Source organism: Pecten maximus, chromosome 8 (assembly GCF_902652985.1).
Source record: "Pecten maximus chromosome 8, xPecMax1.1, whole genome shotgun sequence".
Lineage (NCBI taxonomy): Eukaryota > Metazoa > Mollusca > Bivalvia > Pectinida > Pectinidae > Pecten > Pecten maximus.
Window position 1 is genome coordinate 24,009,393 of NC_047022.1, and position 112,285 is coordinate 24,121,677.

At 38.7% G+C, this 112,285-nt stretch overlaps 1 protein-coding gene across 5 annotated transcripts; it reads right to left on the minus strand.

The window, feature by feature from the left end:
* Positions 1–16,179: 16,179 nt before the first annotated feature.
* Positions 16,180–107,284, minus strand: LOC117332865 (sodium- and chloride-dependent GABA transporter ine-like). 5 transcript variants are annotated; one of them, XR_004533796.1, is made up of 16 exons: positions 78,910–78,965; positions 78,755–78,820; positions 49,985–50,162; positions 48,742–48,876; positions 48,179–48,449; positions 47,312–47,444; positions 46,362–46,496; positions 36,420–36,523; positions 29,975–30,099; positions 27,445–27,557; positions 26,487–26,627; positions 25,169–25,268; positions 24,840–24,940; positions 24,274–24,444; positions 18,734–21,219; positions 16,180–18,084 (listed from the first exon to the last, which is right to left on the minus strand). XR_004533796.1 is itself a non-coding variant. In XM_033891924.1 (15 exons), the coding sequence occupies exons 3-15, from the start codon at positions 50,103–50,105 to the stop codon at positions 21,067–21,069; spliced, it is 1,803 nt and encodes a 600-aa protein (XP_033747815.1). In that variant the 5' UTR covers positions 50,106–50,162; positions 78,755–78,820; positions 107,221–107,284; the 3' UTR covers positions 16,180–21,066. The 5 variants fall into 5 exon arrangements, 2 of the variants coding, with proteins under 2 accessions (XP_033747815.1, XP_033747814.1); XR_004533795.1 differs by having other exon boundaries at positions 16,180–18,099; positions 18,446–21,219; XR_004533794.1 differs by having other exon boundaries at positions 18,388–21,219.
* Positions 107,285–112,285: the final 5,001 nt, after the last annotated feature.

The following is a 112,285-nucleotide window of genomic DNA, read 5'->3' on the forward strand; positions in this document are numbered from 1 at the left end:
TCAAAATTGTACAAATGGTGGGGCTGACCCCCCATGGGTCTGAGGGGCGGGGCCAAAAGGGGTCAATTTGGCTATATTAATATAAACGACTTCTTCTCTGAAACCAAGCAAAGGATATCGCTCCTATTTGCCTGGTAGCATCACTATGGGGTGAGGATTCAAAATTGTACAAATGGTGGGGCTGACCCCCTGGGGGCCTGAGGGCGGGGCCAAAATGGGTCAATATACCTATATTTATATCAACGACTTCTTCTCTGAAACCGAGCAATGGATATTGCTCATATTTGCCTGGTAGCATCAGTATGGGGTGGGGATTCAAAATTGTACAAATGGTAAGGCTGACCCCATGGGGGCCTGAGGGGCAGGGCCAAGAAGGGTCAATTTGGCTATATTGATATGAACAACTTCTCCTCTGAAATCAAGCAATAGATATTGCTCGTATTTGACTGTGAGCATCCCTTTGGGGCCAGGATTCAAAATTGTACAAATGGTGGGGCCGACCTACCTGGGGCCTGAGGGGCGGGGCCAAAAGGGGTCAATTTGGCTAAATTGATATAAACAACTTCTCTGAAACTAAGCTATGGATATCGCTCATATTTGCCTGCTTCAACCCCCGGGGTAGGGATTCAAAACTGTATAAATGACAGAGCTGACCCCCAGGGAGCTAAGAGGTGGGGCCAAAAGGGGTCATTTTGGCAGAATTGATATAAACAACTTCTTCTCTGAAACTAAGCATATAAGCAATGGATATATCACTCACATTTGTATGGTAGCATGGTCATGGGGTGGGGATTCAAAATTGTACAAATTTTGGGGTTGACCCCCCCCCCCCCCCCCTCCCAGGGGACTTAGGGGTGGGGCCAAAAAGGGTCAATTTGGCTAAATTGATATGAACAACTTCTATGAAACAGCTCATATTTGACTGGTAGCATCCTTTTGGTTAGGGATTCAAAATTTTATAACGGAAGGAACTGACCCCAGGGTGCAGAGGGCGGGGTCAAAAGGGGTCAATTGGTTTAAACAACTTCTTTTCTGAAACTAAGCAATGGATATCGCTCACATTTGTGTGGTAGCATCTGGGGTTGCGCCGAAAGTCAATTTCATTTCATGGATTAATGCATTTTTGGCATAAAAACCTCACGTACCCATATAAAATGCCTATGATATATTGACATAGCAATACCAGTGACAATATACTTAATCATCATTCTTGTTTCATATCTCATGAAATCCAGGTGAGCGATACAGGCCCTCTGGGCCTCTTGTTATTAAGCCTCTTGGAACGAGGTCAATGAGTGGATATGGACTTCCTTTGCTTTGTATATACACATGTAAGTTTACTTCCTGTCATCTCTCTAGCGACTTTATTTTTTGAACAGATTTAAATGAACTTGATTAGCTGGTTAAATGACAAGTCACAAGATCTGGAACAAGTTTGTGTAACTATTCAAAAAAATCTTTGTATGCTTTCTCAAGTGATGTGGTTTTAACAAGATCTTGTTTGATCCCACTTCACATGTGTACATAATTAAGCAAGTTGGTGATTTAGGGTGTCAAGGTTAGGTGAAGGTCGCATACTTTTTATAGAAAATCTTCATAACTGCTGCAACGAATATTGATCAATAGGAAATAAATTAGCTGGTCAGATGTACAATAGATACTGTTCAATGCAAAACAAGATATACCAGTATTTTTCAGGCAATAAGCCTACGGTTGCATAATAATAAGGCTGCCTGTTTTTATTGCAGGTTTTGTTGTCCTGCAATAAACCAACACCACATTGTACTGACATGCTTTACATCTTAGCTAGAGTTTGATTGCTGGATTTATCACCACATGGACAGCCAGGGTCATTTTGAAGCAAGGTTTCCTTGCAGTAGTTGATGACTACCTCGCTGAATGACATACATGTAGGGGAGGCCCATCGCATCCCGTCCAGAGCAATTGGGGTAAAGTGTCTTGCCAACAAACGAAATGGTACAAACCGGTCCATTCCTCAGCTTCCCAAGAAACACAAACCAAAGCAGGTAGGGTTCAGAACCATATTGGTACTACATCAAGTATCCAGCTTGGGTTAGACAACTCATTGTTATACCCCTGCAACGAAGTTAGGGGGGGGTATACTGGAATCAGGTTGTCTGTCTGTCCTGCCGGCCGTCTGTCTGTAGACACATTTTGTCCGGACAACTCCTCCTAAACCAAAGGACCGATTCCAATGAAACTTCACACACATATTAATGATCATGTGTAGATGTGCATGCCCCTTTCTTTTTCTCAAAATTATGGTTGCTATGGCAACTGGTCATTATAAACAGGTTTTCCGATAAGAACCATAACTTTAAGTTTGTCCGGACAACAACTCCTAAATCGAAGGGCCGATTTCAATGAAACTTCACACAAATATAGAGGACCATGTGTAGATGTGCATCTCACTTTCTTTTTCTCAAAATTATGGTTGCTATGGCAACTGGTCACTATAAACAGGTTTTCCGATAAGAACCGTAACTTTAAGTTTGTCCGGACAACTCCTTCAAAACCAAATGGCCAATTTCAATGACACTTAACACAAATATAGAGGAACATGTGTAGATGTGCCTGCCACTTTCTTTTTCTCAAAATTACGGTTGCTATGGCAACTGGTCACTATAAACAGGTTTTCCGATAAGAACCATAACTTTAAGTTTGTCCGGACAACTCCTCCTAAACCGAAGGGCCGATTTCAATGAAACTTCACACAAATATAGAGGACCATGTGTAGATGTGCATCTCACTTTCTTTTTCTCAAAATTATGGTTGCTATGGCAACTGGTCACTATATTACTGGGTTATCTTAGTTGGCCTCTAATTAACAGTTCCAATTCACCATTGACTCATGCAGATTGTGGGGGTATTAGTCAGCCATCCTGGCGACAGTTCTAGTTTTTTCAGGTTTGATAGGACAACTGATGGATAGAGGCTAGAGCATGACCTTTGTTAAGGTTTGATAGGACAACAGAGGGATGGAGCATGACATTTGTTAAGGTTTGGTAGGACAACAGACGGCTGGAGCATGACATTTGTTAAGGTTTGATAGGACAACTGATGGATAGAGGCTAGAGCATGACATTTGTTAAGGTTTGGTAGGACAACAGACGGCTGGAGCATGACATTTGTTAAGGTTTTATAGGACAACAGAGGGATGGAGGCTGGAGCATGACCTTTGTTAAGGTTTGGTAGGACAACAGACGGATGGAGGCTGGAGCATGACATTTGTTAAGGTTTGATAGGACAACAGACAGCTGGAGGCTGGAGCATGACATTCGTTAAGGTTTGATAGGACAACACACAGATGGAGCATGACATTTGTTAAGGTTTGATAGGACAACAGACAGCTGGAGGCTGGAGCATGACCTTTGTTAAGGTTTGGTAGGACAACTGACGGATGGAGGCTGGAGCATGACATCTGTTAAGGTTTGGTAGGACAACAGATGGCTGGAGCATGACATTTGTTAAGGTTTGATAGGACAACTGATGGATAGAGGCTAGAGCATGACATTTGTTAAGGTTTGATAGGACAACAGAGGGATGGAGGCTAGAGCATGACATTTGTTAAGGTTTGGTAGGACAACTGATGGATAGAGGCTAGAGCATGACCTTTGTTAAGGTTTGGTAGGACAACAGACGGCTGGAGGCTAGAGCATGACATTTGTTAAGGTTTGGTAGGACAACTGACGGATGGAGGCTGGAGCATGACATTTGTTAAGGTTTGATAGGACAACAGACAGCTGGAGGCTGGAGCATGACATTCGTTAAGGTTTGATAGGACAACACACAGATGGAGCATGACATTTGTTAAGGTTTGATAGGACAACAGACAGCTGGAGGCTGGAGCATGACCTTTGTTAAGGTTTGGTAGGACAACTGACGGATGGAGGCTGGAGCATGACATTTGTTAAGGTTTGGTAGGACAACAGATGGCTGGAGGCTGGAGCATGACATTCGTTAAGGTTTGATAGGACAACACACAGATGGAGCATGACATTTGTTAAGGTTTGATAGGATAACAGACGGCTGGAGCATGACCTTTGTTAAGGTTTGATAGGACAACACACAGATGGAGCATGACATCTGTTAAGGTTTGATAGGATAACAGACGGCTGGAGCATGACCTTTGTTAAGGTTTGATAGGACAACAGACAGATGGAGGCTAGAGCATGACATTTCTTAAGGTTTGATAGGACAACAGAGGGACGGAGGCTGGAGCATGACCTTTGTTAGTTAGGTTTGGTAGGACAACAGATGGCTGGAGGCTGGAGCATGACCTTTGTTAAGGTTTGGTAGGACAACAGATGGCTGGAGGCTGGAGCATGACCTTTAAGGTTTGATAGGACAACAGACAGATGGAGGCTGGAGCATGACATTTGTTAAGGTTTGATAGGACAACACACAGATGGAGCATGACATTTGTTAAGGTTTGATAGGACAACAGATGGCTGGAGGCTGGAGCATGACATTTGTTAAGGTTTGATAGGACAACAGAGGGATGGAGGCTGGAGCATGACATTTGTTAAGGTTTGATAGGACAACACACAGATGGAGCATGACATTTGTTAAGGTTTGATAGGACAACAGACGGATGGAGGCTGGAGCATGACCTTTGTTAAGGTTTGATAGGACAACAGATGGCTGGAGGCTGGAGCATGACATTTGTTAAGGTTTGATAGGACAACAGACGGCTGGAGGCTGGAGCATGACATTTGTTAAGGTTTGATAGGACAACACACAGATGGAGCATGACATTTGTTAAGGTTTGATAGGACAACAGACGGATGGAGGCTGGAGCATGACATTTGTTAAGGTTTGATAGGACTACTGGAGGCTGGAGCATGACATTTGTTAAGGTTTGATAGGACAACAGACAGATGGAGCATGACATTTGTTAAGGTTTGATAGGACAACAGACAGATGGAGCATGACATTTGTTAAGGTTTGATAGGACAACAGACGGATGGAGGCTGGAGCATGACATTTGTTAAGGTTTGATAGGACAACAGACAGATGGAGCATGACATTCGTTAAGGTTTGATAGGACAACAGACGGATGGAGGCTAGAGCATGACATTTGTTAAGGTTTGATAGGACAACAGACGGCTGGAGGCTGGAGAATGACATTTGTTAAGGTTTGGTAGGACAACAGACAGATGGAGGCTGGAGCATGACATTTGTTAAGGTTTGATAGGACAACAGACGGATGGATCATGACCTTTGTTAAGGTTTGATAGGACAACAGACGGATGGAGGCTGGAGCATGACCTTTGTTAAGGTTTGGTAGGACAACAGACGGCTGGAGGCTGGAGCATGACATTTGTTAAGGTTTGGTAGGACAACTGATGGATAGAGGCTAGAGCATGACCTTTGTTAAGGTTTGGTAGGACAACAGACGGCTGGAGGCTAGAGCATGACATTTGTTAAGGTTTGATAGGACAACAGACGGCTGGAGCATGACATTTGTTAAGGTTTAATAGGACAACAGATGGCTGCAGGCTGGAGCATGACCTTTGTTAAGGTTTGGTAGGACAACTGACGGATGGAGGCTGGAGCATGACATTTGTTAAGGTTTGATAGGACAACAGACAGCTGGAGGCTGGAGCATGACATTCGTTAAGGTTTGATAGGACAACACACAGATGGAGCATGACATTTGTTAAGGTTTGATAGGACAACAGACAGCTGGAGGCTGGAGCATGACCTTTGTTAAGGTTTGGTAGGACAACTGACGGATGGAGGCTGGAGCATGACATTTGTTAAGGTTTGGTAGGACAACAGATGGCTGGAGGCTGGAGCATGACATTCGTTAAGGTTTGATAGGACAACACACAGATGGAGCATGACATTTGTTAAGGTTTGATAGGATAACAGACGGCTGGAGCATGACCTTTGTTAAGGTTTGATAGGACAACACACAGATGGAGCATGACATCTGTTAAGGTTTGATAGGATAACAGACGGCTGGAGCATGACCTTTGTTAAGGTTTGATAGGACAACAGACAGATGGAGGCTAGAGCATGACATTTCTTAAGGTTTGATAGGACAACAGAGGGACGGAGGCTGGAGCATGACCTTTGTTAGTTAGGTTTGGTAGGACAACAGATGGCTGGAGGCTGGAGCATGACCTTTGTTAAGGTTTGGTAGGACAACAGATGGCTGGAGGCTGGAGCATGACCTTTAAGGTTTGATAGGACAACAGACAGATGGAGGCTGGAGCATGACATTTGTTAAGGTTTGATAGGACAACACACAGATGGAGCATGACATTTGTTAAGGTTTGATAGGACAACAGATGGCTGGAGGCTGGAGCATGACATTTGTTAAGGTTTGATAGGACAACAGACAGCTGGAGGCTGGAGCATGACATTCGTTAAGGTTTGATAGGACAACACACAGATGGAGCATGACATTTGTTAAGGTTTGATAGGACAACAGACAGCTGGAGGCTGGAGCATGACCTTTGTTAAGGTTTGGTAGGACAACTGACGGATGGAGGCTGGAGCATGACATTTGTTAAGGTTTGGTAGGACAACAGATGGCTGGAGGCTGGAGCATGACATTCGTTAAGGTTTGATAGGACAACACACAGATGGAGCATGACATTTGTTAAGGTTTGATAGGATAACAGACGGCTGGAGCATGACCTTTGTTAAGGTTTGATAGGACAACACACAGATGGAGCATGACATCTGTTAAGGTTTGATAGGATAACAGACGGCTGGAGCATGACCTTTGTTAAGGTTTGATAGGACAACAGACAGATGGAGGCTAGAGCATGACATTTGTTAAGGTTTGATAGGACAACAGAGGGACGGAGGCTGGAGCATGACCTTTGTTAGTTAGGTTTGGTAGGACAACAGATGGCTGGAGGCTGGAGCATGACCTTTGTTAAGGTTTGGTAGGACAACAGATGGCTGGAGGCTGGAGCATGACCTTTAAGGTTTGATAGGACAACAGACAGATGGAGGCTGGAGCATGACATTTGTTAAGGTTTGATAGGACAACAGATGGCTGGAGGCTGGAGCATGACATTTGTTAAGGTTTGATAGGACAACAGAGGGATGGAGGCTGGAGCATGACATTTGTTAAGGTTTGATAGGACAACACACAGATGGAGCATGACATTTGTTAAGGTTTGATAGGACAACAGACGGATGGAGGCTGGAGCATGACCTTTGTTAAGGTTTGATAGGACAACAGATGGCTGGAGGCTGGAGCATGACATTTGTTAAGGTTTGATAGGACAACAGACGGCTGGAGGCTGGCGCATGACATTTGTTAAGGTTTGATAGGACAACACACAGATGGAGCATGACATTTGTTAAGGTTTGATAGGACAACAGACGGATGGAGGCTGGAGCATGACATTTGTTAAGGTTTGATAGGACTACTGGAGGCTGGAGCATGACATTTGTTAAGGTTTGATAGGACAACAGACAGATGGAGCATGACATTTGTTAAGGTTTGATAGGACAACAGACAGATGGAGCATGACATTTGTTAAGGTTTGATAGGACAACAGACGGATGGAGGCTGGAGCATGACATTTGTTAAGGTTTGATAGGACAACAGACAGATGGAGCATGACATTCGTTAAGGTTTGATAGGACAACAGACGGATGGAGGCTAGAGCATGACATTTGTTAAGGTTTGATAGGACAACAGACGGCTGGAGGCTGGAGCATGACATTTGTTAAGGTTTGGTAGGACAACAGACAGATGGAGGCTGGAGCATGACATTTGTTAAGGTTTGATAGGACAACAGACGGATGGAGCATGACCTTTGTTAAGGTTTGATAGGACAACAGACGGATGGAGGCTGGAGCATGACCTTTGTTAAGGTTTGGTAGGACAACAGACGGCTGGAGGCTGGAGCATGACATTTGTTAAGGTTTGGTAGGACAACTGATGGATAGAGGCTAGAGCATGACCTTTGTTAAGGTTTGGTAGGACAACAGACGGCTGGAGGCTAGAGCATGACATTTGTTAAGGTTTGATAGGACAACAGACGGCTGGAGCATGACATTTGTTAAGGTTTAATAGGACAACAGATGGCTGCAGGCTGGAGCATGACCTTTGTTAAGGTTTGGTAGGACAACTGACGGATGGAGGCTGGAGCATGACATTTGTTAAGGTTTGATAGGACAACAGACAGCTGGAGGCTGGAGCATGACATTTGTTAAGGTTTGATAGGACAACACACAGATGGAGCATGACATTTGTTAAGGTTTGATAGGACAACAGACAGCTGGAGGCTGGAGCATGACCTTTGTTAAGGTTTGGTAGGACAACTGACGGATGGAGGCTGGAGCATGACATTTGTTAAGGTTTGGTAGGACAACAGATGGCTGGAGGCTGGAGCATGACATTCGTTAAGGTTTGATAGGACAACACACAGATGGAGCATGACATTTGTTAAGGTTTGATAGGATAACAGACGGCTGGAGCATGACCTTTGTTAAGGTTTGATAGGACAACACACAGATGGAGCATGACATCTGTTAAGGTTTGATAGGATAACAGATGGCTGGAGCATGACCTTTGTTAAGGTTTGATAGGACAACAGACAGATGGAGGCTAGAGCATGACATTTGTTAAGGTTTGATAGGACAACAGAGGGACGGAGGCTGGAGCATGACCTTTGTTAGTTAGGTTTGGTAGGACAACAGATGGCTGGAGGCTGGAGCATGACCTTTGTTAAGGTTTGGTAGGACAACAGATGGCTGGAGGCTGGAGCATGACCTTTAAGGTTTGATAGGACAACAGACAGATGGAGGCTGGAGCATGACATTTGTTAAGGTTTGATAGGACAACACACAGATGGAGCATGACATTTGTTAAGGTTTGATAGGACAACAGATGGCTGGAGGCTGGAGCATGACATTTGTTAAGGTTTGATAGGACAACAGAGGGATGGAGGCTGGAGCATGACATTTGTTAAGGTTTGATAGGACAACACACAGATGGAGCATGACATTTGTTAAGGTTTGATAGGACAACAGACGGATGGAGGCTGGAGCATGACCTTTGTTAAGGTTTGATAGGACAACAGATGGCTGGAGGCTGGAGCATGACATTTGTTAAGGTTTGATAGGACAACAGACGGCTGGAGGCTGGCGCATGACATTTGTTAAGGTTTGATAGGACAACACACAGATGGAGCATGACATTTGTTAAGGTTTGATAGGACAACAGACGGATGGAGGCTGGAGCATGACATTTGTTAAGGTTTGATAGGACTACTGGAGGCTGGAGCATGACATTTGTTAAGGTTTGATAGGACAACAGACAGATGGAGCATGACATTTGTTAAGTTTTGATAGGACAACAGACAGATGGAGCATGACATTTGTTAAGGTTTGATAGGACAACAGACGGATGGAGGCTGGAGCATGACATTTGTTAAGGTTTGATAGGACAACAGACAGATGGAGCATGACATTCGTTAAGGTTTGATAGGACAACAGACGGATGGAGGCTAGAGCATGACATTTGTTAAGGTTTGATAGGACAACAGACGGCTGGAGGCTGGAGCATGACATTTGTTAAGGTTTGGTAGGACAACAGACAGATGGAGGCTGGAGCATGACATTTGTTAAGGTTTGATAGGACAACAGACGGATGGATCATGACCTTTGTTAAGGTTTGATAGGACAACAGACGGATGGAGGCTGGAGCATGACCTTTGTTAAGGTTTGGTAGGACAACAGACGGCTGGAGGCTGGAGCATGACCTTTGTTAAGGTTTGGTAGGACAACAGACGGATGGAGGCTGGAGCATGACCTTTGTTAAGGTTTGGTAGGACAACAGACAGCTGGAGGCTGGAGCATGACCTTTGTTAAGGTTTGGTAGGACAACAGACGGATGGAGGCTGGAGCATGACCTTTGTTAAGGTTTGGTAGGACAACAGACGGCTGGAGGCTGGAGCATGACCTTTGTTAAGGTTTGGTAGGACAACAGACGGATGGAGGCTGGAGCATGACCTTTGTTAAGGTTTGATAGGACAACAGACGGATGGAGGCTGGAACATGACATATGCGCTTACATGAATCTTTATGTTCATTTCAAATATTCAGGAGTAAGCCTTTGGATATCTATCTAGTAATACATTTCCATACCAAGAAATGGCCCCATCCATATAAAACTACCAACAAATTAATTTCAGTTTGTGGTATCACACCCTTATGGAGTTGGACACTTCAATGACCCTCTGTCTGTTAGGAAGGTAAGTTACCAGTAGTCTATCTGGTGATAAACCCATGCCAAGTAATCATAAAATGTCCAACCATATAGAATTACCTACAAATTATATTGACCAGTTTTTGTGACCACATCTTGATGGAGTCCGAGATGGTGTTTGGGCCCCTGTGCTTATATTCTGATTTTGTGCCAGAGTACTCGCTGCAAATTGATAAAGTAAAGAGCTGGCAATGATGTACAGGCAATACAAATGACAAAATCGTGTATTAAATCCATTTATTTCAACCTTGGACATAGTACTGTATACTTTGCCAAAAAGTATGTTCAGTACCAATAAATATATTAAACGACAACTCTTAAAACAAGTTTCATACAAAATCTTAAGTAGCAAATCTTTACTACAAAAAGTACAGTTTTTGCTTTTAAATGTTCCAATGTTTTTTTAATTTTGTTGTTTTTGGTAGATATGTATGCAAAAGTTCTGAAGTGTGTTTAGTGCTTACATTTGCTACATATGAAAACTTGGAATATATGTACCAAATATTCTGCCTTCAAAATAATAATTATCTTACAATTTTTTTTTCTCTATTAGCTACAAAAATGTAAATTGTAAATGAATTGAAACAAAGTTCAATTCCAACAATATAAATCAATTCAAAGTTGAATCTTACATTCAAAGATAGTTACATGTACATGTATATCTTCACGTTATACTAGCATGAGAATGTTTACTTAAAAATTTGTTTTACTCTGGTGTGACATTGATTACACCTACAATATCTTCCAAACTATCTTAAGATGACAATGACATGCCATTTGAGCTGGTCACCAACATTCAGACCAGTCCAGTTCCGTACATTCCTTCCGTCTTCAACCCTGAAGACGCACCCTAAGACCCTATACCACCCCTGTGGGTATTGAATTTGGGGCAGGAATCTGTTATTCACCCTATATAACTACTATATAATAAACCTTAAATAAGCGGTCACTTGTCGACCTAACGCAGCCAGTGGTCACAAAAATCTGGCCCTAGTCGTTATCTCATCCTGAATTGAGCAGCCATTGTGTCCGGCGGAGGTAAGCAGCTGAGATGATCACATGACCAGATTTATTATCAATCGTCACATGATTTCTTTTGTTTTCGATAATCTTCACACTCGAACCCTTCACACTTGTCAAGTCTTTGGAGGATTAAGCGTTATCATGCAAACCGAAGCTGAACATGACAAACTTCATGTGAAATAACATAGCAAACAAACTACAATTGGAGATTTTTTCATAAGCATTAAATTCATGAAAACAATCATGTTTTTTTGTTTTAAAGTTAAAACCTGGTTTTAGCAGCCATCTGTCTTAAACAGCTAGTTTCTGTTGGCCCTTGGGTGACCGCTTAATACAGGTTTGACTGTAATTGAAGATAATTTTTTTTCTTTTCAATGTAATCTAGTTTTTTAACAATCTTGATGAAGAAGCAGGGTATATCAGCTTACCATTGGCATTGACTACTAAATGTACTATGTATGAAAAGCTGACAATGATGTTTGTGTGCATGTAAACCTTCCTAGTGACAAAATCTGACTAATCATGGATAGTATAGACCTTGATAATAATAATGTCACACAAGTCAGATCTATTTAGAGTTTCAACTGGTGTTCTCAAATTTCTAATAATACTAAATACACAAAAATGTAGTTTTTCAGTGAAAATAATGACAATGATAAACTTAGTGAACATTTCACATATCTCTACCTGTATAATTTGCGCACGCCCAACTTTAAACATATTTCAGTACGAAAAAAAATGCACAAATTACACGGGTTCTTACGGTCCTAAGGAAGGAACAACATGCATCACAATATAATTATTACAAACTGTACAACCATTTATAAACAAATAAAATAAAAGATAAAAGATGAAGTATTGTAATTGACCTAATAAGTGCACTGTGCACTTTAAACAAGAGGCCCATGGGCCTTTAGCGGTCACCTCAGATTTGAAATATTTCAGTTGATTTAATTGACCCTTTCTGGCCCCGCCCATCAGCCCCTAGGGGTCAGTCAGGGCTAACATCTGTAATACCATTAAGCTGTCATCCCATGCTGATAATGTTAACAAAGTAAGAATGAATTCCAATAGAAATCAAACAAATCATAGTCAAAAATGTGATTTCCCTGTATAAACTATAGTAAAATTTACCCCTTCCCCAGGGGCAAATGTGTGACCCCAGGGTCATGAAATTCATACTATTAGTACAGCTCCTTAAGACCCTTCCATCTATGAAAAGCATTTGATTCCATCATATCTGAGAGTAGACAAGATTTTTGAAATTTCAGTCAATTTGACCCTTTTTGGCCCCGCCCATCAGCCCCTGGGGGTCAGTCAGGGCCAACATGTACATACCATCAAACTGTCATATCCCAGGTTTGGAGGTGGAGGAAAGCCGGAGAACCCGGAGAAAAACCACCGGCATACGGTCAGTACCTGGCAACTGCCCCACGTAGGTTTCGAACTCGCAACCCAGAGGTGGAGGGCTAGTGTTAAAGTGTCGGACACCTTAACCACTCGGCCACCGCGGCCCCTTCCATCTATGAAGAGTGTTTGATTTCACCATATCTGAGAGTAGAGTAGAAGATTTTTGAATTTTTAGTCAATTTGACCCTTTTTAGCCCCACCCCTCAGGCCCCTGGGAGGTGGGAACCATATAATTCACAATTTTGGTTGACCTTCAGCCATATAAGCTTCCTGCCAAATTCCATTGAATTTGTTTTAGGGGTTTTGGAGAAGAAGTTGAAAATGTAAATTGTTTACGGACGCACGACGACGGACAAAAGGCAATTAGAATACAAAACACAGGGATGCGCTGAATAAAACTCCACAGGGAACATTTCCATATGAAATCTGAGTGGAAAAAATAACTTCTTTTTTTCTCATTTACATGTAGAACTTTATGTAGTGAAAAACAATCAAGAGACTGCAGATTATATAAGCTGATTAATGATCATGAGGTAAGGAACATTATACCAGTAATGTTTAAATTAGTGCACCTGTGAAGAAAAGGTAGGGGTGTGCTTATAGGAGCAGGTGCGCTTATTAGACCAAATACGGTATTTAATAATAATTATTTCAACAAGAGGCCCATGGGCCTTAATGGTCACCTGAGTTATGATATATTTTAGCATATTTGGCCCCTGTGACCTTGAATGAAGGTCAAGGGCATCCATTTGAACAAACTTTGTAGCCGTTCATCCCAGCATGCTACAGACCTAATATTGGGTCTCTGGGCCTTTAGGTTAACAAGAAGTTGTTTAAAGGTTTTAGCATATTTGACCCCTGTGACCTTGAATGAAGGTCAAGCTCATCCATTTGAACAAAATTCATAGTTCTTCATCCCAGCATGCTACAGACCTGATATTGGGTCTCTGGGCCTTTAGGTTATCAAGAAGAAGTTGTTTAAATATTTAAGCCTATTTGACCCCTCTGACCTTGAATGAAGGTCAAGGTCATCCATTTGAACAAACTTGGTAGCCCTTCATCCCAACATGCTACAGACCTAATATTTGGTCTCTGGGCTTCTTGGTTAACAAGAAGAAGTTGTTTAAAGATTTTAGCATATCTGACCCCTTTGACCTTGAATGCAGGTCAAGGTCATCCACTTGAACAAACTTTGTAGCCCTTCATCCCAGCATGCTATACATCCAATATCAGGTCTCTGGGCCTGTTGGTTATTGAGAAGAAGTTGCAAATGTAAATTGTTTACGATGCACGGCGGACGCCGCCGGACAAAAGGCGATCGTAATAGGTCAACTGAGACTTCGTCTCAGGAGACCTAAAAATGTTAAAACATCTTTATTATATTCATGCTTACTGGCAGTGATTTAAAATAATTAAAAAGTTCATTGTCTCTTAGTTTGACTTAATTATGTCCGATGATGATTTAGAATGTTAAATAGATCCTTAGGAGGATCCCAGCATCTATTGCATCCGACAATTTCATTTTAGATCTACATGACATTGGTCTTCTTTCTTCTTATAGCATAAAACAACTTACCCAAAACCTCTTACAAAATTACATGAAAAACACTTTTGTAGTTCTTGAGAAATAGTTTTAAGAAACTTCATATGTTGAAATTACCAAACTGTCATTAGCTACTACTAGATATGTTCCATATGAAGTGATAATGAAGATCCCTTCAGCAGTTCTGGAGAAGTAGTCATTGAGGTAACAAATTTAATAATTATGTCAAAATTGTCATTGGCAGGCAGCAGCCATACCCAAAATGTGGCAGACATAACATAATTATGGTTCCATATATAACAGCAGTAACTTATCGGCTGAATTAAAACACTGTAATAGTGGATGTAAAATTTGTTCAGTAAAACATCATGTCCTGAAAAGATTAGGAAGATCCTCACCAGTTCTATACAAATACCGTATTTGACCTAATAAGGGCGCAGGGCACGGGTAATTGACAGTGGGGGCGCCCTTATTAAGATTAGTTATTCTGAAGTTTTATGAAACAGATTATACCTTATAGCAGAATACCCAAGGCTGTGGAAACAGTAAAATATTCAGTCATAAAAATATTCCAGATGAAGATATCTATTCATTATCATATATTAAGCTTAAACATCACTTGAATATTCCTGTAAACTTGTAAACCATGCCAGCTGATCTTTAGACCAGAGAACGTGTGTTCAAATGGAACTCTTTTGTGTTCTATTTATAGACACAGGTGATTTCCCAGATCATATGTCTTTTACTAGCTTTCTGTTCTGAACAAAAGTTATTTATCAACAAGAATGAAGTCTTTTACTTTATCTTCAAATAAAGATGGTACATTATTATTTGTATGTGTGTTTAGTTTCGGGTGTTCTTTGCACTGACATGTCATCTGTAGGAATAGACAAAATGTGCCGAAAACTTGTGATCCAGTTACTTAATTTGCTGAAGAAAATCGGGTGCTCTTTGCACTTAGGTGGCCGGGGATTGATTCCCGGATCGGACAGTAAAAGGTATGGAGTCTGCCCGACCACCTGGGTTTTCTCAGGGCAGGGTACTCCAATGTTATCCCACAGTAAGACCCTTTGTACGTTTCCACCTGGGCCAACAATTATTAGAGTGATTTATATAAGTTATTATACCTTTTTTTTGCAATTATTTTGAAATAAATAAAGTTTACATTCAAATCTCAAAACTGCTGCAAGGGGGCATTTTGAATACCAATCTGAAAATGAGGCATGTATATTTATCTAATATACTTAACCTGTCCTAGAATTTTATGGCCACTCCTGAAGTAATTTTTGACAAAAAAGTCTTACTTGCCAACTTTCCTGATTCAGTTGGGAGTTTCCCCGATTAATCAAATCAGACATAATCTTCAAAATGTCATTCAAAGTTGCTGGTGACCATCTTGAATATTAAATTCAACCTTTTTAGCTGAACATTTTGTATGCATCAAAATTAGGATCAAAATTCATCATGTGATTTATGTTTCCTTAAATAGGTTCAACATGGACACCATGTGATTTATGTTTCCTTAAATAGGTTCAACATGGACACCATGTGATTTATGTTTCCTTAAATAGGTTCAACATGGACACCATGTGATTTATGTTTCCTTAAATAGGTTCAACATGGACATCATGTGATTTATGTTTCCTCAAATAGGTTCAACATTCATCATGTGATTTATATTCCCTTAAATAGGTTCAGTATTCATTATGTGATTTGTGTTTCCTAATAAGTTCAACATTCATCATATGATTTATATTCCCTTAAATAGCTTCAACATTCATCATGTGATTTATGTTTCCATAAAAACATTTCGTGAGTTCTTAAGAGAGATAGTGGCAGCAAGAATATTACATGTCTCTGCAACGTACTTCATACGCCAACGACAATCATGATTTTCTGCTTTAACAATCACCAAAATAAAACCAAAATTCTTAACTATTCTAGAAAGATTTAGCAATCATTTATTGAACTGTTGATCATGAACCATTACAAAACATATATATTAAATATTTTCAGTAAACATTATGAATTTGGACTCATACAATTTAGAGATACATAATATAGTCCCCCGGACATTGATATATGTAATAAATATTCTAGATGTACAAAAACAGTCTCAATAATGCCACGGTTCAGCAACAGAAAAATTGGTTACATTTTTCCGCAAAATCATGATGTACAATGTTCAACACTGTACAATTGGTTTGTTTTTGTTTAACGTCCTATTAACAGCCAGGGTCATTTAAGGACGTGCCAGGTTTTGGTGGTGGAGGAAAGCCGGAGTACCCGGAGAAAAACCACCGGCCTACGTTCAGTACCTGGCAACTGCCCCACGTAGGTTTCGAACTCGCAACCCAGAGGTGGAGGGCTAGTGATAAAGTGTCGGGACACCTTAACCACTCGGCCACCGCGGTCCCTCACACTGTACAAAACTAATTTAATCATTCTGAATTGAAAATTCTGCTAAAAATAAAATTATATTGCAAAAATGACAGACAACAGTCCAGGAATCAATAATATTTTACATTGCTTGTCTCTGGTTTTTACAACAAATATGTTTTTTTTTAAAATCCTTTTTAAAAACATTTTAATTTTTTAAATTATCAGTTATAATTTTTGCTATTAACACATTGACTTTAGCAATAAACTTCTAGCTACCTTTATAAATATATTCAATATACACAAAATGCATAACTGTCTAAAAAAAAACTTACAAAACTATACCAAAAAGAACTTGTTATTATACCCTTGTATATTGAAGTTGTAAATGCTAATAGATGCATAAAAGCAGCTTATAATAGTAACACCATTTAAGCTTGTCTGAATGGGGTTTTTTTTCAGTTGAAAAAAATCTTTATTAAAGAACTGTATGAAATATTCCTTTATGATACAAATGTACAAGTATTTTTGACACGTAAACATTATTCTCTCCCTCAAATTACAAATTTTTTATCAGTTTTGATGTAACACAATTTTTACTTCAGTAATACAGGTGACCTGAGATCTAGTTGAATGTTTTAGCCGAAGATTTAATACGATCATAATCACATTAAACAAAACATACTGACAACCTGTGTCAAAGTGTTCATATAAAAAAGTATAAACAATATATTTGCATTTTCTTCAAATATGCAAGGAAAAACACATCTCATTTATCAAAATAAAAAGTGCAGTTTTAAATACTAGTAAATGTAAACAAATTTGTTGATATTGAAAACGGTAACAATATTTTTTCAGAAAAAATGCAGAAAAACATTTCTTGTGTACAATTTTTGTGGTTTTAAAAATGGTAAGTTTAACATGTAAATTTGAACAACGACTCATATTTAACGTCTGAAAGTCTACATCCAACATTTACCCTGTATATTACATATCTATAGAACACTGACTATAGTCGGCGAGAAAGGGTCGAGCAATAGGTGGAGTCATGTAGGTGGTAAACCAGTAACTAACTAACACTGACAGAACAAGGACTATATTCAGTGCAGGAGACAAAACCTAGTGATAGGTGGATTCATGTAGGCAGTAAACCTTTAACTTAATAGTATATATATATACATTACTGTATTTATCCTGTAATAAGCCCAACTGGTGATCAATACATACAGACAGAACGATACAATCAGGTATATTTCAGTCTGTTTGCACTTTAAAGGTAATGTAAATAGGAGGGCTTAATACCAGGCATGAGCTAACTCCAGGATAAATATGATAGTTCTTACCAAACAAAATCAGTTATATTACAATAATAGAAACTATTCTCACTTAAATGAACTTAAAATGACTATCATAGAAATCATCAATATAATGAATCAATTTTCTGAGCACCATGCACAATGACCTAAATTACGATGACCTATATTACCACGATAACCTATATTACCATGATGACCTATATTACCACGATAACCTATATTACCACGATAACCTATATTACCACGATAACCTATATTACCACGATGACCTATATTACCACGATGACCTATATTACCACGATAACCTATATTACCACGATAACCTATATTACCACGATAACCTATATTACCACGATAACCTATATTACCACGATAACCTATATTACCATGATGACCTATATTACCACGATAACCTATATTACCATGATGACCTAAATTACCACGATGACCTAAATTACCACAATGACCTAAATTACCACGATGACCTTTATTAATTACCACGATGACCTATATTACCACGATAACCTATATTACCATGATGACCTATATTACCACGATAACCTATATTACCACGATAACCTATATTACCACGATAACCTATATTACCACGATGACCTATATTACCACGATAACCTATATTACCATGATAACCTATATTACCACGATAACCTATATTACCACGATAACCTATATTACCACGATAACCTATATTACCACGATAACCTATATTACCATGATGACCTATATTACCACGATAACCTATATTACCATGATGACCTAAATTACCACGATGACCTAAATTACCACAATGACCTAAATTACCACGATGACCTTTATTAATTACCACGATGACCTATATTACCCGATGACCTATATTACCACAATGACCCATAAGAAACTATAAGTTCAAAGTATTTAGGGTTGTCATACTTTCTCAATAACAATGTTTCCTGCCAATAAATATCCATCAAAGTATCTACGGTTAAATCATAGTTGTTATAAAGCCATGGTTGAAATAATGCGGATATTTTACAGTCATGAAAATACAGGCCCGTAAGTGATTAATATACATGGCAGTAAAGTTTACATTTATGTTTGTTTGTTTTGTTGTTGTTTTTTTTCTTGTTTGAAAAGTCTACTTTTTTAATCACTGCTATATATTTAAAAAAAAAAGCACTGTTCTATCAGGAGGTATATATCCAAATAATTCTTCGAAAACTTGTTCGAACAAAAGTTATTGAATAACTAAATGATATGCAGATATCAATGAAATAAACAAAAATCCAAAATTTAAAAATCTTATAAATTCATTTTTTTGTATACATGTATTGGGAGCACTCACATGAAAAAATATAATGTCGTCTTGCAAAACCAAGACTGTCTCAACTTTCTGAGGGATCATTCCCAAACCTGCTGAAAATATATTTTCAAAGTACAATTTATATTTGAATGGAATAGTTAATTTGGTATGTTGTACATTTCCATGTATGGATACTGGTCATTTGTCTGAAAAGATGACAGGATTTGGCAACTCAACAGTCACACTTTTTCTAACTCAGGTTCATCAAAACTATATCTACATAATACATACCTGTACCAACCTCAGAAAAAACAGTCTAATAAAATACAAACAACTTAACTATTATTTGCCTGCAATCTTAGCTTGTCACACCAACAAAACATATTTTCAAGTCAATTAAATTGACAACAATACAGCGATATACATAATGTATATATTTCTTCTGTAATACATCACTGAACCTGATGTATATGGTAATCTCTACAGACAACAAAAACCATCCTTCCATGTCCTACTTAACAACTAACAGATAATGTCAAACTAAACCATGAAAAAAAAAACTTGTCCAATTAACATTATTGAAATGAAATATTCAAGTCCTCCAAGCTTAAAAAAAAAAGTAAAAAAAAAATGTAAAAAAAAAATATAATAAATTTATAACAAATTTAGCAATTACCGATCAAATTGTAATCATATATTTCATTACACTTATATGCCATACATATCATATCAAATAACTGAAATTGTTTTACTAACTTGTTCCATATTCCTCTGACACTCCTGTATGATCTTCTATTTAGAACTTTGCCATCTGGGTTTTGGAACAAATGGTGCTATATAAATTTATTTTTACAGGAATATTTTGATAATATGCAGGCTGAAATTTTTGGGGAAAAAATAGATTGCATTGAACTACTTAAGACGGAAATTTTGACACAATTTTTGTTTCAATCAAAAAGCTTTCAACAAAACAAATTTCGATCTAGGAAGTGCTGGGGTGTTTTGAAATCTTTTTGTCACCATTTTAGTTTAAAAATTCCCAATTTCATACAGAAAGAGAAAATCTCATTACTTACTAAATTCTCAACATCTGATATTAAATCATAAAGGGTCATCAGAACTTCTAATCAAACGGGGCTCCGTAACACCCCATATAACGATGTGCAGTAAAATGAAGTGGAATGAAAGATTTACAACTGCTGGTATACATGTATATAAATCCTGATTATAGTGCACTAAACACCTTATATATCAATCAAAACATACATATGTACATTCCATTGCCCAATGAAATTGGTTCTAACAATGAATGTCAAATAAAACCTAATTTTTTCAAACAAATTTAAAATTTGACAACACAATTGAAATATTTTCGTTACATACATAAAATAACTTTTTCTCTATAATGATGAGAACAATTGAAATCATTAATTTATTTTAATTATGTCAACACAATTCAAATGCAATGTCAATGTTAGATAAAGCATTCGCCCAGATCTGCTTCAAAAGTTTAATATTCAGTCAAAGCTGACTATATTGATGTAATTGAATTATGACATATCGATCAAAAACACTTCAATGATGAGTAAGCATCCTTAACATAAGGAGATTTCTGGGCTTGTTCCTACGACCATAACTGTAGTCATGATTTCAAGTCTGTTACAGCTACAGAAAATTCCCAACTAAAATCAAAATTTTGAAATCTAGACACAAAAATAACTTATACAATAAAATTGTGATATGGAGAAAATATCTGTTGAAAACTAATAAAAAATATTACAAAAATAGAAATAGGATTTCAATATAAAGATATGTGTCTTTGTTACAGTCAAACTTTTGTAGTGGTATCAGTGAGCAGACCATTCAGCGGCTCCTTCTCGGGGATTTTGCCGTTGGAGATGACAATGTCTCCTGTGTAATAGGAAAGCTGAGACTGCGATGCTCTTTCAGGAAGGGGTGATTTCAGAGTGTTCCTGAATCGCTGAAATGGGAAAAAAAATATTACAAAGTTGTACACAGACCAGCATAGGATAGAGGTTGCTCCAATATAGAACAAATTTTCGTTTTCAAAATAAGTATTCTGATCCCATAGTTCATTTTTTTGAATTTCAGCTGTCCAGTAAAAAAATCGAGAAAATTTTTGAAAAACATGAATGCCCTGTTACTATACAACAATGCTTCCCATGCAGTGGGGTCTTTTGAAACAAGAGATCCAAGAGAGACCTTGGCACCCACCATTGAATGATCTTTATAGGTTCCATATCAGATTGATCTTCTCTCTATTTTTTCCTTCCTCTTACTAATCTGTGTAAATTAAGAAATATCCCTCCAGTACTTTTCAAACAAGGGGAACCTATATATGAAATTTGAGATTTAGCGATAATGGCTGTCTGTCGGCCATGTTGTTTTCCAACTGGTCCCAAAATGCAATACAAGGGACCAAGGGGAACCTACATATGAAATTTGAGAAAGATCGGTCCCAAAATGCAATACCAGGGACCAAGGGGAACCTACATATGAAATTTGAGAAAGATCCTTTCAGTACCTTCTGTAAAATAGCAATAACAAACTTCAATTGTCAAAATCCAAGATGGCTGCCTATCGGCCATGTTGTTTTCCTATTGGTCCAAAGATGTAATATGCATAACTACAGACCAAGGGGAACCTACAAAAAAGTTTGAGAAAGATCCCTTCAGTACTTTCTGAGGAATAGCGATAACAAACTTCAATTGTCAAAATCCAAGATGGCTGCCTTTCGGCCATGTTGTTTTCCAATTGGTCTCAAAATGCAATATGCATAACTAGGCACCGAGGGGAACCTATATATGAAATTTGAGAAAGATCCCTTCAGCACTTTCTGAGAAATAATGATAACAAACTTCAATTGTCAAAATCCAAGATGGCTGCCTGTCGGCCATGTTGTTTTCCGATAGGTCCCAAAATGAAATATGCATAACGAGGCACTGAGGGGAACCTACATATGAAATTTGAAAAAGATCCTTTCAGTACTTTCTGAGAAATAGTGATAACAAACTTTAATTATCAAAATCCAAGATGGCTGCCTGTCGGCCATGTTGTTTTCCGATTGGCCTCAAAATGCAATATGCATAACTAGGCACCGAGAGGAGCCTACATATGAAATTTGAGAAAGATCCCTTCAGCACTTTCTGAGAAATAGCAATAACAAACTTCAATTGTCAAAATCCAAGATGGCTGCCTGTCGGCCATGTTGTTTTCTGATTGGTCTCAAAATGCAATATGCATAACTAGGCACCGAGGGGAACCTACATATGAAATTTGAGAAATATCCCTTCAGCACTTTCTGAGAAATAATGATAACAAACTTCAATTGTCAAAATCCAAAATGGCTGCCTGTCGGCCATGTTGTTTTCCGATAGGTCACAAAATGCAATATGCATAACTAGATCCCGAGGGGAACCTACATATGAAATTTGAGAAAGATCCCTTCAGTACTTTCTGAGAAATAGCGATAACAAACTTCAATTGTCAAAATCCAAGATGGCTGCCGGTCGGCCATGTTGTTTTCCGATAGGTCCCAAAATGCAATATGCATAACGAGGCACTGAGGGGAACCTACATATGAAATTTGAAAAAGATCCTTTCAGTACTTTCTGAGAAATAGCGATAACAAACTTCAATTGTCAAAATCCAAGATGGCTGCCTTTCGGCCATGTTGTTTTCTGATTGGTCTCAAAATGCAATATGCATAACTAAGCACCGAGGGGAACCTACATATGAAATTTGAGAAAGATCCCTTCAGTACTTTCTGAGAAATAGCTATAACAAACTTCAATTGTCAAAATCCAAGATGGCTGCCTGTCGGTCATGTTGTTTTCTGATTGGTCTCAAAATGCAATATGCATAACTAGGCACTGAGAGGAACCTACATATGAAATTTGAGAAAGATCCCTTCAGTACTTTCTGAGAAATAGCGATAACAAACTTCAATTGTCAAAATCCAAGATGGCTGCCTGTCGGCCATGTTGTTTACTGATTGGCCTCAAAATGCAATATGCATAACTAGGCACCAAGGGGAACTTACATATGCAATTTGAGAAAGATCTCTTCAGCACTTTCTGAGAAATAGCGATAACAAACTTCAATTGTCAAAATCCAAGATGGCTGCCTGTCGGCCATGTTGTTTTCTGATTAGTCTCAAAATGCAATATGCATAACTAGGCACCAAGGGGAACCTACATATGCAATTTGAGAAAGATCTCTTCAGCACTTTCTGAGAAATAGCGATAACAAACTTCAATTGTCAAAATCCAAGATGGCTGCCTGTCGGCCATGTTGTTTTCTGATTAGTCTCAAAATGCAATATGCATAACTAGATACCAAGGAAAACCTACATATGCAATTTGAGAAAGATCCCTTCAGCACTTTCTGAGAAATAGCGATAACAAACTTCAATTGTCAAAATCCAAGATGGCTGCCTGTCGGCCATGTTGTTTTCTGATTAGTCTCAAAATGCAATATGCATAACTAGATACCAAGGGGAACCTATATATGAAACTTGAGAAAGATCCCTTCATAACTTTCTGAGAAATAGCGATAACAAGAATTGTTTACGGACGGAGGGACGGACGGACGGACGGACCACGGACCACGGACGCAGGGCGATTTGAATAGCCCACCATCTGATGATGGTGGGCTAAAAAGGTGACCTTTGACCCGTTTCAAATTGACCAATGTCCACCGGAATGTGATCAGGTGTAGAATTTGAAATTATATGATATTATGGTGTATATATGAACCAAATCTGATGAAGGTTCTCAGACTAGGAATGTTATAACATGTGTCCGTATTTTTTTAGTTCTTACCACATTAACCTGTTATAGAACAGATAAAACAATTGGAGTGGCTCTCTTGTAGTTTCCATGGCAATAAGTGAAATCTCTGTCTCAATAAAACGTTACGCACAGGAAAAGTACCAACAATATATTTTTCAAGATGGCTGCTATAGGTAAACATGGAATAGCTGCAGTTTCCATAGAACTTTTTTTTATCTTACCTGCCACAAAGTATCTCCTTCGGCCATGTAGAAAGCGTGCACCATACCCAGCGGTACACATATCACGGACAGAAGCGCGAAGAACCAGCCAAGCGCGGTGGCCCAGGTTGGGTAGTTGTAGTTATTCAACTGGAACGGCTTGTACATCACCATACTGAAGAGCCAGATGACCTGTCAACATGATTATACACACATTTAAACTAAAACCTTTACATACGAGGATTTTATCCCATTAGACAACTTGTCCTCATGTCATTTAACTTAAAATGAATTGAAGGCCTATATAGATAATTTCCTTTTAATAAATGGAAGTGGCTTTTCACAAATGCAATTTAAAATGAGGATTTTATTAATGGTTTTTGGGATGATTCAAAATTGATAATATACCTTTATTGAACAGTTGAATTAAAAAAAAATTGATATTTTATCAATTAATAAAAATAAAAACACCTTGATTTCTGATAATTTTCTCTACATAAGTGAAAAAAAGTAGTAAACAAGGAATTTAGATTTTTGTTCCCAGTTATTTATCAGTGGAATTCCATTTCCATTACAATTGTACTTACAAATATAAGGACAGGCGAGAGGAAATACCAGCAGAAAGTGTAGAACCGGCTAGGTCGACTGCCGTTCATTTCTTTTACGTTGTTTGAAAGTCGATTTGCACCTGTAAAAATTCAAATTAAATATGAAATAATCATACAATTTTGATCATATCTAGCAATACGTTTATGAAATTTTAATCAGCAAAATTGTCTTTCAAATATTGCTAACTCCATGTATGATTTTGCTTCATTTTATTTTTGTGACTTCTGATGATGGGATGTACTTCTGCCTAGAATGATGCCAGAGTGTTGGTACTCATTTTTATAGCTAGGTAGATTAGGGTACTTACCATAAATCCATGTTATGGCGATGACTTCAAAAAAGGCCAGGTACATAAGAGACACAGCAGCTGCATAGTGGTCGATGAGGGAGAAGAAATACAGTCCACCCTTGAAATATTGGAGTTTACAAATTAGAACTTTAGGTCCATTGACATTTCCTGGACATTTTTCACCTTTCAGATTTAGATTACCGTTAATTAATCATATAAAAAAGTTATTTTAAGAATTCAAAATAATCTATATAAGACTTCGGTCACATGGCAGGATGGGTAAAACATAAAATCATGATCAGAATGCACTATTTGATCCAAAAGGCCCAAAGGATCTGTATCATTAATCTGTGAAGTTATTTTCACGGTCTATATCAAGGGTCTTCATCAGAAGGTTTACTTTACTTGATGATTTATTTACTGTTGTTGAAACATTTGAATTTTTTTTATTTGCATAACCTTTCAAAGTTACCATCTACAGTATAGGGAAAGTGTTATAATAACAGGATTCCTGACGAGAAGTTTTAAGATTTAAATTGTCGGTGCAAGTTTATGTATCTATATGAAATTCAATGTGTTAATGAATGAAATCAATTAGATACCCTAATTGTAATAGGTGTATACAGTAAACAGTCTCGATATATTAATTATAGGAACATGCAGGCCTGAACAGCTTAGTACAAAGTAAGTTAATTCCCAAAATTTAATTGACTCAATCTTACTTTTCATTTTAAACTCTTATAATGAATTTTGTATATATCAAACTGTTTCCTCTAGTTCTGTGGATTGCGATCTCTCTGGTTTGACTGTTATAAACAGTATTTTCTCTATTTGTGTAAAAATGGAGAGTATGAGGCTATTAGGAATTTCCCTTTAGTATAGTGGTAGGATACTTACCTTCAAAGTGAAAGGTCGATAGTTCTTATATAATAATGCCATGTATGTCCAGGGTATTTTTCATTACTCTATCTATTACAGATGTGGTGCTGTTGACCACTCCAAATGAAAGCTATAGGAGATTGAGAGGCTTCCTTAGAGCTATAGAACTTGTATTGTGGTTGTCTTCGGGGTGAAGACTTTGTGAAGGAGGGAGTGTAAAAGTGGAGAGTTTAGGTCACCTTACTAGATCAGGCTAGTGGGAATTTTCCTTCAGCCTGGTGGTAGGATGTTTGCCTTGAGAACAAGAGGTTGCTAGTCGGAAGTCCAGCTCAGACAGGGTATTTTTTTGTCACTCCTTCCTATTTCATTTGTACAAACAAATGAATGATGTTTTCCTTGCAAGACCTTGTAATAGTGGAGTAAAAAGGGTTCAGGAGTATTTGGAGATTTTACACACCTGGGCAACATTGGGTAGTCCACACAAGTAAGAAAAGGCACAAACAACGAACACCAGAACCTCCTTTCTCTTCAGGTACTTCTTCACCTGTGGCCCAAAGTGGTCGTTCACGGTTGTCACGATTACCTCTACTGACGCAAACTGACAAACACAAATTGTCACTACATCAAACACTTTCATTTACATAGCAACATGAAGTCTAATATGTATTTTCAATTTCAAAATATCAATTTTCTTTCCTTTTTTCTTTCTAAAACTTATTCTATGATTTCACTTATAAGGAATAAGATTTGATATAAAAAAAAATCACACAGGTTGCATTTTAACATTACAAACTTTATAACATACAGATCCATGTGATATCTTACCTAAATGTCTATATTTAGACTGATGAGCATGAAGAAAACAATGGAGTTATCTGCCCTTTTATCAATTATCTTACCAGTCTGTCTACACCAAGACAGATCAGCAGGAAGAAGGCAATGGAGTTATCTGCCCCTTCCATCAGATATCTTACCTGGCTGTCTATACCTAGACAGATGAGCAAGAAGGTGATGGAGTTATCTGCCCCTTCCAACAGATATCTTACCTGGCTATCTATACCTAGACAGATGAGCAAGAAGAAGGCGATGGAGTTATCTGCCCCTTCCATCAGATATCTTACCTGGCTGTCTATACCTAGACAGATGAGCAAGAAGAAGGCGATGGAGTTATCTGCCCCTTCCATCAGATATCTTACCTGGCTATCTATACCTAGACAGATGAGCAAGAAGGTGATGGAGTTATCTGCCCCTTCCATCAGATATCTTACCTGGCTATCTATACCTAGACAGATGAGCAAGAAGGCGATGGAGTTATCTGCCCCTTCCATCAGATATCTTACCTGGCTATCTATACCTAGACAGATGAGCAAGAAGAAGGCGATGGAGTTATCTGCCCCTTCCATCAGATATCTTACCTGGCTGTCTATACCTAGACAGATGAGCATGAAGAAGAAGGCAATGGAGAAAAGCTGTGGCACAGGCATCGTGGTGAAGGCTTCTGGGTAAATGATGAATACTAGGCCAGGTCCTTTACAGAAAAAACATATACATTAGAATATGTGTACCAATTGTATGTCTTATCTGTCCTGCTTTGTCAATATAGATAGAAACTCAAAAATTCACAGAAAATTCCATATTTTTTCCAAAAGCATCCAAACAAACCTTGTTATAAACAGAACCTGAGGGGCTTTAACAGTCATCTGAGTTTTGATGTGGACACTTATAGACGTTTTGTATATAAACCAACATTAAGTACAACTTAACCTTTTGACATTGAAAGTAGGTCAAGGTCATCCATTTTAACAATTTGGTAGGCCTTCATCTCAGCATGCTACTGGCCCAATATCATGACTTTGGGCTTATTGGTTATTGAAAAGAAGTGGTTTAAACATTTTAAGTCATTTGACCCCTGTGATCTTGAAAATGGGTCAAGGTCATTCATTTCAACATTTGAGACAAATTGAGGTTTCAAGTAACCTAATAAAAAGACTATAGTATGCATGGCAAAACAATTTGAAAAATTTGCGAAATTACTAAATCACATTTTTTTATTTTTAAGAATTTCTGAAAAGAGAGAAGAAATTGATACATTTAATATATTATTAAAAAAAAAAATCATGTAATCTATAGGATGTATTGATATTTCCACAATACATTTATATTCCAGATTTTGTTGGAATAACAAGAGGTCCATGGGGCCTGTATCGCTCACCTGGTTTGATTTAACCAAATGTCAAAATAATGTTCATGTTCAATTTGTTTTGTTTGTCAACATCAAACAATGCTATATATGGTTATAGTGTGGGGATCCTAACTGCTCTAAGTTTACAACATGCATTCATAACGTTATGACTAGTAGTGATTTAAAGGAATTACCTCAATTTCCCCTATTGGGCCCCGCCCCTTTGGCCCCTTGGGGGGTCAGAGTCACAATTTATGCAAAATCTGTTCCCCCTCCCCCAAAGGATGTTTCTGACCAAATTGGGTTCAAATCCATTCATAACGTTATGACTAGTAGTGATTTAAAGGAATTTTCTCAGTTTCCTCTATTGGGCCCTGCCCCTTTGGCCCCTCGGGGGTCAGAGTCACCATTTATGCAAAATCTGTTCCCCTTCCCCCAAGGATGTTTCTGACCAAATTGGGTTCAAATCCATTAATAACTTTATGACTAGTAGCAATTTAAAAGAATTGCCTCAATTTCCCCTATTGGGCCCCGCCCCTTTAGCCCCTCGGGGGTCAGAGTCACCATTTATGCAAGTTCTGATCCTCTTTGGCCAAGGATGTTTCTGACCAAATTTGGTCAAAATCCAATAAGAACTTTTTGACTAGTAGCGATTTGAAGCAAATGCCAACGGACGACGGACGGACACCGGACGCTGCGCCATGACATAAGCTCAGTCCATCTGTATTACTGGTTACATGAATAACCCCGACATTAAGCAACAAATTGGTGATATGACACTAATGTACATGCATTTATGTAGTATGAGATTGATTTTAAACAGGACTGGACATATTATGTCCCATTCAAAAGGGGTCAAACATGACCTTTGACCCTTTGACCTTGACATGACCAGGAGAATATGTTTAGGAGTAGAACCATACATATATTTTAGGATACTATGGTGTAAACATGAACCACATCTACTGAGATGTTCCCCAAGGCATAATGATGCAGAACAATAATCAGATTGCATGCAGAACGGATCAAATATGACCTTTGACCCTTTGACCTTGACTAATGTCCAATTTGGCAAATTATAGTTCCCAATCAAATGTGAATTAAAAGTATATGCCAAGAAAGGACAAGCATTTTTATGTAGGTCAAAGTTCAAAATATAGGTTAGAGTGACCTACTTAAAGTTCCAGTAACAATTACGGCGGTGAAGAAAACGGAGCCTAAACAAACTTTTTCTTTGATGAAAGTCAAAAGTCATATGTAGGTGAAAGCAACCTATTTGTGATATGTGAAGCACTGCCTCCTTGAGGTAAAATCAAAGTACCAAGATCAATCTGACAGGCAAGTAATGTAAGAGATGGATTACCAGGACAAGATAAAGTGTTGAAGGACAAAAGGACACAAATAGACACTGTATGTGGGCAGAACAAAGAAATATATTGATGTGTTTGTTCTTCAGTATGTAATGGGTATGGGTGCCAGGCTTATTACCAGGCATGCATGGTCTTATGATCAGGCATGGGCTTATTACCAGACATTGGCTTATTATCAGGTATGGGCTTATGATCAGGCATGGGCTTATTATCAGGCATGGGCTTATTAACAGACATGGGCTTATTACCAGACATGGACTTATTATCAGGCATGGGCTTATTATCAGGCATGGTTTATTGTCAGGCATGGGCTTATTACCAGGCATGGGCTTAATACCAGACATGGGCTTATTACCAGACATGGGCTTATTACAGTAACAAATCCTTACAAACCTTGCTTTATAACATTTTCGACATCCGTCTGTTGATTGTTGGCTAGGTAGCCTAATGTGGCAAATATTGCAAATCCTGCTAGGATACATGTGACTGCATCAACCACGGCTATCGTCAATACATCTCTGTAATATACAAGGGGAGATAAATATCATAAGTTAAACAAGAATCACTTATTTTATGTCAAGGGCAACTTCAGATATAGATATAGAAGCAAAAACAAATTTGAATAAAAAAGTGAAATATTTGTGAAAGTATGTAAATAGATTACTTAAAAATGATGATGATGAAAATTTTTATGTTGTGATTAAGCATTCAGGGTAATTTCAAAACTGAGTTTTAAAGCAGGTTGAATATTGAAATAAAAATTGGCAAATAGAAATACATAGAATAAAATTCAAACTGATAGGGTATAGACACATTTCAAGGTAATTCTCTTGAAAGAATTAATACAAAACAACACTTCGACCATTATAGCTAAAGACCAGCTTATGTAAAAACACAAATTGTTTGACTCGCTTTTTCTTTTTTAATATATTTTTTTTTATGAACTTCAAATGGCCTTTAAACCAAAAACGGGACAAATTTTAGGGAATGTGAGTTTTAAATGCTTGATAAAAAGGGCAATGTAGAAAGATTACTAACATAAAATTCAACAAATGAAAAAGCACAATTTTAATAAAATTCATTGTCATCAATCACAAATACACAGTTCTATAACTAGACACTTAAAAACAAATTTTTATTAATTTCAAATACAGTTGTATTAAGGTAATTGTAGTTTTAAATTGACTAATATCATGGTACATACACATTGAGGTTGAGATAAATCATCAATCCCCCCCATAACATAATATAGTAATGAATATCAAGAATATTGAAATCGAATTGATCAAAGATAATAATACAAATGTATAAGATTAATTAACATCAAGCATAACAAATCTAGCCATTCCTCTGTAGGACTTATCTAAAATGACCTTGAAGCTTGTCTAGTTCTCCTTTAACTTTGAAATAGTTATTTTGCTTTCGATTTCTGGTTGATTTTTTCCTCTCCCATCATTGTGTCCTCCATTAAACCCCTCTCTCATCAGTATCTCCCCAATTAAACACCCCTCTCCCATCAGTGTGTCTCCCCCATTAAACATCCCCCTCCCATCAGTGTGTCTCCCCCATTAGAACCCCTCTCCAATCAGTGTGTCTCCCCCATTAAACATCCCCCTCCCATCAGTGTGTCTCCCCCATTTGAACCCCTCTCCCATCACTGTGTCTCCCCAATTAAACACCCCTTTCCCCTATCTGCATGTCTGCCCAAGTGTATCATTTCCCCATTCTACCCCTAATCTCTACCCTTCCTCATCCTACCCCTAATCTCTACCCCTTATCTCCATTCTACCCCTAATCTCTACCCTTCTCCATTCTACCCCTAATCTCTACCCTTCCTCATCCTACCCCTAATCTCTACCCTTCTCCATTCTACCCCTAATCTCTACCCTTCTCCATTCTACCCCTAATCTCTACCCTTCTCCATCCTACCCCTAATCTCTACCCTTCTCCATTATACCCCTTATCTCTACCCTTCTCCATTCTACCCCTAATCTCTACCCTTCCTCTTCCTACCCCTAATCTCTACCCTTCCCCATCCTACCCCTAATCTCTACCCTTCCCCATCCTACCCCTAATCTCTACCCTTCCCCATCCTACCCCTAATCTCTACCCCTTATCTCCATTCTACCCCTAATCTCTACCCTTCCTCATCCTACCCCTAATCTCTACCCTTCCCCATTCTACCCCTAATCTCTACCCTTCCCCATCCTACCCTAATCTCTACCCTTCTCATCTACCCCAATCTCTACCCGGCCCAGCGACCCCAAGCGTCGACCCTGCCCCAGCACCCCCAATCGCTACCCTCCTCAGGCGACCCAAGCGCTACGCCCCTGTATCCCCATCTACCCCCACGACCTAAGCGAACCCGTTGCGCCATCGACCCCGAAGCGCGACCCGCCCAGCACCCCAATCCGACCCGGTCCCAGCACCCCGAAGCCACCAGGTCCCAGGCTACCCCTAATCTCTACCATTCCCCATCCTACCCCTAATCTCTACCCTTCTCCATTATACCCCCAATCTCTACCCTTCCCATCCTACCCCTAATCTCTACCCTTCTCCATTCACCCATCTCTACCTTCTCATTCTGACCCCGAATCTATACCTCTCCATCCTACCCCTAATCTCTACCCTTCCCCATCCTACCCCTAATCTCTACCCTTCTCCATTCTACCCCTAATCTCTACCCTTCTCCATTCTACCCCAAAAATTACACTGAGAAACCAAGAAAGCTACAATGAAATCCAGACAATCTACCCTTACCCATTCTAAACCCCTAATCTCTACCATTCCTCATCCTACCCCTAATCTCTACCCTTCCCCATTCTACCCCTAATCTCTATCCTTCTCCATCCTACCCGTAATCTCTACCCTTCCCCATCCTACCCGTAATCTCTTCCCTTCCTCATCCTACCCCTTATCTCTACCCTTCTCCATTCTACCCCTAATCTCTACCCTTCTCCATTCTACCCCTAATCTCTACCCTTCTCCAATCCTACCCATAATCTTCTACCCTTCTCCAATTCTACCTAATCTTACCCTTCCCCATCTGACCTCCTAAGCTCTATATACCCTTCTCCTTTCTAAACTACCCCTAATCTCTACCCTTCTCCATTCTACCCCGAATCTCTACCCTTCTCCATTCTACCCCTAATCTCTACCCTTCTCCATCCTACCCCTAATCTCTATCCTTTTCCATTCTACCCCTAATCTCTACCCTTCTCCATTCTACCCCTAATCTCCATCCTTCTCCATCCTACCCCTTATCTCTACCCTTCCTCATCCTACCCCTAATCTCTACCCTTCTCCATTCTACCCCTAATCTCCATCCTTCTCCATCCTTCTCCATCCTACCCCTTATCTCTACCCTTCCTCATCCTACCCCTAATCTCTACCCTTCTCCATTCTACCCCTAATCTCTTTGTTCCATTAATTCCCTGTATTGAAACCCTTCCCATGTATATCTTCACCTTTCTTGCTCTATCTACATGTATAGACCCATACTCTTTATGAAGACCATTCTATTCCTAGAAGTAATCAGCCTTCTCTTGTGAAACATTTTTTTCAAACTTTGATGAACTTATTCAGATAACACCTTTTCCAAAATAATTCACAATGGTAAATTTTTGATTTACTATTTGTTGTTTTTAGAACATTTTTGTCACTTACACAATAGCTAACCTTTGTCTTTAATTTTACACAACAAAGTGGGGCCAAATATTTATAATTTCTCAAATCCATTGTTCCTAGTGTAGGAACGGAACACTGTACGATATCAACATCTGGACATATGGTATATGTTCCCCATTCCCTTCTTTCACTTTCTCGAAATTGTTATGAAAATATAGAATTTAGATTAAAATAAGATCAATACAGAATTCAGACAGAAAAATACTTTTCTTAAAAGATGTGTGAATTCACTTTTTTTTGTTCATAATCTAAATCATTCCTTAATTTTCCTCAATATATTTGTTTCAACAGGTAAATTCACTATCGGCCAAAATCATTGTTTTGTAACATGTGCTTTCATGTTTGGTAAAGGATCAATTTCTATTCCTTTAGGAGCAGATATTGTACAATTTGTGAATAACAGTAAGTATCAAATTTCACAATTGGGTTGTGTAGACAATACAGTAATGTACTATAGATTTTGTGACCTTGTGTAGACCATACAGCAATATACTATAGATTTTGTGACCTTGTGTAGACCATACAGCAATATACTATACATTTTGTGACCTTGTGTAGACCATACAGTAATGTAATATAGATTTTTTGACCTTGTGTAGACCATACAGGAATGTACTATAGATTTTGTGACTTTGTGTAGACCATACAGCAATATACTATAGATTTTGTGACTTTGTGTAGACCATACAGCAATATACTATAGATTTTGTGACTTTGTGTAGACCATACAGCAATATACTATAGATTTTGTGACCTTGTGTAGACCATACAGCAATATACTATAGATTTTGTGACCTTGTGTAGACCATACAGTAATGTACTATAGATTTTGTGACCTTGTGTAGACCATACAGCAATATACTATAGATTTTGTGACCTTGTGTAGACCATACAGTAATATACTATAGATTTTGTGACCTTGTGTAGACCATACAGCAATATACTATAGATTTGTGACCTTGTGTAGACCATACAGAATTACTATAGATTTTGTGACCTTGTGTAGACCATACAGCAATATACTATAGATTTTGTGACCTTGTGTAGACCATACAGTAATATACTATAGATTTTGTGACCTTGTGTAGACCATACAGTAATATACTATAGATTTTGTGACCTTGTGTAGACCATACAGTAATGTACTATAGATTTGTGACTTGTGTAGACCATACAGTCAATATACTATAGATGTTGTGACCTTGTGTAGACCATACAGTAATGTACTATAGATTTTGTGACCTTGTGTAGACCATACAGTAATATACTATAGATTTTGTGACCTTGTGTAGACCATACAGTAATATACTATAGATTTTGTGACCTTGTGTAGACCATACAGCAATATATTGTAGATTTTGTGACCTTGTGTAGACAATACAGTAATGTACTGTAGATTTTGTGACCTTGTGTAGACCATACAGTAATGTACTATAGATTTTGTGACCTTGTGTAGACCATACAGTAATATACTATAGATTTTGTGACCTTGTGTAGACCATACAGTAATGTACTATAGATTTTGTGACCTTGTGTAGACCATACAGTAATGTACTATAGATTTTGTGATCTAGTGTAGACCATACAGTAATGTACTATAGATTTTGTGACCTTGTGTAGACCATACAGCAATGTACTATAGATTTAGTGACCTTGTGTAGACCATACAGTAATATACTATAGATTTTGTGACCTTGTGTAGACAATACAGCAATATACTATATATTTTGTGACCTTGTGTAGACCATACAGTAATGTACTACAGATTTTGTGACCTTGTGTAGACAATACAGTAATGTACTACAGATTTTGTGACCTTGTGTAGACCATACAGTAATATACTGTAGATTTTGTGACCTTGTGTAGACCATACAGTAATGTACTATAGATTTTGTGACCTTGTGTAGACAATACTCCAATACCGTAGATACGGTGATCTTACATACCCGGTAGATGTGAAAATTGAATACTTACGTCACAAATCTTCCAAAAAGTGTAATTTTAGATGCAATTGTTTAAAAAAAAAAAAATAAACTTAACAAAAAACTTCAAGGGATTGATTTTTGCCTTGCGTCACTTTCAAGTTTTCTTTGCATTCTCCCATATCTGATATCAAAAATATGGATAAAAAAACCTATTTCAGATAAATTTGTATGGAATATTTTGAATTACACAATTTTTACTTAAAGATATATGCCACTTTATGGAACATCATATTTTAATCTGTACATATGATGCTGTTATAGTAGTATTGTATCTTTTAAATACATCTTCAATCAAAAGTTGTTTTTTTTCCCCCAATTACCATATACATATGTATATGTTTATAATTTTTTTACAATTAAATTGTTTCTAATTGGTCTAGAACTCTTTTGGAATTAAGGTACACCTCACACTAGGGTAGCATATATCCTTAAATAAATGAACTAAATTAAATTTTCTTTGACAAAATTTAGCGACCTGCATCTTTAATTTAGAACCCAGCTAGATCAAACTTCAGTAGTTTATACACAGACAAATGAGAATTTAAATTAATCTTCATTATTATAATCAAATTGAAAAAAAAAATCTTCCTTTCTATATTTTTTGTTTGTTTTTTGTTTTAGAATAAAGTCTAACTCAAGAATACTTTTTTTTATTAACCTATTGAAGCTTGGTATCACTGGGTCATCAAAATTCTACTATAATTCTTGAGAGCTCTGAAATATATTCAATTTTAAAAGAATTGCTTAAATACTTTTAAACAATTTTCATAGAAAATATGAATATTTCGTTTTAGATAATATTCTAAAATTCTTCAAAGCCTGATTTATAAAAAATAAGAAAATTTACATTTGAAATCTATTTTCATATAAACTGTTCTTAAACGTTTGAATATAGAACTCCATGATTATGAAAATGTTTCGTAATGACCAAAATTTTAGTTTTTTCAGAAAAAATATATTAAGATCCTGATGATATGATTTGAGACAATTTAGATTAAATAATTACTGGTATCTGATTTTAGCTTTAAAACTTTTTATCAGATGTAAAATCAGGCTTTGAACAGATATGGGAGAATTCCAGGATCAACCTGTAAGTTATCCTATACCAAACATGGAAGCTGGCATGTGGACGTTCAACATAAAGATGCTGAGACATGTTTACATACTTCATAATGTTATTGTTGAATTTGTTATAGCTTGACATCGTTATGATACCACCGAACGCTATCCCGAGAGAATTGAAGTTCTGTGCTGCGGCGTACACCCACACCTGTTAGGAATAAAACAGCATCTCATATACAAGTAAAACAGCCAGGTGCCATAGTGAGGTAAGGCACAGGGCTACAGTCTGGTTACGGGGTGATAGTAGTCAAAGTACAGGGTTATACAGCCAGCAGGTCATATCAGGTTACAGGATTACAGCCTCATGAGTCAGGTTACAGAAATCCTAAAGTCAGGTAAGGGCTACTTTGTTTTCTGGGTAATACCCTGTTAACAGTCAAGGTCATTTGAGGAGGAGTCTCCTTGTAGTAGGGGTATGGATCAAACACTCACTAGAGGTACGGATCAAACACTCACTAGAGGTACAGATCAAACACTCACTAGAGGTACGGATCAAACACTCACTAGAGGTACGGATCAAACACTCACTAGAGGTACGGATCAAACACTCACTAGAGGTACGGATCAAACACTCACTAGAGGTACGGATCAAACACTCACTAGAGGTACGGATCAAACACTCACTAGAGGTACGGATCAAACACTCACTAGAGGTACGGATCAAACACTCACTAGAGGTACGGATCAAACACTCACTAGAGGTACGGATCAAACACTCACTAGAGGTACGGATCAAACACTCACTAGAGGTACGGATCAAACACTCACTAGCGGTACGGATCAAACACTTACCAGAGGTACAGATCAAACATTCGCTAGAGGTACGGATCAAACACTCACTAGAGGTACGGATCAAACACTCGCCAGAGGTATGGATCAAACACTCACTAGAGGTACGGATCAAACACTCACTAGAGGTACACATCAAACACTCGCTAGAGGTACGGATCAAACACTCACTAGAGGTACACATCAAACACTCGCTAGAGGTACGGATCAAACACTCACTAGAGGTACGGATCAAACACTCACTAGAGGTACGGATCAAACACTCACTAGAGGTACACATCAAACACTCACTAGAGGTACGGATCAAACACTTACTAGAGGTAGGAACCAACACTCACTAGAGGTATGGATCAAACACTCACTAGAGGTACGGATCAAACACTCACTAGAGGTACGGATCAAACACTCACTAGAGGTACGGATCAAACACTCACTAGAGGTACACATCAAACACTCACTAGAGGTACGGATCAAACACTCACTAGAGGTACACATCAAACACTCACTAGAGGTACACATCAAACACTCACTAGAGGTACGGATCAAACACTCACTAGAGGTACGGATCAAACACTCACTAGAGGTACGGATCAAACACTCGCTAGAGGTACGGATCAAACACTCACTAGAGGTACGGATCAAACACTCACTAGAGGTACGGATCAAACACTCGCTAGAGGTACGGATCAAACACTCACTACAGGTACGGATCAAACATTCGCTAGAGGTACAGATCAAACACTCACTAGAGGTACAGATCAAACACTCACTAGAGGTACGGATCAAACACTCAATAGAGGTACGGATCAAACACTCACTAGAGGTACACATCAAACACTCAATAGAGGTACGGATCAAACACTCACTAGAGGTACGGATCAAACACTCAATAGAGGTACGGATCAAACACTCACTAGAGGTACGGATCAAACACTCAATAGAGGTACGGATCAAACACTCACTAGAGGTACACATCAAACACTCACCAGAGGTACGGATCAAACACTCACTAGAGGTACACATCAAACACTCACCAGAGGTAAGGATCAAACACTCACTAGAGGTACGGATCAAACACTCAATAGAGGTACGGATCAAACACTCACTAGAGGTACACATCAAACGCTCACCAGAGGTACGGATCAAACACTCACTAGAGGTACGGATCAAACACTCGCTAGAGGTACGGATCAAACACTCACTAGAGGTACGAATCAAACACTCACTACAGGTACGGATCAAACTCACTAGGGGTACGGATCAAACACTCACTAGAGGTATGGATCAAACACTCGCTAGAGGTACGGATCAAACAAGCGCTAGAGGTACGGATCAAACACTCACTAGAGGTATGGATCAAACACTCACTAGAGGTACGGATCAAACACTCGCTAGAGGTACGGATCAAACACTCACTAGAGGTACGGATCAAACACTCACTAGAGGTACGGATCAAACACTCACTAGAGGTACAGATCAAACACTCACTAGAGGTACAGATCAAACACTCACTAGAGGTATGGATCAAACACTCACTAGAGGTACGGATCAAACACTCACTAGAGGTACGGATCAAACACTCACTAGAGGTACACATCAAACACTCACTGGAGGTATGGATCAAACACTCACTGGAGGTACAGGGTTACAGTCATGTTCAGGGTTACAGCTAGGTACAGGGTTACAGTCAGGTACAGGGTTACAGTCAGGTACAGGGTTAGTCAGGTACAGGGTTACAGTCAGGTACAGGGTTACAGTCAGGTACAGGGTTACAGTCAGGTACAGGGTTACAGTCAGGTACAGGGTTACAGCCAGGTACAGGGCTACAGTCAGGTACAGGGTTACAGCCAGGTACAGGGTTACAGTCTTGTACAGGGTTACAGTCAGATACAGGGTTACAGTCAGATTGAGGGTTACAGCCAGGTACAGGGTTACAGCCAGGTACAGGGTTACAGTCGTGTTGAGGGTTACAGTCTTGTAAAGGGTTACAGCCAGGTTCAGGGTTACAGTCAGGTACAGGGTTACAGCCAAGTACAGGATTACAGTCAGGTACAGGGTTACAGCCAAGTACAGGATTACAGTCGTGTTGAGGGTTACAGTCGTGTTTAGGGTTACAGTCATGTTCAGGGTCACAGCCAGGTACAGGGTTACAGTCAGGTACAGGGTTACAGTCATGTTCAGTGTTATAGTCAGTTACAGTGTCGCAATGAGTTATTGTACAGGGTTACAGCCATGTCACATTAGGTTACAGAGTTTCAGTCTGGATAGCCAGGTAACAGAAAGGCTAGTCCTGTGAGGGCTACTTTGTTTTCTGGGTAATACCCTATCAGTATTTTGAGGTGGAGTCTCCTTGTAGTAGCTGGTGGCTACCTCACCAACAAACACACCAGAGACCCATCACTTGCTATCCAGAGCGAATGGAGCAAAGTGCCTTGTACAAAACAAGAGGGTACAGGTGCTACAGCAAAGCACAGGAAAAATGAGGCATACCGCTATTAAGTAAATCACAGGAAAAATGAGGCATACCGCTATTAAGTAAATCACATGATAAATATTGCTGCTATTGAGGACATGAATACATTGTACTTAAAGTCATGTGGATACAGTCTAAAGGGCAAACAGCCATAGATAAGGAAAGGGAGGGACTAGAGGCTCGGGACTAAAGAGGATGCATTATAGAGGGCAAACAACCATAGACAAGGAATGGGAAGGGACTAGAGGCTGGTTACTAAAGAGGATGCATTCTAGAGGGGAAACAACCATAGACAAGGAAAGGGAAGGGACTAGAGGCTCGGGACTAAAGAGGATGCATTATAGAGGGGGAAACAACCATAGACAAGGAAAGGGACTACAGGCTCGGGACTAAAGAGGATGTATTCTAGAGGGGGAACAACCATAGACAAGGAAAGGGAAGGGACTAGAGGCTCGTGACTAAAGAGGATGCATTCTAGAGGGGGAACAACCATAGACAAGGAAAGGGACTACAGGCTTGTTACTAAAGAGGATGCATTCTAGAGGGGGAACAACCATAGACAAGGAAAGGGACTACAGGCTTGTTACTAAAGAGGATGCATTCTAGAGGGGGAAACAACCATAGACAAGGAAAGGCGAGGGACTAGAGGCTCGGGACTGAAGAGGATGCATTCTAGAGGGGGAACAACCATAGACAAGAAAAGGGAAGGGACTAGAGGCTCGGGACTAAAGAGGATACATTCTAGAGGGGGAACAACCATAGACAAGGAAAGGGAAGGGACTACAGGCTTTTTACTAAAGAGGATGCATTCTAGAGGGGGAACAACCATAGACAAGAAAGGGAAGGGACTAGAGGCTCGGGACTAAAGAGGATGTATTCTAGAGGGGGAACAACCATAGACAAGGAAAGAGAAGGGACTAGAGGCTTGTTACTAAAGAGGATGCATTCTAGAGGAGGAACAACCATAGACAAGGAAAGGGAAGGGACTAGAGGCTTGTTACTAAAGAGGATGCATTCTAGAGAGGGAACAACCATAGATAAGAAAAAGAGAAGGGACTAGAGGCTTGTTACTAAAGAGGATGCATTCTAGAGGGCAAACAGCCATAGATAAGGAAAGGGAAGGGACTAGAGGCTCGGGACTAAAGAGGATGCATTCTAGAGGGGGAACAACCATAGACAAGGAAAGGGAAGGGACTAGAGGCTCGGGACTAAAGAGGATGTATTCTAGAGGGGGAAACAACCATAGACAAGGAAAGGGAAGGGACTAGAGGCTTGTTACTAAAGAGGATGTATTCTAGAGGGGGAACAACCATAGACAAGGAAAGGGAAGGGACTAGAGGCTTGTTACTAAAGAGGATGTATTCTAGAGGGGGAACAACCATAGACAAGGAAAGGGAAGGGACTAGAGGCTAGGGACTAAAGAGGATGTATTCTAGAGGGGGAACAACCATAGACAAGGAAAGGGAAGGGACTAGAGGCTTATTACTAAAGAGGATGCATTCTAGAGGGGGAACAACCATAGACAAGGAAAGGGAAGGGACTAGAGGCTTGTTACTAAAGAGGATATATTCTAGAGGGGGAACAACCATAGACAAGGAATGGGAAGGGACTAGAGGCTGGTTACTAAAGAGGATGCATTCTAGAGGGGGAACAGCCATAGACAAGGAAAGAGAAGGGACTAGAGGCTTGTTACTAAATAGGATGCATTCTAGAGGGGGAACAACCATAGACAAGGAAAGGGAAGGGACTAGAGGCTCGGGACTAAAGAGGATGTATTCTAGAGGGGAAACAACCATAGACAAGGAAAGGGAAGGGACTAGAGGCTCGGGACTGAAGAGGATGTATTCTAGAGGGGGAACAACCATAGATAAGGAAAGGGAAGGGACTACAGGCTCGGGACTAAAGAGGATGCATTCTAGAGGGGGAACAACCATAGACAAGGAAAGAGAAGGGACTAGAGGCTCGGGACTAAAGAGGATGCATTCTAGAGGGGGAACAACCATAGACAAGGAAAGAGAAGGGACTAGAGGCTTGTTACTAAATAGGATGCATTCTAGAGGGGGAACAACCATAGACAAGGAAAGGGAAGGGACTAGAGGCTCGGGACTAAAGAGGATGCATTCTAGAGGGGGAACAACCATAGACAAGGAAAGAGAAGGGACTAGAGGCTCGGGACTAAAGAGGATGCATTCTAGAGGGGGAACAACCATAGACAAGGAAAGGGAAGGGACTACAGGCTTGTTACTAAAGAGGATGCATTCTAGAGGGGGGAACAACCATAGACAAGGAAAGGGAATTAAGGGACTAGAGGCTCGGGACTAAAGAGGATGCATTCTAGAGGGGGAAACAACCATAGACAAGGAAAGGCGAGGGACTAGAGAATAAAGACTGAACAACCACAGAGGGGCAATACACCACGGACAGGAAAAGGGGAAGAGCCAGAGACTTAGGCCTAAACAGGTGGCATTTTAGGGGAAAACAGCCATGGAAAGGTAAAGTGGAGTGGTGGGTGCTTAAGAGATAGGACTCAACAAGACTCAGTGAAGACTGAGTAGCGGGTAATGGAAGATACAAGGTAAGGGAAGGAACCAGAGTATTAATGCTAGGGAGAGTGATCAGGAAGGAAGGAGGTCTGATAGCATTGGGGATAGAGAGAGAGGACTTACTAAAGTAAACTATAGTCAGTGGAATGCTGTGATGGTAGAGTCCAAGGACTGGTGGGCCCAAGAAGAAGACCACAAAGTTATGTTTGATAACAGGCAAAACCTTCATAGTCAGAACAGCATCAGGTAGGAGGATTACTATATCTTGGGTCAGAGCACTGAACAGGACAGAAAAAAGTACATACACAATGTATTGTATGCATACAATTCAGGGTCATTACACAATGTATTGTATGCATACAATTCAGGGTCATTACACAATGTATTGTATGCATACAATTCAGGGTCATTACACAATGTATTGTATGCATACAATTCAGGGTCATTACACAATGTATTGTATGCATACAATTCAGTGTCATTACACAATGTATTGTATACATACAATTCAGGGTCATTACACAATTTATTGTATGCATACAAATCAGGGTCATATCAGACTCAAAAGAGCTAAAGCCTTAGGTTGGATTTTTTTCTTTCTTTTTTTTTGCTGTTATTCCTGAATAAACATTCTTTTATATAAAGGAAAAAAGCATGCATCTTTTAGTAACAGAAATATTAATCTCTGTAAGAAAAAAAATAAGTGTCATCATCGAATCCTGAGGTTAAATTCTGTGGCTGAGGAGAGATTTGGGAGGTAAAGTTTTAGTTCTGTGGCTGAGGAGAGATTTGGGAGGTAAACTTTTAGTTCTGTGGCTGAGGAGAGACTTGGGAGGTAAACTTTTAGTTCTGTGGCTGAGGAGAGATTTGGAAGGTAAAGTTTTGGTTCTGTGGCTGAGGAGAGATTTGGAAGGTAAAGTTTTAGTTCTGTGGCTGAGGAGAGACTTGGGAGGTAAACTTTTAGTTCTGTGGCTGAGGAGAGATTTGGAAGGTAAAGTTTTGGTTCTGTGGCTGAGGAGAGATTTGGGAAGTAAAGTTTTGTTTCTGTGGCTGAGGAGAGATTTGAGAGGTAAAGTTTTAGTTCTGTGGCTGAGGAGAGATTTGGAAGGTAAAGTTTTGGTTCTGTGGCTGAGGAGAGATTTGGGAAGTAAAGTTTTGGTTCTGTAGCTGAGGAGAGATTTGGAAGGTAAAGTTTTGGTTCTGTGGCTGAGGAGAGATTTGGGAAGTAGAGTTTTGGTACTGTGGCTGAGGAGAGATTTGGGAGGTAGAGTTTTGGTTCTGTGGCTGAGGAGAGATTTGGGAGGTAAAGTTTTGGTTCTGTGGCTGAGGAGAGATTTGGGAGGTAGAGTTTTGGTACTGCGGCTGAGGAGATATTTGGGAGGTAGAGTTTTGTTTCTGTGGCTGAGGAGAGATTTGGGAGGTAGAGTTTTAGTTCTGTGGCTGAGGAGAGATTTGGGAAGTAAAACGTTTGGTTCTGTGACTGAGGAGAGATTTAAAAGGTAAAGTTTCAGTCCTGTGGCAGAGGAGTGATTTTGGAGGTAAAGTTTTGGTTCAATCACCAAAAACCCTGCATTTTCAAAACAGTATAAGATGGAATCTTCATCACTTTTCCAGTCCATCAAATTTTCAAAGCAAGCAAATAAATCATGGTAAGTTGAAACAATTTTACATAGTTCTCATACTACAAAATTAGGAAAATTTCATTTCTATGTGAAAGATATGATCGAACAATTGAACTTTATGTTAATCACAGATCTTGGAAATATCAGTACGTGTTTATGTATTTTTTGTGATCCTACAATATAAACATTAACAGCTGCCAGGCTCTTTAATACTGGAGATTTAGTAGAACTTATTTAGAATCAAGGATCCCCCCATCCCACTTACTTCCACATACACACACAAACACCATCCACCTCATATCTCTCAAACTATCTCTGAGGGTTATTGAATTCGTTCATTCCGGTTTCACTACCCCGAAAAACAAATGCATAAATACATACTTAAAGAATACAATAATTTCAAAAGACAATACAACTTAAATAATACATATTAAAGAATACTAAGAAAATTATCCTCAAACCTTAATTCTTGCTGTACAAATAACTCTTTACCTCCATCACCTACACTTCAAAATAAAAGAGGAAGCATCTAGTTTAGAACTTTGACAGGGACTTCCACAAATCTACTTTAAATAGAATCCACTCTCTCAAGCATTCCTCAACACACTTGGACCGATAGTCCATACTTGATTTCTTTGATTTTCTCATAACATTACCTCACACACAAAATATGGGTTTAGAATTTTTTAATTTAAAGACAATAAGATTACCAAAATGAAGATTACCTATTAATTAAAACAATAAATCTTCATTTTGACAGGACAAACAGGTACAGATACTTCCAAGATCTAAATGTAATGTACATTTTTGAATAAGACATTAAACTCTGGTTTATGAACAGATAATAACAATTACAGAGAAACAAAGTAGTTCCAGAATTAGGGTTGGTTCTTGCCCAAAACACAAGAAAATTTAATCAAAATTCAAATAAAATTTTATCTTTCCTCATCTGTAGGATTAACACTTATTTTGTACATGGTAAGTTTTGATCAAAACTTTCTACTGTTGTGTTTTTACAAGGTACTTTCAATGTGAAACTGTCCTTTGACCTACAAAGCAAATTTCATATAGCTAATTCCTGAGAAAGATCTGTGCTATATTTTATAAGAAACGGTGATAGAAAACTTCATTATGGTCAAATTAAATGTTTGTCTGGCTGGTGGCCATCTTTATTCCTGATCAAAAGGAAGATGAAATGCACGAAAAAGTATTTAAGAAATAAAAAACAAATAACAAACTTTAAACTGCTGCTTTAGAAGATGGCAGTCCTGTAGCCATTTTCTTTATGAGATATCATTGACAACATATTTAACTAAATTCGAATTAAATAATCCCTCAACTACTTTCAGAGAAACAACAAATTTTCAATTGCCAAATTTAGAGATGGCCGTCCTGTAGCCATTTTGTTTGAGATAAATTGCAACATACTAAATAAAGGCCAGTAAGAATAATGATATCAAAATATCAGCATTCTATCTTATGTTTAGTTCTAAAATTGATTGTTTGTAGGAATTATTGCGCCCTGAACAAACAGTGTCATTATCAGTTATGATATTCTTGTAGTTCTGTTCAAGAAATAACAATTATAGTGTCACGTTCAGCGACTAAATTTCAAAACATCATCCCAATTGTATGACATTTTGTACTGTAAATTTGTGTCAGAACCTTCACAGGCATGGGTAAATGGGAAACCTATACATATATATGAAGTTAGAAAATACTTGTTCTATATTTCTTTTCAAAAAACCTGCCAATGTTGAACAGCCATCTTGCAGCCATAACTGTCAAAAGGTCACTGACAGTCCAAATAAAAGTCCTTGATGCGTGGCTATATGGACCAGGCAGTACTATCATTCAGTTCTCTTATTACTTGATGAGAAATAGTGATAACAAACTTTAAAGTCAGTGTAAAATAAAATAAGGGTTAAATGGAACCTTCTTCTGAAATTTGAGAACAAGTTGTTCAGTACTTCTGGAGAAGTAGTCATAAAAACAATTGTTAAGTCTGACAACAAATACCTGACAGACCAAGGATGGAAGATGATTTGAGGAAAATTGTATATTAAAAAGATAGAAAACAAAGTGTTCGATTTTAAAGGAAGCATTTCCATTCAGCAGAAATTCAGATACAAAAGTATGTGAAATATCATATTATAGTCAAAAGTCAGACGATTAATGGCCAAAATTAAAGAAATGTAAAACAAATTGGAAGTTTTAAACAAATTCCATACAATATGAAAATGCTGTTATGCAATGAAAAAATAAGAAATAAGTAAACTGAGAAAAATGAAAATTATAAAATATCCATGAAAATTGATAACTAAAATATATATTCTGGTTTTCTTTTCAATTTCTTGAAAACACCCACACAAATAAAAATGTTTGATGAGATCCCTTGAATTAAATAGAAAACATTTTATTTTCAATATTCATATCATTTTTAGACAAAAGGGCATGTTTTATATTAAATGATATATATAATGAAGCAGAAAAACATAATTTTTTTTACTTATTACTTATTAGTTTTATTTTCAAATACAAATATAAAAAACTACTAACCTTGGGATCAGCAAGCAGCTCCCATTTTGGCCAGATGAAGTACATGATTCCATTCCATGAGCCAGGCAGAGTTACTCCCCTTACCAATAAAATTACGAGCACCAAAAAGGGAAATGTGGCAGTGAAATAAACGACCTGAAAAAATGAAAGTTTAAGTAAGTAAGTAATAACATTTTATTTGTTTTATTTATCGATAGGTTAAAATCAAGTTATTGTATGTATTAACAAATATAAGAATATGCTGATGTGCTTTCCCTATAACACAGTAAAATAATATGATGACCTATTTTCCCTTTAACACAGCAAAATAACATGATGACCTATTTTCCCTTCAATAAGGTAAAACAAGATGACATACTTTCCCTTCAACACAGTAAAATAATGACCTACATTCCCTTCAACATAGAAAAATAACATGATAACCTACTTTCCCTTCATCACAGTAAAATAACATGATGACCTACTTTCCATTCAAAACAGTAAAAATAACATCACCTATTTTGATTTTTCCCTTCAACACAGTAAAATAGCATGCTGACCTACTTCCCCTTCATCACAGTAAAATAATATGACCTACTTTCACTTCAACACAGTAAAATGACAGTGACCTACTGTCCTTTCAACATAGTAAAATTACAGCAACCTACTTTCCATTCAAAACAGTGACCTAAAAAAACTTTTTCCAGGGTTGCCAACTCACTCACGTGAGATAAAAAACTCACATAAAAACTTCCCTAAAATGTCCCTTCTCACCTTGAAGCAATCCTCATGTAACATGAGGTACAATTAAATCTCACACATCGATAAAGTTTTGTTAATTAAGTCGCCTCGTGCGAAGCGATAAAATCGGTGACTTAAGCTTGGGACCGTTCAAAGGGGAATAACTTTTTCTTGGACACAGTAAAATAACATGACCTACTTTTGACAGTGTAATAAACATGTTGACCTACTTTGCCTGTGCCCTTTGGCCCCTTCCATATACAGAAGTACACGATGATCCAGCATAACAATAGGATTAAGGATAGGTCCCAGTTTAGTGTTCCCATCTCCTCAATTCCAGAACTCTTTCGCAACATTTTTGATCTAAAATTTAGAGAAAAAAAAGGTTATATCAATATGAAATAATGTAATTTTATTTCTGGCGGGTAACTTTTGTATTTCATTTAAAGAATAACTAGCACATATACATGTAAATCTATAGCTAGTATGACAAAATATTCTGTCTTGTACTGTGGCAAGAATTTAAATACTATTAGAAACAACTAGTGCTAAAAACAATTAACACTAAATTTATCAGACAATATTTGTAGCTTTCTGATATATTTGTTATATAATTTCTTATTGTGGTGGTGAGTTATATAACAAATCAAGGGAGATAACTCCAACATTATAACACTAATACAGATAAGTTCTGATGATGATGATGGTGAGTTACATAACAAATCAAGGGAGATAACTCCAACATTATAACACTAATACAGACAAGTTCTGATGATGATGGTGAGTTATATAACAAATCAAGGGAGATAACTCCAACATTATAACACTAATACAGACAAGTTCTGATGATGATGGTGAGTTATATAACAAATCAAGGGAGCAAACACCTCCATCATATAACACTCATTTAATTTGAATACACAATTACAATAGGATTCGGTCTAAAAAGAACTTTTTTCATACCAATACTCCATTTTTTTCATTTTTTAAAACATTTATATCAGACAGTTAACAATAATGGGACATTTGTGATACACGATGACTATCCATAATCCAGAATAAATATCCTACCCTGATAATTTGCAAAATAAACATACTCAAAAAAATCTTCTGTAGGTGAAACAGAGCCGTTAGGTTTAACGAACTTGGTGACATTCTGCAGCACGGTGATATTGTTTACTGTAATGTTTAACACAGATTGTGTTTTATTTCCGTCCCAACAAAGTGGTGAGTTCCACTCATGTCCACAGTGACTCCATGGGAGCTCTCCACTGAAGCTGTTAAAGAGGTAATAAAATGACCAGGTGATGATGACGTTGTAGTACGTCGTAAACAGGAAGGATATCACTACAGTAGCAAGACCAGCTCCTGTGGAACAAACACAAAAGTCATCTTTAACATACTTCATTTATATCTTAGAATTTTCAAAACTATTTTATAGCATATTTGAAGAACTATTTAAAAGTCATTTGTGAAACTGAAGTGATTTATATATACATTTACAATAAAAATAGCATCAACATATTATGATCTATACACATTTGAAAAACAAAATTAATATATAAACACATAAATATGCATGAATTTACAAACAAACATCATTCACATCTCGCCCCCTCTATTTGTATGTATATAGAAGGCATTTTGGTGAAATTGTTACCTTTGAAAAGTGGACAGATTTTGGCGAGTGCCCCGACAGGCCCTTGTTGTGTATACTGTCCCACCGTGAGTTCCATATATAGTAACGGTACGCCACATAACACCAACATCAGGAAAAACGGGAACAGAAACGCACCTACAAAAAAAATGTACAATACAAAGTCACAAGCTACATAAATATTGTTAGATTGGTACATCCATTGCGATTTTTTTTATGAAATTTTTAATCATCCGAAAATAAACAATATAGTAATATTCAGTTCATTGAAAGTGAACTGATCAAAAACACTATGTAATTCGATATCAAACTAATTTCACAACACCACCAATGCTCCCTCCCTCAGCCACAGGAAAATCTCAATCATTGGGATTATAGAATCCCTGAAAGTCAATATTTTTAACATCTTGATATCATCTTCACCTAAATAATACACTAAATATAACAGCAGCTTATTACAAATCCAAGGTCATTTTAAATTAAAGGTCATTTCAAATAAAAGGTCATTTCACATTTAAGGTAATTTCAAATTTAAGGTCATTCAAATTAAAGGTCATTTCACATTTAAGGTAATTTCAAATTCAAGGTCATTTCAAATTCAAGGTCATTTCACATTAAAGGTCATTTCACATTTAAGGTAATTTCAAATTTAAGGTCATTTTAAAATAAAGGTCATTTCACATCTAAGGTCATTTCAAATTCAAGGTCATTTCAAATTCAAGTACTTTTCAATGCATTTATTAAATCTTTCCACACAATGTATATATTTTATATACTCATGTGATTTCTGTGTTGATTTAGAGTTTTACTGTATCAATTTGTGATAAAATGCTATTTAACTTTCATACATATATGTCTCTGTGATATTACATATATGAAATTTTTTTTAAATGACATTAAAAAAACTTAAAGCCAATACAGTCCACTCCAGGCTTCAGTTATCACTAATGATTTAATGTCAAGTTTTTATTCAAGGCTTTTCAAAACCATACATCAAAATTCAAAGACATTTCAATACTGTAATCACTGTGCTGTTTCATCAGGTTTCAATCTAGAAGATTAACTATAGCATATGTACTTATTGACAGTATTTACTTTACTCTAAACTGTCCTCAAATGACCATAACACTTGGTATGAATCGTTAAACAATTCTCCAAGTAGTGTTTAAATGATCAAAGGTGATTAAAAACTTACATTTACTCCCTGTCATATTGTTTTTGCAAGGATAAATGTGACAATATTTACCTCCTCCACTCTGGAAACACAGATAAGGAAATCTCCAGACATTTCCCAGTCCTACAGAGTAGCCAATGGCTGCCAGAAGAAACTCCACCTTCTTACTCCAGGTTTCACGATTTGCCACCATCTTGTCTTCAACCTGTAGACCATGCAATCACAAACCTTATCTCACGCTACTCTTGCCCTGTAAAAGATAAAACACCATAACATTTGATAAAAAACCTTTATTTTTTAGTTAGTATTCTGATGTGATGGTATGCACAAACAATTGACAGATGATCTAAATGTAGGTACATGGTATGTAAATTAAACAAAACATTGGTCGGTATCAAAAGAAATAACACATACTTGAAATATATGTCAGTGAAAACCCATTTACGTCCAATATTAAGGACCATGTATGTATGTCGTATTAACATTTTCTATATCCTTAACAAATTCAATGCTCCCTACCCTTGTCTATTTGTGTTTCTCGAGAAACTGTCATGGTTATTGTGTCCTTGGGCCTAGACACATTATGTGACAGACCTTCTGTATGTTGTTCAGTAAGGAAGGTACCAACTACTACAAGAAGACCCCATCTCAAAATGACCCTGGCTGTTCAAGGGGCGATAAACCCAGCAAACAAACAAAATTTCTAAACAAAATGACATGTCCAGAACAGAATCTACCTTCTTGCTGCCATAATCGTTATAGTATTTAATACTGTAAATCACTTATATTTCGCGTGGGATTTATTTTCGTGTTAATTCGCGAGGAGAGTCAAACGCGAATTCAAATCCCTCACGAATATTTATATAAGAATGACAAGAATACTAAGTGGCGTCCATTTTGAATCTACCGTAATCTTTAGTTGGTGAGCAAACATCGCCGTTAAAATACTGATAGAATGATGAATTATATACTTATATCAGAGTGTGTTTTTATATTACAAAACACCAAAATTTCACACACACAAAAAAAACCCACTGAACACTGATATTGTGGTTGAACTCCGACTTCATTAACTACATGTAAAACGTAGTCTAGAAGTTAATTTAAGTTTAAAAATTACGGTCCCGAGGATCCCGGATGGTCACCCGGAATACGTCGTACGTTATTACCCACGCTGTTGTAAGTTATGTAAGGTTACATGTATACATAGCACTTCACATCGCTTGATTCTCAAAAAGATATTTACCATAACAAAGTTGAAATCAAACAAATTATTTATTTAATTCAAACATTCAGAGCAAATAATCACCTGGAGTATAAATCATTCACAATAGACTGTCCTGAGAACTGTTCATCGGTATCAGTGTATACACACGTACGTTAATTACAATGTACGTTAACTCACAACCTATTGTAGTCCCGTCATCTTCCAGGCACCATTTAGCATGTATACAGGTACGGTAAATACAATTCAGTATGGCCAGACACCGATATCACATGAATGAATCACATGACTTTTCTTGTACTGTCACATGACTCTCATAAACAAAATGGCTACCAACATGGAAAAATCGCCTATCTGTTAACGTCATTCACGAATTTAAAGTCATTATGAGATCAGAATTCGCGAAAATATGTATTCGCGAATAAGTCAAATTAGGTGAGTTCGCGAAATTAAGTACTCGCGAAATATAAGTGATTTACAGTAACCAGCAATATTGCGGTACTTAAGCATGTACATGTATTGTATTTCCCTGCCAATAAAGTAAAATCTTAAGCCGCTGTAACCTGCCACATAACATGATGGAAGTGAGAGGCCTTATATATATTGGCCTTCAATTTACAGTCTCTTGCTCAATTCATTCCTACTGAGTTTGTGTATTCAATAAAATCTCTGTAATCTGAAATGATATCACTATCATTTGTAGTCCTAACCATTGTTTAATATCTGGTGAAAACAATATTTCAAATATAGTCATGAAGTAAAATTTGACCATATACAACTGTTTGGAGGTTTATTATTTTCTACTATAGGACATGTCCATGTGAACACCTAGGGCAAGGCTTCACTGTGTTTGTACATGCGTAAAATTAAGTTCATTTCACCAAACGGTGCTCAGAATCAGACCCAATTTAATTGAAATCAATTCAGGCACTCTGGGCCACAGCCGAATTTTAAAGAAAATGTTAATGGACACACAACATCAAACAGATGCTTCACCAATGGTACTTCAGACCAGGTCAGGTAATACCAGAGGGTACAACCTCACAGTACTTCAGACCAGGTGAGGTAATACTAGAGGGTACAACCTCACAGTACTTCAGACCAGGTGAGGTAATACTAGATGGTATGACCTCATGGTACTTCAGACCAGGTGAGGTAATACTAGATGGTATGATGTCATGGTACTTCAGACCAGGTGAGGTAATACTAGATGGTATGGTACTTCAGACCAGGTGAGGTAATACTAGATGGTATGACCTCATGGTACTTCAGACCAGGTGAGGTAATACTAGATGGTATGACCTTGTGGTACTTCAGACCAGGTGAGGTAATACTAGATGGTATGACCTCATGGTACTTCAGACCAGGTGAGGTAATACTAGATGGTATGACCTTGTGGTACTTTAGACCAGGTGAGGTAATACTAGATGGTATGACCTCATGGTACTTCAGACCAGGTGAGGTAATACTAGATGGTATGACCTTGTGGTACTTTAGACCAGGTGAGGTAATACTAGATGATATGGTACTTCAGACCAGGTGAGGTAATACTAGATGGTATGACCTTGTGGTACTTCAGACCAGGTGAGGTAATACTAGATGTCATGGTACTTCAGACCAGGTGAGGTAATACTAGATGGTATGGTACTTCAGACCAGGTGAGGTAATACTAGATGGTATGACCTCGTGGTACTTCAGACCAGGTGAGGTAATACTAGATGGTATGGTACTTCAGACCAGGTGAGGTAATACTAGATGGTATGGTACTTCAGACCAGGTGAGGTAATACTAGATGGTATGGTACTTCAGACCAGGTGAGGTAATACTAGATGGTATGGTACTTCAGGCCAGGTGAGGTAATACTAGATGGTATGACCTCATGGTACTTCAGATCAGGTGAGGTAATACTAGATGGTATGATGTCATGGTACTTCAGACCAGGTGAGGTAATACTAGATGGTATGGTACTTCAGACCAGGTGAGGTAATACTAGATGGTATGGTACTTCAGACCAGGTGAGGTAATACTAGAGGGTATCGTACTTCAGACCAGGTGAGGTAATACTAGATGGTATGGTACTTCAGACCAGGTGAGGTAATACTAGATGGTATGACCTCATGGTACTTCAGACCAGGTGAGGTAATAGTAGATGGTATGATGTCATGGTACTTCAGACCAGGTGAGGTAATACTAGATGGTATGGTACTTCAGACCAGGTGAGGTAATACTAGAGGGTATGACCTCATGGTACTTCAGACCAGGTGAGGTAATAGTAGATGGTATGATGTCATGGTACTTCAGACCAGGTGAGGTAATACTAGATGGTATGGTACTTCAGACCAGGTGAGGTAATACTAGATGGTATGGTACTTCAGACCAGGTGAGGTAATACTAAATGGTATGACCTTGTAGTACTTCTGACCAGGTGAGGTAATACTAGATGGTATGACCTCATGGTACTTCAGACCAGGTGAGGTAATACTAGATGGTATGACCTCGTGGTATTTCAGACCAGGTGAGGTAATACTAGATGGTATGATGTCATGGTACTTCAGACCAGGTGAGGTAATACTAGATGGTATGGTACTTCAGACCAGGTGAGGTAATACTAGATGGTATGACCTCGTGGTACTTCAGACCAGGTGAGGTAATACTAGATGGTATGGTACTTCAGACCAGGTGAGGTAATACTAGATGGTATGACCTCGTGGTACTTCAGACCAGGTGAGGTAATACTAGATGGTATGGTACTTCAGACCAGGTGAGGTAATACTAGATGGTATGGTACTTCAGACCAGGTGAGGTAATACTAGATGGTATTGACTTCGTGGTACTTCAGACCAGGTAAGGTAATACTAGATGGTATGGTACTTCAGACCAGGTGAGGTAATACTAGATGGTATGACCTCATGGTACTTCAGACCAGGTGAGGTAATACTAGATGGTATGATGTCATGGTACTTCAGACCAGGTGAGGTAATACTAGATGGTATGGTACTTCAGACCAGGTGAGGTAATACTAGATGGTATGACCTCATGGTACTTCAGACCAGGTGAGGTAATACTAGATGGTATGACCTCATGGTACTTCAGACCAGGTGAGGTAATACTAGATGGTATGACCTCATGGTACTTCTGACCAGGTGAGGTAATACTAGATGGTATGATGTCATGGTACTTCAGACCAGGTCAGGTAATACTAGATGGTATGGTACTTCAGACCAGGTCAGGTAATACTAGATGGTATGACCTTGTGGTACTTCAGACCAGGTGAGGTAATACTAGATGGTATGATGTCATGGTACTTCAGACCAGGTGAGGTAATACTAGATGGTATGGTACTTCAGACCAGGTGAGGTAATACTAGATGGTATGACCTCGTGGTACTTCAGACCAGGTGAGGTAATACTAGATGGTATGGTACTTCAGACCAGGTGAGGTAATACTAGATGGTATGACCTCATGGTACTTCAGACCAGGTGAGGTAATACTAGATGGTATGATGTCATGGTACTTCAGACCAGGTCAGGTAATACTAGATGGTATGACCTCATGGTACTTCAGACCAGGTGAGGTAATACTAGATGGTATGGTACTTCAGACCAGGTGAGGTAATACTAGATGGTATGGTACTTCAGACCAGGTGAGGTAATACTAGATGGTATGATGTCATGGTACTTCAGACCAGGTGAGGTAATACTAGATGGTATGGTACTTCAGACCAGGTCAGGTAATACTAGATGGTATGGTACTTCAGACCAGGTGAGGTAATACTAGATGGTATGACCTCATGGTACTTCAGACCAGGTGAGGTAATACTAGATGGTATGGTACTTCAGACCAGGTCAGGTAATACTAGATGGTATGACCTCATGGTACTTCAGACCAGGTGAGGTAATACTAGATGGTATGGTACTTCAGACCAGGTGAGGTAATACTAGATGGTATGGTACTTCAGACCAGGTGAGGTAATACTAGATGGTATGACCTTGTGGTACTTTAGACCAGGTGAGGTAATACTAGATATGACCTTGTGGTACTTCAGACCAGGTGAGGTAATAGTAGATGGTATGACCTCATGGTACTTCAGACCAGGTGAGGTAATACTAGATGGTATGGTACTTCAGACCAGGTGAGGTAATACTAGATGGTATGGTACTTCAGACCAGGTGAGGTAATACTAGATGGTATGACCTCATGGTACTTCAGACCAGGTGAGGTAATACTAGATGGTATGATGTCATGGTACTTCAGACCAGGTGAGGTAATACTAGAGGGTATGACCTCATGGTACTTCAGACCAGGTCAGGTAATACTAGATGGTATGACCTCATGGTACTTCAGACCAGGTGAGGTAATACTAGATGGTATGGTACTTCAGACCAGGTGAGGTAATACTAGATGGTATGGTACTTCAGACCAGGTGAGGTAATACTAGATGGTATGACCTTGTGGTACTTTAGACCAGGTGAGGTAATACTAGATATGACCTTGTGGTACTTCAGACCAGGTGAGGTAATAGTAGATGGTATGACCTCATGGTACTTCAGACCAGGTGAGGTAATACTAGATGGTATGGTACTTCAGACCAGGTGAGGTAATACTAGATGGTATGACCTCATGGTATTTCAGACCTGGTGAGGTAATTCTAGATGGTATGGTACTTCAGACCAGGTGAGGTAATACTAGATGGTATTGACTTCGTGGTACTTCAGACCAGGTAAGGTAATACTAGATGGTATGGTACTTCAGACCAGGTGAGGTAATACTAGATGGTATGACCTCATGGTACTTCAGACCAGGTGAGGTAATACTAGATGGTATGATGTCATGGTACTTCAGACCAGGTGAGGTAATACTAGATGGTATGACCTCATGGTACTTCAGACCAGGTGAGGTAATACTAGATGGTATGACCTCATGGTACTTCAGACCAGGTGAGGTAATACTAGATGGTATGATGTCATGGTACTTCAGACCAGGTCAGGTAATACTAGATGGTATGGTACTTCAGACCAGGTGAGGTAATACTAGATGGTATGACCTTGTGGTACTTCAGACCAGGTGAGGTAATACTAGATGGTATGATGTCATGGTACTTCAGACCAGGTGAGGTAATACTAGATGGTATGGTACTTCAGACCAGGTGAGGTAATACTAGATGGTATGACCTCGTGGTACTTCAGACCAGGTGAGGTAATACTAGATGGTATGGTACTTCAGACCAGGTGAGGTAATACTAGATGGTATGACCTCATGGTACTTCAGACCAGGTGAGGTAATACTAGAGGGTATGACCTCATGGTACTTCAGACCAGGTGAGGTAATACTAGATGGTATGATGTCATGGTACTTCAGACCAGGTGAGGTAATACTAGATGGTATGACCTCATGGTACTTCAGACCAGGTGAGGTAATACTAGAGGGTATGACCTCATGGTACTTCAGACCAGGTGAGGTAATACTAGAGGGTATGACCTCATGGTACTTCAGACCAGGTGAGGTAATACTAGATGGTATGACCTCATGGTACTTCAGACCAGGTGAGGTAATACTAGAGGGTATGACCTCATGGTACTTCAGACCAGGTCAGGTAATACTAGATGGTATGACCTCATGGTACTTCAGACCAGGTCAGGTAATACTAGATGGTATGGTACTTCAGACCAGGTCAGGTAATACTAGATGGTATGGTACTTCAGACCAGGTGAGGTAATACTAGATGGTATGACCTTGTGGTACTTTAGACCAGGTGAGGTAATACTAGATGATATGACCTTGTGGTACTTCAGACCAGGTGAGGTAATAGTAGATGGTATGACCTCATGGTACTTCAGACCAGGTGAGGTAATACTAGATGGTATGGTACTTCAGACCAGGTGAGGTAATACTAGATGGTATGACCTCGTGGTATTTCAGACCTGGTGAGGTAATACTAGATGGTATGGTACTTCAGACCAGGTGAGGTAATACTAGATGGTATGGTACTTCAGACCAGGTGAGGTAATACTAGATGGTATGGTACTTCAGACCAGGTGAGGTAATACTAGATGGTATGATGTCATGGTACTTCAGACCAGGTGAGGTAATACTAGATGATATGGTACTTCTGACCAGGTGAGGTAATACTAGAGGGTATGACCTCATGGTACTTCAGACCAGGTGAGGTAATACTAGATGGTATGATGTCATGGTACTTCAGACCAGGTGAGGTAATACTAGATGGTATGGTACTTCAGACCAGGTGAGGTAATACTAGATGGTATGACCTCATGGTACTTCAGACCAGGTGAGGTAATACTAGAGGGTATGACCTCATGGTACTTCAGACCAGGTGAGGTAATACTAGATGGTATGATGTCATGGTACTTCAGACCAGGTGAGGTAATACTAGAGGGTATGACCTCATGGTACTTCAGACCAGGTCAGGTAATACTAGATGGTATGACCTCATGGTACTTCAGACCAGGTCAGGTAATACTAGATGGTATGGTACTTCAGACCAGGTCAGGTAATACTAGATGGTATGGTACTTCAGACCAGGTCAGGTAATACTAGATGGTATGACCTTGTGGTACTTTAGACCAGGTGAGGTAATACTAGATGATATGACCTTGTGGTACTTCAGACCAGGTGAGGTAATAGTAGATGGTATGACCTCATGGTACTTCAGACCAGGTGAGGTAATACTAGATGGTATGGTACTTCAGACCAGGTGAGGTAATACTAGATGGTATGACCTCGTGGTATTTCAGACCTGGTGAGGTAATACTAGATGGTATGGTACTTCAGACCAGGTGAGGTAATACTAGATGGTATGGTACTTCAGACCAGGTGAGGTAATACTAGATGGTATGGTACTTCAGACCAGGTGAGGTAATACTAGATGGTATGATGTCATGGTACTTCAGACCAGGTGAGGTAATACTAGATGGTATGATGTCATGGTACTTCAGACCAGGTGAGGTAATACTAGATGATATGGTACTTCTGACCAGGTGAGGTAATACTAGAGGGTATGACCTCATGGTACTTCAGACCAGGTGAGGTAATACTAGATGGTATGATGTCATGGTACTTCAGACCAGGTGAGGTAATACTAGATGGTATGACCTCATGGTACTTCAGACCAGGTGAGGTAATACTAGAGGGTATGACCTCATGGTACTTCAGACCAGGTCAGGTAATACTAGATGGTATGACCTCATGGTACTTCAGACCAGGTCAGGTAATACTAGATGGTATGGTACTTCAGACCAGGTGAGGTAATACTAGATGGTATGGTACTTCAGACCAGGTGAGGTAATACTAGATGGTATGACCTTGTGGTACTTTAGACCAGGTGAGGTAATACTAGATGATATGACCTTGTGGTACTTCAGACCAGGTGAGGTAATAGTAGATGGTATGACCTCATGGTACTTCAGACCAGGTGAGGTAATACTAGATGGTATGGTACTTCAGACCAGGTGAGGTAATACTAGATGGTATGACCTCGTGGTATTTCAGACCTGGTGAGGTAATACTAGATGGTATGGTACTTCAGACCAGGTGAGGTAATACTAGATGGTATGGTACTTCAGACCAGGTGAGGTAATACTAGATGGTATGGTACTTCAGACCAGGTGAGGTAATACTAGATGGTATGATGTCATGGTACTTCAGACCAGGTGAGGTAATACTAGATGGTATGGTACTTCAGACCAGGTGAGGTAATACTAGATGATATGGTACTTCTGACCAGGTGAGGTAATACTAGAGGGTATGACCTCATGGTACTTCAGACCAGGTGAGGTAATACTAGATGGTATGATGTCATGGTACTTCAGACCAGGTGAGGTAATACTAGATGGTATGACCTCATGGTACTTCAGACCAGGTGAGGTAATACTAGATGGTATGATGTCATGGTACTTCAGACCAGGTGAGGTAATACTAGATGGTATGGTACTTCAGACCAGGTGAGGTAATACTAGATGGTATGACCTCGTGGTACTTCTTACCAGGTGAGGTAATACTAGATGGTATGGTACTTCAGACCAGGTGAGGTAATACTAGATGGTATGACCTCGTGGTACTTCTTACCAGGTGAGGTAATACTAGATGGTATGACCTCGTGGTACTTCTTACCAGGTGAGGTAATACTAGATGGTATGACCTCGTGGTACTTCTTACCAGGTGAGGTAATACTAGATGGTATGACCTCGTGGTACTTCTGACCAGGTAAGGTAATACTAGAGGGTATGACCTCGTGGTACTTCTTACCAGGTGAGGTAATACTAGATGGTATGACCTCGTGGTACTTCTTACCAGGTGAGGTAATACTAGAGGGTATGACCTCATGGTACTTCAGACCAGGTGAGGTAATACTAGAGGGTATGACCTCGTGGTACTTCAGACCAGGTGAGGTAATACTAGATGGTATGACCTCGTGGTACTTCAGACCAGGTGAGGTAATACTGGATGGTATGACCTCATGGTACTTCAGACCAGGTGAGGTAATACTAGATGGTATGACCTCGTGGTACTTCAGACCAGGTGAGGTAATACTAGATGGTATGACCTCGTGGTACTTCAGACCAGGTGAGGTAATACTAGATGGTATGACCTCGTGGTACTTCAGACCAGGTGAGGTAATACTAGATGGTATGACCTCGTGGTACTTCAGACCAGGTGAGGTAATACTAGATGGTATGACCTCGTGGTACTTCAGACCAGGTGAGGTAATACTAGATGGTATGGTACTTCAGACCAGGTGAGGTAATACTAGACGGTATGACCTCGTGGTACTTCTGACCAGGTGAGGTAATACTAGATGGTATGACCTCGTGGTACTTCAGACCAGGTGAGGTAATACTAGATGGTATGACCTCGTGGTACTTCTGACCAGGTGAGGTAATACTAGATGGTATGACCTCGTGGTACTTCTGACCAGGTGAGGTAATACTAGATGGTATGACCTCGTGGTACTTCAGACCAGGTGAGGTAATACTAGATGGTATGACCTTGTGGTACTTCTGACCAGGTGAGGTAATACTAGATGGTATGACCTCGTGGTACTTCAGACCAGGTGAGGTAATACTAGATGGTATGACCTCGTGGTACTTCTGACCAGGTGAGGTAATACTAGATGGTATGACCTCGTGGTACTTCTGACCAGGTGAGGTAATACTGGATTTTTTTTTATGATAGCTTTACTTAATTCAAACATTATTTCATTCAATAGTTTGACAAAGCTAAATGATTCTCAAAAATTTGTTGAAATCATTCTTCTTCTTATTATTCTCTCTTTGTTCTTCTCAACGGACAGGTAAACAACATTCTTTTTCTGTTGACAAGATCTCTTACCATTAGTTGATTAGCTGTCACTAGAACACCAAACTCCTTTTCTCTTATTGACTTAAGAATAAATACTTGAAGGATCTATTTTAAGTATTTAGCAAACATAGCATTTTGTCTCTACTCAAGGCCATTCCTACTAGATTTGTAATGATATCTCATAAATAGTTTAAACACTAAATACAGAGAGACGTGTGATTTAACCGTCTTTCATGCTCAAAAAACAGCATTCAACTGATTGAAAGAATAAAAGTTATGTTTCACACTAAAAGCATCAAGAGGGGACCAGTTTTAAAGGATATTTATTTGAACATTCAATTTCACATTTATTCGGCAACAAGGATTGGGGCCGCGGTGGCCAAGTGGTTAAGGTGTCCCGACACTTTATCACTAGCCCTCCACCTCTGAGTTGCGAGTTCGAAACCTAAGTGGGGCAGTTGCCAGGTACTGACCGTAGGCCGGTGGTTTTTCTCCGGCTACTCCGGCTTTCCTCCACCTCCAAAACCTGGCACGTCCTTAGATGACCCTGGCTGTTAATAGGACGTTTTAAAACAAAAAACAAACAAAAAACAAACTAAATGCAACAAGGCATTGCAAACGATACAAATCCCCTCGCATGCTAACACATGAACTCTGACGCAAAATGGGGGGTGGGGTTATTGCAGGACATTGAAATAACATCAGTTGTCATTTGCACTGAACTGCAATAGACATGGATGGGCTTATTATCAGGCACGGGCTCATTGCAAGATAAATATGGTATATATTGTTATGCATTCGACAGTATCTGGTTACGCATGCTGAACCAATATATGAAGTTTGGTCAGGATCCATTCAAAAATGAAGTCGCAACAACGCTGACAAAGATTTTCTATAAATAGTAACGGTGACCTTGACCTTAACCTTGGCGCCCTGAAACACGAACTTGTTTGAGGTATTGCCATGCTTGACCCATATATGAAGTTTGGTCAGGATCCGTTCAAAAATGAAGTCGCATTACAGCGCTGACAAAGATTTTCTATAAATAGTAACGGTGACATTGGCCTTGACCTTGGCTCCCTAAAACATGAACTCGTTCGAGGTATTCCCATGCTGGACCCATATATGAAGTTTGGTCAGGATCCGTTCAGAAATGAAGTCGCAAGAGTGCTGAAAAGATTTTCTATAAATAGTAACAGTGACCTTGACCTTGACTTTGGCACCCTGAAACACGAACTCGTTTGAGGTATTCCCATGCGGCACCCTGAAACACGAACTCGTTTGAGGTATTCCCATGCTGGACCCATATATGAAGTTTGGTCAGAATCTGTTCAAAAATGAAGTCACAAGAGCGCTGACAAAAAGTGAACATACGTACGAACGGAACGCTATATATCCCCTCCCCTTTCGTAGCGCGGGAATAACAAGGATTGTCAGCTCACAGAGTGGGTTGAAATACAGAATTAGGTCAAAGCTCAAGGTCAAGGCCAGTAGGTATGCAAATGTAGTACCAATAGAAAGGTCTTAAGACAGAAAACACATCTATCAAATATGAAGGTCTTGTCTTATCTAGTACAGTTAACATAGTGTCGCCAAAGTTTAAAGTATATTAATAGTAGGTGAAAGGTCATGATGAAGGCCATCAGGTCCGTAAATGTAGTACCCTTCACAAATCCTCATAAGCATGGCACAATATAGTTTTATAAAAACTTCAACCTAGCTGTCTCCGGACACCGATGCCAGGGGTACAGCTATAGCTCTCCAGGACTTTGTCATAGTGAGCTAAAACCCCAAAAAAATCAAGATTCAAAAGAAGTAAACTGTATCACTTTTCAGATTATGACAGATATAGGTTTAACTATCATACCACTTTAATTCATACCGATAATATATTGGGAAATAATACTAAACTGAACCATCAAAATATTACTGACTTGTTTTGGATATCCCTTTAATTTTACGTTTTGTAAAACTAAAAAAGTCCAGGAGTTTAACACATGATGTAGTTTATCTAGAAATCTGTTGTTAACTTACATAACTTTGTGTCAAATAAAAAAAGTGCTTTAAAGAATTCACTTTTGGCAGAAATATATGCAAAATGTGGGGGAAATAAAAAGTCTAACGGCATGAATATAGTTGGTTATGATCTTAAACATCACTGCCAACTATCTGATGGTTAACATATAACATAACCTGCTTCTTAAACATTTTTAACTTATTGGGAAACTTTGTACCTCTGAAGGATGGAGCTGTGGAAATTTTTTTACACTCATCATATCGTAGAAAATAGGAATATGGTAGTCATTACTTTTAACGACTAGACCTGACTGTATTATACATTCCATTACTAAACATTTGCCATTTAATGATACAGATTTAGGCATAGATCATTGCACACACTGTACCAATTACTGAATTCAAGCTTAAAAAGCTCAAACAAAAATTATTATCACAAAGAACATAATATTCCAAGTAAGAATTATAAAACTACAACATTTTCCCATATTTCAGTAACTTAAAATATATGCAATATATCTGCAAAAAATAGATAATATTTTAACATACCTGTTCTGTTTCTTTAAGTTATCAATTAATACACAGAACGCAAACCAAACCTCATGTGACCATGATCCACAAACAACACACATGAATATATAGCCTTGAATAATATTTGACATGTATTATTCCAACTTTTTGATTGGTTGTGTTGAAGTATTATGTTTATACCCAACAAGCTCTTTTATTGGTTAAACATATATGGATCTATATTTGTTTGGTTATAACCATGCAGATAGGATATCATGCACAAACATATTTGCATATGATCTCAAATCATCTGGTTTGATCAATTTTTAACATAAGTAATACAGCACAAGAGGCCCACAGGGCCTGTTAGTGCTCACCTGCATAATACAGTATTAATAGTGCAAATTGAGACAAACTCTAAAGAACAATTCCAAAGAACTTGCAGTATTCTTCCCCTATTAGGCCCGATTCCCGCCGGTCCCTGGGGATCCAGACCAACTGGTAATAAAAAAGTGTTTCCCCTTCACAGAAGGATGCTTCATACCAAATTTTGTCATGACTAAAGCAATGTAAAGGAAAAAATATAGTTGACAAACAAGGGGTGTCCAACAGAAAACATACCATGGCATTAACTCAGAATAGTCCTTCAGACATGGCATTTGAGTATTCACCCAATCGAGGAAAGTCTGTAACAAGAGATCCCAGAGGGATCTTGGCACCCACCATTGAATGATCTTTATAGGTTCCATGTCAGATTGATCTTCTCTCTATTTTTCCCTTCCCCTTACTAATTTGTGTAAATTGGGAAACAACCCTCCAGTACTTTTCAAATAAGGGGAACCTATATATGAAATGTGAGATTTAGCAATAATGGCTGTCGGCCATGTTGTTTTTAGATTGGTCCCAAAATGCAATACCAGGGACCAAGGGGAACCTACATATGAAATTTTAGCAAGATCCCTTCAGTACACAAAACTAAGGAGCAAGGGGAACCTACATATAAAACTCAAGATGGCTGCCTGTTGGCCATGTTGTTTTCCGACTGGTCCCAAAATGAAATATGCATAACAAGGGATCAAGGGGAACCTTCATATAGCCTCCCAAAACACACATAAACTTGCCACAGGAATGCATCTCGCACACAGCGTGAGAATTTTCATAGAATTCAAACAATATCTAAATTTCGACCAATCAGAAGCCTCTGTGTGGTTACTATGCCAGCCAAACCCATACAGTTTAATTCGTAGTCCCCTAATACCCCTATACAAATTGTCAAAAATGGACAATTTCTCAATCAGAGGCCACTATTTGCCTTAGCCTGGTTGTCATGGCAACATAACCTCTATAGTGCTGTTTGTCAAATTTGGTAAAAATCAGACAATACATTTTGAGTGACAGTTTTGGAAACAACTAATATGTCAAATTATATGTTTTGTTTACTGTACTTACAACATTTGACCAAACATGAATAAAAACAGCAAAACGACTCAGGAATTATAGTTCTTTACCAGAAAACCTGTTTATAGTGACCAGTTACCATAGCAACCACAATTTTAAGGGGAAAAAATTGGATGCATATCTACACATGGTCCTTTATATTTGTGTTTTCAGGTCCTCTATATGTGTGTTAAGTTTCATTGGAGTCAGATCACCAGTTTAGGAGGAGTTGTCCAGACAAAATTTTTCTACAGTCCGACAACCTGATTCCAGTATAACCTCCCCCCATCAACCCCCGAACTGTGATGTGAAAAATGAAAGTATTCAGTGATGAAAATGACCTTTAATTGATTATATAGGCTGTTGTCCATACGATGTAATGGTATTTTACAAGTGTATAACACTTGATAGAAATCCGAGATCAATTACCTTATTATCATCAGTGCTAATCCTGGTTATAGTGCTAATCCTGATTATAGTGCTAATCCTGGTTATAGTGCTAATCCTGGTTATAGTGCTAATCCTGGTTATAACTCTCTGTTTTAATTGATGCTATATTGTTAGCATATGACTGGTCAAGTCTTACCCTTTGTCATACTTGTACAGGTATATTAGACACATGTGATTATGATTTCATATTCCAATGCAACACGAGAATTTACATATGTATGGCATTTATTACTTTATTATAATGAATGATGCATGGGTGTGACAAAATTACAGAAGCTTGATATCATTATTTTATTATATACCTGTAATCAAACTATTCTGTGATATATAATCAAACTATTCTGTGATATATAATCAAACTATTCTGTGATATATTTAAGCATTGATGTCATTTTTTTTTAGTTTCATCAGGGTATGAAACAAATTTTGTTTGCAAACTGTATGAATCCGAATAGCGGATTCTTACAGAAGTTTGCAAACAAAATTTGTTTCATACCCGGATGAAACTAAAAAATAATTGACATCAACGCTTATAATTAATTTTCGAATATGATGTTCTAATTTAAAACATGTTTTATGTACAATTTTACTGGTTTTAAATGGGATTCTTTTTCTCAAATCAATATGCAACGTCAATTGTCATATTGTGACGTCACATTTTTCACGCCATTCTCGGAATTTCTTTCATAGAAGAATGAAAAGAATTTTCGACCAATCACATTTGAGTATTTACCATGAAAACAAAGAAAAATTAAATATAATCAAACTACTCTGTGATATATAATCAAACTATTCTGTAATACACTAATTACCCTTAATCATGCAGTTATTGTATATGTTGTAAATGTTTTTTTCTACCACATGTGGGAAGAGTCTTTGACTTAATGTGTAAAGGACAAAAAATAAAGTTGAGCTTACTATTAATACACCGAAGTCATGCATGCTCGGCGTCAGGTGTCGGTAAAAGCCCCAATATCAGTGTCAGGTCTCTATCAATAAGTACAAGTAAGTGACACCCTATCAGAGCTGTAATTGTTTAGTACTATAGTCTTGAGTTCCTTTATGGAGGCCAGGGCAGCTAAGTTGGTGAGTGTACAGACCACATATATCCTCAGGTGAAGATCTGTGCTGCCATGGTTATGTTCTCTGGCAAGACACTTTACAATAATTGCTCTGGATGGAATGCAACAGGCCTCCCTTTTTGTTGTTCAGTGAGGTAGTCACCAACTACTACAAGGAGACCCCATCTCAAAATGACCTTGGCTGTTCACAGGGCAATAAAGCCAAAACACAAACAATATTATCAAAGTCAATTAAACCTACAAATATATAAATGAATCTCTTCATCACAACTTTCATTAACTTCAGGAAATGCCTTTACTAAATATTGTTTTTTTCTCTCCAATATTGTTTTTCATAAAATGGAAAAGAACTTTGAAATGTTCATAGCAATTAAAGAGGCCAAATTGCCTTTACAGTCACCTGGACTCTGAAATACATACTGACAATCGATGTTTTTGTTTTTAAAATAAGAATTTAACATATCAGATCCCTGTGACTATTTTTAAACAAACTATTCATAGCCTCTTATCCTAACACCATTCTGTCCCGTAATATCATCACCAACCACACTTCGTCTCCCCTCGTGACTGAAAAATTTGGCCTTACGAATCAAAGTGTTTATTTTTTCTTAATAGTGCCAAGTCACAGTTGATCCTGTTGATAAAAAAAAATGTCCTTGTATTTTTTCCTTATATATGCTTATGGCTTTAAGAAGATTACAACTATCTGAAGATAACATTTAATCTAGAGGGATAATATATGTAATGTTCTGTTGGCAAGTTTCTAATACATCCATAGTGTGGATATAATCCAGACTGAAGGCAAGTCTGTGGACCATTATGTCACGAGTTATTAATATCTATACAAATAGGTATTTTTACTCTAATCCAACCGTGGAACAGCAGATAGCATTCATATGGTATAATGTACAACATACATATGGTATAATGTACATACATATGGTATAATGTACAACATACATATGGTATAATGTACAACATACAATATACATATGGTAATATATATATAACATACATATGGTATAATGTACAACATATGGTATAATATACATACAACATACATATGGTATAATGTACAACAAACATATGGTATAATGTACAACATACATATGGTATAATATACATACAACATACATATGGTATAATATACATACAACATACATATGGTATAATATACATACAACATACATATGGTATAATATACATACAACATACATATGGTATAATGTACAACATACATATGGTATAATATACATACAACATACATATGGTATAATATACATACAACATACATATGGTATAATATACATACAACATACATATGGTATAATGTACAACATACATATGGTATAATGTACAACATACATATGGTATAATATACATACAACATACATATGGTATAATGTACAACATACATATATGTATATAATATACAACATACATATGGTATAATGTACGTACAAAATACATATGGTATAATGTACAATATACATATGGTATAATGTACAATATACATATGGTATAATGTACAACATATATATGGTATAATATATATATATCATACATATGGTTTAATATATATAACATACATACATGGTATAATATATATATAACATACATATGGTATAATGTATATACATTGTATACAACATACATATGGTATAATGTATATACATACATATGGTATAATAAGAGAATAAAACAGTAGCAATTAACATTTCAAATACTGTAATTGAATTGATTTACATTGAAAATTGTATTGAACATAAACAAATTTTCAAAGTTTGTTTCAATCAAGATAATTAATGATTAATTTTTTGTAAGATTTGAAATACCTTATTTTACCTAATAAGGGCGCAGGGCGCGGGTAATTGACAGTTGGGGCGCCCTTATTAAGATTAGTTATTCTGAAGTTTTATGAAACAGACTATACCTTATAGCTGAATACCCAAGGTTTGTGGAAATGGTAAAATATTCAGTCATAAAAATATTCCAAATGAAGATATCTATTAGATCTTTAGACCAGAGAACGTGTGTTCCACAATTTATGTTCAAATGGAACTCTTTTGTGTTCTATTTATAGACACAGGTGATTTCCCAGATCATATGTCTTTTACTAGCCTTCTGTTCTGAACAAAAGTTATTTATCAACAAGAATGAAGTCTTTTACTTTATCTTCAAATAAAGATGGTAATTAAAGTTATTATTTGTATGTGTGTTTAGTTTCGGGTGCTCTTTGCACTGACATGTCATCTGTAGGAATAGACAAAATGTGGCGAAAACTTGTGATCCAGTTACTTAATTTGCTGAAGAAAATTGAACACATAAAGTAGCAAAACATTTCACATGAATTATTACTTTTGAACACCATTTTGACACTCAATCAAATATTTATTTCCTTGAAAAAAGGTAGGGGCGCCCTTATTAGGTCAAATACGGTAGTTGTTAACTATTCATTTAAGCTTTCCGAATTAATCTGTTGGTAATTTTCACATAATGATTTCATCTGTAAAACCAAACATAACATCACAAAGAACATTCCCTTTCCAGCTGCAAAATCTTGCTTTGTATTGAAGTTATATGGTATTACAACCTTGACCTGGTAAATAAAAATATTTGACCTAAAGCATTGCTATCAGTTAAAAATTTGACCTACATTGATTTGACCTTCACTATGCACTGGTTGTCGTAAACACATAAATTGTCACGATACCGAATGACATTAGCGTACTCACATAGTAATCCCATAAAAATATTTTATGTGAAACTGTATACATCCCTAGCAGACATGGTCGCAGTGCAGTCTACTATATAATTGAAAAATTATGGTAATTCATAATTATAGGTAATTACGTTTGATCAATTCGAGGTCACTAGGCTAGGAAGTGTATTTTTCAAAAGGGATGTCAACAACTAAAACAAATTTTAAATGTTTGCCTGCTTCAGCATCAATGCAAGATACTTTTTTTTTGTATCTTTTTCTCGTTTTCTTTTTTTCAGAATTTTTTCCTGATTTTTCCAGATAACTTATCAGTTAGATATAGGACCTTACATAAATGATAAAAATTCAAATCCATTAACAGGCAATAGCCAGGAGTGGTTTTTTTTTTTATGAAACATTCCGGGTATCTGTCTGGTTGTTATAAACTAGTTCACGGGTCAGTAGGGTGGTCCATAAACAATCTCAGCTTGAAGCAATATATCATTTTTATCTAGGAAATACACCCGAGTATAAAAAGTCAAAAGGTTGAAAATTTATAAAACATCAGAATACGATAAAAAAAAAAATTACTTCTCATGTGTATCTCACAGCCAAGTCGTTAGTACAATGAACTAGTAAATATGTCACCACAGATATTGGCTTCCGGAGTAAACAACTTTTTTTTTTCCAATTGGACGTCATTTGTCTGCCCCTTGGGGTAAAAATAAAGATTATAATCAACAAAAGATAGTGATGAACAGGAGACCCATCTCCTCCAAGTTTCTTTATTGGTATGGTGCATACTATATAGCGAATCATTTTCTCGAGGATATATAATTTAGCATTTTAAATATGAATTTTAGTGCATTTAATTTTAGCGATTGTCCAACCTACAATTTTTATTTTAGAGATGAAGATTTCTAGATTCATATTTTCATTAATGAGCAATAAAAGAGGAATAAAGTGCATACATTGTATATTAAAACCATAGTAAATTTAAATTGTCAATCAATAACTAATAAATGTATATTCTTTATCATAAAACAAGCATGGCTGGGTATTGTTAAAGCAAAACATGTCCCCTACCAGCCCCCGCTAGAAATATATACACTTGATATGTAGCTACTCATACTTAAGTTATATACCAGCTTTCACCAACAAACCTTGAAGGATATGACTAAGAAAAGTGCAGAAAACAGAACGGACAGACTGACGGACGGACGGACAATGAGTTCATGAGTGCAGATGTGTGTTTTGGGAGGGGGGGGGACCTACACAGTGGTTTCACTGGAAGGAGACTAATAAAAATCAGGAAAATTCAAAGAAAAAATGTGAAATTGCATGAAATAAAGAGGTAAAATGACAGAAGTTGACTTATTTTGTCACACGAGTGTATTTATCACTAAGCATAATGCCAGGAAAACAGAGTATGTTACCAAAGATATTATTTGCAGACAGCAGCAAATCAGTATAAATACATGTAAAGTTCCACATTAACTGAACAGTATCTACATTGCAGTATTGAAAACATTGTTAATATCCAAACCAATTTGCATATTTTAACCATTTTTCCACAATAATGACACAGATTTCATTTTAGATTTGTATGTTTATGAAACACCTGAAATGTAAGAAAATAAAAATTTGCCTATTACAAATTTTGTGCATTTTATTGATTCATTTTCAGTCAACCATTAAATGAAATGGGCCTTACATAATGCATTTGTGTTACAATTCGCTGAATTTCAAGTATCACTTAGTTGGCCTTTGGAGTTATAATAATATAGACCCCATTTGCTGAGACTTTGCGGGTAAAAAGGTTTAAAAAGCATGCATACACATGGTATAGTCATGTACAAATATGTATTAGAAATCAGTGATAGCATCTAACAGTAAAGTCACTCTCAGGCTGTCAACAAGAGGCCCTGTGATGGGCCTTAACAGTCACCTGAGTTTTGATTTGTACTGGTAGATGATTTTTGCTTTTAAGCTAAGATTTGACATATTCATCCATGTGACCTTAAAAGTAGGCCAAGGTCATTTATTTGAACTAACTTGATAGTCCTTCATTCATGACCCTAAACCTAAACTGCAAATGGCCATAGTACTATTACCATCAGATCAGTCCAATTGAAGAAATTGTTCCAAGATCTCACACAACATACCAAACTTTAAATATGTATATATACAAAATATTTGAAGTCATTAAATTGCGAAGGATAAATGTAAGAAAAATAAAGCAAAAACTAAGAGTTACCGAAAGTCACCTTTTCTGCAATCATAGGTGTCTCCAGGAGGACTCCACCTGAAGACACCAGAAAGGCCTTGTGGTAATCTTGGTTTTTGTTTTACTTTTTTTTTTACACATTCACAATGTTCAATTGCAATAAAATCACAAAGGGACATTACTCTGTAAGCTACAAATGAGTCGGAGATCTTATTGATATAATGCTGCAAATCAAGTTAAATGAAAACCTGTTCATATCAACTCAAGTTATCGTGTTCCCATAGGTCCAATGGCAATAACACTTCAAAGGGCCATAATGTTTTTACTACAGAAATGACCCGACTGTCGATCCTGTCTGGGATCTTATTAATATAAGGCTGCATACCAAGAAAATCTGTTCATATTTATACACAACACATGGCCCAAGCAACAAACAAAAGGCCATTGCAATGTCACCGTTAACTTTCGGCTCAGGTGACCTATGAAAGTTTTCACTATAAAGTAATAGAAACAGGATGTAAAATTTCAATGCCAATTAAATTAATTCATTTTATAAACAATACAAATTATGTGGATCTGACAAAAATTCCAAGAGTATTGAAGACAAATTTACTTTTGATGTCCAACAGCTTACTCCAAAATGTGTGAAAATACAAAATTAAGAAACTCCAATATTTTCAACAATTCATAGGCATTATATGTTCTTTTACAAAAAAAGGAAATCTGTCTGCACAAAAGAATATTGTTTTACCTGTATGAGATACGGTATTGTTCTGTCCAGAACTGGAGACTAACAATCATATATATACAGTGTCCTTATATATATACCAACAATGTAAGAGAATGCCTCTTTCTGAATTTCCTGTCCATTTAAACCACGAAACAAAAGGTAAGCTCATGACTTATTTTAATTTACTATTGGTCAACCATTCAGGAAAAAAGATTATCTATTGATAAATCTCACCGATATTCAACCAGTACATGCTAACTTTATCTGGTATGTTCTTTAAACCGATAATCTTCATTTCAAATGGGTATAGTCTCATTCTGTAGGACTTAAAAGCTGCTCTAACAAAAGGCCTGCGTGATCCCTTAAATACCATTTTTGGTGAACAATGCAGTGGGATTATGAGTCAATATTACCTGAATGTGAAGAACTGGGATGGTGCATTATATGGAACTCGAGTGTTAAATCTGGGACGATCAATCACATGATGATCGATCCCTAGAATGAGTTCATGTGTTGTAGTATAGGTGTTCGTTAGAAAATACTTGTAATACGAATATTGGAATTTGCATTACTAAGATGAAAGAGTTGATATTTTGTACGCAGTCATACTCAATCTTGGTGATCATGGAAATGGATCGAGGACTAATTCAGACTGCCTCTTATCACAAACATTAACTATGGAATAAAAAACTTGTCTTTAATTGAAAATATTACAAGGACTGTCATTTTCTAGATAAAATACATTGTATAATAATTAACTACATGAGTCCTAATCTGAAAAATTCAAATCACTATGTCATTGCGATTAGTGGCACTTAATATATGCTTCTGGCCCCAATTATCTCATTATATACTATTCCATTGCGAAAAACAATTTCAGAAATGCAGCGGAACTGGACTAACGTCAATGGCCAGGTACAGCTCAAATGGTTAGATTGTCCATCTAGAGTTTGGAGGTCCTGGGTTCGAGTCCTGGTCTGGTTTATAGCATTTTACCTCTTCTGTTATATTTGGCCCCCAAAGTAATTACCATCAGTGGTGCTATAGGGTCTCAAGTGTGTCTTCGGGGTCGAAGGTTTCGTTAAAGGAGGGAAGAATGAAGAGGACTGGGATGAACGCTATAGTGGCCAGCTAATAACTCAAATGGTTACAGCATCTGTAGAGTTTGGAGGTTCGGATCACACCGGTTTGAGTCCCGATCCAATCATCGCAATTTTCCTCTCCTGTTACAGAATACCTTTATATTGACAATACAAACTTCAACAATCGCATTTAAACCATGTTAACTTTAAATTATATATGGTCCTCAAAACAAGTTTGTGTACATAGTGTGAAGAGGCTTAAAGGTCAATATGTATTTAACCGACTTTCAGCAAAAACATTATAAAAATACCTTCAAGTCCGCAATATACAAACATGTTCTGACCTACGAATTGTTTTTTTAATACCGTCTTTCTAGTCCAAACATATTTACTTGGTGACGGAATTAAATATTGATATAAGTTCTTTAAAACTCAGAAACCATTTTACCAAATTCACCTAATTTTCAAACAAAATTGAATTTTAAACTGTGATCATAAGCCAACTTGTAACAAAACAAAAGGCCCATGGGCCTTAACAGTCACCTGAGATTTGAAATATTTCAGTTAATTTAATTGACCTTTTTTGGCCCCGCCCATTAGCCCCTAGGGGTCATTCTGAGGCTGAGGGCCAACATGTATATACCATTAAGCTGTCATCCAATGCTGATAATGTTAACCAAGTTAGAATGAATTCCAATAGAAATAAAACAAATAAAAGTCAAAAATGTGATTTCCCTATATAAACTATAGTAAAGTTTACCCCCTCTCCAGGGGCAAACTTAAGACCCAAGGGTCATGAAATTCACAATTTTGGTAAAGCACCTTAAGACCCTTCCATCTATGAAGAGTGTTTGATTCCACCATATCTGAGAGTAGAGAAGAAGATTTTTGAAGTTTTAGTCAATTTGACCCTTTTTAGCCCCGCCCCTCAGGCCCCTGGAGGGCGGGGACCATATAATTTACAATTTTGGTTGACCTTTAGCCTTACAAGCCTCCAGCCAAATTTCATTGAATTTGGTTTAGGGGTTTTGGAGAAGAAGTCGAAAATGTAAATTGTTTACGGACGCACGACGCACGATGACGGAAAAAAGGCGATTAGAAAAGGTCACTTGAGACTTTGTCTCAGGTGACCTAAAAATGTTCACTCTCCCACAAACTTAATCTATACAGATTAACTATATCTTTTTTTAAACATGTTTTTTTGTATATGGATAGATGCAGTATGCATGGATGCACAGCATGGTTTAATGTACAAACACTTGTATGATTCAGTACTATAGTGCTGAGACACAATGGCAGTGAAATCTGTGATGGCGAGAAAGGAATGTCAAAATCAAATAAAGCACAGATATAACCAGTGTTCAGTCCTTTCATCATTTCTTCATGATTCTGTTTATTCTAGTTTTATATGCCTTCATAGATATGATGAACGTATCAAAGCTTAGTTAATATACAGTAACAGTCTGTGCCACTTTACTCAAACATAAAAAATATGTACTTCGAACATCTAGACAGTTAATATATACATAACATATGTACATTCACATTGTAATGCAACACTTTTAGAATTTGCATAGAGGAAACTGAATACAATATTAGAGTAATTGTTCCAAGCATACTTGATATTGCTAAAACAAAATACATGCCTTCTACCAGCCCCACCTAAAAATGGTAACAGTGACCTTGACACTTAAATTTCTCTGGAGATATTATGGTCCGTCATCATTGTTTGAAATTTGATGTGACTAGGGACGTGGTGAGGTAGACAGACGTCATGTGACTAGGGACGAGGTGAGGTAGGCAGATGTCATGTGACTAGGGACGTGGTGAGGTAGACAGACGTCATGTGACTAGGGACGAGGTGAGGTAGGCAGATGTCATGTGACTAGGGACGAGGTGAGGTAGACAGACATCATGTGACTAGGGACGTGGTGAGGTAGACAGATGTCATGTGACTAGGGACGAGGTGAGGTGTACTGACATCATGTGACTAGGGAAATGGTGAGGTAGACAGATGTCATGTGACTAGGGACGAGGTGAGGTAGACAGTCGTCATGTGACTAGGGACGTGGTGAGGTAGACAGATGTCATGTGACTAGGGATGTGGTGAGGTAGACAGACGTCATGTGACTAGGGACGAGGTGAGGTAGACAGACGTCATGTGACTAGGGACGTGGTGAGGTAGACAGACGTCATGTGACTAGGGACGAGGTGAGGTAGGCAGATGTCATGTGACTAGGGACGAGGTGAGGTAGACAGACGTCATGTGACTAGGGACGTGGTGAGGTAGACAGACGTCATGTGACTAGGGACGAGGTGAGGTAGACAGACGTCATGTGACTAGGGACGAGGTGAGGTAGACAGACGTCATGTGACTAGGGACGTGGTGAGGTAGACTGACGTCATGTGACTAGGGACGTCAGGTGAGGAAGACAGATGTCATGTGACTAGGGACGTGGTGAGGTAGACAGACATCATGTGACTAAGGACGTGGTGAGGTAGACAGATGTCATGTGACTAGGGACGTGGTGAGGTAGACAGGCGTCATGTGACTAGGGACGAGATGAGGTGGACTGACGTCATGTGACTAGGGGCGTGGTGAGGTAGACAGACGTCATGTGACTAGGGACGTGGTGAGGTAGACAGACGTCATGTGACTAGGGACGTGGTGAGGTAGACAGACGTCATGTAACTAGGGACGTGGTGAGGTAGACAGACGTGATACAGGATATAATTTAATCTCTTAATGATCAATATTGATGTTTACTAAAGTTTTAGGAATGAAACACATACAATCATCACCTGTACCACTTTAAGGATCATATTGCTAATATAAAAGCATATATTAACATACAACTATATATACCTCATGCTAGGCAGGAATAAGACTGACATTATATAAACGAGATATAATTAAATCTCTTAATGGTAAATATTGATGTTTTGATGTTAACTTAATTGATGTAATTTAACCTGTATCACTTAAGGAATTATAATATTAAGAAAGCATATATTAACATATACAACACGAAGACACCGAGGACATGTAACGTTAACAGATATGGTCATTATCAAGAAAACATTGATCTATTGTCAACCATGAATAATTTGAAGTCCTGCTGCTTCGAAGTTTTTCTGTTAGTCCTTGAACTTCGAAACATCGAAGTTTGACTGTATAACACCTTTTACCCATATTTGTTAAGGATTGATCAAGATGATTAATTGGACTCTATCAACGTATAGACACACCTAGTTTCCATAACAACTATGGTCAATTTACTGTTAGGACATCAAGTTTTTAACCATGGTGCAATAATATTTATGTCGACCATACAGAGTTTCAAATTTTCTGTTCATTTGATGTTCAATGACAAACAACATTTTCAGAATCAACAATGATTGAATTAGATCTGAGCAAACTTGATAGCACACTCTGTCCAAGGTACCTGCTGGCAAAATATAAGGCCAACTCTGGGTCTTCTGGAACGTGGAAAGAAAATTCTGAAAGTCTTTAACACATTTGACCCCTGTGACCTTGAATATACATCAAGTTCATTTATTTGTGGAAACATTAATGTGCTCTTCCCATGCATCTACTGGGCAAATATCAGTACTTTAGCTGCTGATAGTTTTCTAGAAGAAGTTAAAAGTTGAGGAATGGACTAGAGACGATAAGGATGCCCACTCCTGCACCATACCATAATCTCACTTGCACGTCATGTCATGTGAGCTATAACAACAAAATAAGGTTGCTGATAATTAATTCAGGTGATTTTATTAAAATGGTGAGTTTCATTCTCAAATGATTTTGTCCCTTATGACCCTAAAAGAGTGAATGTAGGTCTGAAGGTTATTTATCTAAGAAAACTTTATAGAACTCAATCCCAGGCCAAACAATCATGCAGAAAACAAAGTTGATCCATGAATAACAATATTGTAGCTGCCAAACACAGTTAATAAGAATGTCACAAGCTGATAAAACAAGAGCATAATCAGGAAATTGCACAGTGAACATTCTCTGGAATATCAAGATAATTTTGTTAAACTGACATTTATTATTTTCTATCAGATTTTTTTTTTTTTTTTAATTCCTAGAAAATGTCTTAATCACTACATACCCTTTGATTACTATAGCAACAAGATATTTTTGTTAGCTGTTTGATTTAAACCTTCCATTTGTAATGTTAAGTGGAATGATTTTTAGCTTTAAATACCAATACCAGTTACCAGACACTAATGTTTCTAGTGCAATATAATAACACACAACATTATCGTCATGTTAAGTTCATGACCTTGTGCCTAGCAGACTGTGAAATCCTAAATTAAAGCCATGCTGCCCAAACAACAAGAGGTCAAATGGGCCAAAATCACTCATCTGCTTCTAATGAAATTTTGAACTAATTCTTTGAAATATCAACACACTCGGGTGTGTACTTTCTCAGTAATGACCAAAGTATGTTGATGTTAGCAAAAATTATAATGATTTGTAGAGGTTGAATAATTGGTGCAAGCCTATTAAGTCTAGCACAGAAATTATATACATATATATATCCTTCCCACCATATATACCTGGAATAGTTTGTATTTTAAGGCTTCAGAATAATGCATTAGCTATATGTGTAAACACTCCCTTGTTGATAAAGAGAGTCCAGAATTTGTTGCTGTAATGATGCAATGCTAGATATTATGTGAAAAGGTATGCTTGTCACCCAAACAACAAGAGGTCAAATGGGCCAACATCACTCACCTGCTTCTAATGAAATTTTGAAATAATTCTAGGAAATTTATGCAGATACTAAATTGATTACCACTACATCCTGGATATTCAAATACCAGAGCTAGTAGGCTAGGTTTTTTCCATTGATATAGATTTTGTAGCCTTAAATTTATTTAAGGAATGACATTTATTTTTTCAACATTCATGAGGTCATATTGGCTTCTGGACATATAACAATTGCAAAACAAGTTATACCCCACCCCCCACCCCCACCCCCACCCCTTTTTTGTTAATACATTGTGTTAAAATAGTCTATAGAGTAACTGGATGTTTGCTGATTACAGACTGTTCAACAATAACTGTCATTATAATTTTAGTTAATCAGGAATACATGTACATGCATATATAATTCATCATGTATAGTAATAACGACAGTATATAATATACAAACAAGTAACCTATCAAATTTTTGAGGCAATCTGCCCCTTTACCAAGACACAACTGACAAGTAAATTACAAACGATCACATATAGACATAGAACATGGAACAGTTACACAAGTTCATTAGATAAGCAATGAATAATATCATTATGTGTTTTAAATGATCCTCTTGGTCGATAATTAATTCACTGAAGCCTATAGTAATAAATAAGAAATAAATTGTCAAATAAATAATATATATATAGTAATATTATATATAAATTATATATATATATACAATTATATGGACCCGATGGACATGTACATGCAGCTGTCACAATAAACACTATATATACACACACAAATATCTCCTTAATGTTCCCCATGTATGACGACTGAGGTTTTAATCTGCAATTGAGGTTTTAATCTGCGGTTGACTAGTTCTGACACATCTATTGTGTAAATGTTAAGTTACCTATCAATCTTTAAGTGGTCAAATGTCCAGCTAGCCTTGTTAAAAAAAATCCTTAAAAGGACACTTTTAACAGTCATTGCATAGTGCTAAATTTATACTCAAGTTTATAAATATATAGTGATAAGATTTTTCGTTTTTTATTTTAGCCTAAAATCTCAATATATTTGGTTATTAGATGTAATTCTTATCGGAAAATAATCAAATATCAGATGATTCCAGCAATATTTACATATTTCATCATGTAGGCCAGGCTGCCGTCTTTTGGTTTTTTTTAGGTTAATTGCCCAGTGTCAAATACAGTGTGATCATTGAATACATATGTAGATCCTTCTTAACTAAAACATTCCTACTACAATATAGCTATTCTTAACCATTTAAAAAAATTTAACTATTCATATGTCATTCATAACAAAAAATCTTCTTTAAAATTTAAAATATCGTAGCAATCTTACCTTAGAATATCCCTTTGCTCGTTTTCCACCAAAACAACTTGACTTATTGTTCCCTTGTGAGTCTACCTGAAAATATTCAGAAAAACCCATGAGAATTCAAGCATGAAAGTGTCATTTACATCTTTCGGGCTTCTTCAAAGCCGTTTCGTATTTACCATGTAGTTCTTTTGTAATTCATTGAAGATCTATACCAGCTTGTTTGTTCTATATTGTAAACCTACACTCGAAGAGAGCTTGTTCACTTGTATATATACACATTCGGGAATCCCCTCAACAAATATAACGCACACACTTACAATATTGATTACCATTAAGGTTGCTCACTCATACAATTTCCCTATTGAATTTTTAAAGGTCCTCACTCCAAGGATTTGCCTTCATTTAAATTGCAAGACTATTTTGTGTTTGTAACACATGTCTCACTCTCTTCCATTCATTAAAATTGTAGGAGGACTATTTTATCTTTGTTAAAGCATTGGTTTTTAATTTTTCTCTTGAGGTCTATAAAATATCAACACACTCGGGTGTGTACTTTCTCAGTAATGACCAGAGTATGTTGATGTTAGCAAAAATTATAATGATTTGTAGAGGTTGAATAATGGGTGCAAGCCTATTAAGTCTAGCACGGAAATTATATACATATATATATCCTTCCCACCATATATACAAATGTACCTGGAATAGTTTGTAATTTAAGGCTTCAGAATAATGCTTTAGCTATATGTGTAAACACTCCTTTGTTGATAAAGAGAGTCCAGAATTTCTTACTGTAATGATGCAATGCTAGATATTACCTGAAAAGATATGCTTGTCACCTGTCGACCACATGGGTTTTCCCCAGGTACTCTGGTTTCCTCCTACAGTAAAACTACTCACGCACTTCCACCTGGGCCGTTACAAGCGTGATTAATATAAGTTGATGTTACTTGTTTCCCAATTATTGTAAAGTAAGTAAAGTTTACATTTTACATCAAATTATTATTTCAAAATTTCAATTAGTCAACCAGAAAAAATGCCTAAAGTATGTTAAATGAAATACATGTATGTCATATATTAGTTTGTCAAAACAAGGCCTCTTTTAGGACTGGCCACCTTAACTTAAGTTCTTTTTGTTAAGAATTGCCAAGCTAAATTCTAATACTAGATTATCTGCCCCTTGTTTGAAACTCTAGAATCAGACATATCCTAGGGACAATCATAAAGGTCAATTTTATTTATAATTTTAATGTTATATAGAGACAGGGGTCCAGTCTAGATCTCTTTTATAAAGACTTAAAATGTTTAATGTAATCTCACTTGGTGAAGGAAATTAACAAAATAATCTTGGTTTTTATTGGCTACATACGATAACAATGATGTCATAGTTGTCTTCTTAATGCTAGCTTGTAGACGACTTCAATGTTTCAATTGCAAATGTTTGAGACAACCTGGAGTCGTCAAATATGTTGCTATTCACCACATTTTAAAAACAGGGCAACTCTTCTTGCATGTTCAGAGAATCCACTTTTGCAATGTTGATCAGAAAGTGAGAATCTCTAATGAATACTGCAATAAGATTTGTTTGAGACTTCAGGAGTGTTTAAGATGATCTGTAATAGCAAAGAAAATGTCTATAGTCATGTAATTCTGATATCAATTACTTCAATTTACATGCACTATTCAAGATGGCTGTTGGTGGCCATCTTCTTTCGAAAGTGCCAAACTTGAAGCTGTGACAACTATATAACCTTTGAGCTGAGATCATGGGTAACAAATCAAGTCAATCTGATAGCAATACTATCAAAGAACAAGAGATCCAGGAGGGATCTTATAGCGCCCACCATTGAATGATCTATATCAGTCAAATTAAAGACTGAGATCTTTTATCCTCTTTTCCCTTCTTTAACTCTTCCTTCAAAACATTTAATAACTTTATATAACAATTTATAGCAGGAAAAAACTTGCAATTGTCAAAATCCAAGATGGCCATACTCTTTGTCATTCATTTAGTTCTTTCAATCAGACTTACATGCACAACTAGAGACCAAAGGGAATCTCAAATTTGAGAAATAGCGATAACAACCTTCAATTGTCAAAATCCAAGATGGCCACCTGTTAGCCATGTTTCTTTCTGATCGGTACTGAAAATCCATATGCACAACTGGGAACCATGGGGAGCCCTCAAATGAAATTTGAGAAAGATCCATTCAGTACTTTCTGAGAAATATAGCAATAACAATCTTCAATTGTCAAAATCCAAGATGGCTGCCTGTCGGCCATGTTGTTTTCCGATCAGTCCCAAAATGCAATATGCATAACAAGGGACCAATGGAAACTTACATATGAAATTTGAGAACAAGAGATCCCAGAGGGATCTTGGCACCCACCATTGAATTATCTTTATAGGTTCCATGCCAGATTGATCTTTTCTCTACTTTTCCCTTCCTCTAAGTCTTACTAATCTGTGTAAATTCAGAAACATCCCTCTAGTACTTTTCAAACAAGGGGAACCAATATATAAAATTTAAGATTTAGCGATAATGGCTGTCTGTCGGCCATGTTGTTTTCGGATTGGTCCCAAAATGCAATACCAGGGACCAAGGGAAACCTACATATGAAATGTGAGAAAGATCCCTTCAGTACCTTCTGTAAAATAGCGATAACAAACTTCAATTGTCAAAATACAAGATGGCGGCCTGTCGGCCATGTTGTTTTCTGACTGGTCTCAAAATCCAATATGCATAACTAGGGACAGAGGGCAACCTACAAATGAAATTTCAGAAAGATCCTTTCAGCAATTTCTGAGAAATAGCGATAACAAACTTCAATTGTCAAAATCCAAGATGGCTGCCTGTTGGCCATGTTGTTTTCCGATCGGTCCCAAAATGCAATATGCATAATAAGAAACCAAGAGGAACTACATATGAAATTTGAGAAAGATCCCTTCAGTATTTTCTGAGAAATAGCGACAACAAACCTCAATTGTCAAAATCCAAGATGGCTGCCTGTCGGCCATACAGTTTTCCGATTGGTCTCAAAATGCAATATGCATAACTAAGCACAGAGGGGAACCTACATATGAAATTTGAGAAAGATCCCTTCAGCACTTTCTGAGAAATAGGGATAACAAATTTCAATTGTCAAAATCCAAGATGGCTGCCTGTTGGCCATGTTGTTTTCCGATTGGTCTCAAAATGCAATATGCATAACTAGGCACCAAGAGGAACCTACATATGAAATTTGAGAAAGATCCCTTCAGTACTTTCTGAGAAATAGCGATAACAAACTTCAATTTTCAAAATCCAAGATGGCTGCCTATCGGCCATGTTGTTTTCCGATTGGTCTGAAAATGCAATATGCATAGGCACCAAGAGGAACCTAAATGTGAAATTTGAGAAAGATCCCTTCAGTGCTTTCTTAGAAATAGCGATAACAAACTTCAATTGTCAAAATCCAAGATGGCTGCCTGTCGGCCAGGTTGTTTTTCGATTGGTCTCAAAATGCAATATGCATAACTAGGAACCAAGGGGAACCTATATATGAAATTTGAGAAAGATCCCTTCAGCACTTTCTGAGAAATAGCGATAACAAGAATTGTTCACGGACGAAGGGACGGACGGACGGACCACGGACCACGGACGCAGGGCGATTTGAATAGCCCACCATCTGATGGTGGTGGGCTAAAAATCCCTACAGAACATTCTGAGAAATAATGATAAAAACAGTCTTTACATGCTATTTCTGAAGAAGACCTTTGGTGGCCATTTTGTTTCCAAATTAGGCAAAGATAATTAAATGAAATACATAGCATTAGGGCTGTGGCAGAGAAATATCAATTGCGTGTACATCTGATTCAGGTTTAAAATGAAAACGCCTGTAAACGCTGTTAATGTTTACTAGGTTACTGACCCTTGAATCAATGAATGTTTAAATAACCTTTTATGTGGCGATGGTCAATGGTTATTCAAAGTTGTTTAAAGGACATTTACCTTTATCTACTGAAGTTCAGCCTTACAGAAAAACAGCAGGTGAAAATAAAAGTGAAATCTAAACACATCATATTCCTTTTAGTTATCGCTGGCCATTCATCAAGGTGATCTATACATGTATAAAATTTCTTAGGGATAGCTTTAGAAATGTAAGTTAATTGTACCAGAAGTACTATCATGCTGCCAAGATCAATTAAAAACCAAGTTTTTTGTAGTAAAACATGTATGTTCATGTAAGAATGGGACTGCCAGCAAATAAAGGAATAATTTAAGGTCCAAAATAGAAGAAGCCATATCACAACAACCAAGGCTGAACAATGGTGAGAAATAACTAACATTGTACTGCAGTATCATGAATGTACCAAAATGTACCAGTTACTCTTTTGTGAAGTAATGAATCATTAAGGAGCTTTCACTACAACTAATGGCAATGTCAACAGCTATATGGTCATGTAAGGACGACCTACTCAGTAGTGTGTGTGCGAGACGCATGTGTGTGTACATGTGTGCATGTGTGTTTTGGGAGGCTGTGGTATGTTGTGATTGTCTCTTTGTGATAGCATGGAACTTATGCTGACTTTATAGTGCTATCTCACTGAAGTATACTGCCAAAGGCCGGACACCAAACCTTTGAGTTACATCATAATGGCAATGGACAGACCAGTTGTCCTACTCCCAAAATGCTGAGTGTTAAAAAGGAGATTTTTAGAGACTCTGTTATGTCTTGACCACGAATACAAAACCTCCGTCACAGGGGCGAAATGCTCAACTAAACGACAAACGGGAGGCAGTGTTATGTTAGACATTAGAAGAAGAATGTCGCTTCTAACGATCATGCAATGTGGGCAGCAGGTACATTTCTCACACCCCCACCTGCAGGTTGCTCCTGATTACTCAATACTGATACAACAGACTCTATATTTTGATAATTTAAACAAATTTATAGTTAATTTGTATTTCAAATCCCCGGTCATAAAGAGCACAGTTTTAAAATATGTAGGATTCAGGGTACAAGTCAATCAATCTCCCTACAGATATTGCGAAAAAAAAAAAAAATGTCAAAACACAAGTTTGTCTCTCAGGAAAAATACATCAGTTGCCTAGATTCTGTGGAGGATGGTATGACCATGTATGTAATAGGTAGTTCTTGCTTTTTAAATTCCTTAAAGATCTGTAACACCCTGTCAAAGTAAACAAAAAAATACCTTTGAACAAATACGTACAGTTCAGTCTGTCCTTTTGGAGAATATGACTTTCAATAGGATACATGCTGTTAGAACCTTCAGATATCTTACATCTGAAATATTTTGTTTGGTTTTCAATTACAGATCTTTTCATATAGTAGCTGGGCATGATGGTACAGAAGCATTATGAATCAACACTTAAAAAATGGTTGTACACAGAAAGTGACCGACTTTCTGCCCGACTTTTAAATAGTGGCTGATATCATGTGACACCGATATCATGTGACAATCATATTTATATGTAAACATAAACAAAATAAATATTCAATGTAACAAGCTGTTATATCTTCTATCATCATCATTTGTGTGCTAAGTTACACCCACCAGATCTAGAAGAGACCTTCATACTTCTAGCCATGTTAAGTGCAACCATTTGGAGATTTTTTTTTATGTCCTATTAACAGCCAGGGTCATCTAAGGACGCTCCAGGTTTTGGAGGTGGAGGAAAGCCGGAGTACCCGGAGAAAAACCACCGGCCTACGGTCAGTACCAGGCATCTGCCCCACATGGGTTTGAACTCACGACCACGAGGCGGAGGGCTAGTAATAAAGTGTTGGTACACCTTAAGACCTTAACCACTCGGCCATGGTGGCCCCACATTCGGAGAGTTAAAGGTAAACTTATTGGACAGCTACATTTGTACATCTAATATTTTGAACATCCTTACAGTCTGGACAATGACCAACATTACATCTTGGACAACTTTACCAAACATTATATGTGACCTTGACACATTTGCCCGTAAGTTTCTAACCTTAATCAACATTAGTCTGTCAATATCAAATCTATTTTACACAACAAGCATTATAATTTATCAAAATATGTAATCTTTATTTATCAAAAAACGTAATCTTTATTCGTTTCACAACACCTGCAAAACAAGTTATATCAGATTTTATATCAATCACGCTTGTTAGCCTGGATGGAATCGTGTGAGCGGTCTAAATATCACGAGAGGAAACCAGAGTACCCAGAGAAAACCCATGTTGTCGGGCAGGTGACCACCATACCTTTTCAACTAGTCAAAACATGGAAACAAACCCTAGCTATCTAAATAAAAGGCAAGCATGTAACCACTCTGCCACCCAATCACCCAATGATATTATTATCATTGTTATGCAGATGAGTTGACGATTGGTCCCTGGCTTATTTAATTATACATGCAGCCATTGTTATCTACAGGTGCATGTGAGACGGTTAGACATGCGACAGTGACGACACCTACAGGTGTCTGTGTGGAGATTTCTATGAATTATTTTGTACGCTTGAGAAAACCAAACCAGAACAATGTAATGTCCCAAACTTGTACCAGCATGTCCTACAGATTTTTCTTGTGGCCCCAAATCAATGGTTTGTATTTAATAGGGGAGGACTGTGTTTTAAGCTGGAGATAATCGGTACTAAACATGTAGGGGACACTCAGTGTATGTGGGCCACCCTACGTTTTTACTATCATATGTACCGAAAAGCGAAGAACATTTCTCCTGACCACACATCAAAAGCTCCATGTGGGCCACCTACATTTTTACTATATGTACCGAAAAACGAAGAACATCTCTCTTGACTACACATCAAAAGCTCTCTGTCATCAATATGCTTCACTCAACAGACTTTATAATTCAAGCAAAGACCGTGTCATCAAAAGACATTATCAACTCTGAAGACAAATCAAGATAATTTAAGACAGTGTATGTGAAGATGATGTTATCAATTTCAATATCCAACTCTATCGGCTGAAAACGAAAATCACATGCCATCATCAAATTTTCTCCTTACGAAATAGATATAACTTTGTGACACTTTATGATCCAAACAAGTCAGAATAAGGCACTGTCATCAATTCCCCAAATTGTCAGATAAGTCAGAGAAAGATACTGTCATCAATAAAAGTTGGAACAAGAGGCCAAGAGGGCCAGTATCGCTCACCTGGTTTATTTGAGCAAACATAAAAATAATGTTCATGTTATATTTGTCAATGTCTAACAATGCTACATTGTATATGTATGATTATGGGGTGAAGATCTCAACTGCTTCAAAGATATAACCTGTTTAAAGAAACCTAAAGCCCCTTGGTGGTTGGGAAAGACCCCTGGGCTTATTTTTTTACATCAGGATTGTGTTCATCTCTTGTTCTTAATTGTTTCAAAAATGCAATAAGTCCTTTATAGTTATATAGTCAAATTGATCCCCTTTGCCCCACCCTTGAGGCCCCTGGGGGGGATCAGCCCATCATTTGTATAAATTTAAATCCCAGCCACCTAGAGATGTTACCACTAAAATATAAATATCAAACATTGCTCAGGTCAAGAAAAGAAGTCGTTAATATCAATATTGCCAAAAGAACCACTTTTGGCCCCGCCCCTCAGGCCCCTGGGGGGTCAGCCCCATCATATGTATAAATTTGAATCCCAGCCACCTAGGGATGCTACTGCTGAAATATCAATGTCATACATTGCTTAGGTCCAGTGAAGAAGTCATTAATATCAATATTGCCAAATGGACCCCTTTGGCCCGCCCCTCGGACCCCTGGGTGGGGGGTCAGCTGTCAGTCATTTAGTTTTCTGAATCATGCTCAAAATCAAAATTAATGAGCACAATTCAGAACCAAGGAAACCTTATTACATATAAAGTTTGAGCAAAATCCTTCTAGTACTTCTGAAGTAATAGTGATCACAGGGATTGTTTATGTATGGACCACCATTGTAACAGCCCACCATATAAAATCCTCCAATTCTTCTAAAGAAATAGCAATAACAAATACTGTCTTCAACAGACGGTCCATTATGTCACAGACCAATGACTAAAGGATAATGGACGAAGAGTGATGTCTGATAATGTTAGACTGAAATTCAAAATAGTCCACAAAAAAAGAGCAGCATAAGATATGTAGCTTTAAAGTATCAGTTTGTCTACAGGAGGTTTATAAATCTAATTAACTTACTTGCGAACATACACAATCCTCCATGAACATTCCAAGAAGTATAAATGCAGCAGACATCACAGTATCAGATATTCAGATACGGTTTGTCATGTTATACAGCAGTGGATTTCAGAATGAATTTTGAGTCTTAAATAATTCCATATTGTTACAATATTAATATTCAGCTACATCACATAGCAGCTTATGGACAATGAATGTGTCTTTAACCTTATCCTTTATTGAATTTGCAGATTGAAATGTAGGTCAGGTTTGGCATCACCAACAGGTATATCCACATCCTCTACAGGCGTATCATGGGAGGAGGGGGGGAGGGGCAGATATGGGTTTATTGAGGGGGAGGGGGGCACATAGGTGTATTATGGAAGGCATATATGGTTTAGTTTGGTTTATTTTGTTTAACGTCCAATTAACAGCCAGGGTCATTTAAGGATGTGCCTTTGTTTTGTAGGTGGAGGAAAGCCGGAGAAAAAACATCGACCTCTGGTCAGTACCAGGCAACTGCCCCTCGGGGGTTTCGAACTTGCTACCCAGAGGTGGAGGGCTAGTGATAAAGTGTTGGAAGGGTATTATGGGAGAGCAGATAGGGGTTTTATTAGAGGGCAGATAGATGTATTACGGGAAGGCATATAGGTGTATTATGGGAAGATAGATAAGAGTATTACAGGAGGGCAGGAAGGAGTATTACAGAAGGGCAGGTAGGAGTATTACAGGAGGGCAGATAGGAGTATTAAAGGAGGGCAGATAGGTGTCTTATGGGAGGGCAGATAGGAGTATTATGGGAGGGCAGATAGGAGTATTATGGGAGGTCAGATATGAGTATTACAGGAGGGCAGGTAGGATTATTACAGGACGGCAGATAGGGGTTTTATTAGAGGGCAGATAGATGTATTACGGGAGGGCATATAGGTGTATTATGGGAAGATAGATAAGAGTATTACAGGAGGGCAGGAAGGAGTATTACAGGACGGCAGGTAGGAGTATTACAGGAGGGCAGATAGATGTATTATGGGAGGGCATAGATATGAGTATTACAGGAGGGCAGGTAGGAGTATTACAGGAGGGCAGGTAGGAGTATTATGGGAAGTCAGATAGGAGTATTACAGGAGGGCAGATAGATGTATTACAGGAGGGCAGATAGATGTATTACGGGAAGGCAGATAGATGTATTACAGAAGGGCAGATAGGGGTGTTTTAGGAGGGCAGATGGATGTATTACAGGAGGGCAGATGGATGTATTACAGGAGGGCAGATAGATGTATTACAGGAGGACAGATGGATGTATTACAGAAGGGCAGATAGGAGTATTACAGGAGGGCAGATAGATGTATTACGAGATGGCAGATAGATGTATTACGAGAGGGCAGATAGGTGTATTATGGGCAAACATGCAGATACATGTATTACGGGAGGGCAGATGGATGTACCGTATAGCGGGAAATTTTAGCGGGGCTTTAATTTGGTGTTTTGGCGGGTCCGTATATAGATCGCCAACACCGTCAATTAAAAAGACGCGAACATTTCAATTTCGCCAATAGTTTCTGTTCCGACTGCCATTTACCTTTGATAACTTCCGAGAGTAACGACTGGTGCGTAACGTTGTTTGTTGCCAGGCAACTATCGACCAAAATGCCGATATGTACATACTAATAGCTAGTGAACAACTACTCACGATAATTGTATAGCAATACAAGTGTGACACTTTACCTGTAGACTCATTGTTAAACTTACCTGTACATATACACATAATACAGATAGATTACAACTGCAATATCACATGGTTGATTAATTATATATAAATTCTCTTTGTCTGTTGCTTGTACACATACTCATATGTATGTGTTCGTCTGAAATTTTTTGGTAATAGTTTCCGGTTTCGAGACAGAGGATCGATAATACACAACACACTTAATCAACATGGATAGGATGTATGGACATAACATAATTATCTATATATACCAGTAGGTAATGTATATGCTCAACGCCAAATTAAAACCCTAGATTTAAGGGAAATCGCTAAATTCTAACCCGCCAAAATTTAACTTTCAGTTTTCATCACCAAATCGCCAAATTTTATGACCGCTAAAATTTCCCGCTATACGGTATTACAGGAGGGCAGATAGATGTATTAGGGGAGGGCAGATAGGTGTATTACTGGAGAGCATGTAGATGTATTAAGGGAGGGCAGATAGATGTATTATGGGAGGGCAGATATGTATAGTATGGGAGGGCAGATAGGTATAGTATGGGAGGCCAGATATGTATAGTATGGCAGGCCAGATAGGTATAGTATGGGAGGCCAGATAGGTATAGTATGGGAGGCTAGATAGGTATAGTATATGAGGCCAGATAGGTATAGTATGGGAGGTCAGATATGTATAGTATGGGAGGCCAGATATGTATAGTATCAGAGGCCAGATAGGTATAGTATGGGAGGCTAGATAGGTATAGTATATGAGGCCAGATAGGTATAGTATGGGAGGTCAGATATAGGTATAGTATGGGAGGCCAGATAGGTTTAGTATGGGAGGCCAGATAGGTATAGTATGGGAGGCCAGATAGGTATAGTATGGGAGGCCAGATAGGTATAGTATATGAGGCCAGATATGTATAGTATGGGAGGCCAGATAGGTATAGTATGGGAGGTCAGATATGTATAGTATGGGAGGCCAGATAGGTATAGTATGGGAGGCCAGATATGTATAGTATCGGAGGCCAGATATGTATAGTATCGGAGGCCAGATAGGTATAGTATGGGAGGCCAGATATGTATAGTATGGGAGGCCAGATAGGTATAGTATGGGAGGCCAGATAGGTATAGTATGGGAGGCCAGATAGGTATATTATGGGAGGCCAGATAGGTTTAGTATGGGAGGCCAGATATGTATAGTATCGGAGGCCAGATATGTATAGTATCGGAGGCCAGATAGGTATAGTATGGGAGGCCAGACAGGTATATTATGGGAGGCCAGATAGGTATAGTATGGGAGGCTAGATAGGTATAGTATGGGAGGCCAGATAGGTATAGTATGGGAGGCCAGATAGGTATAGTATGGGAGGCCAAATATGTATAGTATGAGAGGCCAGATAGGTATAGTATGGGAGGCCAGATATGTAAAGTATGGGAGGCCAGATAGGTATAGTATGGGAGGCCAGATAGGTATAGTATGGAAGGGCAGGTAGGTATAGTATGGGAGGCCAGATAGGTATAGTATGGGAGGCCAGATAGGTATAGTATGGGAGGCTAGATAGGTATAGTATGGGAGGCCAGATAGGTATAGTATGGGAGGCCAGATAGGTATAGTATTGGAGGCTAGATATGTATAGTATGGGAGGCCAGATAGGTATAGTATGAGAGGCCAGATAGGTATAGTATGAGAGGCTAGATAGGTATAGTATGGGAGGCCAGATAGGTATAGTATGGGAGGCCAGATAGGTATAGTATGGGAGACCAGATAGGTATAGTATGGGAGGCCAGATAGATATAGTATGGGAGGCCAGATAGGTATAGTATTGGAGGCCAGATAGGTATAGTATTGGAGGCCAGATAGGTATAGTATTGGAGGCTAGATAGGTATAGTATGGGAGGCCAGATAGGTATAGTATGGGAGGCCAGATAGGTATAGTATGGGAGGCCAGATAGGTATAGTATGGGAGGCCAGATAGGTATAGTATGGGAGGCCAGATAGGTATAGTATTGGAGGCCAGATAGGTATAGTATTGGAGGCTAGATAGGTATAGTATGGGAGGCCAAATAGGTATAGTATGGGAGGCCAGATAGGTATAGTATGGGAGGCCAGATAGGTATAGTATTGGAGGCTAAATAGGTATAGTATGAGAGGCCAGATAGGTGTAGTATGGGAGGCCAGATAGGTGTAGTATGGGAGGCCAGATAGGTATAGTATGAGAGGCCAGATAGGTGTAGTATGGGAGGCCAGATATGTATAGTATGGGAGGCCAGATAGGTGTAGTATGGGAGGCCAGATAGGTATAGTATGGAAGGCCAGATAGGTATAGTATGGGAGGCCAGATATGTATAGTATGGGAGGCCAGATAGGTATAGTATCGGAGGCTAGATAGGTTGGGGCATATAGGTACAGTGTGTGTTATCATACCAGTTGATATTTGAAGGGGATAGATGAATCTGCATATTACAAAGAGCAGATAGAAAAGTAATTTTTATAAGACATGTATGGGATGTGGAAGGATAAGATCATAGTAGTTTTAGGTCACCTGAGAAGTCTCAGTTGACCTATTACGATGGCCTTTTGTTCGGCGGCATCCGTTGTAAACAATTTACATTTTCAACTTCTTCTCAATTACCAACAGGCCCAGAGACCTGAAATTAGGTCTTTAGCATGCTGGGATGAAGGGCTACCAAGTTTGTTCAAATGAATGACCTTGACCTTCATTCAAGGTCACAGGGGTCAAATATGCTAAAATCTTTAAATGACTTCTTCTTGATAACCAAAAGGCCCACAGACACAATTTTAAGTACATTTTGTATGTAGTATACCGGGATGAAGGGCTACCAAGTTTGTTCAAATGGATGACCTTGGCCTTCATTCAAGATAACAGGGGCCAAATGTGCTAAAATATATCAAAACTCAGGTGACTGTTAAGGCACATCGGCCTCTTGTATGGATGTAGATATGCATTTTATCTATTTTATAGGGGCTAAGCAGGTATTCCATTCATTCATTGAATGGTTAAGATTGTTCTTTTATTTGAGGTTAATATTTGAAGGAGGTAAACAATTAAGCAAGTATTCTATGAATAATATGGGAGGAAGATGTATAGCTGGAGACACAGTATTTTTAGGGAGTACATAGGTATTTTGAGGTGGCAGAAATATGTTGTACGAGAGAAACAGGTACAATATACAACAAAAATGTACATGTTATGGTTGAAGTAAACTATATAGCCAAAGATTTTATCAAGTTAGACACAGCAGGTATTTTATGATGACACACATATAATGATTTATGTGTGTTCATCTCAATAGGGACTTTACATTAAGTTAAATCTGTATCACATGGGCAATATACTTGACAGTGAATGAGAATGACTTGATCAGTAAATGAAAAGTACTTGAGAAATGACATTTACAATGTGTGTGTACTTTAAAGTCACTGTGATTCATAATACAATGAAGGCCAGCTGAACTGCCAATGTAGAATACATTATATGATCAAGAACGAAAATATCATTTTCCTGTCATCAAAATACAGTACCTGTACTGCTATGAAGAATTATGTCAACTTTTCTAGCTTTTATCACATTAGAATTTCCAACAGTCACATAAACATGATATAGTAAAGAGTAAACGTCACCTTACTAGAGATGTTGGGGTATATCTACCTTAGTCTGAGTGGTAGGTTGGGGGATATCTACCTTAGTCTGAGTGGTAGGTTGGGGATATCGCCCTTAGTCTGAGTGGTAGGTTGGGGGATATTTCCCTTAGTCTGAGTGGTAGGTTGGGGGATATTTCCCTTAGTCTGAGTGGTAGGTTGGGGGATATTTCCCTTAGTCTGAGTGGTAGGTTGGGGGATATATCCCTTAGTCTGAGTGGTAGGTTGGGTGATATATCCCTTAGTCTGAGTGGTAGGTTGGGGGATATTTCCCTTAGTCTGAGTGGTAGGTTGGGTGATATATCCCTTAGTCTGAGTGGTAGGTTGGGGGATATCTCCCTTAGTCTGAGTGGTAGGCTGGGGATATCTCCCTTAGTCTGAGTGGTAGGTTGGGGGATATCTTCATTTAGTCTGAGTGGTAGGTTGGGTGATATATCCCTTAGTCTGAGTGGTAGGTTGGGGGATATTTCCCTTAGTCTGAGTGGTAGGTTGGGGGATATTTCCCTTAGTCTGAGTGGTAGGTTGGGGGATATTTCCCTTAGTCTGAGTGGTAGGTTGGGGGATATATCCCTTAGTCTGAGTGGTAGGTTGGGTGATATATCCCTTAGTCTGAGTGGTAGGTTGGGGGATATTTCCCTTAGTCTGAGTGGTAGGTTGGGTGATATATCCCTTAGTCTGAGTGGTAGGTTGGGGGATATCTCCCTTAGTCTGAGTGGTAGGCTGGGGATATCTCCCTTAGTCTGAGTGGTAGGTTGGGGGATATCTTCATTTAGTCTGAGTGGTAGGTTGGGTGATATATCCCTTAGTCTGAGTGGTAGGTTGGGGGATATTTCCCTTAGTCTGAGTGGTAGGTTGGGTGATATCTCCCTTAGTCTGAGTGGTAGGTTGGGGGATATTTCCCTTAGTCTGAGTGGTAGGTTGGGGGATATTTCCCTTAGTCTGAGTGGTAGGTTGGGGGATATTTCCCTTAGTCTGAGTAGTAGGTTGGGTGATATATCCCTTAGTCTGAGTGGTAGGTTGGGGATATCTCCCTTACTCTGAGTGGTAGGTTGGGGGATATTTCCCTTAGTCTGAGTGGTAGGTTGGGTGATATATCCCTTAGTCTGAGTGGTAGGCTGGGTGATATATCCCTTAGTCTGAGTGGTAGGTTGGGGATATCTCCCTTAGTCTGAGTGGTAGGCTGGGGATATCTCCCTTAGTATGAGTGGTAGGTTGGGGGATATCTCCCTTAGTCTGAGTGGTAGGTTGGGGGATATCTCCCTTACTCTGAGTGATAGTTGGGGGATATCTCCATTAGTCTGAGTGGTAGGTTGGGGGATATTTCCCTTAGTCTGAGTGGTAGGTTGGGGGATATCTCCATTAGTCTGAGTGGTAGGTTGGGGGATATCTCCATTAGTCTGAGTGGTAGGTTGGGGGATATCTCCCTTAGTCTGAGTGGTAGGCTGGGGATATCTCCCTTAGTATGAGTGGTAGGTTGGGGATATCTCCCTTAGTCTGAGTGGTAGGTTGGAGGATATCTCCCTTACTCTGATTGGTAGTTGGGGGATATCTCCATTAGTCTGAGTGGTAGGTTGGGGGATATTTCCCTTAGTCTGAGTGGTAGGTTGGGGGATATCTCCCTTACTCTGAGTGGTAGGTTGGGGGATATCTCCCTTAGTCTGAGTGGTAGGTTGGGTGATATATCCCTTAGTCTGAGTGGTAGGCTGGGTGATATATCCCTTAGTCTGAGTGGTAGGTTGGGTGATATCTTCCTTTAGTCTGAGTGGTAGGTTGGGGGATATCTCCCTTAGTCTGAGTGGTAGGTTGGGTGATATCTCCCTTAGTCTGAGTGGTAGGTTGGGTGATATCTCCCTTAGTCTGAGTGGTAGGTTGGGGGATATCTCCCTTAGTCTGAGTGGTAGGTTGGGGGATATCTCCCTTAGTCTGAGTGGTAGGTTGGGGGATATCTCCATTAGTCTGAGTGGTAGGTTGGGGGATATCTCCCTTAGTCTGAGTGGTAGGCTGGGGATATCTCCCTTAGTCTGAGTGGTAGGTTGGGGGATATCTCCCTTAGTCTGAGTGGTAGGTTGGGGGATATCTCCCTTACTCTGAGTGGTAGTTGGGGGATATCTCCATTAGTCTGAGTGGTAGGTTGGGGGATATCTCCCTTACTCTAAGTGGTAGGCTGGGGATATTTCCATTAGTCTGAGTGGTAGGATGTCTAAACAAAACACAAGAGTATCATATAGTGTGGCCAGGATACTTGTCATTCAATACTCTTTCCTACTACAGATTTAATGTATTGATAACTTGTCCATGTGTTAGCTACAGAAGACTGACAGGTTTCATTGAATTTGGTGGTAGTTATAGACAGGTGGTAGTCATAGACAGGTGGTAGTTAGAGTCAGGTGGTAGTTATAGACAGGTGGTAGTTATAGACAGGTGGTAGTTATAGACAGGTGGTAGTCATAGACAGGTGGTAGTCATAGACAGGTGGTAGTTATAGACAGGTGGTAGTCATAGACAGGTGTTAGTTATAGACAGGTGGTAGTTATACATAGGTGGTAGATATAGACAAGTGGTAGTTATAGTCAGGTGGTAGTCATAGACAGGTGGTAGTTATAGTCAGGTGGTAGTTATAGACAGGTGGTAGTTATAGACAGGTGGTAGTTATAGACAGGTGGTAGTTAGAGTCATGTGGTAGTTATAGACAGGTGGTAGTCATAGACAGGTGGTAGTTATAGTCAGGTGGTAGTTATAGACAGGTGATAGTTATAGACAGGTGGTAGTCATAGACAGGTGGTAGTCATAGACAGGTGGTAGTCATAGACAGGTGGTAGATAGAGTCAGGTGGTAGTCATAGACAGGTGGTAGTTATAGACAGGTGGTAGTCATAGACAGGTGGTAGTCATAGACAGGTGGTAGTTATAGACAGGTGGTAGTCATAGACAGGTGGTAGTTATAGACAGGTGGTAGTTATAGTCAGGTGGTAGTCATAGACAGGTGGTAGTTATAGACAGGTGGTAGTTATAGACAGGTGGTAGTTATAGACAGGTGGTAGATAGAGTCAGGTGGTAGTCATAGACAGGTGGTAGTTATAGACAGGTGGTAGTCATAGACAGGTGGTAGTTATAGACAGGTGGTAGTTATAGTCAGGTGGTAGTTATAGACAGGTGATAGTTATAGACAGGTGGTAGTCATAGACAGGTGGTAGTCATAGACAGGTGGTAGTCATAGACAGGTGGTAGATAGAGTCAGGTGGTAGTCATAGACAGGTGGTAGTTATAGACAGGTGGTAGTCATAGACAGGTGGTAGTCATAGACAGGTGGTAGTTATAGACAGGTGGTAGTCATAGACAGGTGGTAGTTATAGACAGGTGGTAGTTATAGTCAGGTGGTAGTCATAGACAGGTGGTAGTTATAGACAGGTGGTAGTTATAGACAGGTGGTAGTCATAGACAGGTGGTAGTTATAGTCAGGTGGTAGTTATAGTCAGGTGGTAGTTATAGTCAGGTGGTAGTTATAGACAGGTGGTAGTTATAGACAGGTGGTAGTCATAGACAGGTGGTAGTTATAGACAGGTTGTAGTTATAGACAGGTGATAGTTATAGACAGGTGATAGTTATAGACAGGTGGTAGTTATAGTCAGGTGGTAGTTATAGTCAGGTGGTAGTTATAGTCAGGTGGTAGTCATAGACAGGTGGTAGTTATAGACAGGTGGTAGTTATAGACAGGTGATAAGTTATAGACAGGTGGTAGTCATAGTCAGGTGGTAGTTATAGTCAGGTGGTAGTCATAGACAGGTGGTAGTTATAGTCAGGTGGTAGTTATAGACAGGTGGTAGTTATAGACAGGTGGTAGTTATAGACAGGTGATAAGTTATAGACAGGTGGTAGTTAGAGTCAGGTGGTAGTCATAGACAGGTGGTAGTTATAGTCAGGTGGTAGTCATAGACAGGTGGTAGTTATAGTCAGGTGGTAGTTATAGACAGGTGGTAGTTATAGACAGGTGGTAGTTATAGACAGGTGGTAGTTATAGACAGGTGATAAGTTATAGACAGGTGGTAGTTAGAGTCAGGTGGTAGTCATAGACAGGTGGTAGTTATAGTCAGGTGGTAGTTATAGACAGGTGGTAGTTATAGACAGGTGGTAGGTATAGACAGGTGGTAGTTATAGACAGGTGGTAGTCATAGACAGGTGGTAGTTATAGACAGGTGGTAGTCATAGACAGGTTGTAGTCATAGACAGGTGGTAGTTATAGACAGGTGGTAGTTAGAGTCAGGTGGTAGTTATAGACAGGTGATAGTTATAGACAGGTGGTAGTTATAGACAGGTGGTAGTTATAGACAGGTGGTAGTTATAGACAGGTGGTAGTCATAGACAGGTGGTAGTCATAGACAGGTGATAGTTATAGTCAGGTGGTAGTCATAGACAGGTGGTAGTTAGAGTCAGGTGGTAGTCATAGACAGGTGGTAGTTATAGACAGGTGGTAGTTAGAGTCAGGTGGTAGTTATAGACAGGTGGTAGTTATAGACAGGTGGTAGTTATAGACAGGTGGTAGTCATAGACAGGTGGTAGTTAGAGTCAGGTGGTAGTCATAGACAGGTTGTAGTTATAGACAGGTGGTAGTTATAGACAGGTGGTAGTCATAGACAGGTGGTAGTTATAGACAGGTGGTAGTTATAGACAGGTGGTAGTTATAGACAGGTGGTAGTTATAGACAGGTGATAAGTTATAGACAGGTGGTAGTTAGAGTCAGGTGGTAGTTATAGACAGGTGGTAGTCATAGACAGGTGGTAGTCATAGACAGGTGGTAGTCATAGACAGGTGGTAGTCATAGACAGGTGGTAGTCATAGACAGGTGGTAGTTATAGACAGGTGGTAGTCATAGACAGGTGGTAGTTATAGTCAGGTGGTAGTCATAGACAGGTGGTAGTCATAGACAGGTGGTAGTTATAGACATGTGGTAGTCATAGACAGGTTGTAGTCATAGACAGGTGGTAGTTATAGACAGGTGGTAGTCATAGACAGGTGGTAGTCATAGACAGGTTGTAGTCATAGACAGGTGGTAGTTATAGACAGGTGGTAGTTATAGACAGGTGGTAGTTATAGACAGGCGGTAGTCATAGACAGGTGGTAGTTAGAGTCAGGTGATAGTTATAGACAGGTGGTAGTTATAGACAGGTGGTAGTCATAGACAGGTGGTAGTCATAGACAGGTGGTAGTCATAGACAGGTGGTAGTTAGAGTCAGGTGATAGTTATAGACAGGTGGTAGTTATAGACAGGTGGTAGTCATAGACAGGTGGTAGTCATAGACAGGTGGTAGTCATAGACAGGTGGTAGTCATAGACAGGTGGTAGTCATAGACAGGCGGTAGTTATAGACAGGTGATAGTTATAGACAGGTGGTAGTTATAGACAGGTGGTAGTCATAGACAGGTGGTAGTCATAGACAGGTGGTGGTTATAGACAGGTGGTAGTCATAGACAGGTGGTAGTTATAGACAGGTGATAGTTATAGACAGGTTGTAGTCATAGACAGGTGATAGTTATAGACAGGTGATAGTCATAGACAGGTGGTAGTTATAGACAGGTGATAGTCATAGACAGGTGGTAGTTATAGACAGGTGGTAGTTATAGACAGGTGGTAGTTATAGACAGGTGATAGTCATAGACAGGTGGTAGTTATAGACAGGTGGTAGTTATAGACAGGTGGTAGTCATAGACAGGTGGTAGTCATAGACAGGTGGTAGTTATAGACAGGTGGTAGTCATAGACAGGTGGTAGTTATAGACAGGTGGTAGTCATAGACAGGTTGTAGTCATAGACAGGTGGTAGTTATAGACAGGTGGTAGTCATAGACAGGTGATAGTTATAGCCAGGTGGTAGTTATAGACAGGTGGTAGTTATAGACAGGTGGTAGTCATAGACAGGTTGTAGTTATAGACATGCCTGGTAGTTATAGAGAGGTGGTAGATATAGACAGGTGGTAGTTATAGACAGGTGGTAGTCATAGACAGGTGGTAGTCATAGACAGGTGGTAGTCATAGACAGGTGGTAGTCATAGACAGGTGGTAGTCATAGACAGGTGATAGTTATAGTCAGGTGGTAGTCATAGACAGGTGGTAGTTAGAGTCAGGTGGTAGTCATAGACAGGTGTTAGTTATAGACAGGTGGTAGTCATAGACAGGTGGTAGTCATAGACAGGTGATAGTTATAGTCAGGTGGTAGTCATAGACAGGTGGTAGTTAGAGTCAGGTGGTAGTCATAGACAGGTGTTAGTTATAGACAGGTGGTAGTTATAGACAGTTGGTAGTTATATAGACAGGTGGTAGTCATATACAGGTGGTAGTTATAGACAGGTGGTAGTCATAGACAGGTGGTAGTTATATAGACAGGTGGTAGTCATAGACAGGTGGTAGTTATAGACAGGTGGTAGTTATAGTCAGGTGGTAGTCATAGACAGGTTGTAGTCATAGACAGGTGGTAGTTATATAGACAGGTGGTAGTCATAGACAGGTGGTAGTTATAGACAGGTGGTAGTTATAGACAGTTGGTAGTTATATAGACAGGTGGTAGTCATAGACAGGTGGTAGTTAGAGTCAGGTGGTAGTTATAGACAGGTGGTAGTTATAGACAGGTGATAAGTTATAGACAGGTGGTAGTCATAGACAGGTGGTAGTTATAGACAGGTGGTAGTTATAGACAGGTGGTAGTTATAGTCAGGTGGTAGTTATAGTCAGGTGGTAGTCATAGACAGGTTGTAGTCATAGACAGGTGATAGTCATAGACAGGTGATAGTCATAGACAGGTGGTAGTAAGAGTCAGGTGGTAGTCATAGACAGGTGGTAGTCATAGACAGGTGGGGTTATAGTCAGGTGGTAGTCATAGACAGGTGGTAGTCATAGACAGGTGGTAGTCATAGACAGGTGGTAGTCATAGACAGGTGGTAGTCATAGACAGGTGGTAGTCATAGACAGGTGGTAGTTAGAGTCAGGTGGTAGTTATAGACAGGTGGTAGTTATAGACAGGTGGTAGTTATAGACAGGAGGTGGTTATAGACAGGTGGTAGTTATAGACAGGTGGTAGTTATAGACAGGTGGTAGGTATAGACAGGTGATAAGTCATAGACAGGTGGTAGTCATAGACAGGTGGTAGTTATAGACAGGTGGTAGTTATAGACAGGTGGTAGTCATAGACAGGTGGTAGTCATAGACAGGTGGTAGTCATAGACAGGTGGTAGTTATAGACAGGTGGTAGTCATAGACAGATGATAGTTATAGACAGGTGGTAGTTATAGACAGGTGGTAGTTATAGACAGGTGGTAGTCATAGACAGGTGGTAGTCATAGACAGATGGTAGTTATAGTCAGGTGGTAGTTATAGACAGGTGATAGTTATAGTCAGGTGGTAGTTATAGACAGGTGGTAGTTATAGACAGGTGGTAGTTATAGACAGGTGGTAGTCATAGACAGGTGGTAGTTATAGACAGGTGGTAGTCATAGACAGATGATAGGTATAGACTGGTGGTAGTTATAGACAGGTAGAAATTATACCAGAGAGCTAGGTGGTTGTTATAGACAGGTAGAAATAATATCACAGACAGGTGGTAGTTATAGACAGGTGGTAGTTATAGACAGGTGATAGTCATAGACAGGTGGTAGTTATAGACAGGTTGTAGTCACAGACAGGTGGTAGTTATAGACAGGTGGTAGTTATAGACAGGTGGTAGTTATAGACAGGTGGTAGTTATAGACAGGTGGTAGTCATAGACAGGTGGTAGTCATAGACAGGTGGTAGTCATAGACAGGTGGTAGTTATAGACAGGTGATAGTTATAGACAGGTGATAGTTATAGACAGGTTGTAGTCATAGACAGGTGATAGTTATAGTCAGGTGGTAGTCATAGACAGGTGGTAGTCATAGACAGGTGGTAGTTATAGACAGGTGGTAGTCATAGACAGGTGGTAGTTATAGACAGGTGGTAGTCATAGACAGGTGATAGTTATAGACAGGTGATAGTTATAGACAGGTTGTAGTCATAGACAGGTGGTAGTTATAGACAGGTGATAGTTATAGTCAGGTGGTAGTTATAGACAGGTGGTAGTTATAGACAGGTGGTAGTCATAGACAGGTGGTAGTTATAGACAGGTGGTAGTCATAGACAGGTTGTAGTTATAGACAGGCCTGGTAGTTATAGAGAGGTGGTACTTATATATATGTGGTAGTCATAGACAGGTTGTAGTCATAGACAGGTGATAGTTATAGTCAGGTGGTAGTCATAGACAGGTGGTAGTCATAGACAGGTGGTAGTTATAGACAGGTGGTAGTTATAGACAGGTGTTAGTTATAGACAGGTGGTAGTCATAGACAGGTGGTAGTTATAGACAGGTGGTAGTCATAGACAGGTGGTAGTTATAGACAGGTGATAGTTATAGACAGGTGATAGTTATAGACAGGTTTTAGTCATAGACAGGTTGTAGTTATAAACAGGTGGTAGTCATAGACAGGTTGTAGTCATAGACAGGTGATAGTTATAGACAGGTTGTAGTCATAGACAGGTGGTAGTTATAGACAGGTTGTAGTCATAGACAGGTGGTAGTTATAGACAGGTGATAGTCATAGACAGGTGGTAGTTATAGACAGGTGGTAGTTATAGACAGGTGGTAGTTATAGACAGGTTGTAGTCATAGACAGGTGGTAGTTATATAGACAGGTGATAGTTATAGTCAGGTGGTAGTTATAGACAGGTGGTAGTTATAGACAGGTGATAGTTATAGACAGGTGGTAGTTATAGACAGGTGGTAGTTATAGACAGGTTGTAGTCATAGACAGGTGGTAGTTATAGACAGGTGGTAGTTATAGACAGGTTGTAGTCATAGACAGGTGGTAGTTATAGACAGGTGGTAGTTATAGACAGGTGGTAGTTAGAGTCAGGTGGTAGTCATAGACAGGTGGTAGTCATAGACAGGTTGTAGTTATAGACAGGTGGTAGTCATAGACAGGTGGTAGTTAGAGTCAGGTGGTAGTCATAGACAGGTGGTAGTCATAGACAGGTTGTAGTCATAGACAGGTGGTAGTCATAGACAGGTGGTAGTCATAGACAGGAGGTGGTTATAGACAGGTGGTAGTTATAGACAGGTGGTAGTTATAGACAGGAGGTGGTTATAGACAGGTGGTAGTCATAGACAGGTGGTAGTTATAGACAGGTGGTAGTCATAGACAGGTGGTAGTTATAGACAGGAGGTGGTTATAGACAGGTGGTAGTTATAGACAGGTGGTAGTCATAGACAGGTGGTAGTTATAGACAGGTGGTAGTCATAGACAGGTGGTAGTTATAGACAGGTGGTAGTCATAGACAGGTGGTAGTTATAGACAGGTGGTAGTTATAGACAGGTGGTAGTTATAGTCAGGTGGTAGTTATAGACAGGTGGTAGTTATAGACAGGTGGTAGTTATAGACAGGAGGTGGTTATAGACAGGTGGTAGTTATAGACAGGTGGTAGTTATAGACAGGTGGTAGTTATAGTCAGGTGGTAGTTATAGACAGGTGGTAGTTATAGACAGGTGGTAGTTATAGACAGGTGGTAGTTATAGACAGGAGGTGGTTATAGACAGGTGGTAGTTATAGACAGGTGATAGTTATAGACAGGTGGTAGTTATAGACAGGTGGTAGTTATAGACAGGTGGTAGTTATAGACAGGAGGTGGTTATAGACAGGTGATAGTTATAGACAGGTGATAGTTATAGACAGGTGGATAGTTATAGACAGGTGGTAGTTATAGACAGGTGGTAGTTATAGACAGGTGGTAGTTATAGACAGGTGGTAGTTATAGACAGGAGGTGGTTATAGACAGGAGGTAGTTATAGTCAGGTGGTAGTTATAGTCAGGTGGTAGTTATAGACAGGTGGTAGTTATAGACAGGTGGTAGTCATAGACAGGAGGTAGTTATAGTCAGGTGGTAGTCATAGACAGGTGGTAGTCATAGATAGGTGATAGTTATAGACAGGTGGTAGTTATAGAGAGGTGGTAGTTATAGACAGGTGGTAGTCATAGATAGGTGATAGTTATAGATAGGTGATAGTTATAGAGAGGTGGTAGTTATAGTCAGGTGGTAGTCATAGACAGGTGGTAGTCATAGACAGGTGGTAGTTATAGACAGGTGGTAGTTATAGACAGGTGGTAGTCATAGATAGGTGATAGTTATAGATAGGTGATAGTTATAGAGAGGTGGTAGTTATAGACAGGTGGTAGTTATAGACAGGTGGTAGTTATAGACAGGTGGTAGTCATAGACAGGTGGTAGTTATAGACAGGTGGTAGTCATAGACAGGTGGTAGTCATAGATAGGTGGTAGTTAGAGTCAGGTGGTAGTTATAGTCAGGTGGTAGTCATAGACAGGTGGTAGTTATAGACAGGTGGTAGTTATAGACAGGTTGTAGTCATAGACAGGTGGTAGTTATAGACAGGTGGTAGTTATAGACAGGTGGTAGTTATACACAGGTGGTAGTTATAGACAGGTGGTAGTTATAGACAGGTGGTAGTCATAGACAGGTGGTAGTCATAGACAGGTGGTAGTTATAGACAGGCGGTAGTCATAGACAGGTGGTAGTTATAGACAGGTGGTAGTTATAGACAGGTTGTAGTCATAGACAGGTGGTAGTTATAGACAGGTGGTAGTTATAGACAGGTGGTAGTTATACACAGGTGGTAGTTATAGACAGGTGGTAGTTATAGACAGGTGGTAGTCATAGACAGGTGGTAGTTATAGACAGGTGGTAGTTATAGACAGGCGGTAGTCATAGACAGGTGGTAGTTATAGACAGGTGGTAGTCATAGACAGGTGGTAGTTATAGTCAGGTGGTAGTCATAGACAGGTGGTAGTTATAGACAGGTGGTAGTTATAGAGAGGTGGTAGTTATAGACAGGTGGTAGTTATAGACAGGTGGTAGTTATAGACAGGTGGTAGTCATAGATAGGTGGTAGTTAGAGTCAGGTGGTAGTCATAGACAGGTGGTAGTCATAGACAGGTGGTAGTTATAGTCAGGTGGTAGTTATAGACAGGTGATAGTTATAGTCAGGTGGTAGTCATAGACAGGTGGTATTTATAGTCAGGTGGTAGTCATAGACAGGTGGTAGTTATAGACAGGTGGTAGTCATAGACAGGTGGTAGTTATAGACAGGTGGTAGTCATAGACAGGTGGTAGTCATAGACAGGTGGTAGTTATAGACAGGTGGTAGTTATAGACAGGTGGTAGTCATAGACAGGTGGTAGTCATAGACAGGTTGTAGTTATAGACAGGTGGTAGTCATAGACAGGTGGTAGTCATAGACAGGTGTTAGTCATAGTCAGGTGGTAGTTATAGACAGGTGATAGTCATAGACATGTGGTAGTTATAGACAGGTGGTAGTTATAGACAGGTGGTAGTCATAGACAGGTGGTAGTCATAGACAGGTTGTAGTTATAGACAGGTGGTAGTCATAGACAGGTGGTAGTCATAGACAGGTGTTAGTTATAGTCAGGTGGTAGTTATAGACAGGTGGTAGTCATAGACAGGTGGTAGTCATAGACAGGTGGTAGTTATAGACAGGTGGTAGTCATAGACAGGTGGTAGTTATAGACAGGTGGTAGTCATAGACAGGTGATAGTCATAGACAGGTGGGGTTATAGACAGGTGGGGTTATAGACAGGTGGTAGTTATAGACAGGTGGTAGTCATAGACAGGTGATAGTCATAGACAGGTGGGGTTATAGACAGGTGGGGTTATAGACAGGTGGGGTTATAGACAGGTGGTAGTCATAGACAGGTGGTAGTTATAGACAGGTGGTAGTTATAGACAGGCGGTAGTTATAGACAGGTGGTAGTTATCGTCAGGTGGTAGTTATAGACAGGTGTTAGTTATAGACAGGTTGTAGTTATAGACAGGTGGTAGTTATAGACAGGTGGTAGTTATAGACAGGTGGTAGTTATAGACAAGTTGTAGTTATAGACAGGTGGTAGTTATAGACAGGTGGTAGTTATAGACAGGTGGTAGTTATAGACAGGTGATAGTCATAGACAGGTGGTAGTTATAGACAGGTGGTAGTCATAGACAGGTGGTAGTTATAGACAGGTGGTAGTCATAGACAGGTGGTAGTTATAGACAGGTGGTAGTCATAGACAGGTGGTAGTTATAGACAGGCGGTAGTCATAGACAGGTGGTAGTCATAGACAGGTGGTAGTTAGAGTCAGGTGGTAGTTAGAGTCATGTGGTAGTTATAGACAGGTGGTAGTCATAGACAGGTGGTAGTTAGAGTCAGGTGGTAGTTAGAGTCAGGTGGTAGTTAGAGTCATGTGGTAGTTATAGACAGGTGGTAGTCATAGACAGGTGGTAGTCATAGACAGGTGGTAGTTAGAGTCAGGTGGTAGTTAGAGTCATGTGGTAGTTATAGACAGGTGGTAGTCATAGACAGGTGGTAGTTATAGACAGGTTGTAGTTATAGACAGGTGGTAGTTATAGACAGGTTGTAGTTATAGTCAGGTGGTAGTTATAGACAGGTGGTAGTTATAGACAGGTGGTAGTTATAGACAGGTGGTAGTCATAGACAGGTGGGGTTATAGACAGGTGGGGTTATAGACAGGTGGGGTTATAGACAGGTTGTAGTCATAGACAGGTGGTTGTCATAGACAGGTGGGGTTATAGACAGGTGGGGTTATAGACAGGTGGGGTTATAGACAGGTTGTAGTCATAGACAGGTGGTAGTTATAGACAGGTGGTAGTCATAGACAGGTGATAGTTATAGACAGGTGATAGTCATAGACAGGTGGTAGTCATAGACAGGTGGTAGTCATAGACAGGTGGTAGTCATAGACAGGTGGTAGTTAGAGTCAGGTGGTAGTCATAGACAGGTGGTAGTTATAGACAGGTGGTAGTCATAGACAGGTGGTAGTCATAGACAGGTGGTAGTCATAGACAGGTTGTAGTCATAGACAGGTTGTAGTTATAGACAGGTGGTAGTCATAGACAGGTGGTAGTCATAGACAGGTGGTAGTCATAGACAGGTGGTAGTCATAGACAGGTTGTAGTTATAGACAGGTGGTAGTCATAGACAGGTGGTAGTCATAGACAGGTGGTAGTCATAGACAGGTTGTAGTCATAGACAGGTTGTAGTTATAGACAGGTGGTAGTCATAGACAGGTGGTAGTCATAGACAGGTGGTAGTTAGAGTCAGGTGGTAGTCATAGACAGGTGGTAGTTATAGACAGGTGGTAGTCATAGACAGGTGGTAGTCATAGACAGGTGGTAGTCATAGACAGGTTGTAGTCATAGACAGGTTGATAGTTATAGGAAGGTCGGTAGTCATAGACAGGTGGTAGTCATAGACAGGTGGTAGTCATAGACAGGTTGTAGTCATAAACAGGTTGTAGTTATAGACAGGTGGTAGTCATAGACAGGTGGTAGTCATAGACAGGTGGTAGTCATAGTCAGGTGGTAGTCATAGACAGGTGGTAGTCATAGACAGGTTGTAGTTATAGACAGGTGGTAGTCATAGACAGGTGGTAGTCATAGACAGGTGGTAGTCATAGACAGGTGGTAGTTATAGACAGGTGGTAGTTATAGACAGGTGGTAGTCATAGACAGGTTGTAGTTATAGACAGGTGGTAGTCATAGACAGGTGGTAGTCATAGACAGGTGGTAGTCATAGACAGGTTGTAGTCATAGACAGGTGGTAGTCATAGACAGGTGGTAGTTATAGACAGGTGGTAGTTATAGACAGGTGGTAGTCATAGACAGGTTGTAGTTATAGACAGGTGGTAGTTATAAGCAGGTGGTAGTCATAGACAGGTTGTATAGTTACAGACAGGTAGAAATGATACCAGAGAGTTAGGTGGTTGTTTTAGACAGGTAGAAATAATACCACAGACAGGTGGTTGTTATAGACAGGTAGAAATAATATCAGACATGTGGTTGTTATAGACAGGTAAAACAATATCAGATATGTGGTAGTTATAGACAGCTTGAAATAATACCACAGACAGGTGGTAGTTATAGACAGGTAGAAATAATATCAGACATGTGGTTGTTATAGACAGGTAAAACAATATCAGATATGTGCTAGCTATAGACAAGTTGAAATAATACCACAGACAGGTGGTAGTTATAGTTATAGTTATAGACAGGTAAAAATAATATGAGACAGGTGGTAGTTATAGACAGGTAGAAATAATACCCCTGACATGTGGTTGTTATAGACAGGTAGAAATAATACCCCTGACAGGTGGTTGTTATAGACAGGTAAAAATAATATCAGAGGTGGTAGTTATAGACAGGTAAAAATAATATGAGACAGGTGGTAGTTAAAGACAGGTAGAAATAATACCCGACAGGTGGTAGTTAAAGACAGGTAGAAATTATACTACAGACAGGTGGTAGTTATAGACAGGTAGACATTATACCACAAACAGGTGGTTGTTATAGACAGGTAGAATTAATACCACAACAGGTGGTAGTTATAGACAGGTAGAAATAACACCACAGACAGGTGGTTGTTATAGACAGGTATAAATAATACAACATGCAGGTGGTTGTTATAGACAGGTATAAATAACACCACACACAGGTGGTTGTTATAGACAGGTAGAAATACTACTACACACACGTGGTAGTTAGACAGGTAGACATAATTCAATGATTGAGCAAAAGATTCCTTTGGTTCCGACATCAAATTTTAACTTGGACATAATGAAAATATATAAACTCAGGCTAACTATAAAAACCATCTGCACAAGGCACACGTATTAATTTATCAACACCAAACATACATTGTACTCTCGTCATTTCAACAGAGGCAATGTACAACATTATGCATCATTGCATGTGTGTAGCTCTGTGAAAAACAAAGTATAATGCTAATAATACAATGTGGCGCTACCATGGTGACTACGTGACTGGCATTATAAATTTTATGAGAAGTGCAAGCAGTTAGAACATGTTTAGTCTGTGAACTTACTCATTTATTAGTCGTTACGCATCGTCTTCCATCGTCGAATGATCACCGGTACGTACATGTGTGCATTGTATACTGTACGTGTGAGCCGGTTACAAAACGAAACTGCACTAAGCTCTCCAATACACATGCGCAGCATCCTCCGGGGCGCAATTGGGGGCGGAGTATTTGAGTATTTATATAACTTAGCGATCAAAGCTATATATATATTACGCGCAACTTACGCCTAAAATTTTACGCTCAATAATCTTACAAAACAGAATAATCTGGCTAAAAGAAAAAAAAAAGAAAAGATCCTAATACAAAAATTAACGAGAGCTGCATGTACCTTCAGCTAGCTAAAGGCACATGGGGTACTAAGGATATATACATGTAGTCATGGGACGGGTCATTCTCGGGAGAGGCTCATTTTTATCTGACAATTATTTTTTTTGCGACATAGGTCCGCGCCTACCCCCTGTGGCTAAAGGTATCTTACTATTTGTTGGTTCTAACATTGTTGGATTCGTCACACTTATACTTTATAGGTCTGTTAGACCATTGAGTTCTCTCATTTTGAGGGAAACTCGATGATTGTGCCTTCTTTCTAAATCTTGTAAGTTACCTCTGGATAGAAATTACATAGATATGATCAAACTATAAAAGTAGTAAACCTGATTTCAGCAGTAAACATGTGTATATTTTTTTAATTTTGTATCAGCCCGGATGTCTTCCGGCCCTGAACCCCACATCAATTTGATTAATTATCTGTATTTCAATCAGATTCATGAATATACTACAAGAGAATAATAAATGGAGACTGAGATAACGGAGAAACTCTATCGTATTCTATTTTTTTTACAAGCAGTATAGACAATATAGCATATCTTGAACTTGAAATTGGGTCAATCAGTGTACATGGAATAAAGTAATGCAATGCACTTTTTAATATTAACAATTATAGTTATTAATATAATTCCTGTCCGGTGGAAACATAGCATGATCGCATTTATCTCTTCATGTCCAGCTTTTTGTTTAAACCGGAACTATTTTAAAGATTTAAATAAGAAATGTTATCAAATTTAGTCTTAACATAATGCAAGCGCCGTAGGCGCGAGACGATTTTTTTTCCATTTTTAAGGCTATAACAAAATTCTCCTCCTCCGCAAAGGGGGGGGGGGGGGGGGGGGGAGTCGCCACCTGGATCCGCTAGTGGACTATTACCTAAAGATTTCGCCATCAGGAAACGGATAGTTCGACCTATAAATAATCATTACATCCCGTACATGTAAGAGTACACATTGCCTAGAACTGGGCGGTCGAGTTAACGTTGGTATATCTTACCATGCAGGCAGAGTTTACAAATTCATGATTCTTCGTAAAGATTTGGCTATGAATTTCATTGCCTGTTTATTTTTAAGGATAATTAAACATCATGCAAACCTGACAATTTACATTTTACCTAGATCTGTTATTTTACATATTACCTAGATATATTATTTTACATGCCGCCAATAAAAATGAAGATGAAAGGAGTATTTGCTGTGTGAGGTAAATAGTCTGTATCTGTCATCGTATTCCGTCATGCGCTTGTCTCTGCAACAGCCGGGATCATATGAGGACAAGTGTGGTGAAGGTGATCAACAAACAGAACACAGGTGTCTGTTTCGGATTAGTACTAAAAAAAACAAATATTAGCCCCTACTCCTACAATGATAGAGTAAAAGTAGGGGGCTAATATTTTTTTCTATAAATACTAACCCGAAACCTTTGAACACAGGGGGTAGGCGCGTATACGTACCTACGTCACAAAAAAATAATTGTCAGATAAAAAAAATTGCCTCTCCTGAGTATGACCCGTCCCACCACTACATACAATGTATATCCTTATAGTCGTGGGACGGGTCATACACGGGAGAGGCTAAAGGGTCAAGGATATATGTTGTCAAGGATATATGTTGTCAAGGATATACAATGTATGTTGTCAAGGATATATGTTGTCAAGGATATGTGTAGTCGTGGGACGGGTCACACTCGGGAGGGGCTTATTTTTATCTGACAATTACTTTTTTGCGACGTAGGTCCGCGCCTACCCCCTGTGGCTGTGAACAGAGGAAAAGAGAATACAACAGGAAGGAGCAGACTGGAAAAGGAAGCAACTACAGGGGAGAAAGAATTTTGGTTCCGGATGATATCAATGTTTTCTATTTTATATTATCTATATTGTATCGGTTTACGGAAATAAATACATTATCATTGTCGTTACATGCCATTGTCATTAGTGAAGTTCTGATATGGCTCAATGACACATGGACAAAATCTCTGAGGATGTTGATGGGGATGTTTTGCGGTCGGGATATTTTAACGTTTTTTTGGTTTTTTTTAACGTGAAACAGGGTGATTCTGTTTGGTTTTTATAAATTATTTGGCACATCGTATTTTTTTCTCGCGTTCAGATATTGTAGATATATGATATGGTTATAAATAATATGTTAAATATTATACTATTTATGATATGTTTTTAAAGGATTAACAAATTCCCTTATTTTCCCGTTAAATTACAAAAAATGGAAGTAATGATCCGCCCACATCGGGCCCCTTTACAGCCTTGACAAGATGTAAACCATAGTTCTTTGATCGAAGTACATGCATAATACATTAGTCTTTCCCATCTGTGTTGTTGGACAGGTAGAGTCAAGGTCATGTTTGAATGTACATACTGCTGGTAGACTAAAGTCTCCGAGGTCTGCTGTAACATGTACGTACGTGGTTCAATACGTATTGTAGTGATGGTTCAGAAATATACTTTGAGATCTATATATTGAAAATCATCAGATTGATTGAATTAACTTTCTCATCTGTAGATTTTGACACTTTTTTCCTACCTCTTTTGGAGCCTCGGTCGCATCCTAGGTACAAAATGAACCAACACTTTTGAGCAAGCCCTTAGTCTCACTGACAGTCCTAGAAGGACAGAATATATGACTAACGAGTCCTAGAAGGACAGAATAGATGACTAACGAGTCATAGAAGGACAGAATATATGACTAACGAGTCCTAGAAGGACGGAATAGATGTATACTACCCCTAGCATCACTAACGAGTCCTAGAAGGACAGATAGATACATAGCTACACGTATCCCTAGCATCACTGACGAGTCCTAGAAGGACGGATAGGTGTATACTACCCCTATCATCACTAACGAGTCCTAGAAGGACAGATAGATGTATACTTCCCCTAGCATCACTAACGAGTCCTAGAAGGACAGATAGATGTATAGCTACATGTATCCCTATCATCACTAACGAGTCCTAGAAGGACAGATAGATGTATACTACCCCTAGCATCACTGACGAGTCCTAGAAGGACAGATAGATACATAGCTACATGTATCCCTGTCATCACTAACGAGTCCTAGAAGGACGGATAGGTGTATAGCTATCCCTATCATCACTAACGAGTCCTAGAAGGACGGATAGGTGTATACTACCCCTATCATCACTAACGAGTCCTAGAAGGACAGATAGGTGTATAGCTACATGTATCCCTATAATCACTGACGAGTCTTAGAAGGACAGATAGATGTATAGCTACATGTATCCCTATCATCACTAACGAGTCCTAGAAGGACAGATAGATGTATACTACCCCTATAATCACTAACGCGTCCTAGAAGGACGGATAGGTGTATAGCTACCCCTAGCATCACTAACGAGTCCTAGAAGGACAGATAGATGTATAGCTACATGTATCCCTATCATCACTGACGAGTCCTAGAAGGACGGATAGGTGTATACTACCCCTATCATCACTAACGAGTCCTAGAAGGACAGATAGATGTATACTTCCCCTAGCATCACTAACGAGTCCTAGAAGGACAGATAGGTGTATAGCTACATGTATCCCTATCATCACTGACGAGTCCTAGAAGGACAGATAGATGTATACTACCCCTAGCATCACTAACGAGTCCTAGAAGGACAGATAGGTGTATAGATATCCCTAGCATCACTAACGAGTCCTAGAAGGACAGATAGGTGTATAGCTACATGTACCCCTATCATCACTGACGAGTCCTAGAAGGACAGATAGATACATAGCTACATGTATCCCTATCATCACTGACGAGTCCTAGAAGGACAGATAGATACATAGCTACATGTATCTCTATCATCACTAACGAGTCCTAGAAGGACGGATAGGTGTATAGCTATCCCTATCATCACTAACGAGTCCTAGAAGGACAGATAGATGTATACTACCCCTATCATCACTAACGAGTCCTAGAAGGACAGATAGATGTATACTACCCCTAGCATCACTAACGAGTCCTAGAAGGACGGATAGGTGTATAGCTATCCCTATCATCACTAACGAGTCCTAGAAGGACGGATAGGTGTGTAGCTATCCCTATCATCACTAACGAGTCCTAGAAAGACGGATAGGTGTGTAGCTATCTCTATCATCACTAACGAGTCCTAGAAGGACGGATAGGTGTATAGCTATCTCTATCATCACTAACGAGTCCTAGCTAGAAGGACAAAACTCACATTGTATGTACAGTCTATTCATCAAAGGAAGAAAACGAAAGAATGTGTCTGCATACTCAGCAATATATTGATACAAATAGATTTCTGTATTCACCTCCGTTCTTCTCCCTCTATCACTCCCTCCCTTCCAGCTCTCTTCTTCTTTTAATCTAAAATGTCCCTTCAATCATATATATATATGGCATTTGCGAAACGGATATCAGAAGGAAAGGAAAGACAACGGTGAAAGCAAAACATGACATGAGATATGATGAACATTGAACAGCTGAAAGTATGGAATAGTGTAATGTCAACAAATGTCAGCTGAGTCGAGAAAGATCACTCACTCGGTCTAATAAACAATATTTTAAAACTTTCTTGTAAAAACTGTCCTAATTATTCTTCATAAATTGTAAATTGAATTATAAATGAAGAAGACTTCTGCTCTCTCTCTCTCTCTCTCTCTCTCTCTCTCTCTCTCTCTCTCTCTCTCTCTCTCTCTCTCTCTCTCTCTCTCTCTCTCTCTCCATTCACGCTGCTTAACATACCATATCTACCC

Excerpts from the sequence above, each read along its gene's own strand:
- LOC117332865 (XM_033891924.1), bottom strand. The coding sequence starts at position 50,105 with ATGGTGGCAAATCGTGAAACCTGGAGTAAGAAGGTGGAGTTTCTTCTG. Across the intron at positions 26,628-27,444 it reads GTCTAGGTATAGACAGCCAG|TTTGCGTCAGTAGAGGTAAT; the intron begins GTAAGATATCTG and ends TGTGTTTGTCAG. Across the intron at positions 21,220-24,273 it reads AAGGAGATACTTTGTGGCAG|CGATTCAGGAACACTCTGAA; the intron begins GTAAGATAAAAA and ends TTCCCATTTCAG.